Source organism: Caretta caretta, chromosome 1 (genome assembly GCF_965140235.1).
Source record: "Caretta caretta isolate rCarCar2 chromosome 1, rCarCar1.hap1, whole genome shotgun sequence".
Taxonomy (NCBI): Eukaryota; Metazoa; Chordata; order Testudines; family Cheloniidae; genus Caretta; species Caretta caretta.
Window position 1 is genome coordinate 321,794,189 of NC_134206.1, and position 144,179 is coordinate 321,938,367.

Genomic DNA, 144,179 nt, shown 5'->3' on the forward strand with positions numbered 1-144,179 from the left:
TTGAACCTCATCAGATTTCTTTTGGCCCAATCCTCTAATTTGTCTGTATCCTATCCCTACCCTCCAGCATATCTACCACTCCTCCCAGTTTAGTCCTTGAAGTGACTTGCTATATAATTAGTAGGTATTGTTATTGATGATTCCCAGCATGCAAGGCTATAATTTGCTCCTCCTTTGTATTTTGTAGCTTCATTTAATCAGAAATAACAGTATCCTCCAAATTGTGTTTTGGAAGTGAGAGCTATATTCTCATCTCAGCTGATTAGAAGCCTACAGTAGAAGACTCGCATATGGGGAAGGATGGTTTTAATTTTGTAAAATCATCCGGGCTAGATCATGTCATTTTAAGTCACTTCCCTTTATAGAGGGTGGAGCAGAGACTATCCCCATGGTGATTTTTGCCTGCCTAAGTCACAGTTTGTGTGCAAAGGGGTTATGCATTTTGCACCAGCTATTAGACTGCTACAAATTGTTTATCCTTTTGCACTGGTCCTGGCCTAAGGATGAGTCCAGAGAGGTGACAGTGCCAAGACCCCATCTCGTCCCAATACCTTCAAGGCTAGGTTGAAGCAATCCAGGGCCAACGCCCCCCACATTGTGCTCCTGCAGTGCAAGGGGTCAATTACTGAGCTGGGCAGGGGCACACTACAATGCCTCTTTGAGCAGAGTGGGGCCTCCCTTCGCCCTTGAACACTGCTCCCTGTCTTCAGATGGCATTTTCAGGAGAGAGGACTTAGCCATTCAATGAGAGGATTCTGTGTATAGGGGACCCCATACAGCAAAATGGTGGGCACAGTCATGTATTGTCAATGAGGTTTAGAGCTCACATGCCAGTAAAGTTGCCAGGTGTCCAGTTTTTGACTAGAAAGCCCAATTTATTATGTGAAAGCTGAGAGCCTAACTTCATCACACAATTCTAGGAATGGGGGTTGGGCACAAGAGTAAAACATTGACCTAAGAAGTCTATGACTTAATCCAGCCAAGGGTTTCTCCCTTCCCAATATCCAGAATTTTGGTCATCATGGAGAAGCCAGGACTGAACTGTTCCAGAATGCAGGGAAGACAGGGACTGCTGTCCTGGAAGCCCTTGTGCAGCCACACCAGAGTGGGGAGAATATAGGGTGACCAGAGAGCAAGTGTAAAAAATCTGGTTGGGGTAAGGGGTAATAGGTGCCTATATAAGAAAAAGCCCCCAAAATTGGGTCTGTCCCTATAAAATCAGGACATCTGTCACCATAGGAGAAGATTGTATTGTTTGCTCCTCCATGCCTGCAGACCAACACAAGGGCTACTCACAACTTGGCTTGAAGAATTTCTCCTGCAATTCAAGAGGTGTTAGAATTTTCAGAATCTTTTCCTTTTACACAAGATGCTACATGAGTAAAAATCAGATATGTTCTTTGTATAAGACATAAACTTTGTAAATAAACATATCAGAATTAGAGAGTGCTGATTTTTTGGTAGTGAGTTTTAGATTTTATTTTTTACTTTAAGGTCACCATTGTTCTCTTGGCTTCCAGGGTGCAACCTCTCTTTTTCCTGCTCTCTTTGTATCAAGAGATATGATGTTCTCACAGCTACTAGTCCTCTTCATCTGCTAGCTACTAGGCTTTCTTCCTCTCTACAGGTTTTACTGTGTTCTCCAATTTAGTTCAGTAGTTGACAGTCCTCTTGTACTTCTTGCCTCCCACTCCCACAACACATAATGCTCCTGACAACTTATTAACAAAGATTTTAATGCTGCTAAACCTTACCTGCTCTTTCTTCTCATGCGTCTCTGCAGTTTTGTTGATCCCTTTCATAGAAACGTAGGCCTGGAAAGGTCCTAAAATAGGTCATCTAGTTCAGTCCCCTGCACTAATGCAGGACTAAATATTATGAGCAAACTACATTTCAAGCTCTCTCTCACAGTTAGCCTTAATTTGGAACTCAGATGGCAGAAAGTTTAGTTCCATTGTGACATTATGAGCCCACACTGTGTGAATTTCCCAGCATGAATTCCTATAGGATGTAATCAGAACATACATGATGTCTCCAAAAGCTCACTGTCTATCATAATTATTTTTTAAATACAGTGTAAATATATAGGGAAGAGGTGTTTTCTTTGTTTTTTTTTTAAATATCTTTACAGGATGTCCTCTTGGACACACTGGACAACCACCCTGTGATATTTAAGAAACACAGCCTGGCTCCAGTTTCCCAGTACAGCCAGGTGATTCAGGGAAGTACTATTTTGGATAGGCATCACTTCTGAAAAAAAAACCGTGAAAAACATGATTGTGTAGAGGTTCTGGCATGGTTAATAAAATATCTGACGGAACACTAAAATCATATTATAATATTCTGCCACTAGGTGGTGCCATGGACAACATTCCTTACCTGAACTGGTAACAGCCATACCTGACAGTGCATTAAAGTACCTTAAAGAGAACACATGTTTTTTATCTCTCTATATAAATAACACTCTGTGGACAGTCCAAATCTGATATGGAAGCCTGACCTGCAAATAGCAGCCCTACAACTTACCATGTATGAGAAGTACATAACAGTATTCTGCCTTCAAATTACTGAGAACCCCCTGTGATAGGGTGTCCATTCCACACTGGATTGGAAGGGGTTAAGACGGCCAGGCAGGCCAATTAACTCCACAGGCTGCACCTGGAGGAGAAGCAAGGACCAGGGAACTAACTGAGAGCAGGTTCAGATATGGAGGAACAGGCAGGGCCTGTTTAAAGCCAGGTAGCTGGCAACAAACAGGGCTTCTGAGGAAGGCAGCAGTCACTCCCTGGGGAGAGGGAGAAGGGTTTAGGAGCTGGTACACCTAGAGTGAGAAGGAAACTAGGTGTAGTAGGAAGCAGTTCAGAGAAGGAGAAGTGAAGGCTGAGAGAGGAAAGGCCAGAACTGCTGAGTTGAGGGTCTCTGGACTGGAACCTGGGGTAGAGGGAGGGCCCGGGTTCCCTTACCAGCCACTGACGGAGTGTCACTGAGGCAGTGGAAGGGAAGACTGCCTAGAACCCCTGGGAGAAGGGACTTTGCTACCCCGGAAGTGAGGGAATACTGAGCCATGAAGAGGATGCTGTGGTTCCTGGGGCTGCAGACCAGAGGGAGAGACAGAGAGACAGTGTACAAACTGTGGACGGGGATGTTGACCTCAAGAGCTAATCCCCAGTGTGACTAGGAAGAGGCACCAGACCAGTGGTGAGTGGTGCACCCTGTGACACCCCATATTTTTGATGGTGCCTAAATATTATGTATAACCAGGTAGCTTGTACAACTTTACCAGCAGCATTACACTCAAAGTGGAACTTAAGGCTCTGCTTTTGCTTTAATTATAGGCACTTCACAAACCGAATGGGCCCTGCATGAATTCTAATCCCTTTATCATGGATTTAGTTCATCTTAAAATGATGATCATGAATCTCAGTGGTGTATGAGGGCTTGCAATGGTGATTAACAAAGGCCTGTTGCTATTCTGAAGTGCACTGAAGTATGTAATTAAACATTTTTTTCCAGATTGGAGCTGAGGTTTGAAATAAAAGTTGTTTGATTGAAAAGACAGCTTTATGAAATAGTTGAGTTCTCCCCAAGCCACAGCCAGTTTAAAAGAACTGATGGTACAGTCAAAGCTGCTTGAGTTTAAACGATCAGTGTGACCAATACAGTGACAGGCATTCAACTCCTCCAATGTCCTTCAGTCTGTGGTAGATTCACACTCATTTAAATATGATTAAATCTATGTTTAAAAAATGTCCCTACTGTGTCTACTTCTTTCCTATATTGAAAAGGAGAATGACAGCATAGAAGGGCCTTCCTAAAGTCTGAGAATACTTTTAAAAGTCAATGTGAAAGAGATGATTCAGTGCTGCTACCCAAATATGAATCCTGTTAGTGTCAATGGATTTACTCTAGATGTACACTGGTAAGCAACTAAAATAAATCTGACACACATGGTCTTGGCTACGGTGTAAATCTCAGGTAACTTCGATGTCTCTAAGCTCAGAATCACATAGCTAATTTTTCTGCTAGCAGAGTGGAGAGCTAGTCTATGCTACAGTTGTATTCATAAGAGTGCACACATAATTACATTTACTTTTTCAGCCCTGGGACAAGGGGGAGGGGTGATTAATCTAGAGGCTTCATCTGAAGACAGCAAGTGGCACTAGTCAGCAAACGCTGATCTGTGAATGGGACAGTATGTACCCTTATATTCACTTTTTCAAAACTATGTTAAATCTTGTACAAAGTATGCCTTGTGAGGTATCATTTGAAAAATCATAATCTATTGAACATTATTATCCTGGTAAAATGTGTGGTAACATTGTACATAAAGCTATAAGATTCAACTGTATGACTTTACTGAGACATATTCCAAGTGTAGGGAAACAACTTCAAAACAGTTCCCAAAGAGAAAAGGCTAGTCAGTGCCTCAGTCAGGTATCAATATAATCAAATAAACTGTTCCCTGGTTAAGCGGCCATTCTTTGGCAGGAAGAAGGGTGTGAGTGAGAAATTTACATCTTGGCAAATGGACTTGCTGTCTTCTGAACCTCAGGGAGAGATGATTCTCAAGGAGGAGGAAAAAATATAAATCAAGGAGGAGGAAAAAATATAAAAATGAGGAACAGAGGCCCCAAATCACCTCTCTCCTCCCTTTTTCCGTACCCATGACGTCTACAATGCCTGAAGGAGAAGGAAAGGAGCATTCAACTAGGGGAGGAAAACATCCATCCAGTAAGACTGCAAAAGAACATGTGGGGAGAGAGACATTTTGCTTTGAATTTACTTGGACTAAGGTAGGCATTAGTTGTGTTTTACCTTTTATTTCTTTGTAACCAATTCTGAATCGTGTGCCTCATTGATTGTAATCACTTAAAATCTTTCTGTAGATAATAAACTTGTTTTATTTTATTTAAACCAGTGTGTTTGGATTGAATTGTTTGGGAAACTTCATTTGGGATAACAAGATTTGTGCATATCATTTTCTCTTAATGACATGATGGACTTTCTATGAGCTTGTATTGTCCAGAAGGAAAGACTTGGGCAGTACAAGATGCACATTTCTGGAGACAAATCTGGGCCTGGGAATTTGCTGACATCACTCTGCAATGAAATTCAGGAGGGGCTAGCTAAGAGCACTCATATAACTCAACAGGGAATAGTTTACATGCTAGAGGCTGTGTGTGAGCAGACCAGGAGTGGTTGATCTCATAGTGAAGCAGTATAAAAGATACAGCAGGCTGGAGAACTGCGGGAACACAGCTGTCTCACAGTCCAGATTGTATCCTGGATAATGTCACAGTGAATCACCATGAAATACTGAAATTCCTTAAAACCGGAAATTAACAAATGAAAGACTACACATAAGGCTTGTTTAGTCTGGAAAAGGGAATGCTGTATTAAAATGTTAGCTACCATATGCTAATTAATGTGTTTTAAACACTACTTAATACCTAGGATAAATGACAATAATGATGTCTGAAAAGATGCCAGATTGTCATGGTTCACACTTGACCTGTAGGCAGGTGTCACAGGCTGAGCTAGGCCTTTAACGGTTTAAGGATCCAAGCTTTGGCCTCTGTCTGAGTCAGGTGACCATGGTGACATGGTAGCCTGGAGGTGTACTGTGGGCTGCTGGTTCACAGAAGGAGTTTCAAGGAGCCAGAAGGCTCTTTCGGAGTACAGCCAGGATGGCAGCAGACTGGGAAGGTGTGACAGGATTCAGGCCATTCTCTGTGAAGCAGAAGTGGGGGAGAGACCTCCAGAGAGCGTAGAGTGCCGTTAGGTTCCCAAGCATGGAATCCTGGAGAGGACTGTTTGGCTTGGGAAGAGCCATATGGGTGTCAGGAATGAGGAAAGGAACCTTTAGGCTGGCTTTGTGAACCAGCAGCCAGAAAAGGACCAAGCCTAGAAGGGAAAAAGGGATTATTTATTCTGAGCAGAAAAGGAACTGCTTCATATGGGAAGGCTTATGTTCTAGAACCAGAATGGCTTAATAAAGCAAACCTGAAGAATGGGAATGGTGAAAATGCCTGTGTATGTATGTGAATTGATTGGGATGTCAGAGGGGAAACTGAGGCCAGGAGGATGGAGGTGCCATGCCTTTGGGCTGCCATCATATGAGAATTGGTCATTTGATTCAAGCACAGGTCAGGACTTGGGATCCATAACTCTTTATAGGCCCAACTTACCCTGTGACAGCAAGTTATTCCCTAACTGCTTACTTCAGGGGTTCTTGTGCCATCTTCTGAAGCAGCAGGGACTTGCTAAGGTATACAGACATCTCCTTTCTAGAGCATTCCTGTAACAGCATTAATTGAGCACTGTTAGAGATGAGATAGTTGACTACATGGCCCACTGGCCTGATCTGATATGGCAATTCTGAAGTTTCTATACTCTTGGCTCTTTAGACTTTACTAACAGAATTGATAAGTGTAATACCTTTATTGTAATAATTTTTCCAGTGTTTGTATTTCAGTCTTGCTTCACTTCATCAGGGATTTCTTTTGTGCTGCTGAAGACTAGGAGCAGCAAAATATGCTTATGTTGGGGTAGCAATCAGGACCATCCCTGCACTTTTGTGATTTATTTGATTAGAAATGAAAGGGAAATGGATGTCAGTAGTAAGTGAATGTTTTAGTGATTTTTAACTCTGCTAAATTCCATTGTTTCATACAAGTCATTGGAAGCTGTTGTGAAGTAAACCTGGTGAGGAATCTGGACACCAACTCAAAATAAACTGTATCTGTAAGAAAATGGGTGAAATTCTGGCCCCATTAAAATGAGTGGCAAAACTGCAGTTGACTTTAATGAGGCCAGGATTTCTTCCCATGTGTTCATGAAAGCTATGGTTGATTTTGAAAAGGAGAGAAAATTACTCACCAGATGGTTAAAGGAATGCAGGAAAACACAGCATAATTACCTAGAAAAGAGAAAGCATCTTTTGAAGTATGTTAATATATATGTCTACCTTGAAGGAATCTGATGGATGTTCATTCTTGATGTTATCATTGAATAAATAGAGTACTTACAAGATTAACTGTAATCTTTTATGCTTGTTCAGTATCTCTTGTGTTAGAGGTCAAATAAAAACATGCCTTGGAAATTTAAAATTGGAATCTAAGGACATCATGTGGAAGTCTGATTGTACTGATGGTCAGGATAAAGAGCAGAGATCAGTTGTGAATGAATAGTGAACTATAATTGCATAATGCTTCAACTAAAAGGCAAAATAACCAGCACATTACCTTACCACTGGTTGCTCAGTGACAACTCCTATTTTGACTTCAGTTACAATGCAAATATTCCTCTGTCTTTCCTCTCTCCTTAGGACCACACATCACCCTACATTCTTTCTCTCCACAAACAAGAGCACCTACGTGCCCCTTTGGTATTTCCATTCTGAGGAAAACAAAAATCATCAGAAGTTAGGACACCTTATTTTTTTTCCCTACAGAACTGTACATTTCCTGTAATCTTTATTGCATTGGAAATGTCAGTTTCTGCTAATCTACTTTTTTCTCTCCATTATTTATCTTCCTTAATACTACTTTTCGTAGCAGGCTTTGTTTGAAAATTCTGATGCCTGATCTCAGGGAAAACAAAACAAGAAAACAGGGAATCTTTTTCTCAGTAAGAAAGTCTTTGAAAACTAAGACAGTCTTTTAAAAAAATTAATAAATTCTGCATACTCCAATAACTCATCCATACTGATGCTATTCCCTTTATTTAGCTAAAGGAGAATAATAGATTGTGCAGTTTATAGTTTCCTTCATGCCTCATGCAAACCACTTTGTTAGATTTCATAAGCTCCTTACTTCTAGTTCCCAACACATGTATACTTATAAAATATTCATCTAGAGGAACCACATTAGACTAGCAAGCAGATTTAAACAAGTGCTCTATGGAGAGGGAAAATTACTGCAAAGACATAAACACTGCACAGTTACACAGTAAATAAAGTAATAACAGAGAAACAATGATTTCTGAACAAATTACATCATTTACAACTTTGTGTAACACCCAGATCACAAACAGAGAACAAATATATATAATTGGCTATGCCTCTCCTGCAGGTAGATACTGATACTAATTGTTATGTTAGTGTAACACTCCTTTAGTATAGCTGCATCAGAACGTGCTATCTCAAGGTGTATTTGATATCTCCAAGCTCTACTTAGTGATGTGCATTCCAAAGAATCTGGGCCCTTACTTCTCATGGTTGTATTTGTTTCTACAAGATACCAAGATGCTGGCAATACCACCATTTAAAGTGTCTTTAATTATTTTACTACTGAAAATTTAAATGGTGCCCAATTTATACAGAGAAAAGCGTTGTAATCTATATATCTATGAGACAGGCAACAAGTTAGGCAGGTTAATGCTCTGGGTTCAAATATTAATTTAGCAGTTACAGTTCCGGTCCCATTAAAATATGTATTTTGGGCCTGATCCAAAGCCCAGTAAAGTAAATGGAAAGACTCTCATTGATGTGAATGGTCTTTAGATCAGTCCTTTTATACATCCGTGGTCTTATGATGCTGCATTCTGGTTCAGTTTGTGTATATTGACACCATCTTGAATAAATAACTGCAACCAAGAAATCTCCTAACATGGACATCAAATAAATATATTATAAACCAACCGTGGATGTATGGAGAGTTCCTTAGAGCTGCAATACACGCAGCTTCTTGCTCCATGTTCTCCCTGTGCCGGCTTGACAGCTCACTATCTTCTGTAATCCAGTCAAGCTCCAGATTTTTAATTTACTATTACAATTTAACAACTTTTACTTCCAAAACACACAGGCCTTTTTAATCTCATGGTTAACACTAACATAACAAACTATGATAAGCCGTTATAATATGGACTGCTAGCCAGAGCTGGGCGAATAACAGATTTTTTTGGTTCACTGGCAACTTTGAAAAATTAAGGAAAAAATTAACTTTGAGTTAAAATAAGACAGAAACTTTCAGCAAATTGAACAGTTAAAAAAAATGTTTCAAGTCTAACAAAAGGTTTTGTTTTGACAAAACCAAAATATTTTGTTTTGATTTTCAAACTATCTTGATTTTTTGAAAATAAAGAAAATTTTGAAACAGTCATTGAACCAAGAAAACCAAAACATTTCATTTAAAAATGTTGAAACTAAATGTTTTGGATTTTGTTGGAATTTTTTCCATTTTTTTCCCCAGGAGAAGCAATTTGGCAAAACTGATATGAATTCACATAACATTTCTGTCACTTAATCTGCATTTTTCACCAAAAAAAAAAAATTCTTACTAAAAATTTCACCCAGCTCCTGATTCTTCTTCTTATATCTCTGTACAATTGTGCTATTCCTGGAGCTTCAGTGTTAGCTGCATAAACTTAGCTTGCTGATTCAACATACCGCAGTGTTAATCATAAAGATCCCAGGCTCTGTTTGGTGACAAAGGCTTGGCCAGGTTTACTGTCAACAAAGCATGGTACTATAGCATTGCAAGGTACAGGCACACTACCACAGGTCTGCCTGTGACAGAGCCATGTCTACAACAGCAAGCTTACAGCAGCACAGCTGTACCAATGCAGATGTGCCACTGTAAGATTGCTCGTGTAGCCTCTCCATGCCAATGGAAGAGAGCTCTCCTGTTGACATACTAAAACCATCTCCATGAGTGGCGGTAGCTTTGTCGGCAGGAAATGCTCTCCCACCAACATAGCGCTATGCACACGACCACTTATGCCGGCCAAACTATGTTGCTCAGGGGTGTGGTTTTTTCACATCCCAGAGTGACATAAGTTTTGCTGACATAAGTAGTAGTGCAGACATGGCCAAGGTATCAGCTCAATCAACATAATGTTGTCCCCTAGGCCAATACAAAGATGTCCCTCCTTCCACTCTCTTTTTATACATGGAAGTTACATGTTACACTTCATACGTTCCTTGTACCGAACAGTTTGAACAAAACATCTTCATCCATTATAGTGTCATCCCACCCTTACCTTTATGAGGAGACTGTGTGTTCCTGTACTATCCTCTCAGGAATATGTTTATGTAGTTACTTGAGAGGTCAATGTGTTTCTGTACCATTCTCTCAGGAATGTGCTTGCTTGGTTAGCTGATACCTAGTGTTCCTCTTCTGACGAGGCCTACTTTGGTTCACAGACGTACTGTAGTTCATACCTTTAGCTATGCCTAGGGCTCCAGCAAAGCCTACACTGATAATACAAATCTCAAAATGAATTCAGTGTAAACTTCAATTATGATCACTCTGAATTTGTACACACATAAAATACCAGAAAGTTGTCCATCCCCTTTCTCCCAATATCAGAATGAGTTAACATAAGAACAGCCATACTGGGTCAGACCAATGGTCCATCTAGCCCAGTATCCAGTCTTCTGACAGTGGTCAATGCCAGGTGCCCCAGAGGGAATGACCAGAACAGGTAATCATCAAGTGATCCATTCACTGTCACTCATTCCCAGCTTCTGGCAAGCAGAGGCTAGGGACACCATCCTAGCCCATCCTGGCTACTAGCCATTGATGGACCTGTCCTCCATTGAACTTATTTAGTTCTTTTTTGAACCCTGTTATAGTGTTGGCCTTCACAACATCCTCTGGCACAAAGTTCCACAGGTTGACTGTGCATTGTGTGAAGAAACACTTCCTTTTTGTGTGTGTTAAACCTGCTGTCTATGAATTTCATTTGGTGATCCCTAGTTCTTTTGTTATGAGAAGGAGTAAATAACAATTCCTTACTTACTTTCTCCACACCGGTCATGACTTTATAGACTTCTATCATATCCCCCATTAGTTGTCTCTTTTCCAAGGTGAAAAGTCTCAGTTTTATTAATCTCTCTTCATATGGAAGCTGTTCCATACTCCTAATAATTTTTGTTGCCCTTTTCTGGACCTTTTCCAATTCCAATATATCTTTTTGAGGATGGCACGACCAGATCTGCATGCAGTATTCAAGATGTGAGCGTACTATGGATTTATATAGAGGCAATATGAAATTTTCTGTCTTATTTCTATCCCTTTCCTAAAGGTTCCCAACATTCTATTAGCCTTTTTGACTGCTGCTGCACATTATGTGGATGTTTTCAGAGAACTATCCACAATGACCTCAAGATTTCTTTCTTGAGTAGTAACAGCTAATTTAGACCCTGTCATTTTATATGTATACATGGGGTTATGTTTTCCAATGTACATTACTTTGCATTTATCAAAATTGAATTTCATCTGCCATTTTGTTGCCCAGTCACCCAGTTTTCGGAGATCCCTTTGTAACTCTTCACAGTCTGCTTTGGATTTAATTATCTTGAGTAGTTTTGTATCACCTGCATATTTTGCCACCTTACAGTTTACCCCTTTTTCCAGATCAATTATGAATATGTTGAACAGCACTGGTCCCTGTTAGAGAGCTTATTCCTTCACTCTCCCACTTCCCTGGTCCTTCTCACATGAACAGAGAGCAACAATACCGAAGTCCGAAGGTGCAAACAATTCGATGTTTATTGGGGTGAACTTCCAGCAAGCTTAAATACAAGTTCCTTTTCCTTATTTCCGAATCCCAACTTACTTCCTGTTTGCCCCTAATTTATATAGTAATATTCTTAGCTATACCTTAACCAATCATTCTACTAAAATTTAACTAACCAATCCTAACATATTGTAACATGATTATGTAACCAATTATATCCCACCACCTTAATTAATTTACACCCAGCAAAATTAATTATACAGCAGACAGGAACAATCACAGAACCAGACAGAGATTATACAGACAAACAATAGCAAAGTGGGAACTATAATGGCAAGACAATACAGAAGTGAGGATTTCACATCCCAGTATTGATAAGTGAGTTCTTGCCAGACAGGATGCTATCAAACTAAGTTTTCTTTTACATTTTCTAGGCACTTCCCTTTCTCTGGAGCTGATAGGCACTATCAGGACAGGATTGTATTCCTAACAGCCCAATAGCACCTTCTTTCCATGTGACTACTTTGGAATGTGAGGATGTGACCGGTCGCTTCCCAGCTTATGGCTGCCTCTGTCGCTTAGCCAAAGGCCTTAGCCTAAGAACAGGGCCCCAGACTGTCACAGTAAGAGAAGGACCTTACATTGGCAGACAGTGATTTTGATTCTTTCTTTTATACCTCTAACTAGCCAAGTGAGAAAAATACACCTAAATTCTTAAAGTACAGGCCTTTACAGACAGGCCTGAATATCTATATCCTAACAGTCCCATTATAGATCCCTGGGTAACACCGCTATTTACCTATCTCCATTCTGAAAACTGACCATTTATTCCTACACTTTGTTTCCTATCTTTTAACTAGTTACTGATCCATGAGAGGACCCATGACAGCTTACTTTGCTTAAGAGCCTTTGGTGAGGGACCTTGTCAAAGGCTTTCTGAAAATCTAGGTACACTATATCCACTGGATCACCCTTGTCCACATGCTTATTGATCCCCTCAGAGAATTCTAGTAGATTGGTGAGGCATGATTTCCCTTTACAAAAAACATGCTGATTCTTCTCCAACAAATCATGTTCATCTATATGTCTGACAATTCTGTTCTTTACTATAGTTTCAACCAGTTTACCTGGTACTGAAGTTAGGCTACCTGGTGTGTAATTGCCAGGATCACCTCTAGAGCCTTTTAAAAATATTGATTTCACATTAACTATCCTCCAGTTGTCTGGTATAGAAACTGATTTAAATGATCGGTTATATACCACAGTTAGTAATTGTGCAATTTCACATTTGAGTTCCTTCAGAACTTTTGGGTGAATACTATCTGGTTCTGGTGACTTATTACTGTTTAATTTATCATTTTGTTCCAAAACCTCCTCTAATGACACCTCAATCTGGGACAGGTCCTCAGATTTGTCAAATAAAAATGGCTCAGGTTTGGGAATCTCCCTCACACCCTCAGCTATGAAGATGGGTGCAAAGAAATCATTTAGTTTTTCTGCAATAGCCTTATTGTCCTTCAGTGCTCCTTTGACAACTCAATCATCCAATGGTCCAACTGGTTTTTTAGCAGACTTCCTGCTTCTGATGTACTTAAAAAATATGTTGCTGTTACTTTTTGAGTCTTTGGCTAACTGTTCTTCAAATTATTTTTTGGCCTTTCTAATTATGTTTTTATTAGCGCTGTCTAGTGATTAAAATAATAAATTGTGATTAATTGCACAATTTAAAACATTAATTGCACTGTTAAACAATAATAGAATACCACTTATTTAAATATTTTAGGATGTTTTCTACATTTTCAAATATATTGATTTCAATTACAACACGGAATACAAAGTGTATAGTGCTCACTTTATATTTATTTTGATTACAAATATCTGCACTGTAAAAAACAAAAGAATTTCAATTCACCTAATACAAGTACTGTAGTGCAATCTCTTTATTCTGAAAGTTGAACTTACAAATGTAGAATCCTTTACAAAAAATAACTGCATTCAAAAATAAAACAATGTGAAGCTTTAGAGCCTACCAGTCCACTAAGTCCTACTTCAGCCAATCGCTCAGACAAACAATTTTGGTTACAATTTGCAGGAGATAATGCTGCCTGCTTCTTGTTTACAATGTCACCTGAAAGTGAGAACAGGCATTTGCATGGCACTGTTGTAGCCAGCGATGGGAGATATTTACTTGCCAGATGTGCTAAAGATTCGTTTGTGCCTTCATGCTTCAATCACCATTCCAGAGGACATGTATCCATGCTGATGACTAGTTCTGCTCAATAACAATCCAGAGCAGTGCAGACGGACACATGTTCATTTTCATCATCTGAGTTAGATGCCACCAGCAGAAGGTTGATTTTCTTTTTTAGTGGTTCAGGTTGTGTAGTTTCCACATCTGAGTGTTGCTCTTTTAAGACTTCTGAAAGCATGCTCCATACCTTGTCCCACTCAGATTTTGGAAGGCACTTCAGATTCTTAAACCTTGGGTCAAATGCTACTTTTATAAACCTCACATTGGTACCTTCTTTGCTTTTTGTCAAATCTGCTGTGAAAGTGTTCTTAAAATGAACATGTGCTGGGTCTTCATCTGAGAGTGCTATAACATGAACTACCCACTCCTGGAAGCACATACCATATACATGCACATCATTAGTGCTGAACAGGCCAGAAAAGCTTGTTAATCTCCTCTCCTCCAGTGTAAGGGCATGTCCCTCCACATGGGGTCTGTACACTACACAAAAATGGGCTCTAATAATGATTGGGGCCTTTGAGTGGTACCATACCATAAATATTTACTACTAACAACAATAATCTCACACAGGTGTACTTGGTGATTCTGCAGCTGTGGAATTTGCTTCAAAATTCATGTCTTGCTGAAAATATGGGCCCCAGAATCTCAGCTTTCACTATTAACAAATTATGTTTCTAGCTCACGTGGTTGAAAATAAAACCTTGAAAACAGGAACCAAACGTAAATTGATGCCATTTTGGCAGGTCTGGTGCAATGTCCAATATAATGGCTTATCTGACAGCAACATCCTTTCTGGTCCAGAATACCAGAGCCTCATGTCTGAAATCTTTTCAAACTCTATGGTTCAGCAAACTTTTCTCTTTTGTCATCTCTGCTAGGTATGTTGTTTTCTCTGCTTGATGACAGCTGATCTTACAGAATCTCAATCTTGCATGGTTACTTGTGGCTTGATTTTCTGTTTCCTTCTGACTTTCCTTTATCTCAGAACAGTGCTGATAATTGGCTTTGTCTGAGGTTGTACATATAGTTGAAAGGGCAGACAAATGCAGATCAATCCAGTCTGCATGCACCACTGCATGGTAATTAATTCATTTGCTAATAGGAAAAAATAAAGGGATATATAGTCTATTTCTATAAGAGTGTATTCCATTTCTACCACAGCTCCTTCATGCTACTAGAATAGGGAAAGGTGGCATCAGCAGACTCTGCAAATATTCTGGCAGTGTAGCCCTGGTCTACACTGGGACTTTAGGTCGAATTTAGCAGCTTTAAATCGATGTAAACCTGAACCTGTCCACACGATGAAGCCCTTTATTTCGACTTAAAGGGCTCTTAAAATCGATTTCCTTACTCCACCCCTGACAAGTGGATTAGCGCTTAAATTTGCCTTGCCAGGTCGAATTTGGGGTACTGTGGACACAATTCGACGGTATTGGCCTCCAGGAGCTATCCCAGAGTGCTCCATTGTGACTGTTCTGGACAGCACTCTCAACTCAGATGCACGATTGTTTGCCGTTGCTCTGACGCAGGGAGGGGCGACTGACGACACGGCTTACAGGGTTGGTTTACAGGGAGCTAAAATCAACAAAGGGGGTGGCTTTACATCAAGGAGTATTTCAGGCAGGACTTCACGGAGGGTTCCAATAAGAAATGGTGCACCTAAGTTATTGTTCTTATTGCAACAAGAAGGTTAGTCTGGCCTCTGATTGATACATGGCTAGATTTACCTCGCTGCACCTTCTCTGTGAGTGACTGCAGTGTGACCAAGAGGAATGAGTCCCCTAGACGGGGGCGGGGGAGGGGTTGCAAATGAGTACAAAACAAATCTGGTCTATTTCTTGTTTTGATACACTCCATCTATCTTTTACATCTTTGGCTGGCAGCAGACAGTGCAGAAGGACTGCATGCCATCCACATCTCATGGCTGCTCGGCAGAAGATGGTACAATAGGACTGCTAGCCATCCTCATCTCTTGCCTGCCCGGCAGAAGATGATACAATAGGACTGCTAGCAATCCGTATCACCTGCCTGCTCACCATAAGATGGTTCAATAGGACTGACTGCAGGACTAAAGAGAATGACTTGATCAAGTCACTCCAAATTTAGTCCCTGTGCCCATGTCTGCCCAGGCGCTCCTGATCGACCTCACACAGGCGACCAGGAGCACCTTGGACATGACGATGACGGATACCAGTCCTATTCCACCATCTGCTGCCACAAGGCAATGGGTTGCTGCTGCTGTGTAGCAATGCAGTACCACGTCTGCCAGCACCCAGGAGATATACGGTGACAGTGAGCAGAGCGGGCTCCATGCTTGCCGTGGTATGGCGTCTGCACAGGTAACTCAGGAAAAAAGGCGCGAAACGATTGTCTGCCCTTGCTTTCACGGAGGGAGGGAGGGAACGGGGGCCTGACGATATGTACCCAGAACCACCCATGACAATGTTTTAGCCCCATCAGGCATTGGGATCTCAACCCAGAATTCCAATGGGCAGCGGAGACTGCGGGAACTGTGGGATGGCTACCCACAGTGCAACGCTCCGGAAGTCGACTCTAGCCTCGGTACTGTGGAAGCACTCCGCCGAGTTAATGCACTTAATGCACTTAGAGTATTTTCTGTGGGGACACACACACTCGAATATATAAAACCGATTTCTAAAAAACTGACTTCTATAAATTCGACCTAATTTCGTAGTGTAGACATACCCTAAATCTCTATGCCTATTCCTCTCCTAACATCTGAGGTAGAGGAAGGAAAGGGGAAATAAAGCACATAAGTGGAGTGTAATGTACTCCATCTATTCTGGGCTGCGATAGAGCCCAATACTGTCATTACAAACCAGTGTCCAAGGGGCTTGGGTCCAGAATTTGGGAGGCATAATGACAACTTAAAGCTATTTTGGGGGCTAGAAATCTTCCTTCCTGTGCATAGGAGGAATGGACAATTGGACCCCAGAGCTTTTAAAGGCATTTCCAGGTTTGAGGCAAGATCTGAGACTTTCTAATCCAAATATCTATGATTTTACAACAGGGAGCCCAGGCTTCTTAGCCTTTCATCACAAATAGCATCAGGGTCTTGTCACAAAGCAAGTTCACACCACTTAACTTTTAGGATTACTGTGGATTTCTCTTCTAAAACTCTTTGCAAACAAACAATTATCACTTATCAACATACATTGCACGACACATTTATAATTAGTTCTCAAGCATCTTGTATATGGCCATTTTAATAATAAGATCATTTCAGTATGTGATTGTACAGGATTTTAAAGCATAACTGCTTGATATTAGAGTTCATGAGGTGCAATAAAATTACTAATTATTGCTTGAAACATTTCTCTTTCTCTCCCTCTTTTTAAAAAAGTTTTCTGTAAGGAAGATTATATTCTTACCAGAATAAAAAGAGGATAATAATTTACATAATAGTTTTATATCCCAGCACTGCCAAGGATTCAGGGCAGTGGTATAAGATTGTGTATAAGAAAGGCTTCAGAAATCTTTTCCCCCGGGCCAGACTAGCAGATGCAACTAGCCTTGACAATATCTTTTGAGCAGCTCATAAATTAAGAAGTAATGCTTAGGATGGAAATAAAATCTTTGTAGTGGGGGCTTAGGGTGCCTTTCTCTCTCTTTGTCGCTCTTTTTAAAAATGTATTTGCCATTACAAAGGTGAAAGTATTTACTCTTTATTAGGCAAGTAACAAAGTCATCCCTGAAAGGGATAGATGGCTCAGCAATAGACACAGGTGGAGTGAGTTTCACCAGGAGCAGGTAAATACCCTTTCAGTTCCCTTGCTATTCAGCACTATTAAATGCAACTCACGGTGTATGCTTCAATTGCTATTCAACTTCTTTCTCTGTTTCTAGTGTACATTGTATTTAGCCAGATCTTTCTTTCTTTCTTTCTTTCTTTCTTTCTTTCTTTCTTTCTTTCTTTCTTTCTTTCTTTCTTTCTTTCTTTCCCTCAAAACCATTCTCCAGATAGACCCATCCCAATATCCAGTCACTCTTTTTCCAGCCCCCCCACATTTACTGCTTTCAGACACAAACACACACAGAGGAGTTACCCCTCCCTGCTACTATTTCCCTGACGATTATTAAACACCATGCCCACCTTCCTGCCCTCCCCTTTTCCTCACACTGGCTGCCCCCTGTGGCAGACTTGAATGTTTAGTTAAACCTGTTAACATGTAATCTTATACTTTCCTCAGCAACTGGCAGGATGGCTCACTACACAGCCTCATTTTCTGTGGCCCAGCTTGTGAATGGTGCTTGTGTGAGCATGAAATGCCCCAATTCTAGGGCAGCTGCTCAGGGACCTCTCACAACAGCAGTCCCTGTGTGCCCTCTACTCTAGGGAGCATGGGGGCTGCTCGCTCCTCCTCCACCTCCCTACACAGAAGAACTCTGAGAAGGGGCAGGGCACAGAAGGGAAGAAGTGGGGTCAGCCCTGACCTTGTTATCCAGTAGGCCACAGAGCAGGACCATAGTACTGGAGAGAGTAGATTGCATTCCCCCTGTGTACAAGGAGCAGCACTAGATGTGCTACTCTGAGGCACAATCTTGCTGGTGCCCTTCCTGGGACAGTGCGACTCCATCATCATCATCATCATGGCAAATCACAAAGGGACATGGCCTTTTTGCGGATTGAGTACCACCTGGATCAATCTCCATCTCTGTCCTTAAGGTGGGCTAGTTGGATATTCAGTTTATGTCCATCACTGGTAATCTTTTTTGCACCACCAAAGCTTTGGTGACCATGTGATTGCTGGCAGTGTGGCAGCATTGCTTGGTGAACATGCTTTGTAATTTTTGGTCTTTCATCTTGATGTATCTGTGCCAAGAGAGCTGCTGAAACTGAACCAGCACCGATGGTGGCATTTGCTGGGTTTGGCTACAAATATCCTCATTTCTGATCTTGTACTGCCAGTTAATATAGAGCAGCTAATGAAGACAGCTTCACACAGCCCCTACTCAGGGCAATGATATTAATGCCACAATCTAGCCCTATATGTTGTGCAAGTCCTTTAGAAAAGCTATTCCCCCTGGAAGAGAACAGATTGCACCTCTGTGTGCTGCATCTCAAACTACATTATTTATGTCATTGTGTTTATTACTAGAACATTAAGTCTACATGCTTAAAAACACATCAACCCCAGAGACAGACAAACACACACCAATCACACTCTACCCCCTGAGACAGACAGATGGACAGAGGGGGAGAGATGCTGAATTTGGGGCCAGTAACAGAACTCTTACTGGCAGAGGAAGTATACTGAATGGATTATTCTCCTGGGTTGGTGTATTCTCTACATAGAATTGCTAGGGCTGTTCTCTTTGACTGCGGAGTGGGGGAGGGGGAAGGGAAGGGAGCCAAAGGGAGAGGGGACTCCTTCTCCCTGATGCTTGTAGGCCAAGAGTTCTTTGCTCCCTCTTTTTGGACCTTGTGGGCCAGGTATGTGCGAACTCATGGAAGTTTCTTCAGTGTCCCCTCTATGGAGGAAGCTGGAGGTAGTTGTCCCAGCAAAAGCAGCTGAAGCACCGGACAGAGTGAGCAGTTCTGATCTGTCCTTTGTTTCAGCTGTGCAGGCATCATGACCCCTGATGACACTAAAATAGGCTCAGTTCCTCTGCCTGTTTTCACACTACAGCACATGGAGTTAAAGGAGAGCTGATTAGAGCTCTCTTGCGTTGGCTCTGCCAGTCACCAAGCAAGTGCCCACTATGGGCCTGCATTTTGCTCAGAGTACGGATAAGAACAATAGGTTTGCCAACATTTGAGTTAATTCTTAGAAATATCATTCTTCCTTCCAAGTGTAACAGGAATAACAGTTGTTGCACTTCTAGGTCACTTTCTAATTGCACAACATTTTCCCCCTAACTCCACTGTAATGTGCAGCAGATAAGAATAGTGCAGTTTCATTCTTCAAGAAGGAAGTTAGTGATTTAAATTCATTTTAATTATCAGCACAGCTCCATCCCTGCCTACATTTCTGTTCTAATTTCTGTAACACCCTCTCTTGCTTTAAACTCTTCTGTTTTCTCTCCTCTAGCTGTTCTTTGTTGCCTCTTTCTTCTGCTTTTGATTTTACAGTTTCTCACATGCATCTCCATATTCTCAGAACTCTCTCGCTCCCAAGAGCTCCTTCTGTCCTCCTTCAAATCCCTGCTGTGGTGACAGTCTTGAACACAAGACACACGGAAGACAACATGCATTAGGAGACCTAATGGAAAGAGCTAACTTTGATATTTTTTTTTCTTAGTCAGTTAATCAGGTCTGATTTCCTTCTTTTATCTTTTGTTGCAGTGAAGTGGACATCTGATGTGCATTAGATGCAGTCCTTAAAAAGGACCAGGTGAACTATGACAGGGAAAACCCTCAAAATATGGACCATGTTATACCTCTTCCAGCTACCTTGATCAAATAGCAAATATTTGTTCCACATACTTGTACTTATGGACTGTAATCAAGTCACCCCTCACCCTTCTCTTTGTTAAGGTACATAGCTTGAGCTCCTTGAGTCTACCTTGATAAGGCATGTTTTCTAATCCTTTAATCATTCTCATGCCTCTTCTTCGAACACTCTGAAATTTATCCACATCCTTTTTGAATTGTGGACACCAGAAGTAGACACAGTATTCAAGCTGGGGTTGCACTACTGCCAAATACAGAGGTAAAATAATCTCTCCTACTCAAGATTCCCCTGTTTATGCATTCAAGGAATGCATTAGGCCTTTTGGCCTCTCAGTTGATTATCCAGCCCCCACCTCCAAATCTTTTTCAGAGTCACTGCGTCCCAGAATAGAGTCCCCTATCCTGTAAGTATGTTCCACATTCTATTTTCCTAGATGTATATTCCTAGCTATATTAAAACACATATTGTTTGCTTGTGCCCAATTTATCAACCAGTCTACATCATTCAGCATCCGTGACCTGTCCTCTTCATTTACCATTCCCTGAACTTTTGCGTCATCTGCAAACTTTATCCATGATGATTTTATGCTTTCGTCCAGATAATTAAAAAAATGTTAAAGACCATAGGACCAAGAACTAATCCCTGAGGGACCCCACTAGAAACACATCCAGTTGAGACCTGTATGCAGTGTTGTAGCTGTGTTGGTCCCAGGATATCAGAGAGACAAGGTGGGTGAGGTAATATCATTTATTGGACCAACTTCTGTTTGTGAGAGAGACAAGCTTTTGAGCTACGCTGAGCTCTTCTTCAGGTCATTGAGACCAATCATTTATACAGTTTTTAGTGTGTGGCATGTAAATTATACATCTGTCTCTTTCTTTTTTTAATTAAAATATCATACGGTATCAAATCAAATGCCTTATAGAAATTTAAGCAAATTAAATCAACACTATTAACTTTAGCAACTATGGCAAATTGTCGGCACTACTATGACGGGTCTCGTGCTTTCTCTTTTTATGGGAGGAGGGTTCAGGGCACCTTTTCTTGCCCCTGAACTGGGGTATTAACTGCCCTACTAGTGTCCTAGAGGAAGGGAGCGGATCCCAATCCAGGGGCCCTAGGGATAGCGGTAAACCACTTGAACTAGTGGTTCCTTCCCCGGGCTACTTCCCTCTCCTGCTCTTCAGCTTGTGGGGCTTCCTGCCCTCCCTCTGCACAAACCAGGTGTCCCTTCACCTAGGGTCTTGGTCTTCTTAGCCCACCGCAGCACCTCTCCAAACTCTCCCCTGCTTCCCTCCAAACTGCTCTCTACTCCAACATCAATCCACTCTGCTTCAACTCCTCCAAACTGCTCTCTACTCCAACACCAATCCACTCTGCTTCAACTCCTCCTCTTGTCTGATTGAAGCAGGGGGTTTTATCATGTGACTGGCTTCAGGTGCTGTAATTGCCTTCAGGTGCTTTAATTCATCTATAGAAACTTTCTTCCCTCTCCAGGGAAGAAGGCTCCCTTCGAACCCTCTCCTACTGCCCTTTGGCCTGGGCTTTCCTTGCTTTTTGCCCCTGCTTCAGTTCCCCCCCTGCAACCGGGCCAGACGCTTTTTCTTCATTTTGTTTTTTTTTGCAGTTTTTTTTTCTTTGCTGCCGTTTGAGTGCTGGTCGGCTGCCAGCTTGCCTGCCAGCCCCCCCATGCCTGCCCTCGGACGCTGCTATTGCTTCACCTGCAACCCCCGGAGAAGGGGGGAGGACTGCCGACCCGCTCCCTGGAGGAGGGGATTGGACGCCCCCAGACCCAACCGTTTTGCTGTTTGTTTGTGGACGCGCAATTAATCGTCTTCTTATCTTTGCTTGGCATTTTTGGAATGCTCCACAAAGACCGGGAGAGAAGACAGCTGACAGAGACATCGCCCGGGGAAGCTACAAATCATCGTGGAGGGGGCCATAAGACTGAGTAACTTTTGAACTGTACTCTCGTGTGGGAGGAGTTTGACTGTGTCTTGCCTGCGTTTGTAGGGGCACAGGGGGTGTGGCACGAAGCTGCCCCCCGATCCATCGGTGCCCCCCCCACACTACTACAACCGTCACGGCCCCCCTGCCATCCGTCCCTGATGGCAACCTGCCGTCTGCCTCTAGTCTCAACTGCTTGCTTTGAATTCCATCATCCGGACCAGACACAACAGCCGACCAAACGAGAGTCTTTGGATAAACGCGCGTGGGTCTGCGTTCCCCCCCCCCACCCCCGGACTGCCCACCCCACAGTTTGCCCCTACTACCTGACCCCAACTCCTGTTTCCTTCCCCTGTCCAGTCCGACCCAATTGGCCACCCCCTGCCTGCAGCCCAACAGGGAGAAGTGGTTAATCTGCTTCCCCCTCCCCCCTCCTCCTTCTGGTGTCTCCCCGTCCCTCCCTGCTCATGATGGCGGGGAATGAGAGGGGTGAGACCCCTCTAACAACCTCAGTTGCCCCTCCCCCACCTACCCCCCTGCCCAACTCCCAAGCCTCCCCCCCCACCACTGCTGCCAAAACACCTGCCACTGCCCCCGCTGGGGCATTGGCAGCCAGAGGCACCAGGGCGACTATTGCCGCTGCTACGTCCACCGCCCCCCCAGATTCTAGGTAAGCCCTCCCCCGGTTAGCTGGAAAGGCCAGGGTGCGAAGAAGGGGAAGGGCCCCGCCACAACCACCAAGCCCTTCATGGCAGAGGCTGCCCCCACGCTGTGGCCTCGTCATCGACCATGGCATCCTTCCCCGCTGTTCCCTCCACCAGCTCTGCGAGCGTCCCTCCCCCGGCCCCCAGGACGTATGCCCGGGTCGTGGCAGCCCCACCCCCACCTGCTGCCTTGTCATCTCGCCCACCCACCGCCTCCTCTACCATCAATAGTGGCCGAGGCCCCTTTCCCACCATGAGCAGGAAGCATGGCGTCCGTTGCCTCCTGGTGCCCGCCTCGCCCCACATGGAGACATACGTGCAGGTGTTGGCGAGGGTGGTAGGACCCACGGCCATTGTGGAGGCCTCCAAAATGTATGGGAAGGTCGTTTTTTTCTTAGCATCGGAGGCTGCTACCCAGGAGGCGGTGGAGAAGGGCCTGGCGGTGGGGGGGTGTTTGTCCCCCTGGAGCCGCTAGAAGACCTGGGCGTCCGCCTAGTCCTGACCTCCATCCTTCCTTTTCTACCCAATGCCACCCTGTTTCCCGCTCTCTCCACCCTGGGGAAACCCGTTTCTGTCATCAGCCCTCTCCCGTTGGGCTGCAAGGACCCCACCCTCCGTCACGTCCTTTCGTTCCGCCGGCAAGTGCAGCTTCTACCGCCAGCATCGGTGCGTGATGGAGAGGCGCTCGAGGGGTCCTTCCTAGTCCCCTACCAGGGAGCCCGCTATCGGGTCTACTATTCCACAGGAGAGGCCCGGTGCTACCTCTGCCGATCAGCGGGGCATGTCCGAAGAGACTGCCCCTTGGCCCAGCGGGGAGGGGCACCCGAGACCCCCGAGACCCGGCAGGACATCGGCTCCATCGTTGCCAACGCCCTTGGCCGCCCAAGATCTGAAACCACCTCTCCTCCTGCTCGATCCATCGCTGCTCCTGTCCTGGCCCAAGAGACACCTCCCCTACAACACCCAGACGAGCGAGGGAGCCCCGCCCTTGCTGTTAACAATCCAACAGAGCCTATGGAGGAGGGTGCAGCAAAGATATTACCGGGCATAGGAGAGGGCCCGCCCCAAGGAGAACCACCCCCTCCATGTTGCCTCACCGTTACCCCCCCGAGCCCGTGAACCATCGCCTCTGCCCCCCGACACGACCCCTGCTAACCAGCCCCCAGATGATGCTATGGAGGGCTGGACCCTAGTTCAGGGAAAGCGAGGCAAGCGGAAGGCTCGAGCTCCGCTGCACCCATCCGATGCGGAGGCCCCCCGGAAGACCAGGAAGGAAGGCACTGACACTGAACCTTCCGCTATGCCCACGAGCGAGATCCATCCGCCGGTGTCAGGAGGGGAAGACAAAACAGCACTGGAAGGTAGAATCTCCCCTCCACAGGAGACCCTCCCCTCCGAGACCCCTGAGGAAGCCCCTTCTGCCCGAATATCACCCAAACCCCCTGCGAACCCCGAAGCGACCTTCGTAGCGGGCGCCAGAGGGGAGCCCCCCGGGGTGGCAGAAGGTGACCTCTCTTCCATGTATGAGGAGATCAAGGCCCTAGGTTTGACCCCGGTCACCCAGGGAGAGAATGACCTACTGCCGGCTGACCTCGATCTGGGCAACCTTACCCCAGTCCCCCTTTCCCCATGCTCCCTCCCCCAACCGCCTTCCCGGGCGAGCACCCTGCAGAAGGTGGTCCACCACCTGAGACCATGGCTGCCAAATCCACCACAGAGCCTGTGCCTAGCATCACTGGGAGCCCCCTTAACCCTCGAATCCTCGAATCTGTTCGGGAGGCACCACCTCTCAGCTGCTTGCCTCCCGAAACCCAGAGCCTCGCATCTGCCCCCGCCCCCACCCTCACCCCTGTCCCTACCCAATCCACCTCCTCCTGCAATGCTATTGCCGCCCCTGGGGTTATTTCCTTCCTGTTTTTTGCGGATCCCCCCCAAGGAACAGCCTTTGCATTTTCCTGCCGCGACCCATTAGGAGTTGCAATTTTCTCTCCACCATCCTCTTCTACCCCAAGGCTTGACCTCCGCAGGAGGTCGACGGGGTTGGTGCTGCGGGAGCCGGAGCTGCGGCTGGTCCTGTCAGCGTACACCAATGACGTGCTCCTTGTGGTCCAGGACCCGGGGGACTTGGCGCGGGTGGAGGCTTGCCAGGCCATCTATTCGGCAGCCTCCTCCGCCCGAGTCAACTGGGTCAAGAGCTCCGGCTTGGCGATGGGGGACTGGCGGCAGATGAGCTCCCTCCCACCCGTGCTTCAGACCATCTGGTGGAGCGCGGGTCCACTGCTCTACCTAGGCGTTTACCTTTCTGCCACACACCCTTCTCCGCCAGAGAACTGGCAAAATTTAGAAGGCAGGGTGATAGAGCAGCTCCGGAAATGGACGAGGCTACTCCGATGTCTCTCCCTCCGAGGGAGAGCAGTGGTGCTTAACCAACTAGTCCTGTCCACGCTCTGGTACCGGCTCAACACCCTGGTCCCGGCCCCGGGTTTCCTGACCGACCTCCGGACATCGATTCTAGAGTTCTTTTGGACAGGAATGCACTTTGCCCCTGTTGGGGTTCTTCATCTACCCCTGAAGGAAGGAGGGCAGGGCCTGAAGTGTCTGCACACTCAGGTCCGTGTCTTCCGCCTCCAGGCCCTGCAGAGGCTCCTTTATAGTGCAGGTAGTTCGACATGGAGCATATTGGCGCACGCCTTCCTGCGCCGCTTCCAAGGGCTCCGATACGACCGGCAGCTCTTTTATCTTTGTCCGAGAGGTTTTCCGCGAGACCTCTCTGAGCTGCCGGTCGTCTATCAGGACCTCCTCTGGACCTGGAAACTGTTTTCAATGGCCAGGTCCGTGGCGGCCATTGTGGAGCAGATCTCCTCGCGGAGCCCCTGCTACACAACCCCCAGCTCCGTGTGCAGGCAGCGGAGTCCCGTTCGGTGCGCCAGAGTTTGGTCCTGGCGGAAGTGTCGAGAATCGGAGACCTCCTCGACTACGACTGGGGAGACTGGCTGGATCCCGTGATGCTCGCTGGGCGCATGGGGCTCTCCAGACCTCGTGCCCCCCGGCACGTACTTCAGGAGGTGAAGGCCGCCTTGATGCCCGCTGCTCGGGCTTATCTCAACCGAGCCCTACACGAGGGCGCACCCCGCCCACCCTCTAACCCAGGCCCGCCAGATCTTTCAATTGGGCCCCTACCCCGTAGATCCCAACAAACCCCTCACCCTTTCACTGCGAGCCGGCTGCATGAACTGCAGTCGGTCAGCTTCCAAATCGCGCCACGGAAATATTTATACACACTCACGCTTCACACCCTCCATGCTCACACCCTGGCGTCCCGCCCCGATACAAAGTGGCGGGACCTCCTGCCACCTTTGGAGGGTGAACAACCCCGGTGAGCCAGCCTGTATTCCACCTTGGTCCCGAGGCCCGTCGGGGACATTAGTTGGTGGCTCCTTCACGGAGCTGTGAGCACGGGTGTGTTTTTGACATGGTTCACCCCCATCCCAGATACTTGCCTTTTTGCAACCTGAGGGAAACCCTGGTGCACATATATTTAGAGTGTGCCAGGCTGCAGCCCCTTTTCCGGCTCCTCACGAATATTTTATTATGCTTTTGGCTACACTTTTCCCCTCACCTTTTTATTTACACACTCCCCATCCGTGGCCCCACAAAATCGCAAGATCTCCTGGTTAACCTCCTCCTAGCCTTAGCTAAAACAGCCATTTATAAAACCAGAGAGAGGAGGTTGGCTAATGAAGCGTCCTGCGATTGTAGGGCTGTTTTCCGATCCTCAGTACATTCACGTATGCGGGCGGAGTTCCTCTGGGCGGCGTCCACCAACTCCCTTGACGCCTTCGAGGAGCGGTGGGCGCTGTCCGAGGTTCTCTGCTCGGTGACCCCATCTGGTTCCCTCCGTCTGACCCTTTGATTGAGGGGAAGAGTGAGAGGCCCCAGCCATTACCGCTGTGGATACCATCATTACTGTCACCTAGGAGGGGTCCTATCACACGTGGTGTACATCCCCTCCCACCCCCAACCTGCCCACCCCGAAGCCGTGCCCATCTCTGGAGAGGAATAATCGGTGACGCTGGGCGTGGCACTAGGTAACTCGAGGGGGTGGAAGACCACGAGTGTCGAGGAAGCCCCCCCGCTCTGGGCCCAGGCTAGCCTGAACACTTCTCCCTCCTGAAGGCTGCTGTGTCATACCTTCTGTTTGCTTTTGTTGCATAGTTTTGCTTTATCCTTTTTGGTGATTCTTTGAAAGTGTTACACAAATAAAATTCTTTTCTGCTTAAAAAAAAAACAAAAAACAAACACTCTCCTGATGCTGAGGTTCTCTGCTCGGTGACCCCGTCCGGTTCCCTCCGTCTGACCTTTTGATTGAGGGGAAGAGAGAGAGACCCCAGTCCCAGCCGTTGCCGCTGTGGATACCATCATCACTGTCACCTAGGAGGGGTCCTATCACACATGGTGTACGTCCTCCCCACCCCCAAACTGCCCACCCCGTAGCCGTGCCCATCTTGTCGGGCACTCTCAGGAGAGGAATAATCGGTGACACTGGGCGTGGCACTAGGTAACTTGAGGGGGTGGAAGACCATGAGTGTCGAGGAAGCCCTCCCGCTCTAGGCCACCAGGTAACTCAGGAGGGTGGAAGACCACGAGTGTCGAGGAAGCACCCCCCGCTCTGGGCCCAGGCTAGCCTGAACACTTCTACCTCCTGAAGGCTGCTGTGTTATACCTTGTGTTTGCTTTTGTTTTGTTGCATAGTTTTGCTTTATCCTTTTTGATGATTCTTTGTAAGTGTTACACAAATAAAATTCTTTTCTGCTTCAAAAACACTCTCCTGATGCCCTCTGGCCATGCTGTATCACACAACCCAATTTGTAATTTCATCCAAAAAAGAGATCAAGTTAATTTGACAGGATCTACTTTCCATAAACCCATTAATGATATTACCTTCCTTTAATTCTTTATTAATTGAGTCTTGGATCAGCTGCTCCATTATATTTCCTGGGATCAATGTCAGACTGGCGGGCCTATAATTACCTGGATCATCCCATTTACTCTTTTAGAAATACTGGCATAACATTAGCTTTCTTGCAGTCTTCTGGAATTTCCCCAGAGTTCCAAGACTTATTGAAAATGAACTTAATGGTCCAATGAGCTCCTCAGATTTTATGCCAGTGGAATTCTGTTAACTTCAGTGGAATTACACTGCTATGAAATTAGAGTAATTTAGCAGTGAATCAGTTTCTATATCACTAAACATCAATTTTGGAGTCTGTTCACACAATCTGGCTCTGTCCTGCTCTCTTGTTGGACACCAGTCTCTTGTGATTGGGTTTAACCATGGAATTCAATGTGCTTCTAAGGCCCCTGGGTCTGGGTAGTGACTAATCACTGTTCCTAGATCAGGAACTATCAGGCAGTCCCAGGAGCAGACCATATGTCTGATGTCCTCCTTAGGCAGTGGGAATCTGCACTCCAAACACCAAGGGCAGTGCCTGATCCCAGATGCTTAAACATGTTCACCTGGCTGTGGGCGCTTTGGTTTCTAGTTAACCCTCACGGACAATATGGCAGTAAAGCAAGAAATATAGACTCAACAAAGTAATTTCTTAAGCACAAACACTTCACTCTGAAATAGCACAAAAGAATTACAGCACTATGGAAAACAATAAACAGTCCTGACTGCAACCCCCTTCGAGCTCTGACTTCACCTTATCTGTGAGTACTGAGTCTGGTGCAGCATCTTCATATGAAGAAGTTCCTCTCTTGTCTTCTCTTCAGCCTGATTTGATTACACATGGTGATGATATAGTCCCCTGTCTAGAAAAGCAGCCTCATTTGAAAATATTTTTTGACCCATTTCTGCCTGTGTGCTTTGGCTGTGGGATGTGGGGGGCAGGGGTTCCCCACCTCCTCTTACCCTCATCTTGCCTTCTGCATCGAGAGTCCTCCAAACTGAATGGCCACGCTGACAGAAAATCCTTTGTTCCAGTAGGGAAGCATTGAACACTTGCACTGGATAGCCCTGCACCTTGAAATCTTTAAACCATGATTTGAGGACTTCAATAGCTCAGACATAGGTGAGAGTGGGTAGGTGAGATTCTGTGGCCTGCATTGTGGAGGAGATCAGACTAGATGATCATAACGGTCCCTTCTGACCTTAATATCTATAAGTCTATTAATCTATGAGCGCACAGTGTCCAGAATAGCCTGATCTCATCAACAGGATATAAATGGTTTTCCATATAACCTAGATGCCTTGATCCATGATTGAGAGTGCAATGTAAAGTGAAAGTTACAGCAAAGGATACTATCAAAATGGCCTTCACCAAACAAAATGGAGTTCACAATTTGACACATATGCCCCCAGTCAGTCCCTCCTGTTATTTCTTATTTGTATTGCAATAGCATCTAGAGGGCCCAATGGAAGATTAGTGCCCCATTGTGCTAGATCAGTGTTTCTCAACCTTTCCAGACTACTGTACCCCTTTCAGGAGCCTGATTTGTCTTGCATACTCCAAGTTTAATCTCACTTAAAAACTAGTTCCTTACAAAATCAGACATAAAATACAAAAATGTCATAGCATGCTATTACTAAAAAATTGATTACATTCTCATTTTGTCTGTATGAAATTTTAGTTTATACTGACTTCGCTAGTGCTTTTTATGAAGCCTGTTGTAAAACTAGGCAAATATCTAGATGAGTTGATGTATCCCCTAGAGACCTCTGGAAGCGTACCTGTCAAGGTTCCTCCCCCACTCTGAACTCTAGGGTACAGATGTGGGGACCTGCATGAAAAACCTCCTAAGCTTATCTTTACCAGCTTAGGTCAAAACTTCCCCAAGGTACAAAATATTCCCCCCGTTGTCCTTGGACTGGCCGCTACCACCACCAAACTAATACTGGTTACTGGGGAAGAGCTGTTTGGACGCGTCCTTCCCCCCAAAATACTTCCCAAAACCTTGCACCCCACTTCCTGGACAAGGTTTGGTAAAAAGCCTCACCAATTTGCCTAGGTGACTACAGACCCCGACCCTTGGATCTTAAGAACAATGAACAATCCTCCCAACACTTGCACCCCCCCTTTCCTGGGAAATGTTGGATAAAAAGCCTCACCAATTTGCATAGGTGACCACAGACCCAAACCCTTGGATCTGAGAACAATGAAAAAGCATTCAGTTTTTTACAAGAAGACTTTTAATAAAAAATAGAAGTAAATAGAAATAAAGAAATCCCCCCTGTAAAATCAGGATGGTAGATATCTTACAGGGTAATTAGATTCAAAAACATAGAGAACCCCTCTAGGCAAAACCTTAAGTTACAAAAAAGATACACAGACAGAAATAGTTATTCTATTCAGCACAATTCTTTTCTCAGCCATTTAAAGAAATCATAATCTAACACATACCTAGCTAGATTACTTACTAAAAGTTCTAAGATTCCATTCCTGGTCTATCCCCGGCAAAGACAGACTCACAGACCCCTTGTTTCTCTCCCTCCTCCCAGCTTTTGAAAGTATCTTGTCTCCTCATTGGTCATTTTGGTCAGGTGCCAGCGAAGTTACCTTTAGCTTCTTAACCCTTTACAGGTGAGAGGAGCTTTCCCCTGGCCAGGAGGGATTTCAAAGGGGTTTACCCTTCCCTTTATATTTATGACAGTACCCCTGGTTGAGAACCACTGTGCTTGAAACTTTACATACGTATAATAAAAAATATGTTCTTGCCCTAAAGAGCTTACAATTTATATCTAAGATAAGCAACAGCAGACAAATGGGGGCATGCAAAACGAAACAGTGCAAAAGCTATTATTAGTATAATAAGCAGTGGTCACGGTACACTAACTTCCTCACTATTTTCATATAGTTTGTGGGCATCAGTCCATAGGCTGGTTCTTGTATTCACCACTCAGGCAAGGCAGACATTGAGTTCAATGGGAGCTTTGCCTGACAAAAGACTACAGAATCAGGCCTTCAATTTGTATCTACTCAGTGGCAGCCAACTGAGTTTACTGTTAAAAACTGTTAGCATATAGAATAATACCAAGAAAGAAACTAATGATATACAGTAATGTAATGAATATATACTTTATTTTTAGAGTAAAAGATAATGAAAGATAGTATTACATTTGTTCTTTGAAAATAACTTTTAAAAATTTAAAGACCTCAGTAGGCAATGAAGCTTTATAGCAAGAGACTAGTTGTAATCTTTTCACTCAGAGTGGAAGATATAACCAAGACAGCACTTTAATAGCACTTCTCATCCAAAAATCTCAAAGTGGTTTACAAGCATTAATTAATTAGGGATCAGTTGTGATACTCCTGTGAGGTAAATATTTCCCCCATTTTAGACATGAGTAAATAAATCATTATGTATTTCAAATAATTATTAAGCTTAGTGCTTATTTTCAGGGGGGGGAAATAGGAATTTGAGCTGTCAATGAATGGACCTGATCCTGGGAGGTGCAGTGTACTCCCAACTCCCATTGAAGTGGAGGGTCCTTAGCCCTTTCTGCACCTCTCATGTTTGGGAAGTATTGGCATATTGACTCCGAGTATTTATACCCTGGAAAACCTGTTCAGATTCTTGATAAAACTGCCACCAAAAAAGAAAAAAAAAATGTTAACATGAAGGATTTTAATCCTTGTTGTAGCTTCTATAGCTCAGAGCTAGAAAGCTTGCAAACATCTAATACAGGGAGACAGGAAAAAAAATCACATGAAAGGGAAGACGTAACACTAGAAAACAGATGGTGGGATGAACAACTAATTAAATCCTATACAAGAAAAAAACCTGTTGGGTATTGAAGGCGCGGAGAGCAGGGTGTGAGTTACACGTGCATGTGAGTATGATGACAGAGATCACATTTACAACTGAAATCATTTTGGAAATGATAAATGAGTTTTAATGCTTCCTGTTTATCATTCTGTCTCATCTCTTTTTCTTCCGATAATGCCTTTAAATGATAAAAGGAGATCCATGTCCAGATAGCTCCATGATTCACTGTTAACTAGGTTGCCACCACTGAACTCACATATCTGCTGATACGGGGAGTATAAATATTTGGGAAATAAAGAAGGCGCTGGCCTGACATTTACCCACCTTAGGTGGTTCATGATACTGAATATGATACATTGGAGGATGATTGCGTACTGTTTCAAATTTCATAATTAGAGATGAGTGAGCTGGCTTGGAGAAAATAAGAATCACCCCAAATCATAACCAAATCCAAAACTATTTTGTTCTTTTTTGAAATTCAGAAAAAATGTGGTTAATCTTTGAAGGCATACGTGCAATGATGAGCTGCCAAAATCTTAACAGGTTCCCTTCTCACCCCACGAGGGGGTCGTTGCCCAGCCCTGCCCTCCGGGACTCCTGCCTCATCCAACCCCACCGCGTTCCTTGACGCGCCCCCCCCAGGACCCTTGCCCCATCCACCCCCCTCCCCTGTCCCCTGACTGCCCCCAGAACCGGGCAGGAGGGTCTCTTGGGTCACTGTAGTGGGTGCCCACCCCACTCCTAAGAGCCAGAGGCACCTGCCGGGGAGGGAGGTGGGGAGTCCCGGAGGTGCTTACCTGGGGCAGCTCCCAGGAAGCATCTGGCAGGTCCCTCTGGCTCCTAGGGGCGGGGAAGCGTAGCTGGGGGGGAGAGACTGCTCCCCCACTGATCACATCAAAAGTGGTGCCTTAGGCACTGACTCCTTGGGTGCTCTGGGGCTGGAGCACCTATGGGGAAAATTTGGTGCATGCAGAGCACCCACCAGCAGCTCCCCACCCCGCGCCCAGGCCCAGATCACCTCACCGCCGCTCTGCCTCCTCTGCTGAACGCGCTGACCTGCTCTGCTTCTCCGCGCCCGCTCCCCCCACCCGCTTCCCACAAATCAGCTGTTCGGTGGGAAGCCTGGGAAGGCTGAGAAGCAGGCGGCGGCTTCCCACTCAGACCCAGGGAGGCGGAGATGAGCTGGGGCGGGCAGTGGTTCCCCTGCGTGTCCCTGTCCCCCCCCACCCGGGTTACCTGCTGCGGCACAGGCGGCCCTCCTCGCACCCCAGCTCACCTCCGCCTCCCTGGGCCTGAGCGGGAAGCTGCAGGGGCACGGAGAAGCAGAGCGGGGAGGAGGTGGAGGCGGAGCGGAGGTGAGCTGAGGCTGGGGGTGGGGCGGGGAGCTGCCGGTGGGTGCTCTGCACCCACCAAATTTTCCCCTTGGGTGCTCCGGGGCTGGAGCACCCATGGAGTTGGCGCCTAAGGCGCCACTTTTGGCCAGTTAAATTTAGAAGCCCTTTTAGAACCAGTTGTCCCTCGCGGAACAGCCAGTTCTAAAAGGACTTCTAAATTTAACAACCGGTTCTAGCAAACCGGAGCGAACCGGCTCCAGCTCACCACTGCATACATGTCACGTCTGCAGGACTCAACTTTCTGCTTCTAGCTTAAGCCAAAAGATAAATTGAAGCTAACAGGAAATATCCACGTTCCCAAACAAAGCAATAACAGCAGCAATAACAACTTTATGTCCTTGAAACATGCAAAATATAAGGAATAAAAATATGTGCATAGGTATTTACAGCTGGGAACTATGGCTGCTTGCACACAGTAAACTTTTTCATCCACAAGTGGAGGCTGGATAGAGGCCCACAGTTCAATTAAGTTTTAAATGTAAATAGTTTTTTTCTGGTTGCCCCCTGTTTTGCACAGCTCTACTCCCTATCCGAAAAGAAAGCAATGCATCATAATTAATAAGAAAGGTAAAAGGACCGTCTGTTTGTTTTTCTGAAATTTCCACCGATGCACACATTGCATAGACAGCAAGAACAGAATGTAAAGAATGGGTTTTGTTTCTGAAAAATTCACATTGCTCATCAATAGAGCCCTTCCTGGTATCCGCATCCGAGCTGCGGTCTGTAAAAATTGTCAGCAGATACCCGCATCCGCAGATATCCACAGATTTGCAGGCTCTATTTATTGTGGTCGGGCTGAGGCTCCAAAGCACCCCCTCACTGGAGCCCGGTCAGGGAGAGCCATGCGGCAGCTGGGAAGCCGGCGTGGCATCGCGGACCCTCTGCCTGCCCTTGGCCAGGCAGGCAGCCTGGGGGGCAGGGACATGGCCAAGAGCTGCTCTCAGCCCCATTCCTCCGCACCACGGGCACATGGAGAGTCCGCTCCCAAACGGCCCTCGGCCTGTGTCCCTGCCCCCCAGACTTCTCGCACAGGGCTGGTGGAGAGTCTGCACCGCAGTTCCTAACAGCTGCCGCCCGGCTCTTACCATTAGAGCCCTGCACAGGTACAAAATTTGTATCTGCATCTGTGATGCTGTCTGCAAAAATGGTCCAAGGATATAAAGCAGATATTCGCAGATTTGCAGGGCTCTACTCATCAAGTATAGTACAAAACTGCCACAATTCAATGTTTCATATACTTTCTTCATGTATGTGTTTCACATCCCAAACAATTCTCATCTCCTCAGAGCATATTGCCATTACGCTCTTTTGTAAATGAGTGAGCACAATAGTCTGTATCACAAAATCCAGAGTAAGTTCATTCATTGGTTAATTAGGAGCTCCTTTTGCCCTGCTGAAGTCTTGGGCAGGGGTAGGCCCAGGATGAGAAAATCACCCTTCTGCAGAGGGCACAGAAGGGCTATACACCACTGAAGTCCTACTTAAGCCCTAAAGCCCTCCTTAAGTGGGACCTTAAAGTTGCAGATATGCCAAGAATGGGTCCTCTGAATAGGGCTGAATTTCATCCTTTGATCATAAAAATATAAGAACTCCATCACTGGGCAGTTTCCCTATCATTGATTATTCTCATAAGATATTTAAGGGAATAATAGAAGTGAGACATGGAAAAGACCTAAGAGACTCAGTCTATCTCCTGGCAAATACAGAATTGTTCCTTAGAGTACTGTTGGGACAGTATGTTGGGACAGAATGTGGTGCAAGGGAGTGGGTCATAGGCAGTCTGGCCTAGCTGGGCTGGGAACCACACATCAGGGACAGTAGTCAGTGAGCAGAAGTTGAAGGAATTGCTAGAGCTGGGTTCAATAAGCAAGAGTCAGTGTCAAAGTCAGGCCTGGACAGAGGCTGGAGATCAGAAGTAGTACCAGGCTGGAGTCAGGTGGCAAGAGTCACAATCAGAATCAGGCTGGGATCGAAGACAAGGTGAGGTCTGGTGTCACAGCAGGCCCCAAGTCTGTGTGGTTGCCCAGACAACTTCCTGGGGCATCCTCCAGGATTAAATAGGGTGCCTGGCCAATCAGAGGTTCCATTGGGTTCTGTCACTCTGGGTCCCTTGGGTGGTAGCTCCTTCGGCGGCTATTCTCCACAGTGCTTCCTGGCTGTGGGCCTACATGTCCTTATGGCAGCGCTGTGGGAATATCAGCTGTCCCAGACTCTGCAATCCCATTTTCTAGTCCCCACCTTCTCATACAATGTGCAGTTTCCAAAGTAATTTCTGCCTGGCAGTTTGCACCATCTTTGGAGGTGACCAGAAAAAGCCACTTGTAATATTTTTGACCTTCAACATTGTTCTTTTTTGTTCTTTTTTTCTGCTGTTGGGTGATGACTTGAAAACCAAAATGACTATTTCTGGCCATGGAGGCTATGTGTCATGCTTCATCATTGCTCTGGTTGTGTGGAGTTCCATTGTTATCTGATCGCTTGCCAACCAAGATGTTGGTGGGAACCGTTTCAATTCTCATAGCATTGTTGTTTCATAAGTAGTATCTAACATATGCCCAAGGACATATTTCCCAGGAAACCATGTATTAGGCTTCATAGCACTTGATAGTTCTTCCAGGTTGAGTTCCTCAAAAGCAGAGAGTTGCTTGTAATTGGCCGGAAAGCCAAAGCAAAAAGGTACCATTTTGTTAAGATTAAAATTTTTCTTCATTATTTGCATATTCTTTATCAATGTATGTATTTTATTTATGCAATACTCATCAATGGAATACATACAGAAATGTATGGTTCTATTTGTTTAGTCTATTCAATATTGACCTTTGGTTCTCTTTCCTTCTCAGACAGTAGAGAAGAGGTATTTTTATGTATTAATTTTTCTGGCACCTGCAGCTACTTGGGAATACTGACAATCTTCTCAGTCCCAAATAATTTGTTCAATGTGGTAGAGACATCCCTTGTTGGTTGTATTAATAAACTTGCAGTGTGAGGTATTGATAACTGCTTATGTGAAATCTCCAATAACAAGCTTTGGTTTGTAGCCTATAGGGCTAGCCGGCTTGCTTGCCTATATATCTTTTCTTATAGGTTTCTTATTTTCTTTTGGTTTTGATTATTTCTTTTATTATAATAGGTTATAAGAGGTTTATAGGTTTATATTAAAGTAGTTTGGCTGTAACACAAAGAGCCTACAGGCCACATCTTGTATGTTGAGCTAAGACAAAGTTAGCATACATATGTCTGGGACCTTTCACCTAGAAAGATAGTGATGAGTTAAAGCATAAAGTTCATATATGACTGTGACCTTTAACATGGATAGATAAAGGATGTGTTGAAGCAGGTTGGCATAGGGAGCTTTCCTAAGTTCATACCCTCTGTAAACAGGTACATCACAAGGAAAAAACCAAAGTAACTGGGACGATAAAAATAACAAATGTGAGAATGATCTAATGTCATTAATATGTATGTATATGTCATCAATATGTACAAACATACCAGCCTTTTTCTTTTTTTTTGAGCACCCATGCCCTCTAAGAGCAGTGACCCATCATGCCAAGAAAGCATCTAAGCTTCAGGGTTTTTCTAAGTTTTTGCTTTCCTGAAATTCTGGGGTTGTTTTCTAAGTTTTCTAAGCTTCAAGCTTCTTCGTTCTTAGTTTATTAGTCTGTTAGTTTTAATTTTAAGTTTTAAATCAGTTAGTTAAGTGAAACTCTGTTAGCTTCAATAGCTCTCTAGTTTCTTCTAAGCTCTGCACCTCCCACTCAAGAACTGAGGAACCTGGACCTGAACTCTTTTGGCATACCAGAGGCTAGGCTGGCCCTTTGTCTCTTACCACCAGATTATCAAGGAAGGGTGTGAGTATATTTATCAAAAGCTTTATAGTATATACTACCATATATATCTTTAGAATAATAGTATTGCATTTGTAACTCTGATTGTTTTACCATTTGATTATTATTTGATTATAATTCCATTTATCTCAATAATGTCTCAGTGTGAGCATCCTGTCATACTACTGAGAGTCCTTTGCAAATTCTGTGTAGCCTGATTCTGGGACAAGAACCTTATTATCTTCTGATCAGATTAATTGGTGAGCCTATGCTATCTAAATTAATAATATTAACCTCCTAAAATCAGGCAACAGGTTTAAGATGACACCCATGGACTCCCATAATATCCCTGCTTAGATTGCTTTGGTTTGGAAATTTTGATCATTTGTGGACTCTATCGTTTGATCAGGTCCTATAGTGGCACCTGTTCGGAGGGTGGCTTCCCTCATAAAAGTCTCTTAAATTGGATTCTATCAGAAAATGATATTCTAATACTTGTGTTTCATAATAAATATGCAGTTAAAGGTGATGATAATAATAAATAACAATACCTAATAGCTTTCAGCAAATACCTTTATCAGATTAATTTTCTCTCAATTTCTGTTAAAGGAGTGTCTTCATGCAAATTGCAATTTTGTCATTTGAAATTATTAGGTGAACAATTTTTGCAGATAATTCTTGGTCTGTAGCTTGCTCTAGAAGAGTTTGTTGTGAGTGTGCAGTATTAGAGTTGGCTCCAAAATGGAATACATTTTGCAAAAATGTTTGTGTTAATGAAAATTTGGAATATTTTGACCAGCTCCATTCCATGAAGTGAGAAACAACAGCCTCTCAGGTCTGCGTGAGTATGTCTACACAGCAGCTCGGAGATGTAATTTTTAGCTCAGGTAGATGTACATTCATTAACTCTCCTTGAGCTACTGCCTAAAATAGAAGTGTTGCTGCAGCAACGTGGGTGGCAGCTCAGGCTGGCTGCTCCAGTACAATGCTACCTGACTCTCTGGGTATGCACTTGTGCAGCTAGACCGAGCTGCCGCCTGCACCACTGTGGTCACACTGCTATTTTTTTGGTGCTAATGCATGACTATTTACCTGACCTACATATTGCACCTCCCATCTTCTGTGTAGACATACGGTATATCAGGGGTAGGCAACGTGTGGCATGCGTGCCAAAGGCTGCACGTGAACTGATTTTCAGTGGCACCCGGTCCGGGGGCTCTGCATTTTAATTTAATTTTAAATGAAGCTTCTTAAACATTTTAAAAACCTTATTTACTTTACATACAACAATAGTTTAGTTACATATTAAAGACTTATAGAAAGAGACCTTATAAAAACGTTAAAATGTATTACTGGCACGCAAAACCTTAAATTAGAGTGAATAAATGAAGACTCGGCAGACCACTTCTGAAAGGTTGCCAACCCCTGCTGTATATTTTGTTTTGTTTTCTTAATTGTTATGATTGGCATTGCGTGCTCATATACAATCTATGCTCTAACCTCAGCAATTTATGTTTAGCTTGCTTCTGCAGACTAAACATTCCATATACTGCTACTTTTGGGGGAGGTGGGAGGGGGTGCGCTACATAGAAGGTTTTGCTATCTTGTTAGCTTTATAGTTTTTGTTTGTACAAGAAATTAGTTAAGCAGCTGGGTACTCCATACGTCTTCTATGTCTAACTCACTCAAATTGTTTCTTATTCAATCGTCATCTCTAGAGAAGTGTTTTAATCAAAGTTATGCATGACACATTAAAACTCCATTTATTTGTTAGTAAGTATCTCTAAGAATGAGTTTGCTGAATGATGGTGTCCCATGTAGAACTGACTGGGAATTTTTTGACAAAACATTTTTATGTTGGAAAATGAGGATTCATGAAAAACGGAATTTTTATGTGGGGGTAGGTTTTGATGAATTTTTTGACTCAGGCTTTTTTAAAAAAAAATTATATTGTCCATATTTCATTTTGACATTTTAAAATGAAACATTCTAATCTTCTTGTTCAAAATATCTTTTCATTTAGAAATTACAGTTAATTATAGTTAAAAAGTAATTTTAAATGGTCAAAATCTAAACAAAATGTTTTGAAATTATCCAAACAAAATGTTTTGACCGACTCAAACTGATTTTCCTCCAAATTGTCAGTACACAATTTTGTTGTGATTTTGTCTTTTTGCCCTAATTAGGTACAAGTATATTTTTCAACATCTTGAAAATGTTCACAGGATGAGAGAACCATTTCTTGCTCAACCCTACTTCTATGTTTTAAAAGGGATCCAGTGGACAATGGTTACTGCAGTGACTGATGCAGATTTAGGGCTTGCCAACACCGCAGAGCCTTGGTCAACATAGCTATGTTGTAGGCTGGCAGAGCTCTCTAGTATAGACGCAGTATAAATGGTCAGGGATTATTCTGCCAGCACAGCTATACCACCTCCCTTAGAATATTAGCTATGCCAACAGAAGTGCTCTTTTTCCAGCATAGTTCAGTCTACACTGAGGGTTTTGCTGGCACAGCTAGGTTGGCTGGGGGAGGGAGGTTGATTTTTTCATATTCCTAGCTAACATAGCTATGATGGCATATTTTGTAATGTAGACCAGTCCCTATGATATCTCCCCACCCTCAGTAAATAAAAAAGAAGGCTTCTAGTCCAGTGCTGATGTAAATCAAGAACAAAAATTATCAATAATACTTTGAATTTATAGTGAATATTTGATTTAAAGGTATGAAAACGTCTTTACATAGATACATTCTTAGATATCTTTATACTCATTTTATAAATGGGGAAACTGAAAGTTAAGTGACTTGTGCAAGGTCACATAGCTAGTCAACATCAATACACTGATTAGAACACTACAGTTCACAGCACTCAGTCTCCTCCTCTGCTGTTCCAACCACTTCTCATTTAACATCTGTAATTTGCTGGTGTTGCACGTTGAAGGTATGTATTTTGGTACTACATTTTTGGATGTCCAGCCTTTGATATCTAGGGCCTGATTTTCAGTGGTGCTCCAGCCACTACATCTGGAATTATGGGTTTCTCTAATGTTGGGCACCAAAAAAATCTGGATGAGTATCCTCCAAACTGAGTGCCATTGAAGTGAAAGAGTCTTTCCATTCCAAGGTTCCCTTAGAGGACCCTTTAGAAACTTTGGGCTTTAAATGCTTTGAAAGAAGTTTCTGCAGTTCAGAAAAGAATTACGGAACAAGGCCTTGCCAAGTGATTTTATCAGAACAGAATGGCTCAGAAGCAGACTGCTAATACGGATGGACACTCATAGTGTTGGAAACTTAGCTGGACCTTCACTAATGAAGCTGCCAAGAAGCAGGCACTACTCACACTATTCCCTACACTGTTCAGAGATAACAGGTGCACTATGATTCTTGGAATTAAGCATAACATTAGCAAGATGATATTTATGCCTTAATGATAGAGGCAGGCAACTCAGCCGAGTAATAATTAGAGCTGACTGTTCTGTCACTTTGTAATAATATCTCAGTTCTGTACAAATAAATGAAACACAGGCCTGTGTGTGTGTGAGAGAGAGTTATTTTGTCGGTTAGTGAAAGTCTGATCAATCTCTTTCAACTTGCTAGAGAGTCTGATTGCAAATTTTGAAGTATGAAATGTAACTGATAAACAACAAAAAGGGATTAGTCTGAGATATTTACTATGTATGGTGTTAACAGTCATTTCTTCTATATTAATTGGCAGAGCCTTTTCTGTGCCAGATGGTCTATTGCGGGGATTGAACATTACCTTGGTGGATTTATCCAAATTAAGCTTATGGGATTTTCATGAAAGCAGTTTATTTCTTTTACTAGTTCAGCACTGAGAATAATATTTGTCCTTTTAATGCTCTTAATTGCTACAGGTAATGATATGTCATCAATAAATATGCGTGCAAAGGACCTGCTGTGTTGTCGGCAGGAGAGATACCATGGATGCTTTTAACAAAAGATGTTCAGAACAGACAGAGCTAGCCTTTGAGGCCGGTGAAGCTTGTGGCTGAAGGTCCCCTAATATTTAGGGTCTTGTTATTTTGTTGCTTTGGGCATATGGGCTGATGGCACTAGAACTGCTGCAGGCTCCCCTCTAGCCACATAATGCCTGCCTGAAGCTAAGCCAGCTCCTGTGCTGTGTTGTGGCCTCCAATTGCAAACACAGGGCAACTCAGTAGAGAATCAGCTCAGCTGCAAACTGCTGACAGACCCCACCCATCATCACTGACTGTCAAACCTACCACAGGCATACCCCAGGATTGAGGGAGAAAAGGCAATATGGGAAACCTGGGTTAAAAAAAAAGAGGAGGCACCATATGGATAGGGATGATAGTAAGAGAGGATGGTGGACAGAGGCAAGCTGGAATCCCCAGGAGGTTGGATAAAGTGTGAGAGAGGTAAGAATTTCTGCTCTCTTATAGGTAAAAATAGATATATGTATATAAAGCTATTTTAGCAAATACACGTACCAAAGAGAGACAGCAGGAACAAAAAGGAGAGATCACTACATTGGAAGCAAAGGGAACAGCGAGAACAGGAGAAAGGGAATCATGAGAGAGACCACAAGGTTAGTCAGCAGGGAATGTAGCCAGCATGAAATAGCATGAAAGGCACAACAGGAGTGCAAAGGAGATGCCACTTTTTGAAGAAAGCAAAATAGAGACAAGAGAACAAGAACTAAAGGGGGAGAAAAGTGTGTGTGTGTGTGAGAGAGAGAGAGAGAGAGATGATGTGGTGATGCCAGAGACAGAGGTAAGGAAAAGGAATAGGATGGGGGTGGGGTGGGGTTGAAGAAAGATTTTTAAAAAGTTAATAATTTTTACTTAATTTATTTTGATTATGAAATTTTATTATATTTTAATTAGGAAACCACCCCTGAAATGCACCAGAATGTCCCCATAATCTTGTGGGGCGGAGGAGAGTTAGCAGGTTGGAGTACATTTTAAAACTTGTCCTTTGGGGGAAAATAGTGTTTCAGATGCTGGCGAGTGGACATGGACCAGAGCCCTCACCGTGGAACTCCATTTCTCTGGCAGCAAAGCAGGCTGCGGGCTGCCTGAGGATTTTCCCATGACATACCTCTTTTATTTAAAATCAGTCAGTTACATCTGAGAGAGTCCAACAAGTTTTCAGCAGAAGAATCTTTCTGGTCCTACTGTAATTGTAAAGGCAGTGCTAAGATCAGAGTTCTGGGTGCATAAAATTCTGGATAGTTAAGTAAAAGGCTCACCCAATAGCTATTACTTGCTGCCTTCTAGTGTGGCTTACACTTAACACAAAACACTCATCAACTGAAAGAGATGATATACACTGAAAAGAGGTCAGGAAAAGCGAGAAACATGAATAAACATTAACTGCTCGCTAAACAAAATGATGATTCATGAATAAGAACAGATACAATTTTAAAGGTCATTAGTCCCAGTTAAACTGCATGTCTAACTCCTATGTAGCTGGCACATACTGTATGCAGAAGAGCCAGAGGCCAAAGCGGGGAGGGATAGCTCAGTGGTTTGAGCATTGGCCTGCTAAACTAAGCACTGTCAGTGCAATCCTCGAGGGGGCCATTTAGGGATCTGGGCCAAAAATTGGGGATTGGTCCTGCTTTGAGCAGGGGGTTGGACTAGATGACCTCCTGAGGTCTCTTCCAACCTTGATATTCTATGATTCAATTACTTGTGTTTTCATCAATATGAATTATTCTGGTCTTGGTCTGAACAAACCCATACTAAATAATCTAAAGGACATGGGGTATATTCTCTGCTCTGAACTCAGGGCATTAGCTGTGCAGTTCCAATCTCTTACAGACATCCTGGCACCCTTTATACAACCTTGCCTTCTTAGGAAGTGTGAGGTATTTCTGGAACAGGCATCTGATAGGTCTTTCTGAGAATGGCTCTCTTTTCTGGCAAAGGCATAGATATGTAATTTTCCATGGACACTTTAAAGTCTCTTTCAGATGGCTTTCAGCCCATCACATTAAGAGGTTTTAGTGTTTTATTCAGTATTACTTTGTTATTTTAATTAGAGTCATCTGTATGTATGTATTTTATTATTATTGTTGCTTTTATGTCTGGCACTTAGAATCCCAAGGCAGATACAGTAACTCCTCACTTAAAGTCATCCCGTTTAACGTTGTTTCATTGTTACGTTGCTGATCAATTAGAGAACATGCTGGTTTAAAGTTGTGCAATGCTCTCTTATAACTTTGTTTGGCAGTTGCCTTCTTTGTCCACTGCTTGCAGGAAGAGCTGCCCATTGCAGCTAGCTGGTGGGGGCTTAGAACAAGGGTGGGCGGCAGCCCCCCTATGAGCTCCCCATTCCCTATGTTCCCTGTGCAGCAGCCACCCAGCAGGCTATCAATTGCCAGCAGTTCAGCTGTCCTTCCCCCCACTGCCATGTGCTGCTCCTGCCCTCTGCCTTGGAGCTGCTCCCGGAAGACTCCTGCTTGCTGTGCAGGAGGTTGGGGGGAAGAGGGGTGCTAATGTCAGGGTGTCCCCCTCCTCCCTGCTCCTGCCCCCCATCTCCATAGAGTGGTGGGGTGGGGTGGGGGGGACACGACAGGGTTCAGGACAGAGGGAGCTTGCTGGCAGCAGCTGCTGTCTCAGCTTGCTGATCTACTTAAAAAGGCAGTGTACTTAGAGTGGGGTCAGCATACTTAAAGGGACAATGCACGTCTCTCTCTCTCTCTCTGTCTCTCTCTCTCTCACACACACACATGCACACACACACACACAGTGTGTGTTTCTGTCTCTCTCTGCCATGCTATCTGCCCTCCCTCCATTCCTGCTGCCTTGTAGAGTGTGAGGCTACATTAACAACAGTGTGTTAACCCCTTGAGGGCTCAGCCAAGTGCTAGCTCATCATTTAGCAGTAAGGCATTCCCTGGGAATATCCCACCCTCTGACTCCACCGCCTCAACCAAGCTTCACAGTCATCACTGCTGTGTACAGTATTAAATTGTTTCAAACTTATACTGTGTGTGTGTATATATATATATGTATATATATATATGTATATATATATATATATATATATATATATATAATATAGTCTTTTGTCTGGCAAAAGTTTTTTCCCTGGAACCTAACCCCCCCATTTACATTAATTTTTATGGGGAAATTGGATTCACTTAACATCATTTCGCTTAAAGTAGCATTTTTCAGGGACATAACTACAATGTTAAGTGAGGAGTTACTGTATGCTCCAGATAAATATAAGGCATTATTATTATATTCTGTCTCTTCCCAACATGTTCGTTTTCTACACATATTAAAATCTTCAGCTATATTTGCTGTCCTTAACAATGAGAAGATGAGGACCTACTGTAACAAGCACATAGCCAAGCTTCCTTCAGCTTTATGAAGGAACCTGACACTGTCATTAAGGGCTCAAATAATCCATTTAACAAAAGCTCCATAATGGGGGTAATACACAGTCACATCCTTCTGTAGGGAACAGTGGGAGGAATTCTAACTTTCTGAACTTCCCTGGGGTAGGATGCCTGCCAGACCACTCCAGTATACAGTGCTTCATCCCAGCTACATCTCTTTATGCTGTGCAGCATAGTTCCCTCCAGTGTGCCAAACCAAGCGTGCATAGTAGGATCCTGTCTTGCTTTCATACATATTGAGGGAGCCAAAGGTACTAAGATTTGGTGCCCATTGGTGGGGTTTGTCTTTTGCTCTACCCCACTCCAGTGCAGCTGTGTAATGGGTAAGTACAATCTCTTCTTTAAATACATATATCTCTTCTTAAAATATTTTAAAAATTCATGAAGATCATATGACAAAATTCGAATGGTCAGGAAACCTTTAGTCTTAGAGTTTTCTATTTCTAAGAGTCAAAAAATCATTAGCTATAGAAAGGAGTCCCTCATTGATACATTTTTCTCTTTGTGAGAATTTTTAAAATTAATAACTTGATGTTGAGTGTAGTGACATTTAGTGGTGGGATATTCTAACTGCACTTAGTGTTCAGGTGAAGTAATCCCTGAAGGGCATGCTGGGAAGTGCCTCTGTGCTATGAGAGTTCCAGCAGAGGATGGAGGTATATTTGCTTGCTCCTGGGGAACATTTGAAGTGTGGTTATGCACTGCTGCATCTCTTCCTTCCTTCCTGGGTTTTCATTGTTTCTCCATCCAGTCCAGCCTCCCTCCTCCGCTTTTGCTTTACTCACCTCAATCCTGATTGCAAAATGGGTCCTTTCCCGGTACATTCCTCTTCTTCTATCACGCAGTCATCCACTCTCTGCAGCCTGCCCAAGAGACAGATTGGAGTAAAGAGTATAATAGTAATTGAAACCCTGGCATTTGTTAAGCAGAGCAAGGTGAGGCCAGATGTTGATAGAAAAGCATAGTGGTAAATTGCTGTGCTCACACTACCTCTATGGTGGAGAGCATTTCCCTGATTCTTTGTGTTTGTTTTTCTTGAAAATAAATTTCCCCCTGGGCTATTTTTTCCATTTTTGCTGGCTGTAGCAGTTTCCCTTCTTTGATCTCTGCTGGCTCTTTACCTTTCTGCACTCTCCCTTACTGGTCTAGCGGTTTCCTCCCTTTCTACTTTGCCTCTTTCTAAAAATCTTTCTCCTGCCCCCTTTTCCAGTTGCTTCCCCCCCTCAGAGGTGCTGCACTGGAGCTCCTGGTGTGCTGGGTCTGCAACACACTGATTGACTTCACAGGGATATTCACCAGCTTTGATCATCTTCATTCTGCTGCAAGTGAAGCGATACCGAGCAGAGCTGTGTGCCCAGCTAAAGGATGATTAACAAAGCAGTTAATTTTTACTGTGAAGGCCATTTCAATGTTGAAGATCTAATTCAGTGGAACTCTCTGCCAGAGAGTCCGTAGAATAGGGAAACTACAATAGGTAGTTTGGAATCAGAGGCTCTTGTAGGGGGTAATAGTGTTGCTGGTGTGGGCAGAGGAGAAAGATCCTGCAGGTCACTCCTGATATAGGCACAAAGACAGGAAGCTACATGGCTCAGCATGTGAGTGAGACTCAGTAAGAGAAGCTCTGTTTCTGAAATCTGGTCTCCCTCTGTTTATGTTCATGATTCATGTGTGCCTACAGACTCTTACGATCAGCATGCTACACTACATTATTAATCAAGATACTGTGCACATTGCTTCTGGGATTTGTACATATGCCTAAGAAAAAGAGAAGAAGAGTGTTTCAATTAAATCTCACCCATATGTCAGGTCAGTATGTGTTTGTTCTTCATTTTTCTCATTTAGGTGATCCCAAGAATCACTCAAAGGCTGTATCTAGCCAACAACAAAGGACATTTCTAAAAAAGAGAAGATGCACCTGCATATATTTCATATATTTACTGACAAATAGAATGAAATGTTGATATGCAAAGGGGGTTTATTATGGAAAAAAATAGAAGATGACCCAGTGGCCTCAGGACATTTCCTTTTCAGGAAGTTATAAGAAAGATATAAACTAAATATGAAAATATCTGACTGAAACCCAGTCCTCAGAAGACTCTTGTATACGAATCTCCTAATGATGATGTCAGAGTTGATTCAAGAATAGTGAGAGCTCAAACTGTCTGTAAAATCAAAAAAGTTTCTACGAGTGTGGGATGCGTAACTGGGCCTTGGTGTATGTGCACATCCTCGTGTACCTGTTATGGCCCTTGGACCCTTTGCAGCTGTAGTTGCAGAGCAGATTACTAGGAACAAATAATTGACCTATGGGAAGCCAGATAAAAGAAGGGGCTGCAAACATGAGACCCAGGCTAGGGTAACTCTAGTTTGGGGTTCTCCATAATAGCCATGAGTCTTTTCCCTTCCCATTTGGTGGAATCTGGGAAAGTCTCAGGTGGTTAGTACCCAGTACTTCGATTGCATTAGCTCTTGTTCTGGAACTCTTGTTTAAAAAATAAATCTAGCCTGGGGGAGAGGGTCTTGAAGTGGACGATTGTTGGAACTTTATTCTACTTTTCTAAGCAGTGGGTTTGCCTACTGGCTTACAGCATGAAATTCACCCATATGCAGAGGGCCAGCCCAAGACATTTGGGCCACCTATATTCCAGTTAAGCCCTCTGAATAAGGTTTAAGTGTGACAAAAGTAGTGCATAGACTGTGTGTTAGCTCTCTGCCAGCACAGAAACTATAATTCTGCCAAGTTCAGTGCAAACTACATAGGCTTATATACCTAGCTGCCATATTAATCTCTTTATCAGCTCTCCATAAACTTCATTATCGGCTAAAAATGTCTGCTTCATTTATAACTCAGAGTTCATAAGAAGAAAGCAGAATGCAGTTTTCACTTTTCTTGCCAATATTACACTGAAGACAGATAATGATAGTTTTCATTGTATTTCCCCAAATCTTGAGGGTTCATGCAATCCATTTAAAAATAATTTATATTCTGTTAACACCCACTTCATGGCTTTTAGTCATGTTTTCTAAAAGAACCACTATAAAACTCAGTGTTGCTGGAAATTTCAGCACAGCTTCAACCAACTCACATTGCCGTGAATGATGGTTTATTTGAGGTAATATTGTAAGAATCTGCAGGACTAGAACCTGGGAGTTCTGGGCTGCTGATACCTCTGCATCACCATGAGAGGCTTAGGCTGGGTTGTACCGGGGAGCAAACTGCACAGCTAGGCTTGGCAGGAAGTACTGCCCCACAGGCCCTGAGTGGCAGTGATGTGAAAGGATTTTCAGCTGCTCTATTTTATTTCCAAGCACAGCACTGGAACACATTGCTCTGTCACCATTAACTGAAAGGAGGGGGAAAATGAAATACAATTAATTTAATGGGTGCATCTTGTCCTCACTCCTGTTCATGATTTGGACAGGCTATTAAGGTGCAACTGACCAGTGGAGTGTATCCGGTATGGTGACTTGGAAGTGGCATCTCTGCTGCTTGCAGATGATGTCCTTTTTGCTTCTTCAGACTGTGATCTCTGACACGCATTCAGACGTTTCGTTGCCAAGTGACTGGGATGAGAATCAGCACCTCCAAATCAGAGGTCATGGTCCTTTCCTGAATCAAAGCAGACTGTTCTCTCCAGGTGAAGGGGGAACAGATGCCCTTAATGAAAGTGTTTAAGTATCCAGGGGTCTTGTTCACGAATGATGGCATGCCAGAGCATGAGATTGACCTGAGGATTCGTGAGGCGGTGGCAGTGATGTGCGTGCTGTACTGATCCGTGGTGGTGAAGTGGGGGCTGAGTTCTTGGATAAAGCTCTCAGTTTACAGGTCAATCTACGTCACCACCCTCACCTATAGTCAAGAATTTTGGGTAATGACTCAAAGGATGAGATTGCGGGTACAAGCGGCGGAAATGAGGCTTTCTCCGCAGAGTGGCTGGGTTTACTCTCCGAGACAGGATGAGGGGCTCGGCTATTCGGGAGAGACTCAGAGTAGAGCCACTACTCTTCTGGACTGGTTCGGGCAGGGAGGCTTCCTTTGGAACTCTACCAGGCATCTCCAACTTGGAGGAGGCCCTGAGGACAACCCAGGACATGTTGGAGGGATTATATCTCCTGGCTGGCCTGGGAACACTTGAGATTCCCTCAGCAGGAGCTAGAATCTGTTGCAGCGGAAAGGGATGTCTGGTCCTCCCTACTCTCCATGCTGCTGCCGTGACCCTCACCAGGAAGAACGGCATAAAGGAAAAGAAGAAGAAGGTAAGAGGTGGGGTGCCACATTAGACCATAACATTAAGATGCATAAGTTAAAAAGTAAATATATATTAAAGAAATAAGGTAATTGTTTATAGTCTATATGTTTGGTAATTGTAAGTGTGTGTACAATGTTGGCACACAGCCAAGGACTGTGAATTGGAAGTTTAAGCAGGTTAGCCTATGGCTGGTTTGTTAGTAGGCAGAGTGTGAACTGAGGTCAGGTAAAGATCACTCCAACACTGCAGTGAGGGGTCAGTCAGGCATGCTCAGTAAACTTGTGCAATAGCTTTGATTGACAGACAGATTTAGCAATTATGATTGGTCTATATATATGGACCAATCAGAGAGGTTCTGAAGGTGATGGGCAAGCTGCAGCGTAGGCTGTGCTCACAAAGATAGAGAAGAAAATAAAGTTAGCCACGGGGCCTGTTAGCACCAAAAATGTGCTCCATAAGGTGAGTTGCAAGTGAAAAAAGGAGTGATAATGGCAGTAAAGGGGCTAGAAGGCAGAGATTCAGGTGGTAAATTCCCTGATTTATGCAATAGAATAGAGAGAGAAAAAACCCCAATGCTTGGGATAAGGATTCCTCTAGTTTGTACTATGAGATTGACAATGCCGAGGAGCTCCCTCAGAGACCTTGCACTGTGAAACAAATTGGGGCTTTAGGCAAGTCTACAGGTCCCCTAAATATGAGTACAGTAGCCAGCTGGTTGGCTAAGATATCTGATATGCTTGGGACAGCAGGAATGGATGTCTCAACCCTGATTGCAAAAGAACTAGATAACCCCTGTATGTTTAAGTTAGAGAAATCCAAATGGTTAGAAGATCCCTCAGACCAGTCTCAGCAGCTGCTTCAGCAGCAACTGAAATTTTGTTTTAGGGAGAAGGCTCAGCTTGAGAACTCCACACTACAAAAGAAAGGTTTGGGGATGGAATACAGACTGAAAAGCTGCAGTGCACTTGTAATAAGCAATAGCTTAAAATATTAAGGGAGCAAGATTTCTGCTTACGGGAAACTGCCCACACAGGCAGCAGTAAATGCGGTTCTGAATTCACAGAACCAGTCGAACCATGCCTATTGCTTGCAGGAAGAGCTGCAGGCTATGCGGGTAGTTAACAGCACAGCTCTGGGAAGTGCTGAAAGTTGCGCTCACAAAATTGTATTTAAAAAACAGGGTTAGCCCTAGTACAAGTTCAGAAAACATTCTGGGCTCCCTTATGGAAGTAATACTAATAGCCTTGAAAGAAAAGAGGTGAAGTCTTTCGTCCCAGGAGGGAATTCTGATTCTGTAATATCTTTTCCTAAAGAGGAACAATGGTTAAAAGAAAAACCAAAGTCATATATGACTTGGAAAGTAGTGTATGAAAATCCTAAATTAATTCAGGAGGATACCATCGTGTATAATGTACCACATTCTGAAGGAACATTAGTTTCACAATTTGGTGTAACAATGAAAACAACAGTAATGTTTAATAATTCAAATGCTGCTTTCAATACTGTAGGAAAAGTTGTAGGTAAAATACAGAAAAGATGGTCACCCCCAAGGAAAAACAAAATGGGTGAAACAAAATGATACATTTCTTTGTCCTGTAGTATACTGGGTAATTCAGACTGACACAAAGGAGCGAAAATTTACTTTTTAAATTAAATTCCTGCAAGGAAGAATATTAAACTTATGTGCTCAGACTTTCCTTGGAACATAGCCATGCCTAACTGCTTTTTCCTCAGAAAAAAAGTTGGGGTGAAAAAGAGGAAGGATGGTCTAACAGTGAGGATTCTGCCTGATCACATACTTCCTGTGCAAGCTTGAGCAACCTATGTAATCTCTGTGCCTAAATTCTCTAACTATAAAATGAGATATATACCTTTACTGTATAGGGGTATTGTGAGGATAAATACATTGAGAATGACTGTTGAGGTGCTCAGATACTATGGTAATTAGAACCATATAAAACCTGCAATAGATAGAATTCACTCCGGTTCAACCAGCACAAGGCTTATGAACCATACAGAGACATAGGAAAGAGAAAATTCTGTCATATATAAATTTTCATTTTAAGGCCCTCCATATCAGACAGTCTGTATGGTGTGTGTTCCCCAGCTCCATGGCAACTGAAGTCAGACCAGATCTTTGCTCTGAACCTGGGCTTAGGACAGCCCCTCAGGAAGAACTCTCCAGAACAATATCTTCTAAAGCTGAAAAATATTAACTATATTCAAAGTACTATTCAACTCAAACCATTTGCAGTGGAGCCTTGTGATGAAATTTAGGATTTCCTGGAGGAACATCCCCTTCCCTTTCAAACTATTTAATAAGCGAGCAATAGAGAGTAATAAACCCTGGACATGATACAATTCTGTCTGACATGGAGGGTTGTAGAATGAAAATTTGCATGTAAGACAGAATTTTCTCTTTGTTAGTCCCCTCTGGGTCAGACAGTCTTCACAGTGGGATGTAGAATACAGTAAATCATCCTTGAAAGAGAGGAACATTCAGTTTACCGGTGGAGAATTGAAAAGGGACTTTACAGGTCATTAGGGCAACCTGTTTTATAACATCCGTCTGCCAAGCCCTGCATCAACAGAGGTGAAGATGTTGAATCTATGGTTTTTGAGAAAGTGTGGATGAAAGAGTCTGTGGTAGCCTTACAGACCTCCTCATAAGATGTGTGTGATCCCGGCCCACAGAATCACTGTTCTTTTTGCAGAATCTATAGTAATGAGAGGATTTGTATCTGGTGCTTTGAATGCCTGTGCTAGATACCTTTATTCCTGTATACTCGGTTCACATCAAACTAATGCATTTCTACTGCCTTAAGATGTTGACAGTCAACCAGAAAGATAACAACACTATTTCCTGTTATATGAGGAAGATTCTGATGATCTTGGGGATGGAAGCCTGTTTAGTTCACAGAACTATCAAGTTTGATAGAATGTTCCTCAGACATTCTTGTCAACTGCTGGAAATGGCCTACCTTGTTATCACTACAAAAGGTCCCCCCGTCCCCACCCTCCCACCCCCCGCTCTCCTGCTGGTAATAGCTCATCTTAAGTGATCACTCTCATTACAGTGTGTATGGTAACACCCATTGTTTCATGTTCTCTATGTATATAAATCTCCCCACTGTATTTTCCACTGAATGCATCCGATGAAGTGAGCTGTAGCTCACGAAAGCTTATGCTCAGATAAATTTGTTAGTCTCTAAGGTGCCACAAGTACTCCTTTTCTTTTTGCGAATACAGACTAACACGGCTGCTACTCTGAACTTGTAAATGTAACTATTGTGCATACTATTAATAGTGTATCAATTGATGGGGTTCTTTGTTAAAGTTACCTAACAGTTAACAGAACTTCTGACACTGCATACAAAATATAGTATGTTTAATTTTTTTAAATGAAACTTCCAAATCAAGTTCAGATCTCTTAACAGCAATCTTGTAGCAATTGCAGAATCCAGGGAAACTGAAGAATGCTAGATTGAGCAAAATAATGCTAAGAATCACATAGAAACTATCATAAATATAAAGAGAAGGGTAACTACCTTTCTGTATACAGAACTATAAAATCCCTCCTGGCCAGAGGCAAAACCGTTTCACCTGTAAACGGTTAAGAAGCTAAGATAACCTCCGTGGCACCTGACCAAAATGACCAATGAGGAGGCAAGATACTTTCAAAACTGGAGGGGGGGGGGGGGCAAAGGGTCTGTCTGTCTGTGTGATGCTTTTACCGGGAGCAGATCAGGAATGCTCTTCAGAACTCCTGTAAAAAGGTAGTATGCAATCTAGCTAGAAATACATTAGATTTTTTTTGTTTAAATGGCTGATAAATAAGCTGTGCTGAATGGAATGTATATTCCTGCTTTTATGTCTTTTTGTAACTTAAGATTTTTCCTAGAAGGATTCTCTATGTTTTGAATCTGATTACCCTGTAAGGTATTTACCATCCTGATTTTACAAAGGTGATTCTTTTACTTTTTCTTTAATTAAAATTCTTCTTTTAAGATCCTGATTGCTTTTTCAGTGTTCTTAAGATCCAAGGGTTTGGGTCTATGTTCACTTATGCAAATTGGTGAGGATTTTTATCAAGCCTTCCCCAGGAAAGGGGTTGTAAGGCTTGCGGGGATATTTTGGGGGGAAGACGTCTCCAAGTGGGCTCTTTCCCTGTTCTTTGTTCAACACGCTTGATGGTGGCAGCATAGGGTTCAAGGACAAGGCAAAGTTTGTACCTTGAGGAAGTGTTTAACCTAAACTGGTAAGAATAAGTTTAGGGGGTCTTTCATGCAGGTCCCTACATCTGTACCCTAGAGTTCAGAGTGGGAAAGGAACCTTGACAGGAACACATTCTGATACCTTTACTCATTATGCACTGAGTGAAACTCACTCAGTGCAGAGACCTTGCACAAAGCCCATGCTCTGCTTAAGATCTGCTTCGGCATTGATTTAAAAAAACACTTAAGTATGTGCTTTACTCCATTCCTATTCAGCAAAGCACATATGTACCATTGAAGTTAATGGGACTTAAACACCTGCTTAAAGTTAAGCAGATAAGATGGGACCTTAAACCATTAAAATACAGTTACCATAGAATTTATCCAGTTTTACACACTTCTTCTGTGGCTAATTTGACTTGAATGGAACTATTGGTGGAGTAGATACTATTCAGTGTGAATACAGTGATCAAACCCAGGCCATTAAATATCTGTAGCAGTCCTAGAATAAAAGTTTTGGAAATCTCTGAAATTTGTAAGTAATTTTCTTATCACATTTTCAAAGCAGTGCGAGAAAAGAAATCTGACAGTTAGTTTGATAAATGTCATTGTTTAAAGAGCCATAGGTACTCTGATTTACTGCATCCAAGTCATTAATTTTAAATTAGATTAAGACATTCCTTGAATTGTACAACAATGATTGAAGGCTGTCTTCTTCTAAAGTTTCTCTTGCACATGTTCATCCTAGTGGGGATTTGGTGTTCGGCCCAAAACCTTAACTAAACCCAGGATATATATGAATAGTAAATCATTTTTGATAACATTTTCTTTTCTAATCCTATTCAAATATCAATACTCAGGTCAGAGTGGCAAAACTAGAAAATGGTTCTGCATAGGTCATATGGTGTGATAATTCCTTTGCCCGTAGTTTCAATCTGTTTTAAACAAACAGTAATGAAATTAAAATGCAATAATTTTTAAATACAGTTATAAATACAGCATAACATCAAGCATAAAAAAAGCATTATTCAAAACCAATGCCTAAAGCTACTGATTTAATAAAACATGCCAAGGGAAGATGTGCATGACTCTTTAAAATGACGTTCTGTTTTAGAAAGTAACCATGTAAAAATGGCAACTTCTTACTCAGCAGATTTGTTCCCTGTGTACACTCAGCATCATATCAGCTGATGTTAAAGAATAAAGTAGAATGTTACAACTTTTTATGACTGCAGAACCAACACAGCTCTGGGAGAAATGAACTGGATTTTTTCTGCCTCTGACACCATCAAAAGGATTGTTAACATAATTCTGCTTGTAGGATCTTCTGTACAACTAACTCCATGGACCTCAAGTTATGTTTATATACATTGGTGCAATCCCACAGGAAGGTAGAGAATTGCACTAGTGTAACTGAAGACATAATTTGATGAACATAGAGCTGCAAATGAGGCCAGCAGTTAGTCTGCAGATCCTTTATTATTGGTGAAGGTGCATGAATGAGAAAGAACCTATTTTGACTTTCAGATCCCAGCCTAAGATTGCCTGGCTGGAAGTGAGGGCGGAAAAGTCTTTGTACTTGTCATCTGAGCAAACATGCTCTGGGAAGAAACAGAATTCATATGGATCATCCATAATGCCAGTTTACAGTATTTTTTTCCAGAGAATTGCATCTTAAAAATCATTTCATATAATATCTCCACAGTGGTGGTAGGGAAAATAACAACACTGGTGTGGGTTTTCATAGAAGAACAAATTATTTGAAAACTTCTTCTGAGCACAAGAAACCCCATTGTTCTGATCTTATTACAATGACTACTTTAATCTTTGTTAAATCCCAAAGGCTGTGCTACCACAGATTGTCCCTGGTTGCAACTTCCCTTCAACCCCAGGTACAATTGAGGGAGCAGAAGAGATAATACTCCCCCAGTTAGTATTATCTTTTCTAAATAATTTCCACTGGGCTAGAGAAAGGATGTCTGGTAACTTGCATCAGTCTGACTCTGCTCCCGTCCTGCCCAATCCTGCCGACTCACCCGGTTTCCCCGCACATCCTCCAGCACAGAGCACAGACCATGTGGGGTGGAAGAGCATGAACAGTGCTGCAGAGGTAGAAGAGCCCACAAGGAACAGAGGAGGACTGTGCACATAAGGTTCCTTCCATCCATGGTGTGAGAGAGCAGAGGGAGGGAGAGTGCTGCTGCAGGAGACTTGAAGCCTGGAACAAAACTGCTACCTGATTTAGCATGGAAACACAGGCAGCAGGGTAGGGATAGGATACAGAGGGACCTAGACAAATTGGAGGATTGGGCCAAAAGAAATCTGATGAGGTTCAACAAGGACAAGTGTAGAGTCCTGCACTTAGGATGGAAGAATCCAATGCACCGCTACAGACTAGGGACCGAATGGCTAGGCAACAGTTCTGCAGAGAAGGACCTAGGGGTGACAGTGGACGAGAAGCTGGATATGAGTCAACAGTGTGGCCTTGTTTCCAGGAAGGCAAATGGCATTTTGGGGTATATAAGTAGGGGCATTGCCAGCAGATCGAGGGATGTGATTGTTCCCCTCTATTCGACATTGGTGAGGCCTCATCTGGAGTCCTGTGTCCAGTTTTGGGCCCCACATTACAAGAAGGATGTGGAAAAATTGGAGAGAGTCCAGTGAAGGGCAACAAAAATGATTAGGGGTCTGGAACACATGACTTATGAGGAGAGGCTGAGGGAACTGGGATTGTTTAGTCTACAGAAGAGAAGAATGAGGGGGGATTTGATAGCTGCTTTCAACTACCTGAAAGGTGGATCCAAAGAGGATGGATCTAGACTATTCTCAGTGGTAGCAGATGACAGGACAAGGAGTAATGATCTCAAGTTGCAGTGGGGGAGATTTAGGTTGGATATTAGGAAAAACGTTTTCACTGGGAGGGTGGTGAAACACTGGAATGCGTTACCTAGGGAGGTGGTGGAATCCCCTTCCTTAGAGGTTTTTAAGGTCAGGCTTGACAAAGCCCTGGCTGGGATGATTTAGTTGGGGATCGGTCCTGCTCTGGGCAGAGGGTTGGACTAGATGACCTCCAGAGGTCCCTTCCACCCCTGATATTCTCTGATTCTCTGATTCTATGGACTTTTATGACAACAGTTTAGGCACTGAGGATGTTTAAGTGCCTGCAGGGTGACGCAGCAGTTGAATGGGGGTTTTGAGGATCTCAGTGGCATAAATGTTTGACTTAGGGGTCTAAAGTGATAGTTACACACTTAAATCCTTTTGTGGATCTGGTTTGAACCCTGGTGGCAAGTCTTTGTAGGTTCATTAGGTCTTAAACTTACTATGAAATCCTAATAGTTGGCTGCCTGTTGCATTTGGGAGCTCCCTGCAGAATCGGGCTCTTGTACTTCGACATCACTGAAATTCTGTTAGATTATGTACATGTATTATGGCATCTCGAGGACCTGTAATTAAATCAGTGCTGGACAAAACTGATTTGAAAATATAATGCTATAAATAAAATGACTTTAATGCTGCTCTAATTACTTTGCAATGGGTACTGTATTAAAATAGTGCACTACTCTTCACTAAGTCACATTTCTTTCCAAGATGGAATTCCCTTCTGTGGGCAGAAGTGTTTATTCATACTCTGTTTAATTCCATAGTAATTGCAACAAATTAATTTTACTTTGAAAGAGCAATAAGAAAAATATCCAATACAAAGCTACACTCTGTGGAACACAGAAATCTGAAATTAGAGGGAAACAGGCGGATTAAAAATCACATACTACAGAAAACAAAGCCAAAACAAATTTACTTACCTATATTATTAATAGCACTTGAAGTGTTTAAAATTTAAAAGAATGTTTCAAATCTGATTTCCTTTTCACCATTTCTGCTATTTATTTAATTTTTCATGTCTCTCAGCTTGGACAGTAGAAATAAGGGAAGAGTGTAAAAAAATACTTTCAATGAGGCAAGTATTCCCAGGATTTACAGATATCCAGACAGTACTGAAAGGTTCTGTCCATCTCCACTTACAGTGACTGTTTATTCTGGAAACAGTTTAGAAGATAGTAATCAAACTGAGTTACATTAGAAGTTAGCTAGGGGACAGTACTAGAGGATATTAATATGTGGTGCTATACATATTTGACTGGATTACAACTGTCTGGCTGTTAGTCACAGTGAGTATGTCTACACTGCAATAAAACACCTGTTGCTGGTCCATGTCAGTTGACTCCGGCTCATAGGGTTCAGGCTGCAGGGCTGCAGTGTAAGAACATAAGAATGGCCATACTGGGTCAGACCAAAGGTCCATCCAGCCCAGCATCCTGTCTACAATGCCAGGTGCTCCAGAGGGAGTGAACCTAACAGGCAATGATCAAATGATCTCTCCTGCCATCCATCTCCACCCTCTGACAAACAGAGGCTAAGGACACCATTCCATACCCATCCTGGTTAACAGCCATTAATGGACTTAACCTCCATGAATTTATCCAGTTCTCTTTTAAACCCTGTTATAGTCCTAGCCTTCACAACCCCTTCAGGCAAGGAGTTCCACAGGTTGATTGTGCACTGTGTGAAGAAGAACTTCCTTTTATTTGTTTTAAACCTGCTACCCATTAATTTCATTTGGTGGCCCCTAGTTCTTATATTATGGGAACTTTTCCTTATTCACTTTCTCCACACCACTCATGATTTTATATACCTGTATCATATCCCGCCTTAGTCTCCTCTTTTCCAAAATGAAAAGTCCTAGCCTCTTTAATCTCTCCCCGCATTCCAAACCCCTAATCATTTTAGTTGCCCTTCTCTGAATCTCTTCTAATGCCAGTACAGTACAGACCCATTTACGTGCGGATGTCAGGAGTCAAGCTGTCACGACCGCGTGTTAATGGACTGCGGGTTAAGAGGGCCATGCTGAAAAAAGTGTCTATGATTCACTTAGAAAAAATGCCATTATTTTCTGCTCTTTCTGGCTTGGATTTTTTTCTTTCTTATGAAGTCTGTCATTCGCCGCAGATGAATGATTTCGATATTTTCTGCATTTTGCTCCTCCATAAATCTCACAACAGTTTCTACAGCACTAAGGGGTTCTGTGGGCGAAATTTTGACCTTTTCAACAACATCCTTGCCATCATTTTCATGGTCCGATGTAGCCTCACAGCCCATTAAAATTTCTTCCTCAGACAGAAATTCTGAAATTGGGCAATCTTCATCCATCTCCAGCCACTCAATAATGATTTCCGGTGAGGTATCCACACTAAAATCTTTTATCATTTGAAAGAGAAGTTTACCTTTATCCTCTTTTGTCTGTGTGGATGTTTGTTGGACGTTTTCTTCCGAAAATCCTTCAAAATCTGGCTCTGAATCAGTGCCACTGCTGGAGTTTTCTGAGTCTGAGCCGTCTTTGACAGAAAAGGCATCACTGAGAGCCTTCATCCAGCAGTTTTCAATGGACTTTTGTTTTACTCCATCCCAAGCTTTTTTAACTAAATAAATAATTTCCTTCATGTTTAACTGTTTCAGGAATTCGGAAATGCCTGAAGATGTGCATGGCACGATCACCTAAATCAGCTCCTGTTGATAATTGTTTTTAAAATTCTAACTAATGCCCTGGTCTAAAGGTTGAATTTTTGATGTTGTGTTGAATGGTAGGTATAGCAGTCAAATTTTTCCATCGCTCGATACCAGTGATTCGGCTGGATGATTGGCTGGACAATTGTCAAGTAGCAAAAGTGCTTTGGCTTTGAGTTTCTTCAACTGCAGATGCTTACAAACAGCTGGAACAAAGCTGTTGTGGAACCAGTTGTTGAAAATGTGTCTCGTCATCATAGAATTTTTGCTGTTACCATATATTACTGGCAGTTTGGCTCTACTGAGGTGATTAAAGCAGCAAGGGTTATGAAAGCGGACAATTGAGAAGAGGGGCAAGCTTATGGCTGCCCATCTTATTACTACAAAAAAGAAGGGTTACACGATCTTTTATCTTTTTAAATCCAGATGTTTTCTGTGTCTCATAATTAAAGGCTAAAGTCTTATCAGGTAGCAATTTTTCAAATAAAGCTGTTTCATCACAATTATAAAGTTGTTCCTCATGGTAGTCTTCATTTTTTAAAATAGATTTTAACTCAGTGGGAAACACGTTCACGACCAATTCATTGGCTGATCGGCTTTCTCCAGAAATCGACACCTGTGCTATGCCATGATGCTTTTTAAAAGACTTATAAACTCCTTGCTGGCTTGGAATGATTCATCCCCCATTAAATTTCCAAATTTTGTCTTTTGGGCTTGAAGAATTGGCCCACATAGCTGCACTCCTTTCAGCCTTTCCTGAGGAAACCACGTGTGCATGGGTTTGTCTATTGTGCATTTTGCTGAATAGTGCACATGTTTTCACTTAAGCCCCATGGCAGAATCGATATTTTGTACAAAGCCATTCAATTTAGATTTGGTTTTTTAGCCACCCTCGGAGAGTAGATTCGGCAATCCCAATATCTTTTGAAACTTTGGCCTGGGTTTCTCTGCTATTTACTTGATGGCAACTAGCTTTTCTTCTACAGTGTAGGAATGCTGACTCTTGCCCTCTGCCATTATATTAGGCCTACGGTTAAAATTTTCGAATGCAGTATATATATTACTATATAACTACTATATGTTATACATCTCTGTAGTGTGACAATGACTAAGCATGCGTGATACGTCTTTACCAATATCGGTAAAGACGTACAACACGTTTCCGCTCCGCACTTCCTGTCGATTTCTATGTCAGTGAGTTAGAGAGCAAATCTGTAGCGCTACATAGCAAGTTCCTGTACCGCGTGCTAATGAGTCTCGCGTGTCAAATAGGTAGCACTGGGAGGCATGGCGCTACCATGCATTCAGCGGATTCGTGCGTAAACGGGTCTGTACTGTATATCTTTTTTGAGATGAGGAGACCACATCTGTACACGATATTCAAGATGTGGGTGTACCGTGGATTTACATAAGCGCAATAAGATATTCTCCTTCTTATTCTCTATCCATATTTAAATTATTCCTAACATCCTGTTTGCTTTTTGGACTGCCTCTGCACAGTGTGCGGACGGCTTCAGAGAACTAGCCACGATGATCTACATTCGGGCTCAGGCTAGAGCCTGGGCTTTGAGGCCGTCCCTATTCTCAGGGTCCCAGAGCTCAGGCTCCAGCCCAGGCCTGAACATCTACACTGCAATTTTATAGCCCCACAGCCCAAGCCTCCCCCAGGCCAGCCACAGGTGTTCTATTGGAGTGTAGACATACCCAGTGTTCTGGAATAAGATACTCCTTAGCTGCCTGGGGGTGCTGTTGCTCTGTCCTCATTACAGTATATATAACACACACACACACACAGAGTTGGGCAATCAGCTCCCAATTTTGGAACTGGATCAGCCTCATTGCTTCTATCCTAGATGGCCAGCAGAGAGGCATTTGCCAATAAATAATAACATTTTTCATTGGGGTTCCTTGCACTTACTGGTTTAAACAAATAAATCCAAAAAATCCCCCAGAGAATATCATTATTTTAAAAAAGTTGTCATTGAGCCTCTACATGATAGAGACAGACACTCTAAGTAATGCAATATAAATAGCTATCTAGCTATCTAACTCTCATAGTGATGGGTCCGCATCAAACTTCAAACCTGAAGCCATGGAATATGTGCTGAGCTCTAGTTTCTGCCTCCCCCCACCCCCTGCCAAGTCTGACCTCTGAACTCTTCTTAAGAAAAGACACAAAAGATGAATTAATGCACGGAGAATTCTTGGATTTCAACTACAGTAAAGTACAGTTTTAACATAGTTGATGCTGAAGTCTATGAGCCAAAAAAAGCAGTTATGTAACTGACAACAATCCATGAGAACAATGACAAGAAGGCAGGGTCAGTGTGCAGCCTTCAGGAAAGTAGAACTGAAGTGCCATGCATCTTCATTTAGAATCTCTGCCTTCTATTAAATTTAATTATTTTTGCCTGCAGCTTGCAAGGTGAAGGGGACTTAATTCCATTGAAGTAAATGAGGTCTCTCCAGATTTATACCAGGGTAAGCAACTGGGCTGACATGAGAATGGCTACAGAGAAGGGTTGACGTATATTTAAAATCTACATAGTGAAAGTGCAGAGATGTCTTAGGTGCTCTTGCAAAGGCTTCTGTACCTGCTGAACACTAGTTGGAATTAGTCTGTTGCCACTGAACCACTAAATAGAAAGCTATAAAGTGTGAAAGCTGTTGCTGGAAAGGAAACACTTTTCACAATATGTTCTTAGGGCCAACTGGATTGCTCTTTTGCAAAAGTGAAATGTGTGTGTTACAGCAGAAGGCAAAAGGAGACGAGAAGTAGAGGTCAAAGGGCATTAAACTCCACTGTCTGACATGTTTTCATGTCTGCATTTCTAACATTTGATGAGCACTTTCAGCAGCAATGGCACAGAGTGTCCGGTAGCTCAGGTAGGCCTCTCAGAAGGTGTTAATTACTATAAATTAAATTGCTTTCAGACACTGAAATTGTCATGTCTCTAAAGTGTTTGTCACTTTTGGGCATCACTGTAAAATGTATGACAAAGAATTTCTGACTTGCCAGTCGTTTTTTTTTCATGGGAATCAAAAGAAAGCAGAACAGTGGGAGCCTTTGGCCAAGATTTTCAAAAGTGACTCATGATTTTGGGTACCTCCGTTTTTGGCTTCTTGACCTGAGACATATGGAAGAGTGCTGATTTTCAGAAAGTGCTTAGCAACTGCCCTCTGAAAATCAGGCCCTTTTAAGGTGTCCCCATTTAGGTACCTCAAAACTGAGGCACCTAATATCACTTTTGAAAACCTTGGCCCTTATGTATCGGCTTCATGACAACAAATGGAAAAAAGAAATGACAGAAAAAGAAGGGGTAGGAAAAAAGCAGAGCATCTAGCCCTTCTCTAAGCAACAGCAAGGCTCCTCATAATCGCTTTTTACATTTATAAGTGAAAGAGTGAAAAATAGATTAAGCTGCTTCAATTATACCAAACGAGGACCATCTGACACAGAGGCAGATGCTGCAACAACAGTTATGGCTGCAACAAGGTCTTTAGTGAGCATGGGACTGTCTCCTTATTTCCTACTAACCAGACCCAGAAGGTTGCCACATTCTTCCATCTTCTATCTTTTTTTTAACAAGTGCTTGATCTGTGGTATCATCCTGGAGTGACTCCACTGGTGCCTGCCCCATCCCTTTTCTTTGTGACTTCAGCTGTTGTTCAAGCCACTAGCTTTTCTTCTACAATAGAAACTTGACTGCATGATTTACATATGTAGGACCCTTTTGGTTTTCCTGCAAATGCTGGACGATTGCACATTCCATACAACTGACTGTTTTATATTCTCCAGTGGAAATAAAATTTTAGTTTAAATTTCCCCTGATAGTCAGAACCTGTTAGCATCAAGTCATTCTGTACAGAGAGATCTTGGCAGACCAGAAAAGTGCCCGAACCACTACTGTTTGTTGCTAAAAGTAGCCAAGCTAGCAGGCCATAAGTGGGCCTATGCAGCAGCTGTAGCATGACCGAGTCAGGAGGGGAGGGAGTTTGGATGACCACAGAAAGGGCAGCTTGACCTCGTGTCCTTCCTGATGAGATCTCTGTTGAAATTGCTGATGTAGGCATTTTAGGAAAACAGGAAGCTTGTCTATATGTGCCCTCAGGAATGTGTCTGTCAGGGCCTCAAGACATGCAAACTCTGAAAAAACACTTCTGGCTAATTGGTGATCAGAAGGCAACCTCTTAACCTCTGAAATTGTTTGCTTAAAAAGTTTTCCTTGAGTGGTGTGTTATTGTAATACTTATGAATAAATAAGGGAAGAAAGTTTGGAGTAGTTGGACTCGTCAGGGACTTTTCCTCTGGACACATCTTGTGGTTCCCACGGGCACATGGAAAATTGGCCATTGGAAGACTGCTGTTGTGCCACGTGCGACCCACAACAAACTTCAGTAATTATTGAGGGTTGGGGGTGTATTACTAACCTGTGGGGAACGTGTGTACGTGCTTGAGACTAAGTAAAGCTTAACTTTAGGTGAAAGCACTTTTGTGTTGTCCTGTTTGTGCCAGCCATCTATCGGTCAGACGGCCATGTCTCCATTGATTTATTTCCTGACACCACCTTGCACAGAGTAAAGTTACCTGAGGTTCTTTCAACCCAAAGCTCTTGGTAACAATTCTGCCATTTTTCCCTATTCTCTCTAGGGTCTTATACCACACTGATCACTGTAGTATATAGGCACCTTCCAGTAGTTCATTAAGCAACATGACTACACATCTGGCACGTTGGTTGTTCTCACATCCTCTCCTCAGGGGGAGAAGCATGTGCAGTGGAGTGTCTTGTTTTGGTAAGGTTTTTAATATAAATATACCTGTTGCTTTGTGTTCATGTTAGACAGGGAAACATACCTTGGAACAGGAAATGGTGAGATTTCTGATAATCCTTTGCTCCTGCGGGAGATCATTCTACAGCCTCAGACCACATCCCAAGAAAGTTCTGTCTCCTACATATATGAACTTCACCTGTATAGCTGAGAGTTCCATTGTACCAGAGGAGCAGAGCTGTCAACCCCCGTCTTCATCCTGAAGTTTAGGCACTCTTTTAAATATCCTGATACAGGCCATGTAGCACTTTGAAGATAAGGATCTACCAAAATCCTGTGGGAAGCCAGTGTAGAGAGCGTGGAGGGCAGTTTAATGTGCTTGCGGTAGCCTGTGCTTGCAGTAGCTTGCTGAGGAGATATGTTCTTTACAGGTCTCTTCCAATCATTGGTAAATTAGGTCAGCGTCTTCTTTCTTTGTCTTCACTTTGAGATGCTCCAAAGCCTGCTAATTTTAGTGGAAGTCTTTTCACTAAATCAGGCCCTCAGTCTGACAGATTGTTGTACAAGATGTTGTCCAGCATTATTAGTGCTTCACTATTTCCAATTTTAGATATTATCAAATAGTGTTCCCAGAAATACTCCTTCCAGAAATTCATGTGATATTTCAGCTTTGAAAATGCTAATATCTTATCACCAAGTCATTCCAGAAAAACCGTTAACAGGCAGTAGAAGGCAGTTAAATGGGTAAAAGTGAGGATCCAATACTGTACAGATGCAGATGTGATTATTTTCACATCTTACTATTGATGTTTTTCAACATTAGGTTAAAATTCCACATTAATTAAACTAATGTATTATGATATTAAATGATTACTTAGCAATACAAATCACCCCATGCTTTTGTACCAATAAAGTTACAATTTGTAATACTCTTCTTTCTTTGTTTATTATTGTATCCAAAGAAGATCTGAAAAGATTTTGTTCTGCTGAGAAAAGCGGTGTGTGAAAGGCAAAACAACCCAGTGTTTAGGGCTATTGCAGCCCTTCAGAAAGCTGATGTACTTTTCCATTCTTCATGTCCTAAAAAATTGTTCCATCATTTCTTAACATGTATCACTCAGATGTTAGAATGTGCAAGGAAGCTAAACCTTTTTTTCTTTATTGCTTAGGGCAGTACATTATTAATAGGGATGAGTGAATAATTTCATAATGAATAATTTACTTGATTTTTGCACCTTTTTCTCTATGGGACAAAGGCCTTACACAAGTCTTCTCTACCACAGAAGTCCACAGAAGTAGTGGTGGATAGGCGTAGTCTGAGTCCTTTGAGTAATGTTAATTTTACTTGAGAATTATGGTTGAATAGATTGCAACTTTCTGATATTAATTCATTATTCAAATTCATTCTCCAGAAAATAATTCTTGGTGTGTAGATTGTTTGTTTATGACCAGTTTGTTGTGACCCAAATTCAAAATCTGAGTTGTGTTGGTTAGTTTTACCTGGACTGTAGGTCAGCTTAGTAAGTTTCTGTTACCTGTTTGGGTGGATGTAACTCTTAGAGTCATGTTTTCATTGCACCTGTTTCCATTTGCAGTTTGCTTTCCATGAGCATGCCTTTGCCAGGTTACTGGTAGAAAGTGAGTTAAAAAGGGGTGGAGGGATCAAGGTACAGGTATGTCAATAGAAGTAAATCTATTTTAAAAACAGGGATGAAATATTTGTGGGAAATTGTTTGAAGTATTTTCCCAGCTATATTACGAATATTTATTAGTGATAGCTTATTCCTATACATCACTGTTTATCAGGAGGAACACGAAGAGCTATATAACTATTCATTGGTTCTCATGATACCAACAGTTACTGTACTGTCCCAGTTAGGCAAACTGAGGCACAAAAGTTAGTGAATAATGAGTAAGACACAAAGCAAAGAGTAAGTTTAGAGACCTGAGTCACAGTCCCCTGCTCCATCTAGTAAACCACCCTGTCTAATCATTAGACATCCCATCCCCAGCCAATGTGCAAGTACATAGATTCCATTAACGTTGCTGCTGTGGGTAACTGTAGCAACAATGGCATGAGGACAAAGCATTTATTTTAAGTTATTACCAAATAGGGATTTGAATGATACAAACACAGCAATATGAGGTTATTAGGGGTTTATTTAAGAAATCAGCTTAGCAGTTCAAGGGGAAATTCAGATTTTCTTCCAATGAAAAAAAGTGCTGCTGCAGTATTTGTGCTCACTGAGTTTTTGACCTGACCTTTTGTCTGAGCAAGAGTGTACTTCCGAAGAGCGAAAAAAAAAAATTCAGATACATTCAGCTCTGCTGCAAGATCAAACCACAAGGATCATTCTTACCAGATCAATATTAAGCTGGGCTTCTGTTCCATTGTCTACACTGTGGCTTTTTATTTTCTTCCAAGATCTGTGTAATTCTCAAAGGCTGTCACTGTGCATTACTTTTTCATGCTGATCAAAAGTACAGACTGTACAGCATTTAGGGCACAAAAAAAGATAAGGTCATATTACAAATGGCTTCCACTTTAAGCAACCCAAGACAATATTTATTAAGCCACAGAGAAAGCTTTGTTAAAGTAATAATAAGGGTATGAACTCAAACCACAAGAGCCAAGATATCCAGAGTTAAGGCTAAGAAAACATTCTTTCACCCCATCCTTAACACAGGTAGGTAAGGCAGCACAGACAGCGTGTTATATAAGATCACCTACAGTTTAAAGACTTCTCTGTCTCTAGGCAAAAAAGCCAGGTTACAGCACTCAGGAATGTTAATCTTCATTATTAGTATCCTTGCTTTTGCATATTTATATTAAAAACTTTGTTTTAAATTTTAAAATTCAAATTTAAAATTCTCCTTTTTACACAGAAATAAACAAAATGCTTCCATAATTACCCTGAGTGGTGTCTTCATGACAGATCTAAGATGACTGTTGCAAGCAGAAGGAGTAGTCTAGATGTTTGAATCTCCTTGTAAGGGGCTTGTAGGGATAATCCCCTTAATAGGGACAAAGAAGCAGGGAGACATAGACACCATAATATGCTTAAATGCAGAGGCCACCATGTTATTTAAACCATTACCTGACAGGAGTAACAACGTGAAACTCCCTGGTGGGGTTGTTGCTTGATGTACTATAAATGTGGGGGTGGATGTGAAGGCTATGTCTCTTGTACACTCTCAGGCCTGCCAGAATCTCAACCCTCTCCTCTACTCCACACTGGAGGTAGGAGAGATGAGATATATGAATCCACAAGCTATGCGGACATAAAGGCATAACCCCTCACCGTGCCTTACGAGTGCCCAGGACCAATGCCCAAGCAGTGCACTAGGCAAAATCCCATTGAAACCCCAGACTTACGGTTAACCTAGCCCTCAGCATCATAGGAGATCTAGCATTCAGGTGGGAGGTGTGAGTGTGGCTGAAACAGCTTCTGTTCATGGCTACTCTGCCAACAAGTAAACTGCACACACCTCTCCTTCACCACCACTGTTTCATGGGAGTCAATTACCAAGCTTCCTCCTCTCCTAGCCAAGGGACAGTGGCACCTAGTCAGACAAGACCCAGAGCCTGGAACCAGATACAGCATGAGGAAGGGGAAAGAAAGGACACTGAGGAGTGAAGCAAAAGATGGGGAAGGAAGATGAAAGGATGGGGAAGAAAATGACCCGTGGAATGCAGCCTTAACTGCTTGCAGTTGAGCAAACCCTTCCCTCCCACCCTTGCCCTTTGGAGCGTGTCCTCACTGCTCTCAGCTCCAGCAAAGCCTCAGCGAAGATAACACAGCGAGCATTTTTATCCATACCCATATGGTGGGACCAGGTTGGTCTACATGCAAATTCAACTCTTAGAAGAAGTTATCAGGGTAGTAGTCTTGAAAGGTGGAACTGTACAGGGAGACTTTGGCAAACCAGTAAAGTGCCTGAAACCACTATGGCTTATTGCTAAAAGCAGCCAAGTCAGCAGGCTGTGAATTGGCCAAGTCAGCAGGCTTAGCTTAACCAAGGCAGGAGGGAAAGAGGGTCTTTGGGTGCCACAGAGAGGGCAGCTTGACCCTGCGTTCTTCCTGATAAGAATTGTGTTGAAGTGGCTGATATATGCATTTTAGAAGAGCAGGATGTGCCCCAGGAATGTCTATTGGGGGCCTCAAGGCTGCAAACTCTGGAAAAACCCACACCTGGTTAATCGATAATCAGAAGGAACCTCAATGGTCTTGCTTGACCATTGAAACTGCTTACTTAACAAGTTTTCTTTAAGGGGCATGTCATTCTATTACTAATGTATAAATAAGAGGGACAAGTTTGAGGTTGTTGGACTCTTTTTAGACTCTCCCTCTGGATACATCTTGCAGTCCCCACTGGCAGATGGAAGATTTGGCCACTGGAAGCTTGCCGCTGTGCCACTCGATAATTACCAAAGCTGAGTGTGGCTCTGAAGGGTTGGGGGTGTTTTACTAACCTGTTGCAGATGTGTGTATAAGTGCTTGAGACTAAGTAAAGTATAGCTTTAAGTGAAAGCACTCTTGTCCTGTTTGTGCCAGCCATCTATCAGTTGGACGGCCATGTCTCCCCTGATTTATTTCCTGACACCACCTCGCACAGAGTAAAAGTTACCATGAGCTTCGAGTTGAAAGAACACTGGGTAACAGATGAGCTGTTAAATTAAAAGTTGACTTGAGTTTCAGGGGTTAGTAGCTAGGAGAAGATTGCACTTGTGGAACAATTGAACAGCTGGGATGGGTTTACCTTGCTAAAACTGAATACATATAACTCCACCATGACTTCTGCTTTTTAAAAATATTTTGCATGATGACTGTGTCATAAAGAGGAAACATAAGCGCCTACAATCACAAAACTATTTGTAGCCTGTAGCTTAAAAATGGCTGAACTGATGTAAACCATATTATAGTAGATTATAAATGTCTCAAAATCAAGGTAATGTAACTGATGAGGCCTGAGCAAGTGGTTTTGCTGTAATAAGTTGCACATCACTGAAATTTGTAGAGACTTAGGGTAGGCAAAATTAAAGGTGAATAGAAACCTTTAGGAGCTGGAAAATAATATATTTACCTATGTTAAATTATAAACCAATGGAGTAGTTTAGCTTTATTGGCTTTAAAATGATGACTAGATAGATTAGTAGAAAAGACAAACCAAAGTAGCCATTTAAAAAAAATCTGTTTATGCAATGGTGAAATACTGGGCAACAGCAAAGTCAACAGTTTTGCAGAATTCCTTCTTACTATGTTTGTAGACAAAAAACAATGTAATTTGGTTGGTACCTAGGGTCATTAGTACTGGAAAGCTATTTTGAGGTGAAACAGCTGGTATTATTTAACAAAATTGTTATTGGAGCCGGACATGCCCCCCCGCATTTGCTCTTTTGAGTGCAGTCTGCAGTTTCCTGTTACTCCATTACAAAGCCACAAGCAGCAGAAAGGTCCCAATGATGTTAAATGCTTGCTTAAAGCTGCATTGATCTATATACTCAATTGTATTCATGCTTATGAATATGTAATAAATTAATGTAAGGAATGAGTAAGATAGTGTGAGTGACATCCAGTGGCAAAACAAAGAGGCAAATATTGCCTTTTATGGAACCATGGTATTACCTTGATGAAGGTATAAATCTCGCGATGGGCAGCCAGGATGGGTTCTCAACAGGAAATCTAACAGCACTCTAAACTTGGGACCAGACCGGAAGCAGTAGAGCCCTCCCACGGATCCGGAGGGATTTTGGGGACACTCATTGCCTCGCGGCTGATCTCGGGCAGCTGAAGCCTGGCCAGCCTCAGCCACCTGTGAAATTGAAAGCAACCAATGCCTGCGCCTGCAGGCTGCCAGCATAAATGTGATGTGGGAGTGAGTATAGCCATGTTAGATACCCCACTAAACAACCCTCTCTGTTGTTCTAGTTCAACCTTTGTTTGTGGTTATTCCTTGGCTGGTTCCAAGGTCAGGTTAACAGCTATGACGTTAAGCTTATGTTTGAGTAACAGGCTATGGCTAACTGCACAGAAGAAGAATATATAAGCAAAGGGCTCAGTCCCACAAACACTTAAACTCATGAGTAACTTTAAGTTCACAAATTCTTCCATTGAACTCAATGAGATTACTTGCAAGCATAACGTTACTCCTATACATAAGTGTTTGGAGGAGCTCAGCCTCACAGGTAGTACTTCTCTGGGTCCTCACTGTATCCCAGATCAACTAGGAAAGTACATATGGAGGTTCCCTGGTAGTGACTCCATAGCTACTGTTGCAGTAAAAGTGGGGTTAAAATTCTTTTCTCTAAAACTAGATGGCCTTTTGGTGTGAAATTCTATAGTCTTTTGAACTTCCGGTCATTCATTTTAATGTAGGGGTTTTAAATTGGATTTTGGGTCATTTTTGGCAGTTATATGCACAAGAGGTTGGTGAAGGAAAAATATTTTATGTATGAGTTCATATTATCTGCAGGTGCATATAAACACTATGTGCTCTTTATGTATAACTTCTGTGCATAAACTCTGTTTTGTGCAGTTATTGTTCAGCTCCAGGAACTTAAAGGTTCATATGCAGTAACTGATAGTGTGTAAACTCTTCTCTGTCAGCAGCTGCACTTCCAGCTTCCCGCTTCTATATCTTTGTGTTGTGTCCAGCATTCTGTGATGAGTGTACCAGCCCCATACTGGTCCAAAAATGGTCAAATGGCCTCACCTCACTACATTTGCAATGGGTGTCAAGCAGTGGGAAGCATCAGTAAGCTGGGTCTGATTGAACTCTTTCATGATGTCTAGTGATGAACTGGAGGGGGAGGGGAAGACTTCAAGAGAAGACTGTGTTTGCATAGGTACACTTACTCTGCCTAGGTGCTCAGCAGATGGAGCTGCTTTGCAAAGTGATTAATTTTGGCTGCTTTTGGATTATAATTCACTTTAGTATTGAATGCAGAGGTAATGACACGTTATTATCCAGATTGAATGAGTAAAATGCAGCAGAACTGTGCTTAGCCTGCCTTGATTGAGGTGGTCACCCTATGCTGAATCTCACTTGCTAAACGGGTAGGAATGCCAAATTCCAGCGAAAGAGAGAGGTTGTTAGGGGCCATTCTTGGTGGATATTGTGGATGCTGTTTAAAGAGTCCTAGGTGCCATTTGACCTGCCCCCTTCCTGTGTTTAAAAACAGAACTGATTAGACTCTTGAGAGTTCTTTTTTTTCTGTTTGATGATTAGCAGAGCTAAATCACTGATGACCAGGTCTAGGGGTTAAGCCTTAGACCTGATGTGGGGACAGTGTTGCAATGCAGAGGCTGCACTCTCAGTGAAGTTCCCTACAACCCACCAAAATCACCTAGGGCTGAAATTACTAAGAGTGGGGCTAAGTGGTGGAACCTCAGAACACAGCATTGTGGAAGTGGCAGTGGGTAGCAAGCAGCAGAGATAACAGTGGCAGAGATGGCAGTGAGCGATGGGTGGTAGCAGAGAAAACAGCAGCAATAAGCCTGTTGCAGAGACACAGGGCAGCAGCAAATACATTGCTCAACGCCCTCCCCCTTTTCAGGGGAAGGAGGTGAATACACCTCTGAACTCTGGGTCTTCGCTGATCAAGGACAGCCAGCTTTCTTTTGTTAAACACTGACTCAGTGCTTGCGAGAGGGGAAGTATTGCCTCTTAGAGGTCTCTGAGAAGTGGCGTTTAGTTTTCCCAGATTTCTGGGTGTGTCTCAAGCCACTTCTGTATTGTATTGTCAAGAGGAATCCCTAGGTACTGAACCCAGCCCTTGTTGCTGCCAAGTCCACCTGGCAGAAGGTTTACACGTCAAAAGGGCTGAACATGGCTCAGGTGGAGGCCAATGAGGAAGGAAAGCCAATCACCTTCTGGCTTGTACTCAGTAGGAGAAGCCTGTCTGAAGCCAGGGAGCTAAACCGGACTGTTGGCAGACAGAGCCGCTCTGAAGAAAGGCAGGCCTACAACAGGGAGCCCGCGGCAGTTGGGAAGGAAAGGAGGAGGCAGTGAGTCACCCAGAATTCTCTGTGCTAGTGTAGGGGTCTCTCCTGCTGAGTCAGGGACTTCCTGGCAAGGGGCCCAGAGAAAACTCTCCTTCAGCAGAACCAGTTGACTGGCAGAAAGTGTTAAGAAACTCCACAGTGAGCCCATGGAAGAGGCACAGAAAAAGTGAAACTGAGGCTACGTCTACACTAGCACTTTTGTTGGTATAACTTATGTCTCTCAGGGTGAGAAAAAGATGCTATGTTGGCGGGAGATGCTCTCCTGCCGACATAGCTACTGCCACTCATTGAGGGTGCTTTAATTATGTCGATGGGAGATCTTACTACGGCACAACTGCACTGGTATAGCTGTGCCACTATAAGGTCTCTAGCATAGACATGGCCTGATACACACAGTGAGCCTGAGAAGAGGTTGTGGGAAAGGGATAAGATAGGGCAAAGTAGGAAGTGGTCCAGGGAGGCAGCAAGGAGTTTGCATAGTCAGCCCCTGACTGCTTATTAAAGGGTTCCTGGAGCAGAGATCAGCCTGGGTTCCCCTAATGGCCCACCAAGAAGGGCAGAGTAGAAACTCCCTGATGAGGGGTAAGGACTAGTTAGTCAGGGCTTGGATTGTGAGGGCCTGTGCACACTTGCGATACTGCAGCCCCAGCGGTCAACTTCCCGACTCCAAACTGATTCGTGACTGACCGGTAGCTGTCTGGAGTGGTAGTGTTTTGCAACCACGTTGCACAGATATAAATGGCTAACCAAGCTGCAAAACAATGCAGAATCAAGCCGAAAGCGTTTCTGAGACAATATGAGGGGTAAGTTAATCCAGCAAACCACTGATAAAAGTCATGGTACTCAGCTTTTCATGGACACCATGTATTGCTACTTGCCTTACACCAGGCTTATACCCATAAGTCACAAGACTGCAGTGTTTCTCCTTCATGTTTCACAGCTAGCAGGTTAAAACTCTTGACTATCTCTCTCTGCTCCTGTATTTCTTCACTCATCCCAACCCCTTCTATCTAGCCAAAGCGGCATCACCAACTTTATTTTTGTGTCCTTTTCCCACTTGTCTCCTGGCCCCCTTTCATGTAGTCTCACAGAAGTCCAGAGGGGCCTCGGCCACTTCCAGCTTTTGAGGCCCCTAGCCATAATAAAAATAAAAAATGATAACACATGAAAACAAAATAAGGCACCAAAAAAAGAGTGAGACATAATTTGAATATTTTTTTATTTAACAAATGCTTTTCTAGCCTTTTTCTGTGCAAATGCACTAATTATTGAGGAAAAATCGAGCTTTCGTGTAATTTCACAGTTGATATTAAGCATGGTGAACCCATTCAAATGCTCTTGTCCCATAGTTGAACGGTGATGTTCTTTACCTGCTTCAACACATTGAAGGTGCGTTCACCTGAAGCCACAGATGGAGGCAAACTGACAAAAATATGCAATATTTATGAACATTTTAAATTCTTTAATATGACAAAATCTATATCAGTTAACAAAAAAATATGTCTTTTACTAAATCACATATCTTATTTGCTTAAATTTGCAGCTCTAAGCTGAGAGAGTGTGTCACATTTTGGTCTGATAGGGATGCGCATAAAAACAAGTTGTGAAACTTACCTACCCTGTTTTGTTGACAAAAGCCTACTTTTGTTGACAAAACTGTGTAGTGTAGACAAGACTTTAGTCTCCTGTCCTCAGCAAATTAATGAGTGGGGGAAAAGAGCTTAAGAAAATTTCCTCTCTACTCCCTCCCTCCCAGACTATTGGTCTAGAACAGGTAGCTTTTGATGTTCCAGGTTTACTCTGGACTTGAGACTGGACTTGAGTGTGAGGAGTGTGGGGCAGGCATGACAGATTAGGGTCTCTCGTAGAATAGTTTTGCAACCCCAATAAACATTTATAATAAAAGAAGAGATGATAGTAAATTATGTGATTGATTAACTAATATTTATAAAACACTTTGAAGATGACAAGTCATAAAAGTTGTTGTTGTTGGGCCTGATTCTGCATCCCTTGCTCGCACTAAGTATCTCATCCATAAAAAGTTCCATGGGAGCCAATGAGAATAACTCAGGTGAATGTTACTCTGCTCAAGTAAGAGTTGCAGAACAGAGCTGATCAATAGCCACTAATTTGATATCAGCTACACCCTCATTGGTATCCTATATTATGCACCAGTCTGATATGCTAAAATGCTATATCTGTACAGAAAGTTAAATAATATGCTTTAGGTTTTAAACTAATTAATCTATTTTTTCATGGAACCTTTTTATGGGCATTGTATATTAAATGATTACTTCTTTCCCAGAATTATAATTTCTTTTAGAATTATAATTAGACTTGTCAAAAAAAATCGATACTGGGTGGTTGCTGCATGAAAGGCCTATTGATACCTGAACAGCAGTTGAACCATAGCAACATTACAGAGTTGTAACTGTATGTAAACACTTACCTAATTGATTGTTAAGGAAGGAAAGTTGACAAGGGACTATCAGTTGACGTGTCTTTTACATAAGAAATTGAAGTGCATTTACCATAAGAAAAATAGAGAGTACCACAGAATTATAAGACATCTAATATACTAAGATTGTTCCTAAAACTTAGCTAAGAGGCACTATCTCTCGCCAGTTCACACGAGAATTGTAGAATGTAGAATTTGGTTTTGAAAGTGGTCTAAGCTGCCCTGTGTATTAGCTGTCAATATTAACATGCTGTGTGCACTGTAGGCGTAGCGGTGTTGGTCCCAGGGTATTAGAGAGATAAGGAGGGTGAGCTCTGTGTAGCTCAAAAGCTTGCCTTTCTTATCAACAGAAGTTGGTCCAATAATGGACATTACCTCACCCACCTTGTTCCTCTAGTATTACATGCTGACAGATACAGTATGCAATATAGCATACGATGGAACTATTCTCCAAACTATCTCCAGATCAGTTACATTGTGAAACATGGATTGAGTGTAGTCTAATTAAGTACAGACTAGTTGTGGTGCTGTTCATTATTTGAAGTCACCATTGCTATCTTTTTTTCATAGGAGCAGATAAAAGTAAATATCTAGAGAAAACATCACTAGCATCACTGAAGTTAAAGTAAAAGCATGTCAAATGTATGACTAGTACTGATAAACAAAAAGGATGAGGAGTTTGTCCTGTTTAAGTCATAACCTTAATAGTAACAGGCAGGCAGCTACAGCATTAATCCAATGACTAATGCAATGACATTTTTGTTTTCCATATGTCCTCTTACCACAGAATGCACAACATAGGCACTGAGCTGCTACACATACTAAGCTTTTTTCAGTCTCTAAATGTCAACATTACATATAAATTTTGTATTTCCCCTGTCTGAGTCTGCTCAGTTCATGGTCTATGCTTCCTACAATTCCAGGAAACTACAACTGAACAGAAATGGAAGATTCAATTTGTTTCTTTCAAGCACACTTTCTGTTTATGGATTTGTGTCCATGCTACCATAGATCTTTTAATATCCAATATCATATTTTTATAATCACTGATTGTGTTATGAGTAAGGGTAACTCACTGGTCAGTGTGTGTTATCTATCTGTCTGTGCCCAGTCACACTCTATATGGATTGTTATAACCCACAGGTTGAAAGCCTGGCTGCTCAGATGTCATTGAGAGCCCCCAAACCTCTCCTCACCTCTTGTCTAACCCTGCAAGTGCCTAAAGTCCCTCGGTGCCTAAATTTCCACCATTAATGATCTCAAGCACATAAGTTTCTGACAGTGAGCATGCATACAGCTGCCTTAGTCTAGGTACCCAGGCACCTAACTCATAGCTAAGACCCAACAGGTCTTCAAACTAGGGGTTCCTTACTTCTCTTGCTTGTGGGGTCCAATCTGGCAAATATGCTCTGAATGCCTAACCCCACACAAAACAACCAAAGGGGCTATAACCTTTAGCCCATTGATTAATGCAATCAACCTCACTTAGGATGCGGGAGATCCAGATTCAATTCCCCACTGTCCTGCTTGATGTGCAGAAAGGATGTGAATGTAATTTCTCCACCTCTCAGATGTGTGCCCTGGCCATGTGGCTATGGGATATTCTTTCTGGTGGTCGTGGGGTCTCACTCAGTCTCTCCTGTTGAAGTTATTCCACTGTGTATAAAGGATTAAATAAATAAATAATACATTGGGCCACTTATTGTCTTTGAATTATTTCCATCCTCACTAGTGTTCACAGCTTCTCTCAGTTTAGTATTGTCTTCAAATTTCATTGATATGGTGTTTAATCTTCCTTCTGCATCATGGAATATTGAGAATGGACCTAACACAGATCCCTATAGACTACCTCCTAAGTAGCTTAGTAGCAGTTTTATAACATGGTGATAACATGTTTGTCTGACAAAAAAATTCCGATTCACAGAGATGACGATGCTGAAACCCTCCTAGCAATGACAGTGTTTAAACACAGCACAATTATCATGGTTCTGATCCAAGTATGGACAGGGCCATAAATATACAGAACCAAAAGTGTATAATCAGACTTTTAAGAGCAGTGTGATGGATGTGAAGCATTCAATAAGTTTTACACCAAGTATAAAAGCTGTTTCTATACATTTGTTGTTTGTTTTTTAGCCAGAGCCAGAAGCACAAATTTTAATGCCTAAGGCAAAACAGACAATATGCCCCTCAGTAGGAGATTTTGCAACACTGCTGGAAGAGTCTTCAATCACCACTAAAATGCATTCAAGTGCCAAAAAAAAAAAAAAGGCCCTCTAGCTCTAACAGAAAAAGGAATTGGTTAAATTCTAGTTTTTAAAAATGGCAGAAATATGATCTAACATAACTAGCAGAATCTGAAATGCACAAATACAATGCAAATCCTTATAATGCTGTCTCAATGGTGTTTGTTTTTCAAATGGTTTTATAAATACTGTATTTTTTCATAAAGAAAAATGGAGTTACCATCCCAGGATTGAAATAGAAACTCTTGGCCTGATCTTCCTTTGAAGTCAATGGAGAGTTTTGTGATTTACTTCAACAGGAGCAGTACCAGTCTAACACTATCCTTTATTTTCATTAGTTACTATTCATAAGATATTTTGGAAGTGACCAGATTGCAGAACAGGGAATCAAATTGATCACAGTACAATTTGGTGCAAATGGAGAACTTTAAAGGATGGACATGGCAGGAATGGGGTATGTGTGGGAATGAACCATGCACTAGTAGTAACTACATTATGGAGAAATATGAGAATAGAGAAGAGATCTGAATAACAGAGATGCTCATGTTATAATATCACCAAGTTAAAACAAATGACAACACAACAAAAGTTCAGAAGCGTGCTAGCAAATAGACACCAGGTGCTTGAAAATGTCGGAACAGTTAAAGGCAAATGGATATGGGTAAGGGCAACTTTCACTAAAACCTGTGAAATGTTGGGATTCAGGAAGAATCATCACAAGGAACGGTTATCTGAGGATACATGGCAGAAAATAGAAGAAAGATACAAAATTAAACTGAAACTAAATCAAGCAAGAACAAGAACATAGACACAGCGAATCTGAAGAAATATGCCGTAAAAAAGAAAGAAAGAAAGAAAGAAACACAAGACCACAGAGACCAAAAAGAGTGCAAGAAAGGACAAACAAGACTTTATAGACAAACTGGCAACAGATGCATGGACCATTGCAGTACAAAATGACATGACGACACTGTGCAACATCATTAGACAAGTGTCAAGAAGAAAAACAAATATCAACTGACCAATTCAAGACAACAAAGGCAACTTAACAATAAAGATATACCGGTAATTTATTTATAGTTAAATATATGGAAGCAGTACTTTAGTCAATCACTGAAAGGCAAGCCAGTGGCCAATCCCTCAAATATAGAGGAAGAAGAAAATCTGGGTGTTGAACTAGGACCTGTCACCAGAGTAGAAGTAGAGATGACAGTCAATCAGTTAAAAAGTGGAAAGACACTAGGCCAAGTTGACATTCCAATGAAGGTTCTTAAGGCAGACTTGAATGAATAAGCAGAGAGTAAATAGGGATTGGAGAAAACTGTTGATCAGCATATAAAGCACATCATGGAGGAATAAAATGTAGGAATAAAATGAAAATTGCTAAAAGTCAAGCTGAATTATTCCTTGCCAAGGAATTAAAAAAAAAAGTAGTCTTTTACTTATATAAATAAAACGAAAATAAGGAGGGATGAGGTTGGGCCACTATGCAGTGTGGATGGAAAGATGATTAAAGATAACCTAGGTATGGCCCCCAAATTAAATGAATACTTTGCCTCAGTTTTCAGCAAGAATGATACTATAGAACATGTGCATGAAGGCATTGTGGATGGTTGAAATGAGTATCTACAAATGGAAATTACCACATCTCAGGTGGAAGAAAAACTTAAAGAGCTTAATGTGCTCAAATGGGGGGAATCAGATAAATTCCAACCCAGAGTATTGAAAGAACTGAAATATGAGATTGCTGGTCTGGTAGCAAGGATGTTTAATAAATCTATCTAGTTGGATGTAGTACCATATGACTGAAGAACACCTAATGTCGTACATATATTTAAGAAAGGGAAAAAAACGTGATTTGAGCAATTACGTACCTGTTCTCCTGAGTGCAGTAATTTGCAAGGATTTAGAACAAATTTAGAAGGAAAGAATAATTAAATTAGTGGAGGTTTACCAAAGGTTTATCATAGGTTTACCAAAGGTATATCATGCCAGACAAATCTGATTTCCTTCTTTGAGAAAATAACTGATATTTTAGATAAGGGAAATGCGGTATATCTAATGTAGTTGGACATCTGTAAAGCATTTTACATGGCACCACATGGAAAATTATTTGTTAAATTAGGTAAGATGGAGATCATTGCAAGAATTGAAAAATGGATAAGAAACTGGCTAAAAGGGAGAAGGCAATGGATTCTGCTGAAAGGTGAATTATTGGACTGTTGGGAGGTTATGTGGAGTTCCTCATGGATCTATCTTTGGAGCAATCTTATTCAATATTTTTAATAATGACTTTGGCATGAAAAGTAGGAAAGTGCTAATGAAATTTGCTGATGATATAAAGCTGGGAGGCATCACCAATACAGAAAAGGATCAGACTATTATACAAGTACATCTGGATGACCTAGAAGAGTGGAGTGACAGAAATGGGATGAAATTCAATAGTACTAAGTACTAGGTCATGCTTCTGGGGTCTAATAAAAAGAATTTCTGCTACAAGCTTGGGGCTCAGTGAACTGCAGTGACAAGAGGAGAGCGGCCTGGATGCTGGGTTGATCACAGTGTCTGTATAAGCTACCAATGTCCTGCAGCTGTGAAAAAAGGCAAATGTGATCCTAAGACATATCAGGCAAGGCATTTCCAGTAGAGATAGAGAAGTATTAATGTCATTGCACAAAGCACTGGTAAGACCCCATTTGAAATATTGTATAATTCTGGTCACCCATGTTCAAGAAAGATTAATTTAATCTGGAACAGATGCAGAAAAGAGTTACTAGGGTGAACAGGGGAATGGAAGACCTATCTTATGAGAGAAGACTGGAAGAGCTTGCTTAGAGGATTTGATTGCTCTATATTAATAGAGAGGCATAAGAGACATACTGTATTGTAAATATTATTATTTTATAGATTTATTTAATTGACTGAAGAAAGGATTTTTAGTGTAAAACTATAACCTTGCATGTTGACAAATCGGAAATAATTGGGTAACAATGGCTAAGCTGCAGGCTAATGAGTATATTCTCTACGTTTATAATGATTAGATAAACATTTCCAATGTCAGTTGCACTGCTGCTCTTCCATCATAGCAATGATATACAGTTGAATTCAGTTAGAGTGAAGTCAGACATAGTGAAACTGTGAAAAAGTGAAAGCCTTCAACCGATTCAATACATTCATACTGATTTGCACTCCTCCTTGGCCCTGGTTACTTTAAATTATGGAAAGTTGCAACTAGCAATTGTTTGGAACTCAGAGCCCAGCTTACACATAGTTTCACTGCATCCACCCAACTACTCTACTGGGAATTTTACAGTGACTGTACAAACCACTTGGGCTTTCCTCTCAGTGGTACCACAATGCCATCAAAATATTGTAAGAAGGTGGACATCCTAACTTTCATGTTAGTTACTGTAGCACAGTGTACTGTTGCTATAGATTGTCTTTCTAGATTTATGAAATGAGTTAGTTTTATGCGTCTTCATGAGTTTGGGAATAAGCTCTTGGTACACACATAGCATAACAACAAGAACAACGACAAAGAGAGAAACAAGCCATCTTCAAATCATAGAGTTTAAGGCCAGAAGGGACCACCAGGTGGTATAGTATGACCTCCGGTATATCACAGGTCACGAAATACCCCCCAGCCAGCTGCACATAAACACAACATCCAGATTTAGAGCCAAGTATTACAGCCTTCTGGAGACTAAACTATTGTCTACCTCAGGCACAGAACAGTAGGCCAGAGGTGCACCAATGCCCATGGCTCCTGCTATGGCAGGGAACTGATTAAGTGAGAGAGACCCAGATGATCCTAGCAACTGACCCGTGCCCCATGCTGAAGAGGAAGGGGAAATCTCCCCAAGGTCACTGCCAATCTGATCTGAGGGAAAATTCCTTCCTAACCCCAAATATGGCAATCAGTTAGACCCTGAGCATGTGAGCAAGAACAACCAGTCAAACACCTGAGAGTATCACCTATCATCAAAGCACCACCCCATCCAGTGTACCACCACCCCATCCAGTGTACCATCTCCAAACATGGCCATTTCTGATCCTTCAGGGGAAGGAGACCAAAAAACAGGAAAACAAAACAAAAAAACCCAACCCTTCAAATGAGCCAGCATCTCGGAATATATTGTGTGGGGAGGGAAGGGGAAGAAATAATTCCCTTTCTGACTCCTTTTGGTGATCAGTTGAAACCCTGAAGCATAACATTTTAGGGACATCAGATATAAGTCTATGAGATATGTGCTAGAAGGGACACCCAGGGCTGCTGAGCCCAGCCCTCCCCCTCACCACTGCAGGTGACTCAATTGTAAAATCCCATTCATGAACTGATCAAGCACTATCTTAAAAGTAGACTAGAGATATTTAATTTAAAAACATGCTCTTTACCTAAGAGAAATTGCTATATTACAAAAGCAATCTTGGAAGTGCTGCTTCTCTGGCACTTCCTGGGAAGAAATGACAGGACAGTGGGGACAATAGTTTTGTCCCACAAATCAACAGTGATATATTTCTTATTCACGTAAGCCTGAAAGCAAGAAAATATTCCGTTTCTCCGAGTTCCTGAATACACGCAGGAATAGTAATGTACCTGTAGCACTGGTTGAAATACCACACTACCACTCACACATGCTAAGTGATTTGAAGTTTTGGCACTGGTGCTTTAAATAAGGGCCTGTGTCTGTATCCTGTTGTTTACAAAAAGGTAGATTATAATCAGTTAAAAATACTTAAATTACTCCCGGGGGAATTCTGAGCCACTGCGTGTGCGCAGAATTAATCTCCCCTGCAGATTTCTTTGCTTCCCTGCAGAAAAATGACTTTCTGATAGGGAAGCAAAGGGAAGCTGCAAGATCAGTGAAGCACCACTCCCAAGCTGCACAGGTACATTGTTTCAGGCACCCAGAGCAGCCAGTAGAGAGGTAAATCACCGCAGGGATGGGGACACCCCAGCCAGTGGCCCCTACCCTGAGCCAGGATCTGCTGCTAGTCCCAGTTGGGCTGGAGGCAGTAGAGCCCTCCATACCTGAACCCCACCTCACTGAACCTCACCCTCTGCATCTGGAGCCTCCTGCATCCAGACCCCTGCCTCTGGACCACCCCACTGAGCTCCCTGCACTCAAACCTCCACCCTGATGAACCCCAAAAGCCCCTGCATCACCCTGAGTCCCCACATCCAGACTCCCAAGCCACTGACCCCCAACTAGCTGCACCCAGACCCTCACCCCACCACAGCCCACTCCCCCAGCACCCAGACCCCCCCTGCTGAGACCCCCACACCCAGATCCTTCCGCTGAGCCCCAACCACCTTTACCTGGAAGCCCCTGCAGAGTTCCATTGCACCTGGAAACCCTCCCCCCCATGAGCCTATGTGCATCCAGATCCCCCCACACCTAGACCTCCCACTGAGCTGCCTGCACCCAGATTGTCCCACACAGAATCCTCTCACCCCACACCTGGATCCCCTCACATTGAGCCCCTCCACACTTGGATCCTGCCTGGTTGAGCCTGCCGCACATCTGGTGCACCTGGCACAGAGGGGCAGGGCCCCAGGATGTTTCTGTGGTAGGCCCAGGCCTTTCTCTGGGTCATGGATGGGTGCAATCTCACCATTAAGTCCGTGTCACAGGTATGGAAGGAGGGACCTGCAGGGTGATCTCCCACCTTCATGTAGCCAGTGGCCTGTGCTCCCCACTGCCATGCTGGAACCTCTGCATTTATTTATTGACAAATAAAACTTGCAGAATTTTGCAGAATTTTAAAATATTGTCTGCAGTATTTTTAATTTTTTGTGTGCAGAATAACCTCCGAAGTAATAAATGTAACTATCCCTGGTAACTACATTTTGCTCTCTGTTAGATTTGTTATTATGCAACTGACTTCAATAGCATTACTCTGGGTTTACACAGGTGTAAATTAGGACAGTAAAACATAAATACACCATAAATAAGAGCATAATCTAGCCAGATATTCTTAAGGCTAAGAGCAATTATTTTTAAAATGTCACAATATATATGTTATCAATCTGATTTATTTTTGGTGTATTTTAAGAGAAAAGGATCCAATTAATTCTTTCTAGTTAGCCTCTTTTAGCCTTTGTGCTGTGGAACAATTTTTGTATCCTCATTACCTTTCTTTTAGAAAAAAATATTCGTTACAAGAAAAAGGTGTGGGGAGAAGGAGTGGAAAGGTATTTTAATTGGTAATAGAGGCATGATATGATGTAGCATCGTACAGAAATGTATACAAAGTGGCACGTGTATGCCATCTTAGGATAGAGGAATGAATTTCAAATGGTATTACTGGGTTTCCATGTAGCACCATATTTATTCCTGCAAATAATCTTCAATGCCATCAGTTGCTTAAAATAATCTTGTCAGAAAGCTGGATGCCCCAATAGCTGTTGGTTACCCTGGACAAGGTCTTTGGTGGATTTTAGCTTTGAGCATGTGATGTGAATTGGGTCAATCCTCTTGTAGGCAGCTGCTTCTGTCCCTAGGCCTCCAAGCCCTACTTGTCTTGTCTGAGATGTGAACACAAACCCCATTGGAGGTAACTTTTTAATTAGCTACACAGCGACTTGGCTATCTGTGCATTTCATGTTACTTCTTTATTTTTGATGATGATGGCATGGGTTAAAAATAGAACAAATGCCAAGATGTTTGTACTGTTCATGAAACGTCAAACACTCTGGTTTTGTTGCTGTCAAAATCAGTCATGTCGGGTGCCTTTAAACTGACAGCTTTGTTCCTGCTTGTCACTCTCTTGTGCACTGGAAGTGCTGTGGGAGAAACTGGTAGTGGTTTAGTGGGAAAAAATGCTTACTAAACCCTTGAGTCTTGCTGGACTACTGCTAAAAATATGTTGACAAGCTGACATCCAGTGGACTTCAGAAGGGGTTAGCTCAGAAGCTATTGTTCTTGTTAGATGCACAAAAATTCAAAGTATCTCTGGAACTAATTTTTCTGAAACTAAGTGGATTGATTTCATGACAAGATCGCCCCTTCCCCCCCGAGCAGTATCAGACAACAATAGCTTATGTGCCAACTGATACTATTTGTCGACCCACAACTATTAGCTAATTTGAAATGAATTTGCCAGATAGTTTTGGTGACAAGGGGACATAGGTTCCATTCACAAAACATTTGAAGGAGGAGTCTCTCTTCTAATCCTTAGTCTGGTGGTTAAAGGACTCAGTTGGGACATGGAAGGCCCAGGTTTGTCTTCTCTCTGTCTGATGCAGAGCAATGACTTGAAGTTAGTGCACCTACATCCCACGGGAGTTCTCTCCCATCAGACTATAGAGTTATGCCCAGGTGCTATCTTTGGCCCAAGCACTAGTCAAGTCTTTTACACAACACAAAACAGCTTCCACAGGAGACTACACTATAACCCAGACTACAACTGAGATTATGCTATAGTGCAGCGATTAGGACACTTCCCTAGACAGTTGAAGACCTAAATTCAATTTTCTGCTCCACACCAGACAGAGGGAGACATATTTTGTTTGACCCCAAATTATCTTTTCATCAACTTTTTCAGTTCATCAAATATTTTGGGAATTTTTTATTTCAGTTCACGTTGAACCATCTTTTTTTCTTTTTTGAATTTCAGAATTGCAAGTGAACCAAAAAAGCTGTTTGTTCAGCTACAGTCATGTCATAATGCACTCCCAGCTGTGATATTTGTCAGTGCACGGTGTAGTAAATGCGTTGAGTGACTGAAAATGAAATCTGTGAAAACTTGAGAAAAATGTGATTCTCAAGAAAGCAATCTTAACTTAAAACAAACCTCTTCAGGCCTGCAAAACCAAGGAAAGCTCAATTAAAGTTACTCAGTACTTAATATATCTACTCCCATTTTAAGCTTTTTCAGAAAAGATTTTGGTCTGTGATTAAAGAGCTGACCACCAGGAAATTAGAAAGAGGGTTTATGGAGCGTCATTTGGATTTCGCCTTGGCTCTCACTGAAAGATCCCAGTTCTGCAAGTTTCCAGTTCTGTCTGATAGAACATAGAGTGTGCCCTGGAAAACAGAGCAAGAGTTTGAGCGCTGGGGAGTACTGCCTTCCATTTCCAGAGTTGTCTCTGAGTTATTGTGTGACTTCAGGCAACTCATTAAAACTTGCTGAGCTTCAGTTTCCCCATCTTTTTAAATTGGCATAGTAATGCTTACCTCATATGAATGTTTCAAGAGTGAATGAATGCTTGTAAAGTGCTTTGAGATCTTCAAATTAAAGATGGTATAGAAGTGCAAAGTATTAATATCATTTATAATATTGGCTCCACTTTACCCCCAATCTTATACTGTAATATTAACGATCCAAAGATTTTTTTTTCATTTTAAGATGCTAGCTATACCATGTAGGAAGATCAGGAAAGATGTTCTAGAGCAGAAGTCCCCAAACTGAGGGGCATGTCCCCTCAAGGGGGGTGCAATGGGTGCATTATATTAAATAGCTTGTGCCTTCTACAGTGTATTGATTGTGAGTACTAATTAGGTAAAGTGTTTATTATGTACACTGAAGCTTCCCCATTTGAGAGAGACAGTGTTTCCTTTGACGCCTCTGATCAAAGAAAGTCCCTGAGCAAAATAAATTGGCAGTAACATCAGCAGGCTCAGTTTAAAACACATATGTGCGTGCATGCACAGAGAGGAAAAAATTCCACTGCCAGACCTGCTGAGTTCTCATAATGGATTTGGGGAGTTGGCAGAAGGGATAGTAGGGCCTTAGGGAAACTGAAGAGAAATCCAGGCACGGATTGAGAGACAGAAGGGCTGCCACCTGTCCAGGTCTTCCCAGGATCGTCCCTTTTTAAACGTTGGTTTCCTGGAAACGCGTTAGGTCTTCCTTGGATGTTAAAAGTCCAGATTTTGTTAGCTCCTATTCCCCAGCCATCAGCCCCACCTTTCCCTCTAGCTTTGCTTACTGTACAAGGGGCCGCCCTTGGTTTGGTCCCGGGCTGAGTCTGTTCCCTGGAGGTGGGAAGGAGCATGGCGCACCCCAGAACTGGATGGTGAGAGCTCTGATGGCTTGATGGATGAAAGGAGAGTCTGGCCTTAGTATGCAGGGCTTATTGACAGTCGGCTCTCTCTCTTCAGATTCCTCAGTGTGTCGTCATTTTAAACAGCAGAACATGTGGGGCACAGAGGGAGGGAGTGAGTGGCACTAAGCCCCACACTCTCACTGCTGAGCCAGACTACCTCCCCAAGGCCTGTATTTCTTTTTGTTTACCTATGAGATAGCAGCTCCAAGGGGAAGAGAAACACTGGGAAATAACTTGGAGAATATTTGAAGAAGGGAACAAGGCTGGAGGAAGAGGAGAAATTTTAGTTTAGGAGGGGGAAGGAGACGTCTGGGACAAGAAGAAGTGTACGGAAGTGTCCTCTCCAAGAAGAGGAGAAAGAAGCTCAAAACTTTATAATAAATCCAAATACATTTTAGAGAAGCAGACATTTTTGAGGATGCTTTTTCTGAATTTAACTTTTTGAGTAGAGCTGTTTGGAAAATTGAATTGTTTTCCCATTGGAAATTTTTGACTTTTTGGCAATAAAACAAAATATTTCAGCCAAAAAGCAAAATAATTCAAGTTGACAATGCTGCTTCTGTGTCTCATGGGAATTGTAGTTTGTGTGCCTTAATCTCATAGTCACCTCTGAAGGCCAGGCTTTCTGGTCAGACTACCTCTCCCAAAATGCACCATGGTCTCCTCGCTTAGTGAGCGGGAGGTGTTGCATCATTGGAGAGGAAGTCTGTCTGAGAATCCTGGCCCATAGAGGACAATGGGGACAGAAGGTAACTTAACTACAATTCCTGAGGCACTGAAGCAGCATTTATGAATCAAATTATTAAGGCTTCCTGTCAAACACAAAACTTTTCTGTGTTTGGCTGTTTGGGTTTTTGACAAACATTCAAAAATATTCATAGAGAGCAGACATGTTTAGTGAAAAAACTCATTTTGTCAAAAACCTGCTTTTCCAAAAAGGGTTTGATGGAAATTTTTGGACACTGTTGAGCTTAACGTATCACTAATTGAAAGGATGCCTGCAATCCTTTCAAAGGAAGCCTGGCTCTGTGGATGAGGGGAAAGCAGTGGATGTATTATTCCTTGACTTTAGGAAAGCTTTTGATACGGTCTCCCACAGTATTCTTGCCAGCAAGTTAAAGAAGTATGGGCTGGATGAATGGACTATGAGGTGGATAGAAAGCTGGCTAGATCGTCGGGCTCAATGGGTAGTGATCAATGGCTCCATGTCTAGTTGGCAGCCTGTCATAAATATAAAGGGAAGGGTAAACACCTTTAAAATCCCTCCTGGCCAGAGGAAAAACCCTTTCACCTGTAAAGGGTTAAGAAGCTAGGATAACCTCACTGGCACCTGACCAAAATGACCAATGAGGAGACAAGATACTTTCAAAAGCTGGGGGGGGGGGAGAGAAACAAAGACTCTCTCTGTCTGTGTGATGCTTTTGCCAGGGACAGAAGAGGAATGGAGTCTTAGAACTTAGTAAGTAATCTAGCTAGATATGTGTTAGATTCTGTTTTTTTAATGAGAAAATAAGCTGTGCTGAATGGAATGGGTATTCCTGTTTTTGTGTCTTTTTGTAACTTACGTTTTTGCCTAGAGGGATTCTCTATGTTTTGAATCTAATTACTCTGTAAGGTATTTACCATCCTGATTTTACAGAGGTGATTCTTTTACTTTTTCTTCTATTAAAATTCTTCTTTTAAGAATCTGAATGCTTTTTCATTGTTCTTAAGATCCAAGGGTTTGGGTCTGTGTTCACCTATGCAAATTAGTGAGGATTTTTATCAAACTTTCCCCAGGAAAGGGGGTGTAAGGTTTGGGAGGATTTGGGGGGTGGAAGACGTTTCCAAACGGGCTCTTTCCCAGTTATATACCTGTTAGATGTTTGGTGGTTGCAGCGATAAAGTACAAGGACAAAAGGTAAAATAGTTTGTACCTTGGGGAAGTTTTAACCTAAGCTGGTAAAAGTAAGCTCAGGAGGTTTTCATGCAGGTCCCCACATTTGTGCCCTAGAGTTCAGAGTGGGGAAGGAATATTGACACAGCTGCTATCAAGCGGAGTGCCCCAAGGGTTGGTCCTGGGGCCAGTTTTGTTCAATATCTTCATTAATAATCTGGAGGATGGCATGGACTACACCCTCAGCAAGTTTGCAGATGACAGTAAACTGGGAGGAGTGGTAGATATGCTGGAGGGTAGGGATAGGATACAGAGGGACCTAGACATATTGGAGGATTGGGCCAAAAGAAATCTGATGAGGTTCAACAAAGACAAGTGCAGAATCCTGCACTTAGGACGGAAGAATCCCATGCACTGCTACAGACTAGGGACCGAATGGCTAGGCAGCAGTTCTGCAGAGAGGACCTAGGGGTTAGAGTGGACGAGAAGCTGGATATGAGTTAACAGTGTGCCCTTGTTGCCAAGAAGGCTAACAGCATTTTGGGCTGTATAAGTAGGGTTATTGCCAGCAGATCAAGGGACGTGTTCATTCCCCTCTATTCAACATTGGTGAGGCCTCTGGAGTCCTGTGTTCAGTTCTGGGCCCCACACTACAAGAAGGATGTGGAAAAATTGGAAAGCGTCCAGCAGAGGGCAACAAAAACGATTAGGGGCCAGGAGTACATGACTTATGAGGCAAGACTGAGGGAACTGGGATTGTTTAGTCTGTGGAAGAGAAGAATGAGGGGCAATTTGATAGCTGCTTTCAACTACCTGAAAGGGGGTTCCAAAGAGGATGGATCTAGACTGTTCTCAGTGGTAGCGGATGACAGAAAAAGGAGTAATGATCTCAAATTGCAGTGGGGGAGGTCTAGGTTGGATATTAGAGAACACTTTTTCACTAGGAGGGTCGTGAAGCACTGGAATGGGTTACCTAAAGAGGTGGTGGAATCTCCTTCCTTAGAGGTTTTCAAGGTCAGGCTTGACAAAGCCCTGGCTGGGATGATTTAATTGGGGATTGGTACTGCTTTGAGCAGGGGTTTGGACTAGATGACCTCCTGAGGTCCCTTCTAAGCCTAATATTCTATGATTCTATGAATGTTTGGTTTCCACAGGTGAAAATGTTTTAATTTTCTCCTAATCTTCTGCAGAATGGATTTTGTATTCATTTGTAATTGGAAGGCTATTATGAATGATTGAAGTAGTCAAACTGAAACGTTGTGCTTAACTAGAATAATGTTTTAGCAGCATAGGAAAAGTAAAGAGAATTGCATTATCAGATTTTTTTTTTATTCTAGCTTGAATATTTTGCAGGAGTGTAGCTTTTTTTCTCTGGTTTTTGAAAGCATCCAGTCGCTTACATACAAGTTCCCTGAGCTTCCAAAATACTCTTGCTTTGTACTCGTAGGTATTTCCCTTCAAAATCTACCAAATCAATTAATCTCAATTAAATGAGTGGCCAGACCCCATAACAAGTCCAGAGAAACATGCTGCTCTATTCTGTGTTCAATTAAGCCAGTTAATATTTATTTATAACATTACATACTATCGTACTGTCTCTGGAAGAAGAAAAACTAAGAGAAATATTCCCATGACAAGTCATTCACTGAATGAAGGCTGCTTAATTAATTAATTATGCATATATTAATAAAAGGAAATGAAAAAATGTATACTGGAAGAGAGGCAGTGACTCAAAGGAAATGTTAACCTCGATACATTTGTTGTCTTCTGAAAGGTTTGTTGCTTTAACTGTTGTGACGGGGCAAGGCCAGATGTCTATAGAAAAGTAGTGGGAGATAGATATATTAGCTCCAGGCTAAACAAATCCCTGGTACCAGGATAAGTGAAATAGCAGCTGCTCCAGGTCAATTAAGACACCTGGGGCCAATTAAGAACTTTCGAGAAGGCTAGGTTGATTGGGACATCTGAAGCCAATCAGGGGCTGGCTGAAACTAGTTAAAAGCCTCCCAGTTAGTCAGGTGGGTGTATATGTCAGGAGCTGTGGGAGGAAGTTGCGCTGGTGGAGAGGCTGAGTAGTACACACCATATCAGGCACAAGGAAGGAGGCCCTGAGGTAAGGGTGAAGTGGAGCTTGAGGAAGTGAGGGCTGCTGTGGGGGAAGTAGCCCAGGGAATTGTACATGACATGTTTCTAAAAGGTCAGCTACCATGGCTGATACTATTAGGGACCCTGGGCTGGAGCCTGGAGTAGAGGGTGGGCCCAGGCTCTCCCCCCTCCCTTTGCCCCCTGATTAATCACTGAGACTGGGAGACAACAGAGACTATGCAAGGAAGGATAACTTCTCCTCACCTCCCTCGCTGGCTTATGATGAAAATGGCTCAGTAGACTGTGACCCTTGTCTCTAGGGAGAGAAGGGTTACGTGGAGGATCACAGTGAGCCTCTGAGGCTAGCGAAATCTGCCAGGAAACGCGGGACCCACGGAAGCAAGGACAGAGCTTTGTCACACTGTGTTATCTTTTTGTTACTTTATCATCAGAAAAGTTCACATATAGTGCTTGGAAGTTTCTAAAAGAATCTATAATTGTGTCTGCTTTTATGTAGACAAGGAATTTAAGAAACTTGTAAGGCAACCATTCAAAGAAATCGAGGTAACATTACTCATCTTTATAGAAAACATATTCCACATGTTGATGTTGAGCTAATAACCATTTATATCTCCAATCTAATCTGTCAAATGCAGAATTTCAAAACTGTACAAAAATCCCATACTTATCTGGATGTATTTGATGGGCAACCTTAAAAATAACCAGCATCAGCTTACTAACTGTCTGGATTATTTTTTTCCTTGAGTATGTCTTGAACACAGAGTAATATACCTTGTTAAATTCTAAGCCTGTTGCTATATTTTACTTCAGAGGAAAATAGAAATGAAACCACATGAAAAGTTTTCTTTTTCTTTTCCTGTGGTATAGAATTTAATGAATACCACTGGGGCTTTCAAAATGTTTATATATAGATATATATATATAGACTTAGTGTTAGACAGATATTTTCTCCATTCTGAATGTACCTTGGCAACAAATTGTCTATGCGTCATGTCAGCTAAAATTGCCATTAATCTTTTCCACATTTGCAATGAAGTCAAGATTAAGATTTAAACAATGGTAGCACTTCTGTCATGCACTTTAGTATATTATACACCCTACATGGAAAAGCTATAGAGCAGCCAAATAACTGATGGGTGAAGACCTACTGCTTACTGCAATTTTGATTAAAAATAAACAAACAACCCCCACCCCTGCCACCAATACCAGGAGTGAAAAGAAAAAAATCCAGAACTTAAATGCATTAATTCAGCTTCAATCATTTGGATTTTCTAGATTGGATTTCTTCTGGAACAAACCGACCTTGTAAACACAGAAGTTTAGAAGAGATCATAGAGCAATGCTATTTATTTATAAGATCTATTCCCTTAAATCGTTCTTGTAACCCTTTTATCTGTAAACAATTTGCTACCACAGGTAAAATGTGCCACACACATGGGTCTTATGGATTAAGGAGTCCTGTGCATTTATCATCTATATTGATTAGTGGATGAAGAAAATTAATATGAAAGCTATACTCTATTGACTTGTACCTTTGGTACACAGTACAGATAATTTTTCTTGAGGAAGGATGGAGAAGAAATCCTCCAGGATTCATGTCTTTCTCTTTACTTCCCATTCCCTGGTTGTACTCTCAACAGTCCTCCATCACAGTGGCAATCCTCTCCCCACTCAAATAGGGCTGGCTGTAGCTCACTCCAGAACACAATGCTGAGGCAAGCAAACTAATGCTGATGTGTGTCTCTTCCTGTGCAGGTTTCAGAGGAACAGCCGTGTTAGTCTGTATTCGCAAAAAGAAAAGGAGTACTTGTGGCACCTTAGAGACTAACCAATTTATTTGAGCATGAGCTTTCGTGAGCTACAGCTCACTTCATCAGATGTTTACCGTGGAAACTGCAGCAGACTTTATATACACACAGAGAATATGAAACAATACCTCCTCCCACCCCACTGTCCTGCTGGTAATAGCTTATCTAAAATGATCAACAGGTGGGCCATTTCCAGCACAAATCCAGGTTTTCTCACCCTCCACCCCCCCACACAAATTCACTCTCCTGCTGGTGCTAGCCCATCCAAAGTGACAACTCTTTACATAATCAAGTCGGGCTATTTCCTGCATAGATCAAGGTTTTCTCACATCCCCCCCACCGTGCTGCTGTCTTCTGGTGGCTTGGGGAGTGAGGATACTAAGTTGGAGCCTTCTTGTGGCAACACATTTTATTGTTTGCTACACCTACTTGTCTTTCTCTTCTGTTACAGATGATAGGCTAGATGATAGGGTAGTGAACTGTGAGTTAGGAGACATGGGTTTTATTCCTGGCTCTCCTTTGGATGAATTGTGTGTCCTTGGGCAAGTTGCTTCACTTATTTATGCCTGTGTTTCCTCCTACTTTTTCCTAGCTTATGTATTTCAATTGCAACTCTTTGGGGCAGGGACTTTCTCTTACTATGAGAGGGGTAGCCGTGTTAGTCTGGATCTGTCAAAGCGGCAAAGAGTCCTGTGGCACCTTATAGACTAAGTCTATAAGGTGCCACAGGACTCTTTGTCTTTTACTATGGGTATGCATCTAGCCCAGTGATCTTGATCCAGACATCTAATCACTACTGTAACACAAATAATAAAAAATAATCAGATGCATCAGAATCCTATTTTGCTATTATTCCTATACCACACCCATCATGGAGATATCTGAGCATCCTCTTAATAGGGAAGCACTGATGGGACAGCCTATTGTCTAAAATGCTCACCGCACCTCACCTCACAAGCTGGGATTAGGCTTTGTTGAGGCCAGGAGCAGTGGAGACAACTTCAAGAGTCGGGGGGGGGGGGCGGTGGTGGTGGAGGGAAAGGGGGAGGAGAAGTGGGTAGATCTAAACTAGGACATGCTCTTTCTTTGCTTTTAGCATGTGGGGGCAGCATCTCTTTTGTCCATCTTTCCCCCTCACCCTCCTTTCTCATACTCAGGGTATGGGAGAGAGGTCCTATGCTACACCCAGGGTCTGGTTCCATGACCTGTCACACCCATCTACTGCAGCTGCCATTGGCTGGTGAGGGTGTTGCTGGGTGCTGGCTCCTGTTCAATGGTGTGGAGAGCAAGGGGCACTGAGACAGTTTGCTTCCTAGGTGGGATAGCTATTGTGGGCTCTTGCTTCAGCCCCACCATTAATCTTTGTGATAGGGGGCTAGGCTGATCATCAATGTTAAAGTCTAAACAATTTTTCACATATGGCAAAACTGACAGATGTCTGTGTGGGTTTTTTCCACCTTCCATTTGATACCCAGGATGTCTGATTTTGGGGGTTAAATTACAATTGTGGTAACTCTAGCAGGTTCTGGTGCACTTTATGTGTTAGGAAGGATCCGAATGAGGTCATTCTACGCAGGGGAGTGCCTGTACATTGGTTGTGGGCACAGCAATGCATGGTGAATAGTTGTGCCTCTATGTTCCCAGACTTTGTGACTCTCCTCCTCTCTCCTATCTCCTGGCATGGAGGAGGGGGTGGGTCAGGAATCTAGCTTCCAGTTAGCGTCCCTTGGTGAGTCTGTGGTGTCCCTTGGTGAGTCACCCTCAGTTTTACTGGGGCCATTGGTGTCCATTGAGAACTGCACTGGACCAGCCCTGCTGGGTAGCTGGACATGGGGACCTCAGTGAGATACAGTTTTTTAGAAAGTTGCATCCTCTGTATTTAACCATATTGTGGTTTGTGTCTCATTGTTTTCGTGTCCACATCAATAAGAGACTATCCTGATTAAGGGAATTAAAAGCTACATTGTGGCTGCCTTAGCAAAGATAATTTAGAGGGGATAATAGGGCTATTTTACTCCATGCATAATATGACTATCTGTAGTCCCTGACTACAGAAGGATAGCTAGCAAGTGCTGCCAGCAATACTTAATGGCCCAAAGAGAGGGTGCCTGAGTGAGGTGTGGGACACCACCTGGAGTGTTATGTAATGGGAGCACATGGTACCTCTCTTTGGAAATGTCAGTTTGCTTCCTCGGCATGTCTGGAAACATTATGCCTGCTCCTGGCCACCTCAGACACAGTCCCTCCATCCACAGCATCTTCTATCCACTCCTAAGCTTGTCGCAGGAACACTTAATTAGACCCTAAGAGAACAGGCCATTAAAAATAAACAGTCTGAAAAGACTTAAATAAAACAAAGTTCTGTAGTGGAAAAAGCAATACAAGCCGGCAAATCATACCCATTGCATGTCGTCTATATTTCTTTTGTGGTTAAAGCACCACTTTTAGAGTTTTCATGCCAAGTTAAACACTATGGCGATGTGGAACTCACAATTTAGGTTGGCAGAATTTTGCACAAAATCATTTGCTATTTCATTTCATTCAATTTCACACCCTCCATTTTTTTGTGTCTATTTACAGTTTAGATGAAGTGGCTATTTTCATGTTAAATTTTCCATGTTTACGTAGAACAAGCCACCTTCATTCCATAAATGCGGCCCATTTGCTCTCAGAAAGAAACACATTTTTGTACTAAAACTGTGGGTACTGAGATTATCTTTCTTCAAATGGACCAGTTTTTGAGTTCAGAAAGGTGTGAAAAATTTAGTTTTGTCATCGCTGCTCTAGAGACCTTTGTTTAATGTCACAGGTGGGGTCCTCTGCTCTGACTGAGATGCAATTGGCACAGGACCAGAGATGGATAAGAGTCGACTCCAAAGCTGTATCTACACTTGGAGCTAGGGGTATGAATCCCACCTTGTGTAGGCACTGGTGCCAGCTCTCATCTGAGCTAGCACGCTAAAAATTGTAGCATAGCCATGGTGGCATCAGCCGTGGTACCATGCTAACTGCCCTGAGTACAAACCAAGTATGTAACCACGGGGTTCAGAGTCAGGGCAGCTAGTATGGTGCCACCACACTGCTACTGCCTGTGGTACTGCAGGTACCTTACTATGTTTAATGTGCTAACCCAGATGAGAGCTAGGTCAAGTATGTCTACACAAGCCGGGAAACACACCCCTAGGTCCAAGTGCAGACGTAGCCAAAGACCAGGGCTATACGAGCACTAGAAATCTTTGATAGAATAACAATGCAGGTTGGGGTGTGCTGCTTTTTATTTATTTATTTATTTTGGTGGCATTTCTATACTAGCAAAATCCTTACTGTAGATATGGTTATACTGGTATAAACATCCTTTTGTCAGTATAGCTTATTTTGCTCTGGGAACCAATATAAGCTATACTGGCAACAGCAGCTGGTATAAATGACATCAACATTAGGAGGGCTTCCTGACATATCTATATACCAGCAAACATTTTCTAGTGTTGACTTGGCCTAAGGCACATTTATATTCCTACAGTCCTGGGGCTGTTGAGGAGGTTTCCATTCAGCATCATTTAGAGCCACCTAAGGGCTCCTAGCCCCCCCACCCAGAAGCCAGCAGATCACTGGGGTGTGGGGATGCTCCAAAGCTCTTTCTCCTTGTAATGCCTCCTACATATGGGGACCAGGAGGGACTGTGGTGTAGGAGCCACTGTGGCATTCTTATGACATCCCAGGATTCCCTAATGTAGGAGGAATCCTTAGGGGATCAGTGCCTGCACTGGCTTTCCAGCTGCTTTATGCCACTAGAGAGGGGTCAGGGTCTGGCACCACATTTAACCCCTGAACACTAGCTGAATGCATCATCATTTATTGGATGATTTACTAAACCTCTCCAGATTAAACACCAATTATTGCCAATGACAGGTGAACCTGAGCCACGATAGTCACCTCCAGAACTGGTGAAATTCAGGCGCAATCTGTATCCTGGATCTATCTCTAATCATTTGCATTATCATTATGCATACTGGCTCTCTTGGAGACATCTAAAGTGGTGACCTGATTAAGCACTTCCTGATGGAGTAGAGTGTTCTGTGTTAAGTTAGTAAACATTCTGGTTCTGTATGCTACAGGACTGATGAAACACACACACGAGAAAGTGGTCAAAAAACCACACCTGAACTGGGGATTGTAAGCTGACTGCTCATTCTGTCAAAATCATGTAAAGAGCACTGAGGCCCAGATCCTCAAAGGTTTTGTGGCTCCTAACTTCCATTGATTTCAATGAAAACCACTGTTGTCACTGTCACTGATGCTGATTGTCCCCCTGCAGACAAGGAGGAAAACTGCACCCACAAATGCACATACAAAATGGAATGCAATGTCCACATACTCAACCCACTGATAAATGTACAGATTGCAAAGTGTACCTCCAGTATAAGGGAAAGCAGAGTGGTGTGCACTAGTTATAACTGATCGGAGGACAACAAACAATCACGTAATGATGACCCACATATGGCATGGCAAAAATGCTATGAACTGCTATAATCTGTCTACTTTCACTGTTTATATTGCTGTTGCTGGAGCATCTAGGAGTTGCTGCATTACTGAAGATATATCCTTCACCTGACTGTGAGAGAAATGAGGCCCGAGTCCAGGAAGTAGTTACCTACATATCAAAATATCAAAACAGAAAGTAGTGCACAAAGGTATCTGTACTTGCATTGCTTATATTGAACTATAGCAGGTGGTGTCAAAAGGAACAGGTAACAAGCTCTCTTACTCCAGACTGTAAGAGCAAAATAGATTAGGTGAACACACAGACACTGTGGAAACCCCACTTTTTAACCCCTGTGCTATGTCAGAATGCATCCCCTTTCTTCATATACTAAACTTGTGATGAGAGGAAATTGGAGATTTTCCAGGTAAATTTTAATTTTTCAGTAAAAAAAAAAAAAAGGTAGGTTGAGTTGGAAACACCAGGATGGTGCTTCATGGGGGTTGCAGTTTGGTTATTTCCTGTGCCCATTCTCCTATATAGGACTGACTCCCTAACTGCATTACATCTCCCCGGAGGTAACGCAGTCTCTCCTCTTGACACAGGTGAATGGGGACCAGAGGCAACCAAACTACAACTTTGATAAGGCACCTTGTTGGCATATCTAAACTGAAGTGTTCTGCTTTTTAGATGTTTTGTTTTTTTGGGAAAAAAAATTTCCAGCGAAAGCAAACACTTTTTGTGAAATATTAAGATTAGTCAAACCCCTCAATTTCCATCACAGTCTCATTGAAAAAGCTCCAGTTAGCCCTGCCTGTGATACTGCTACCTTTCTCTGTCCATTCACATGGACAGACCTATGTTCTACTGTACCATTTTGTCACATGTACATGTTCTCCTCCTGTAACGTGTTCTCTAATCCACTTGTAACCCACTCTTCCCTCCCAGATCACCTGGGAGCAGGCAAGTGCTCACCTCTTGCTTGAGTGCCAGATGTTCTTGAGGATAATGGAGATCATGTGGCAGTCCTAGTGGTTCTGGATCTTCTGTCCACCCATCAGCAGCTGCCCTCTACTCATAGTCTGAGACCACATAGAGATTAATGAGTCTGCTACAGCGTAATTTAAGGGCCATGTGGCTTTTCGCTCATGAAGTAGAGGCTCATACACTAAGCTCCAAAAGTCCCAGGTTCAATCCCAATTCTTGACGCCTGGGGTCTCTTGGTGTTACAAGTGGTGGCCCATACAGGGACAGAGCACCACACCCAGGAGGTGTGTGGGTTACAGAAAGAATGACAGTTGGCGGTGCCTGAACCTGTATATGCACCATATACCTCTGTTAGGATATCTTGATAGCTTCCACACAATAGGTCTAGCAGATAAGGAAAGCATTAAACAGACAAGCTGGAGCCAGGAACAGATACCCCTCCCTGAGTACATATTCCCCCATAGTTTTAAAATTCCAGACACTTTCCACCGATGGTGTGCTTGACAAACTGGAGTTCAAGGGCAGCACTAGATATCTCTGAATTTAAAAAGGCAGCCAAAATAATAGGACACAGACACTTTTGACAGAACAGGTTAAAATTGGCACAGTGATAGCTGGTAATAATCCTGGTTATAAAACAACAACCACAACTCCAAGCAGGCAAACACTTTCTTACAAGCGTCCTGTTCTTCACCTCAAATAGCTTGTGATGAACCACCATCTAGAGCAGAAGAACTTTAACACTGGACCACCAAAAGGATTGAGAGAGTCTCCCCAAATAAGGAGGATAGTCTCTGGGATACTCAGCCTTTCCACAATTGTTGTGGGGACAGCTCAGGATCTGCCAGTACAAACCAGCTTTCTGGCTGCCGCTTTCAGTGGCTGGCTGCTGAGAAGTAGTAAATGGGCTGGAGCTCAGTGCTATCAGGCCTGCTTCTGCAGCATGGCCTTAATATTGGTCACATGGTCTCAGCCATGATGGTTTGATAGTGGAGTCTCCCAAATCTCCAGATCAAACCCAGGCAACTGCTACTATATCCCATTCCGCCAAATACTCCAAACCTGGCAAAGCAGCACATCCAGCTCCAGGCCCAGCACACTCTCTCCTCTAGCTTTCCTTAGCCAGCTTCCTGCCCTTCAATCTGCCAGCCAATCAGTGCAGTACCTGTAGGATCGCCTCACTTTCAACTTTCCCCACATACAGGTCACCAAACCAAGTCCCTACACACTTCTGCCTGTTTTGTGCTGTTATCAATTGTGAGTGCTCCCATGGCCACTCATACTCTGCAGTGTGCTTGAAAGTTGCCTCAATCGCCTTTAATTTGTTCATTCCTGCTGCTCATGTAATGTAAGAGGGTAACATTCTGCAAGCCTATTTTCTAGTACTCATACCTATATTGCTTATTTCAATACTCTCTTTTGTTCTGGTGTACAGCTTTCTGGACAAATTCACATAGCCATACTGTACTATTGCTCTGAGCTGCAATGCAAGTGTTCACATTTTTGGTACAACTTTCTCTCCTTTACAGGGAAAACTGTATTTCCTATGCCTTTCTGCACTGCTGCATGACGTGTGCCAGATGGGGTAATCAACCCCTCCTTGTTAAATGAGAGCAAGAAGCAAGGTGAGATGCTCACATTCTATATTTTCTTTTTGTCTTCTGAAAATGAATTCTTTCAGCTGGTCTGTTCCTTCAGCAGGTATTAACTTAGATGGGTTACACTGTATTGCATAAGAACAATGACATCAAGTGACTTAATGGCATTAATCTTTTCCATATCTTACCCACTCAGAAAACACTCTTCTTAGTTTTAAGGCTTCTGTTGTTACTTACTGCAAGTAAAAAATAGGACAAAGGAAGAGGAACACTGTTGATATAAAATGAATGGCAAATATAAAAACTCTTCAAGTTCTGGCCATGAAAGCAACAATAATAAGCTAGCAATAGACTTATGACTTATGACTTATGACTTTTTTTAGACTTTTCAAGCTGCAGTGGGGGAGGTTTAGATTGGATATTAGGAAAAACTTTTTCACTAAGAGGGTGGTGAAACACTGGAATGCGTTACCTAGGGAGGTGGTAGAATCTCCTTCCTTAGAGGTTTTTAAGGTCAGGCTTGACAAAGCCCTGGCTGGGATGATTTAACTGGGAATTGGTCCTGCTTCGAGCAGGGGGTTGGACTAGATGACCTTCTGGGGTCCCTTCCAACCCTTATATTCTATGATTCTATGAATTGCAATCCATAAAGGATGAAAACTGTTGTTTTATGAATATTATCATTTAACATTATGAATAGTTCACAGCATGCCCATCTGGGTCTAACAGTCTCAATATTTAAATCTCATTCATCAGTTTGAAACTGCCAGAAAATGTTCTCCTTCTGCTGGTTCTAGAAATTTATTTCTCTCTTGGTGCTTTTATTTATGGGATTAAGTACTACCAGCTCTTCTTTGTGCTACTGTTTATTAGACGTGGAAAAATCTGCTTGGAAAGCAATCTTTTTAGTTTTTGTTCTTTGAACAATGCTCACCAGGTTCCCTAAGATTCACAAAAGCTTATGGATCGCTTGTTCAAGCCTAAAACTTTACAAATGGGATGCACCTAACTGCCAGTTACCTCTTGTGGATCAGCAATGGCGACTGCGGCTGTGTTTTTGCTAGGAAAAAAATGTGTGTGCCTCAACCTGAGTTAGCTAACTCGAGTTAACTATTTCCTGGTAAAAATCTTAGTGAAGACAAGGCAGTTTGTAGTTTTCACATAAGTTAGCAGGTAGGCTTCCCCATAGTCTTTAACTCAACCTGTGTGAAAAGTGCAAACTGCTTTGTCTTCACTAAGATTTTACTCTGTTAGCCAACTGGAGTTAAGGACCCTATTTTTTTCCTAGTTGAAGACAAGGCCAATAGGGTTATACTTCACAGGCTTATCATGGTGTATACATTACTTAGCCAAATAAAGCAGATATGGCGGGTTGTCAGAAGACAAAATAACAGAGATAAATAAATGCAATATTCATTAGGACTATACTCTCCCTCTTCCTCTTCATCAATAGCAATAAAATCATGTTTCTGTATCTGATGGTCTATCTAATAGCATTTTTCCATCAGTATCCACTCACTTCCTCCTGTTGTCATCTGTCAGCAGTGAGCTGATAAGGCAGCAGAAAGTGGAGATGATGCAAGGGTCAGGAAAGGTGAAGGTGAAGAGGGGAAAAGATGAGGATGAGGTAGGGGTGGGTGAATTTTTTTTCAGGATTCTAAATTTATAAATGAATTTTCAATTAGCTTGGGCACTGTGGGTTTTGAGTGAACCAAAGCTGCAGACAGATCCCTATGAACTGAATCTGCTACTTGGTATCACTAAAACCAACCAAACCTAAAGCTGTGAGTTTGCATCTCTTTAGTTCTGAGTCCTGTCTGAGCCTGTGAGATACTCATTACAGCACTTGGCTCTTAAAAGTAAACATTTACATTCTCATAATATTGATCTCTTTTTATATACACAGCATTCTGGGCCAGTCCATCCCAAAATTATTTTGATTTCAACTTACTGCAATAAATAGACAATAGTTTGAAAGGATATATATATTATTCTCCTAGTTCAAACTATAATGTATTAATTGCAGTAAGCCAACACCAATGATTTGGGGATGACCTGGCCTAAAATGCTTGGGATAATAAAAGTAGTTTTGCTTGGTTCAGAGGACCAGTGAATATTTTAACTTGACTGTAGAGTAGCTCATGAACCACTAGCAGTAGAAACTAATAGAAGTATGATTGATCAATTTTTCGGTTTGGTGACTGAACCAAAAAAAAAAACCCCAAAAACAAATAAAATAAATATTGTTTGACCAGAAACTACATATTTTTTGTTATATTTTCAATGTGTCTAAAATGTTTTAATAGCTTTTTAAAATAAAATTTAGGAAAATTCCTAAAGAAATGTCTTTCCAAAATGAACAGTCAAAATGTTTTGTTTTGGAAATGCTGAAATGAACTGTGTTGACATTTCTGATTTTTAGTCACAAATTGTTTCAGTTTGACCACAATCTGAATTTTCTGAGACAAGAATACCGGCACAATTTTTTTTTAATCATATCCAGAAACTAATGAACCAATTGTCCCTGGATTGACTTTGCAATTCCCAAGAGAGCAAATGTTAATATGTGAAGTAGTCTCGGTTCTGTTTTGCTGGGCGTACAAAAATCAATGAGAACAGCATATCAGATCATGTACAAATGCTTTTATCTAAAATTTAAATGACAAACTTTCTACTTGTTCTAACTAAAGATGCTAGGTGCAAGCAAGTTTCACTAATTGCATAGCTATCTCTTTTTCTACTGAAGTTTTTAATCCCAGAAGTAGGTTATGAAAGAAGAATATATAGAGTGCAAACAAGAACTGACAGAATTAAGAAGGTATGCAAAAACTTTATTGGAAAAGGAATATTGTAATGGATTTAATGTATAAAGTTGAAGAGAAAAAGCAGAATAACAGAGGAAATTGTAACCTCTTTGTGTTAATAATGAATCACAGAAGATTTTATCTTTTGTTTTTTCTCGTTTCATTATCTTTTAGTGTTTCATTCTGTTGATGACATGTCTTTCTATGGAGACAATTCAGATAAAGAGTATTCTAAAACACTCTAATTGCATAATTAATGTATTACATAGTACTAATAATGACATACTTGATCTAGTCTTGGCACTGGCTATTGTAAGAAAGAAATAATTTAATTCCAATATTATTAACTAGATCAAGTAACTGTTCATAGGTACGCTTCACAATTCGACAGTTTAGAGCCATATTCTGTGGTGATGTAAATTGATACAGCTCTATTTACTTCACATGGAAAGTTGACTTCAGTTATCTGTGCCAGTTTATACTAGCAGAGAATTTGGCTCCAGTATTTTCCAGCTTGTGCACTGAGATTTAGCAGAGTCAATCCAGTAGAGTGTGACTCTACTTTCTGTCTTCCTAAATATTTGACATGTGGACACACACTTTGATGCAGTGTGTTGAACAAAGTATTTTGTAAAAACCTGCCTAATGCCTTCCCCTTTCTGGTCTACTAATAAGGCTGCATTTTGGCAGAAATCCCACCTGGCCTTTTCCTTCATTTCTGGGCCAATTAAGAAGTGGTCCTTGGTCAGTAGGAACTTGTGCCATGGGTCATTTTGGTTAGTCTTTAACAAGGTATGATAAATCAAACCTTCCCTACCCCCTTATCTGAGGTTAATAGCAAATATGTAGACAGGCTGTGTTATTCTAAGTCATTTAAAGTAAGAGGTCCTGATGTTATGAAAGGAGAGGAAAAAAGTGGACTTTTATTTGGGAAAAAAAGTAATTAACAATATTCAGAATGTATCTATAATCAATCCATCTAATCTATCTCATAGCTAAATTTTGAGACGGAGCAGATAAAATCACTAGGAAATCATTCAATCTGAATTTTGTAGCCTTTTTTGGGATCTAATCAGATTCCTTCAATATTTGATGTGTTGTATTTATCACATAGTTAGCTACTATGGGAAACACTAGAATGGGATCTTAAGAGATGTCAACAGAAGAAATACTGACCCTTGGATGAATGCAGTGAAATTATTTCTCTCATATTAGTTTAAAGAACATAGTAGAGCAGGTCAAGAATTTAAATATGTGACTTACCCATAAACCTCTGAACAGCTGAGAAACTCATGGAGAAACTTACAAACATTTCTAAATGCAACTGGCATATCTCTAGCTATCTCTATACCAGCATCTACAAACTCAGAAGCCATTTGGATCCTTTTGGACAGTGTTATTCCTGTTTAGGAGTACCTTCTTCTAGTTTAGCCTGGATCATTCTGAAAAAACAGTTTTTATTCCTCAGTAAGAGTGCCCAAATGGAGAGTTATACTGGTATAGTTTTGCTGCTTAATTTTCCCACATAGATAGGCCCTAAATAATTTTCTCTAGGGCATCACAAAGCCACCTATTTATTGCCATTGTCTAAGAATTGTTCTTAAAAATAACTAAGTGCTATATAATCATAGCCATTAGTCAGTCATGGGAGAAAGTAAAGCTCCTCTTACTCTCTTGCTTAGCTCTGCAATTCAACTCAGGGGATAACATTCTGGCCCCAATGAAACCAGTGGGAGTTTTACCATTTACTTCAATGGATTTCAACCAGGCTATAGAGATCAGGGGCTGCTCACCTTAAACTCCTGGCTGTGAGCCAACAAGCAAGGAGGCAAAAGAGGGGAGTTTGCGCGGGGAGTGGGGAGAACCCTGGCTCTGCCCTCCACTTCCCATTTGCCTGGCAGAGTAGCTGGCTGGGTACAGGGAGGGGACGGATATGTTCTACAAAAAGAGGTGAAGTAACTTGTTCCTACCCCACAGCAAGGTAGGGAGGGCTGGGTAGTAGGGTAGAAATTCACTTCCCAGGCTCTTCCTGGGATGGTGTAGCTATGCTCTGCCTCACAGGGCAGATTGTAAAGTTCCAATATAGCCCAGGGGTGGCTAAACTGTGGCTCGTGAGTCACATTTGGCTCTTTTAATGCTCAAGTGTGGAGCCCCCTATACCCTTCCCGCACATTCTCCACCTATCAGATGGGAGGGGGGAGCTTGGAACTTTTGGCTTGCAGTGGGGAGTCTCAAGGCTTTCAGCGGGCACACCTGCCTGGGTTCAGGCTTCAGCAGGAGCGGGGCTGAAGCCCCGAGCCTTGGCACGTGTGCCCCAGCTCTCGAACTTCTGAAGATTGTCGCATGCAGCTCAGAGGGTGAGTAAGTTTGGCCACCCCTGATCTAGCCCACAGGGATTAAGCACAGTAATGAAAGAACTGTTTCTACAATGTTTTTTAATTTACATTAAAAGTCTGTGTTCATTTAGAATGTTGTTGTGAAAAGCAAGGAGGGTCGCAGACATGGTTAATCACTGCAGATGGTTACAGACCCATTAAATCTTAAGTACCTGTTTGCTTATCAAATCCTCACATGGTAAACTACCCCCTGGTTCATGTAAGTAACTTAGTTTTAGAACATATAATTAGGATTACAATCACTGTACTTTTGCTAATTGCCAGCCCCCCAAATGAGAGAAGTGTATCCTGTTGAGAGATGGGGGTGGATGGAACTTAAAAATGTAGTTTCCAGACTAAGCAACAAGGGCTGGATGACTCAATATGAACTGTTTGTGTTATTTCTGGGAAACATGGTTCAATTCAGCAGCTAGCATCTATGTGAAATAGCTTGATTTCCTCGGCAATCAATCACAGGAGAACAACAGTACACATAATTTATCACAATTTATCTCTTTTCAAGAGAGTTTTATGATGGAAATAGCATAAAGACCAAATTATTTCTCACTCAAAAGGGGTTGGGTGCTTTATTTTAGCAAGTAATTCTTGGCAAGAAATTGCAATTTCTTGTCATTTATTAGGCCTTATCAGTATGAGGCACTCTGTTAAAGTGCTTTAGAACATTCACTGTGCTAATAACTTTCAGTGGCCAGTACCATTTAGTCCCAACACAGTATGTGGTTTTTTTCTTGATTCCATCCAACAATCAGTTTATAGTTATTAGATATAAATTTTAGAATAAATGTGAACAAAAATATGATCAGAAACTCATACAACAAACGTGATATGATACTGGAGAGTTCATAATTACAGTCATGGGACCAGATACCTAACTGGTGTAAATTGGTATAATTTAATTCATTTCCACATAGCTGTGCCTACTTCCACATGCTGAGGGTCTGGCCTATAATCTCTTCATAAATTATAACAAAAATATAAAGAAAGCAAAGAAGGTATCGTTCTGACTTTACCAGAAAGAATCTCATTGAGGTAATAGTACAGAATATGGACAAAACAATAAAGGCTGAATTTTAATGCTACTCAGCATGAGTAAAAGTACTTTTATTCCACAAGTGATCCATAGAGTTCTCTATTTTCTGGCTATGTCAAAATAATACTTAGTATCAGATATCACTAGAGTGACAAGCCTGAAATATGGTTACTTCAAAATATCTCTGCCATAATTTCAGACCAACAAAAGAGGCATTTACCTGCCTTTATTTAGGCTTGAATAGGATTATCGTCTGAAAGTTTGGAGGCTTATCCAGTCTTCTGAAATATCAGAATCTTTTAATGGAATGGGACTCCTGAGCTACAGTCACAACAGGACACAGCCATTGTAATGAAACTATGATATAGGAATGTTCCAGCCAATAGCATAACCATGGCAATATATTCATACACATTCTATTCATGTTGTATCTGGAGACTGACTTCTCCCAAATTCACTTTGGAGTGGAAACTATTCCAAAACAGGGTGTGTGTTCTGATTGACTTGATAGAGGACCTGGAAGAAGATGAAAATAAAATCTGTAAAATCCTGAATAACCTAGGAGAATTTGGAATCTCCATCTAAACTTAGTACTGCTTAGAAGCCATGAAAGTGAATATTGGGAATCTTCTACAGAGTCTGACATGCGGTTGGATGTCTCCAGGGTCAGTGTCTGTTGGGGAGACTTCTTGTAGGGTATGCTTACACTGCAGTTGCATGTATGATTGTAGCTCATTTAGGCATACCTCTGCTTGCTTTAATCTAGTCAGTACAACTAGAAATAGCAGTTAGGATGCAACAGCATGGATCTGGGTGTGGATTAGCAATGCAAGTGTAACCCACACACCTCCTGGGTGTGGTGTTCTGTCCCATCTAGTGGCACCAAGACTACTTGGAGAGAGAGATTAAGTCTGCTCTACAGCCTTTGCTAAGGGCTAGCTGGGTTTTAGCTCAGACAGTAGAGGCTCATGCACTAAGCTCCAGAGACCCCAGTTTGATCCCGCCCACCAACGACCCCGGTCTATCGGTGTTACGCAAGTACTTACCCAGAGATTCAGGTTGGCTTGTACAGTCCCTGCTAAATCCCATGCAGCAGTACCTTCATTGCTATTTTTAGCCATTCTAGCTAGATTAAAGCTACCACATGTATGCCTACCTGAGCTGCAATTGCACCTTCAGTTGCAGTGCAGACATAACCATAGTGATAGGTTTAAATAAGAGCTAGTTATCCTTTTTTGTTGGTTAAAGAAAGCTAGTTTTGTAGCAAGAAGTTTGTAATGTCTTCTTCTTATGTATTGATTTATTTATTTTTACATAAATCCCTGTGGAGGTCCTAAATCAAAAATCATTAGGGCCAAATTCAGAAATGATATTTAATATGATATATTTTGACTGCATTAAAATTAGACTCTCATACCCCTGCTCAGTAATGTTTGAGTCTAAGGGAATTTAAGATGGTGAAAATTTCACATTGAGGAGTTAGCATAAATTGTAAGTTAAAATTGGATGGATCTCACTCCTTTGTATACTTTCCTATTAAGTGATTTTTTTCACTATAATCCTGTTTTCTAGACACTCAGCTTGTGATTTATCCCAGTTTATACTCTGTTACACTCCCTTACCCCCAGACAGAGGGGACCAAATTCATTGGCTATGGGTAAGAGGTTGTGTGTGTAAGGCCAAGTCTACACTATAGGCTATGCTGGTCTAATCCCATAGTGTGGATGCTGCCTACACCAGCAGAAGGGTTTTTTTTCTGTCAATGAAGGAACACCACCTCCCCAAGTAACGTTAACTAGGTTGTTGAAGGCATTCTTCCACCAACGTAGCTGCATCTACACTGATGACTATGTTGACCTAAATTATAATTGTAGACTAGGCCTAAGCTACATATTGGTACTGGTATGTAAAAAGCTTTTCCCTGTGGATCACACTGATGCTTAAGAGGGCAGGAAGAAAATTGTTACTTTGTTGTACATGTGTCATGCTTTGACTTTGAGAAAAATTTCAACTGGCAGGAAAACTATACTTTCCCCTGCAACTGCTGTTTAATGTAACCAATGGGCCAGATTCACTGGCATTCTCCACCACCCAATTAATGCAAACCAGCTGTAAATCCAGTTTAACTGGCTGATTATGCTGGGTTTATGGCTTATTTAGTCAGATCATATTGTAAACCTAGCCCAAAATTTCTGCCACATTTGTTAAAGCACATTTGCTTAGGAAGTATATCAACAAGTACATAGTTGAAACTAGTTGGATATACACTAATTACTCTTCTAGAATATTAAAGTATTCTTTAATAAACTTGATATAAGACTGACAAGTACTGCCAAGTCTGATTGTAATTCATATAAATTTTAGTAAGCCTTTGCTAAGACAAGAAGACTCACCTTTCAAAACCTTAGAACTCTGATTAAAGAGTTTTATGCAGCAAAGGGTATGTTAAGTAGTAGAAATAAGACATGATAATTATCAGCAGTATCCTATGAAACTACCAAAAGCTGAACTTTATCATAAACTGCTACAGGTTATGATATTTTTGTTTCAGCAGGCAAAATTTTGATTGTTGTCTACCCATCATCTTTCAAAAATGTACTACTCTGTTATTTTTGCAATGCACATTTCTTATTAGATAGTACCCTATCAGAAGTCAGGCTTACGGTAGGTTTTGCCTTGTCAAATATTCACCCCACATTTGAACTGAAGCACATATTACTTCTGCATTTTTTAATACCTTAAGAAAGAATAATTTCAGGTCCTGAATGATGATGTTTCAGCTCCTATATGGATATAATGTTAAACCCTCTACAATCAATGGGCCCAAACCAACTCCCATTGCAATCAAAGGAAAGCCTCTGAAGGACTTCAGTGGGAGTCAGATTAGGCCCTAATGCAGAAGTCATCATAGGATGGGATTCTGATTAGTGTGAAAGTGATTGGAATAGACTGAATAGAATATAAAAACAGACACAGTTTGTGCTAGAACTGAAGTCGTACTCCATCAGTGTAAAAGTCATTGAGGCAGAGTCAGTCCTTTGTTTTGCCCATGCAGCCCCAGTTGAGCTCACTATGTCAGTATGTTAGGAAAAAATAATGCTGGTATCTGATATCCAAACATAAATTGCTTTCAATGCAATAAGATACCAGGCAGAAATTGAGAAAACTAGGTCATGACTAGTGCTGCAGCAAAATGTTTTCCATGCTGATGAGTTTAGGAAATTCTGAACTCATGGGCTTTGCTCACAAGTATTCTGTAATTCATCTATTCTTCTCATTCCAATGTGGCCCAGGGATGATCTCTCTTCCAGAGTGCTCATCTCCCATTCAGCAGCTCCAGGCCTTGATGGTCTCTTCATTGCCTACTCTAACCTTTCTGCATCCTCCCTTAGCCTGCTCCGACATTATATTGTTTTCAGTTAATAGCTAACCTCTGGCAATGGTTTTAGTTAAGCCTGGCTGGTCACAGAACGACAAGGAAACCCATGGATTGATTTACATTGTGAAAGTTGATTTTTTGCAACTAGAAGGGGTAGAGAGTTTAATATTTTTTGAATGACAGTTACAGTCTGGAGATTTCAGGAAAATCTGCATGAAGCTCCTATTAATGAAATAATACCCTCAGTTCAATTAATGTATAAACACAGTGTCTCAGAAATGCAGATGCAATTATAGAATTAGGGAATGTCTACACTAGAAATGCTACAGCGGCACAGCTGCAGCACTGCAGTGTAGACCCTTACTACAGCGACAGAAGGGGTTCTTCTGTCACTGTAGTAAATCCACCTCTCCGAGAGGCCGTAGTTAGGTTGATGGAAGTATCCGTCTGTTGACCTTGTGCTCACTACCCTGGGGCTTAGGCTGGCTTAATGATGTCTCTCAGGGGTTTATATTTTTCACACCCCTGAGTGATGTAGCTAGGTTGACCTGGGTTTTAGATGTAGACCAGACCTCAGACTCTTCATTCAGATTTATGGTATTCTACAAAATGTAACCTCTCATTAAAAGCAAAAACAATACCCTAGCTTTCCAGCCCCTCTGTGGATGGATAAAAGTTTAGTTTATTTGTATCTTGTCAAAGGGGATTTAGATACTGGGAAATGCAGCAAATTAAAAAGAAAGAGTAATTATATTAATACATCTGTATTTCACAGGCACTGATTTCATGCATTCATCATGCAATTCAGCTATTGTTTGGAGGACCAGTGCAAGGCCATCTGGGCTGGTGAAGTGTGGTTGCAGAGGTGTTTGCAACTGTTTGTGCAAGACCTTGCATAATCTGTTAAAGACCACATAATGGGGTGAATCGATGGAGAAGCTGTAAATCAAGCCTAACACAAATTCAGTGGGCCCAGTTCCATGCACAACAGGTGCAGAGTGGCAGGGATACCAGCATCTGGTGGTAGATTTCACCTCAACCAACCTCTCTGTACCTGCACAAACCTTGTCTGCTCAGGCTTCGTGCGAGTGGCACAGATTTCACCCGAACTGAAATGAAGCTATTATTAGACTCTTCATGCACAGCTTGCTGTATTATCCAGAATTTAAGATGTCATTAAAAAAATTCTAGCCCTTCTAGTTGCAATGATAACCCTCAGAATGTAAATCAATCGTTGTTGAGTCTGTAACCAGCCAGGCTGAAATAATGTTGCCAAAAGTGGTTAAGTATTAACTCTAACCAGCTTCAAAATATCAGGTTTTTGCTATCGCACAGAGATAGTTTCCCCAAAAGACTGTGAAAGGCTTATGTCTTCTTTGGCCTTTGGAGCTAAATCTACAAAATGATCTTCTAAGTTGCTGCAGTAAGACATTTTCCTGAGAACTGATACCTGAAAATCTCTCTAGACCATGAAAAGTATTTTTCAGAATTGAGGCTTATATGTTGAGATCATCTTTAGCTGGACTTTATCACAAAGTAAATGAGCACACATTTTAATTATATCTGAGTGCATAAATAGTTCTGTATAGCACTGACTCAAAGATTTAAGGAACACTTAAAATATACAGAATGGTATTAGATCTGAGCAGCAGGTGTTTGCCAAAATGGAATATGATGTTTTGTCAAAGTTGAAAAGTTTGGTGGAGACCAACTGGTTTCTGCAAAACTTTCATCAGGAAGATTTTTAGGTTCCGGGCATGTGCACAGAGACCCAGTATAACTGGGTGGTTAGACCCAGTTTCAAATCCCTGCTGTGCTTGATTTGGGATAAAAATTCTGCTTTGAATTAGGCAGAATCATTTTTAAAATCAATCTGCAGGAGTTGGTGCAGAGTCCTTTGTGCTCAGTGCTGCACAACACAATACCTGCTCCAAAGAGCTTATAGTCCAAACAGAGGAATAGGCAGGGTGGAGTGACTTGCCCACTGTGACAGAGCAGGTCAGTGGCAGAACTGGGAATAAACCCCATGCCTCTTGACTCCTAGTACTGGATCACGCTGCAGCAGCCTAAGGGACATACAAGGTCTGAGCACACAGTTAGCTCTGAGAATGAGTCTTACAATCCTACTTTGAATTAAGGCTTTTAAAAATGGATTTTGTATTAACTGTGTCCTTTAACTTTAAAGAAAGCTCTGGCATTTCGAATACACATGCAAGCAAATATGTATCTGTCACGCTGGAGAACAACATTTTATTGCAGCTTTATTACTAGTTCTATCAATGAATCTGAATCTTTTGAGAGGGACAGCCTCTTGACCTATGGCTAGATCGCTCCCTCCTGTGGCAGGAAAAAAAACCCGAAAGGGCCGTGTGGAGGAAACCTTTGTAAGATTCCTTTTGCTGAGCTTCCTCCAGAATCTTTGGTCAAAGGAGTGGGGTGACCCTCCCATCCCAACCCTTGTGAAAAATGCAGGAGGTTTTGTCCTTTATATGTATACATCTGAAAGAGTGACTGGAGGCACTAGGTCTCCCTGGCCATTTACCCTCTCTCTTCTTCCTGTTCTATAGAAGTTATGTTGCCTGTGCTTTTCTATCCACCCCTGCCCCTCAGAACTACCTGCTCAAAGAAGTGTGCCATGGCTTAGAAATTAGTAGCCCAGTCCCTCCCAACTCACAGAGAGCTCTCCCAGAGCCTGGACATGTGAGGACAGAGCCACATAGGCCACTGGCTTGGATTGCATGCAGGACGTGGGAGATGCACATGCGGAGTGAACTTTCTGTATACAGATCCAGTTGCGGGAGGAGAGGAGGGTCACTGATTACATTGACAAGAATTAAATATTCCTTCTACATTCAAATAAATATCCTTGTTTAGTTCTTAGGAGCCAAATCCATCTCAGCTGTTGACAGTATTACGCCAGAGATGGATACGGCTCCAGGTTTTTGAGGACACTGAGGAATGGGAAGGTCGGTTATTTTATAACATGCATTAAGAAGGGACTAATGCTTTGCTATCTATTGATTTTCATCAACCTTTGAGCAAAACCATGACACTTCTCCCCTTTTCTCATAGTTTTATTTTTTTTAAAGAAAAGGTCTTGTATATAATTATACTGATAGCTAAATGGGCAACAGATATAAGATTCTTTTAATCAATTGACGCATGAAAATATTTATGATATTGAAAGGAAATCACAGAAATATATGAAAACATTTAGGTCTTTTGCATTTTAACTATTTATTTTTCAGAATATCTGTTTCTCTCACCATGTTATTACTGTGCAAGGGCAATCAGGATGCTAAAGCATCTGTGTCAAGAATTTTATAATTATGTGACCTTGAGTGACCTTAGCCAGACATGACAGATATGAATATATATCCATTTGTAGATGACAGTTGCAGAAAAAATATCTATACTACTGTTAATGTTCAAAATACACTCCTCTAAAAATTGACATTTTGAATTATAAGTGCTAGTCATTGATAACATGCACTAGTTGTGTGTAGGCTACAGTTTTACTTTTCTCTTTTACTTTTTAAGTCTAATGTTTTTTGAGTACAGAAGAAGAGCTGGTCAAATAGAAGAGAAAAATATTAGCAAGCCTGTGGCAAATTAGAAACCAAATTACTAACATATTACTCACAATGCAGTGAATGTTCATGGAAAATGAGTTTAGGGCTTGTAGATTAAATTAATAATTTGACTAACAATTTATTTCAAGTTGAAGTGGAAGTAGCATAGCTACCATATTAGAATTTCATTGCTATAAGGATAGTGAGGGAGGGTAATAGAAGAAGAAAGCTGAAGAAGAAGTTTGAGGGAATCACATGAACTGATGTTTCTAACCTGCCTGTGAAGTAGAAGGTAGGGCACCGAAAAAGAGGTAGACTTTCAAAGGCCTGGAGGAAGGGACAAAGAGACAGACGGATGATGGAAGCACAGGCAATTCTTTCTCAGGTTAGGCTGTGTTCCTCCACAAAACCTGCCATCTACAGGAATCTGCTACCAGAGTTCATAGGTGAGATCCCTTTGGAGAGGGAAAGCCCCTTGGCCTATAGCCAGATCATGCCTTCATGCTGATCCCTTTCCTTTTCCTCTGACTCCTCTTCTGAGGAAGAAGATATGCAGCATTGCTAGAGAAAGTAGAGATCAGTTTATTTTTGTTAGTTTAGTTCACTAATTTAGTTTAATATTGATACATGTGCCAATTCCCAGACAAAAATACTGTATTAAGTTGGAGATAAAGTTAAAAGTATAAACTATGATAAAAAATCGCAGAGATGCTGCAATTTGTTATGCATGGCATACACACAGAGAAGTTAGCTAAAAACATTAAATACTCTTTCTGAAAGGTTACAGTGAAACATAACTTTATTTCTTTGAATCCAAAATGATAATATACAACCACCAAAACAAAATAAGACCAAAAAAGAAAAAAACAGAGGAACATTTACTTCTTTGATTTTTGTCTGTCAGGTCAACAGTGATGATGGGACCAAATGAAGTCTTTCAACCACTTTCTATATTGTATCAGCTTCACCACTTTGTTCATCTTTAAATGTTTTTGTTCAATGTCATACTTTACCATGTCTATCTAATGCATCCTTGATCTTTCCGCTATTTCTAGTTCCTTGCCATGTGGTATGCATCACCATGTATGGCATCCTTGCTGCGTCCATTCTTGATATGTGTCCAAAACATCACAGTCATCTTTCTTGGATCTTCTGTGACAGTGTTGTTTCTTGGTGTACCTGTTTTCTTATCACTTCTTTTTTTGCAATCTTGCAGTTCCCAGTATTCCCCGTGGCCAATTCATTTCTCCAGTCAATATCTTTAATTTCTTGATTTTCCTCATAGTCCGACATCCTGACTCATACAGCAGTTGTCTCATATATGCTGATTTTCATTTTTATTTAAATATCTTTAGCCTTCCAGGCCTTGAAGAGTATTACAAATGCCAAAGAGGCTAGTTTGATTCTTCTTTTTATGTCATCTTTACAATTTCCATTCTTTGATACTAGTTCTCCAAGATACACATTTTTCCACGTTTTGGTTCTTCATCTCTGAGTTTGATCTTTTCCTCTTCCTCTAGTGTTCTGATTACCATAGTTTGTGTCTTCTCCATCCTGATCTTCAGTCTGAATCTTCTGCTTTCTTGGTCTGTCTTGCCAGTTATTCTCTGTAAATCCTACTTGGTCAAAGCTATGAGGGCAATATCATCTGTGAAACTAAGGTTATTCACTTCCCTCCCACATAACATGACCCCTCTAATTTCATAGCTCACTGCTACAGCCATTACGGCTTCCAAGATGAACAAATCTGGTGATGATGTGCATCCTTTTTGCACTCATACAGTTGTCCTGAACCAGTCTGTCAGCTTCCTGTCTACTCTCACTTTACTCATGAACTTGCTGTAAATATTTTCTGTCAGCTTGATCGATTTCTCAGGGACACCAGGCATTCTCAAGACATTCCATAATCTTTGCGGCCAAATGGTATCAAAAGCCTGTTTGAAGTCTCTAACATTGTTATAACAGGTTTGGTTGTGTTCTGTGTACTTCTCCAATATCCGTCTTATCACAAAAAGCTATTATACTTTGTTGTGATCTAAATCCGGCCTGTTCCACTGTAAACATTGCTTCCACATAGCTGTTCATTCTCCTCTGACATTTCTTGGTGAATGCTTTCACTGGCAGGCTCAATAAGCTGATTCCTCTAGAGTTCTTCCACTCACTCTTCTCTCCTTTTGTACAGACTGGTACTAGTATTGCTGTCCCCATTATCTCAGCACTTGCTCTTGTTTGTAAATCTTGTTGAAGAGCTTGTTGTTCACCTTTACGGTGTGCTCCTGGCCTGTTTGCAGTAGCTCTGTGGTTATGTTCTCACTTCCTAGCACTTTTTTCTTTTTCAAACTTACTATTGAGATCTTTACTTCTGCTAAGAATTCTGGCATCTGCTCTCCCTCGTTTGTACTGGGAAGCTTCTCCAGAACCATTTAGTCTATTCTGTTCTGCAAGTTGTTCAGCTCTTCAAAATACTTTTCCTTCACTGATTCTCTGCTTGTTCATCCTCAGTTATTTGTCCAGGCTTGTCTTCCACTGCTGACATCTTCAACTAATGTCCTATTCAGTTCCTTTATCTTGCAATCCACCCAATGTCACATTTCTCTTCATACATTCTTCTGCTTTTTCACATTGTTCATTAATCCAGTTGCTTCTGTCTCTTCACTTTCTGTTTTAATCTCTCTGATCAACCTGTTGTACTCACCTCTTAGACTTTGGTCTTCCTTATATTCTCCTTCACCTTCCTATGCTTGTCAATCAACTGCAGCATGCCAGCCAGGAGCCACCTTGGTTTCTTCTTTTTCACCTTTGTGATAGGGTACAAGGGCACGTCCTAGCCCAGACCATAAAGGGTTAATGCAGTGGCTAATTAACCCTGACCTATTATAGGGAGCAGGGGAAATATCAAGGACTGCCAGGCAGGGGTGGAGATGGGGTGGGCAGCTGGATGTAAGCTAGAGCCCCATCCACAGGTTTGTATGTGAAGACTGTTTGTTGTAGTTGCTGTCTGTTTTGCTACCACTTGTTTTGTTATGTGTGGATTCTGTATAAGATTTCATAAAAGCAGCCATGGGAGAAAGGACCCCAACTGACTAAAATAGTCAGTCAGCTTTCATGGGAAATCAGGCTGGGCCCATCCATCACGTCAGAAGCTGGGGGTGGAACAGGAAGTATAAGAAGTGGGAACTCCAGCTTAGTTGAACAAGAGCCAGGGAGGGAGCTGGACACGTCTGCCTTGCTGCAGGCCACTGCATCAGGGACTGAGCATTGCCAACCCCTACCCCTGGAGCAGGACCCCACGGTAGGTGAACTGCTGGGACTGCCAGCTACTGAGTATCCTGAGCAGATTGAAGACCCACAAGCAATGGAGCCCCACAGACAGGTGGGGTAGGAAGCAGGCCAGGGAAATCAGACATTACTCCGACTGTGTTGCTGAAACCGCAGTCAACATGTTTTAGCAGGATCCCTGCTGACCCAGCGGCAGGATTCCCCACCAATGTTAAAGCCCTGGGCTGGGACCCAGTGGATTAGGGTGGGTCCAGGTCCCCTACTCCTTGCTGCCAACTCCACCTCAGGACAGCCGGACTGCATTTGTCTGCTGTCTGCCCCAGCCAGAGAGCTGGGCCAGAGACCGCTGTTGCTCTGCCCTTCCCAAAGGGCTTGAGCCTGACTCTGTATGCCCCTATTGGAGATCTGGGCTGAAGACTGCTAATTGCCCTGCCCTTCCCCTAGGGGTCAGGGCCCTAGACTCTTTCGTGGCCCATACTGTGCTAATCCCCTGTCAAGTGGCTATCAGCCATAGATGACTCCTGCCTGCTGACAGTGGGGTGCACAACCCTGGAACAGCTCAAGTTATGCACCTCCCCTCCCCCAGCATCCCCTCCATTCCTGGAAAGCAGCAGCCCTTTTATAGAGCTCCCAGAGGTTCCTCTGCCTCTCCCAGCAGAGTTAAAGCATTAGCCCCTTCTGCAGCTCTGCCTCTCTGTGCCCAGTGCAGCTCCCCAGCTCAGCTACTCTGCAGGATGACGGCCCAGCCATACCATGTGCCCGAGCAATCTGTGGGGGATGTGACCCTGTATGCCCCTCCACATTGCCTCTGCTATTAGCCCCTAGATGGCACAGTGAGGTGGAGTGGCCTCCCTCCGAGGCTGACAGGGAGGAACCACTCCAAGCCACTACAGGAAGCAAATTGATATTTCACCAATAACTTGCGGGCAACCAGGTATCCATATCTACAGCTGAGACCAGTGAGGTGGATGAAAGAAAGGTTCTTCTTACTCTTTTCTTTGCTCCTTTCAAAACAAACAGAACCAGAATGTATATGGCCATTTGTCTTGGGTGCAAAGGTGTCACATTCTGTTACCCATGACACTGGGATACAGACTGCTGCTTCTAACATTGATAAACTATGAAATTAGTTTGAAGACAAGTTAGTCTGCATCATAAATGAACAAATGCTTTTCAGCTGTTGCCTGGGGCTGCTGCCAAATTTTGTCCACATCAGTTATCTGACTAATAAAATGGTGAGTAAAAAAACCTAGCTTATGCAGAATATTTTTGGGCAACTCAACAAATAACAATGGAAATTTTTGCATTCAGATGTAGCTGCAATAAAATCAGGTGATTTTTTTTTTAACTAGCACACATACATACATAATGGTTCCTTTGTTGCATAGTATACCAAGTATATTGGACAAAACTCAGTTCTAGTACTGCCAACAGTACTTAGTAGTTCCTCTTTGAAGTGTTGACATTCCAGTGGAATATTAATATTTGATAGAACATTGTGAAATGCCACCCTGGCACAGAAGCTGTGAAGGTGTTCCACAGTAAAAGGGTTTAACAAGAAAAGCAATGAAAATAAAAATAAAGGACAGACATAACGCTCGATAAGACCAGAATCACAAGCCTCTAGTAACATCGTGACATTGTAATCATTACTAGAAAAAAAGATAGTTGCATGAATAATATTATCAAGCTAAGTTAGATATAGCCTTATGGAAAAGTCCTATATAACTAAATAGGGATGAAACCCATAGGGTTCTATAAAAAGGAAATAGATTAGATATAATCCTGTCATGACCCATTGGTTTCAAACTTGGGTCTGCAGGGTTTATAGAAGCAGCCACACATCAACCCTCCATCTGATAACCTGCCGATGCTTGCTTACCTGGAACCTATGAAGCGCAGTCCCAGTTTGAGGCTCCAATCCTGAAGCCCTATTGTCGGAGTCCTGGAGAAGCTGATTGGCCTGCTGGCCCTACTTAAGCCAGCATCAGGAACAGGTCTGAACAACTGGGCTTCATCCTGTTCTGAACTGTATGCCTTGTGCCTCCTGCTCACTCTCCCACTCATCTGGCTTGATTTCTTGGTATTCTGACCCAGCATGACTCCTGGCATCTGATTTGTGGTTCTGACCTCCAGGTATCCTGATCTAGCTGATCTCTGTTTTGTGACTGTGGATTCTGGCTCTGACTATTAGGTCTGGCCCCAGATGACCCTGCTGTGACTGTGTTTTTTCAGACCACAATTATCCTGAAGGGTCTATCCTGGTGTGGAAAGGATGGACCCACCACCACCACTTTAGCCACTAGAAGCATCGGACTTGCCCAAGTGGACTCTCTGCCTTCAGGGGGATAATCAAGCACTGCAGGCCCCAGTTGTGCAGCCAACCTCATACAATCAATGACTGCAGGAGTAAGTGAGGGAGCTCAGCACTCAGAATACTGTGTTGCAAATGCAATGTGCAATGCCTTGCCTCAAATAGGGGCCAGAAATACTGTTGCCCCAATGGTTTGATGGGAACCATCGACAGTTCTGGGGCTTCATGAACCAGTGGCACATTCTGTTTCTGATGCATCCCCAAATCTATGCCTCTGACGAGGCCAAGGTGGCCCTGGTAACAGGCCTGCCAATAGGAAATAAGTTAGACTCCTCCCTCTCTCCCCTTTGCTGGAAGGCCATAGCTCAGTGTTGTCAGATTGGGATGCTTTTTTTCAGTCAATGCCCACCGTCTTTGATAACCTGCACTGAGCAGGAATGGCTAAGGCTGCTCTGAGTGGATTCTGGCGGGGGCAAGGCACAGTGGCCTCATATGCAGTGGACTTCTGCCACCTCCCAGCAGGTACAGAGTGGAATGAAGCAGCATAGCTGTACCAGTTCTGATGGGGCTTGCAGGAAGAAATCAAAGATGAACTGGCCCATGTAGAGATACCAATTGGCCTAGATGTCTTTGTGGACCTCACCATCAGCATAGATAATCATCTGTGAGAATGAAGACGGGGATGGGGTTGTCTGCAACCTCCTTTATCATGTACCATGACCCCAGTTTCTGTATCTCCTGACAAACCCATGCAAGCCAATCTGGCTCACCAATGACTCACACCTGAAGAAAAGGAATGGCACTGTGAGCACTACCTATGCTTCTACGGTGGTGAAACTATTCATGCTATTTCAGCCTGCCCAGTGTGAATGCTGAAGAGCATGGAGAAACAAGCTGTCCCAGGCCTGGTGGAGGGAACCAGCCTGGATCTTGAAAGAACTGAACTTGTTTATAACCTTTCTCGCTTTTACTTGATATCACTTAATCTATGTTGTTTTCCTAATACACTTCATTTACTTTACTATAAACCAATTCAGTGCAGTGCTTGAAGAGCAGGGTATATTTACTCCAGTTAAATTGATAAGCTGTGATGTACTGATTCTTTAAAAATGCAGCAAACTTAATATATTATGTAAATGCACAGTGGTAAGAGCTATGGATTGCAGAGAAACATCTCTGAGGAACTCAGGGGCTGGAGTTCACTGATTGTTACCTGTTAGGTGACGTTTGGGCCAAGGGAGCCTTGAGGAGTTTGCTAGTGAGGAAGACAGAATGGTGTCACAGAGAGCTGACACAGTCTAACTGCCAGCAAAACTCACTCTTACTGAAGCAGAGAGGTAACACAGTGGCTCACAGCTCTGGGAATCCCCAGCAGAATATTACATTTGTTTGTTTTCTTTTATTAAAGAGATGGACTAAATGCTTGCTTGTTCTTGAGAAGTGAGCTGTTCCCTTTGTTTTGCAACAAAAAAGAATTGCACTAGAATTCAATTATTTTCCCTTAAACACCCACCTTTTGTTCTCATTAATTGCCTTTATGTACTGAGATGTTAACATGTCGGTGAGCTATAGTTCTTGGATCTAGGTAAACTTCCCAGGGGCAGTGTCTTCTGCCGCGGAACATGTCCACAGGTTGCAGATAGTGGAATGGCCTTCAGATATGGAGGTTAGCTGCGATATAAGCCAAAAACCCCATTGAATAAACAGTAGTGGACAATTTGATAACTGTTCTGACAGGGTGTGATGAAGCAGCAAATAGCACTGCTGCCTCTATAAAATGCCACAAATGCACAAAGATTGACAGCAGAAAAAGATGAATACTTAAGACTAAATAAAAGGATAAAGAATAAATGCAGATTAGTAAAGTCTGAATGGCTGAATCAGAAATATAAAGAAACTGAACAATCGGAAAATTGAGATGAAACAAAAGTGAGATATAGCAAAAGATAAGCCTTCAGTTACAGAAGAAATGTGGCTAATGTAACTCTGATGCACAAAAATGGACAATATTTGACAGACCCTAAAGGCACAAATGAGAGAGAAACAACAAGGAGTCCGGGGGCACCTTAAAGACTAACAGATTAGTCTTTATCTGTTAGTCTTTAAGGTGCCATCAGACTCCTTGTTGTTTTTGTGGCTACAGACTAACACAGCTACCCCCTGATAAATGAGAGAGAGAGAGAGAATATATCAAGGTGATGATCAGCCTAAAAAACTTCTTCTAGAGATTAATCAAGTAAGCCCACCAGTAATGGATGAAGAAATCCTGGCAGCAATAAAAAGACTTCCAAGTAGAAAAGCACTTGGCTATGATGAAATACTGGCTGAACTGTTAAAAAGCATAGGGGATGAAGGCTTGAAAGGTAATGAAGAATATATCTGAGACAGGAGACTTGACAGAAGATTTTACAACCTCACTGTGTATCCAAATCCCCCATAAACCAAAACTATGGATTGTAACAACAAAGAACAATTAGCATAATATTGCAAGCCTCTAAGATACTTTTGTTAGTTGTACAAGATGGAATACAAGGAAAGATTGATAAGGAGATAAGTGACCATCAATACACTTTCAAACATCAAAAGGGAATGAAAATGCCATTATGAACTTGAAGCTCATATTACAAAGATCAGTTGAAATGGGGAAAACAGCATACTTGTGTTTTATTCATTTCCAAAAAGCATTTGACAGATCTACCACTACAAGTTGCCCAACATATTAAGATCTGTAAGAATTGACGGAGATAAACTTCAAGTAATAAAACAATTATATTGGAATCAGAAGGCGATTATAATGGAAGATGAAAATGAAAATCTAATAGAGTTCAAGAGAGATGTGAGAAAGTTGTATAATGTCACTGACTCAATTCAACAGTTATAGTGAGTGTTTGATTAATCAAAGAAGCAGAAAAGGTATTAAGATGAATGGAAAATGGGTGCATAACATTCTCTCTGCAGATGACACAGTGCTATTGGCCGATTCAGAAGGTTGGATGAATTTAGTGGAGATTACATATAAATACAGCAAAGAATGTGGACAAGACAAAAACTGGTGGTATGCAAGGATCTTAGGAAAACATGCAAGATTTTAGTGAATGACACAGCCATACAGCAGATGAAGATTGGTTACTGAACTCAGCACCAGAATAGCAAAGGTGAAAGAAACATTCTGGAACAATAAACATCTGATGAGAAGGGACATAATCTAAAGACTAAATTCTGAATCTTAAAAATTTACATTTGGTTTGTGTTAAATTGTGTATGTGAAACATGGACATTAAAACAATTGATAATTAAGGAAGTACAATCCATTGAATTATGGTGTAAAAGAAACATTGAGACAATATCCTGGATAGCCCACATAACTAACAAAAAATATTGGAGATGATTGGAACCAGTAAAAAGTAGTCAGTTCTTATGAAAAAGATTCAATGTGCTGGGCACGTTTTAAGGGGTTTAGTGGGAGATGAATGTTTACAGGCACTAGAAGAGAAAGTTGATGGCAGAAGAACACAAGGCAGAAAAAGAAGATGTTGGATGGATGATATGGTATCTTGGGTGTATTAAAAGGACTATTTATCCACAAAGAGATTGGCAGAGGATCATACAGGATGGGCTACCATGGTTGCTAACCGACAGTAATGGAGATGCCAGATAAGAAGATGCTGGCTCTGTGTGTGTGTTCTCTCTGTGTGCTGCACTGGCTCTGGCTAGATAGCCCATACAGCAGGTTCCGAATGAACTGCCAAATAACCACAGACCCATTTAGTAGCAAAGGCACCCAGCCAGATTTATTGTTAATGAAGCATGGCCCTAGTATCCCATAGACTCTAAAGGACCATTAACACATGCATGCCTGTCACAATGGACCAGCTCAGTCAGTGGCAGGACTTTCCACTGCCCCCTACGCCAGCCAAAGACACTCACTTTGAGACTCCATTTTATACACTGATACAAACAAGTTATGTGTTGCCCCTCTGACATGGTCAGTTACTGCCCCCTGACATAATTTGTTGCCACACTCTACCTTGTACATGTCTGTTCAATCAAAACATCTTTATCCATCACACTGTCATCCTGACCTTATCTTTAGGAGGGTCAACTTGTCCTTGTTATCTTTGGGCGGGGTGTTCGTACCATACTTGGTATCAGGATGTTCTAGTTACCACCCTTTTGGAATGTGTTTGCGTGAATGTGTGTGTTTTTGCAATATCAGCCCTGTTCTTGCCAGGTTCTGTGAGGATATAATGGAGTGACACCAGGATGTGTCAATATGGAATAACCTTGCAGAGCTGATGATTCCTCCTTTAAACATTTCTAAACATACTAATGCCCAAGAACAACATAGTCTCCAAGAGTGAAGTCTAAGCATTCACTGTGACTCTGATCCAGGTTGTTGTGACCAAACCCTTGTACAGTTTAGTTTATTGGTTAAAAAAAGAACAGTTTTTCTTCCTAAATATCCTCTAGAATGCCAAAGTGTAATGCCCATTCCTCCCTTGTGACTTCTGGCAATGAAACAAATATGATACAATATCTGCTATTAAGGGTAGGGAATTTGATCATATGCCATATTTTGCAGCCTGCTTTCATTTTCTTGTTACATTTTTTTAAACAACCCAATGAATTGGAGAAAGCCTGCTGGTCACAGCATGGAAATTTGGCAGTCACTTCAGCTGTTTCTTTCTGAGATGGTGAAGAGGCAGGTCATTTTTTCATCTGCATCACTTACAAGGTAACTACAAAATACTGAGATCCTTTGTGAGCAGCAGACAATAAATAATCTTCCCCTATAATAACACAGTGAGGATCCACTTATTACTGTCTTCGCTTATCAAAGGCTCCTTGTTCTTTATTTTTAATTTGAAGGTAATTTAGTACTCATTAAAATTGCCATATTCACAGCCCAGGAGATTGAGAACTCATATTTGTACATAGAAAAAGTACAGAACAGCAGTGATGGAAATTTCCTCATTTTACTGTCTCGCCAATGTGGCTTGATACTATTTTGGAAAACTGTGAGGATAGTTCCAACTCCATGCCCTTTCAGTCTTGGTTTCACTTCTCTGCCAGCAGGAGTGTCAATTGTGCTAGCAGGCTATGAAATGATTATTGGGATTCTGTAGTGCTATTAAAAATTCAGCTTCTGCCAAAGGTACCATACATTGCTATCTGAGATATTGGAGCTATTTATCTGTATTTAGCATAGGACATAACTGTGGAATCCATCTCACATTCCATGGTGTGGTAACAAACAGTTGGTACTTGGTGACATTCTAATGGTGACAACTGAATTTATGAAACCATCCCTTAATTTCTTGAAGATCATGCATCTTATACATTATTATGATCAAGTGAAAAGGCACTTGCTTATTGTTAAAACCTGGTTTTTGACTATTAATAAATGTATAAGGTTCTGTATTAAAAAAATAATTTTCCAACTAGTACTGGTATAGGTAATGCACTACACATACAACTTGGTTCTGGAAATAGTAGAAACAGCTTTTGAGATACAGTCCTTTTAACTCCTTGGGTGATCCTGCCTTTTGTCAATGGAATGCCAAAATGTTAACAGAAAAATGTTGATCTCAGTCTTTTCAAAGTGCATTGTATATAAGACCCAGCAAATATTACACAGATGTATATGCAATTTATGTACAAACATCTACCCTACACTATAAACATTGCTTAGGTAAGCTGTAATTTGATCTTTTTTCAAACATTCTTTATGACAAAGTACAGTAGTTGAGGCAGCAGCTGGAGTTGGCATTTATGGCAGAGAAAATAGCTAGTATCTGAAATTTGTTGAATACTTTCCAGTCACAGATCACAATTGCCACAGAGGTGGTTGACATGTTGGAGAATTTCCAAATGAACACATCGTAGAAGGAAACCACCAACCCACAGCGAAGAGCTACAGAAATTATTTTCAGTCTGTTAACAGCTACAGTCCTATTCCTTGCCAACTTAAAATGTAGCTGCTTGAAAGATTTCAGGCAGTTTTAGTGGAAATGATTTTACTTTGAAACTTATAAAATATTTGAGCTTTTGGCGCCCAACATGGGGCTGACAAACTTGGTCTCCAGGAAAAGGAGGGATGGCTTCATTCCCCAAAAGGGAAAGTCCTCTTACCAAAAGGCCTAATCCTGCCAGTATTACAAAAATTACATCAAACCACTCATGCTGGCAGGAAGGCACTTATCCAACTAATAGGAAAGTACTTTATAACCTCCAGACTCAGACCCCTAGCTGCCCAGGTACAGGCAAAATGCCTAGTCTGTCAAAAGAATAACCCCTGACCAGGACACCCAGTGCCACCAGCTGCCCTGAAACCCACTCCGGGCCCCGGCCGGGTGTAGCAAATAGACTTTACTAAGTTTCCCCGGACCCAAGCGTTCAAGTATCTCCTTGTCATAGTGGAGAGATTCAGCGGATGGCCAGAAGCCTTTCCATGTCGCAATTGCACTACCAGGACAGTGGCTCTCAAGTTTGTTAAGGAAATCATTCCTCACTTTGGACTTCCCCAGTAAATAAAATCTGACAATGAAACACACTTCACATCAAAAATCGTCCAAAGCATCTCAGATGCCTTACAGATTCCCTGAAAACTCCAGACACCCTGAAGACCGCAAGCCGGTGGAGTAGTGAAGTGGACCAACCAAACCCTGAAGCGACATCTCTCGAAAGTATGCCAAGAGGCCTCCCTATGGTGGCCTGATGCCCTGCCCCTAGTTCTGCTCCCCATCAGTGTTCTCCCAAAAAGTAGAATAGGGCTCAGTCCCTTTAAAATTATGTTTGAAAGGACATGGCCTATAAATAGTACACCGGTTTTGTCAAAAAAAAAAGTAAAAATTTAAAAATGGGTTTCTGTTTCAGTATATGTGTTCCCTGTCTGTTGTTCTTTTGTCTCGTCACAGGTATACTAAGGATTCCCAGCCTCTACCCTTGGACTTGCCCGTCCACTCCCTGCAGCCTGGTAATTCAGTGCTCGTACGTACCTGGAAAGATGAGCCCCTCCAGGAAAAGTGGAAGGGACCTGTCATAAATATAAAGGGAAGGGTAAACCCCTTTGAAATCCCTCCTGGCCAGGGGAAAGCTCCTCTCACCTGTAAAGGGTTAAGAAGCTAAAGGTAACCTCGCTGGCACCTGACCAAAATGACCAATGAGGAGACAAGATACTTCCAAAAGCTGGGAGGAGGGAGAGAAACAAAGGGTCTGTGTGTCTGTCTATATGCTGTTTCTGCTGGGGATAGACCAGGAATGGAGTCTTAGAACTTTTAGTAAGTAATCTAGCTAGGTATGTGTTAGATTATGATTTCTTTAAATAGCTGAGAAAAGAATTGTGCTGAATAGAATAACTATTTCTGTCTGTGTATCTTTTTTGTAACTTAAGGTTTTGCCTAGAGGGGTTCTCTATGTTTTGAATCTAATTACCCTGTAAGGTGTCTACCATCCTGATTTTACAGAGGTGATTTCTATTTACTTCTATTTCTATTAAAAGTCTTCTTGTACGAAAACTGAATGCTTTTTCATTGTTCTCAGATCCAAGGGATTGGGTGTGTAGTCACCTAGGCAAATTGGTGAGGCTTTTTACCAAACCTTGTCCAGAAAGTGGGGTGCAAGGTTTTGGGAAGTATTTTGGGGGGAAAGACGTGTCCAAACTGCACTTCCCCAGTAACCAGTATTTGTCTGGTGGTGGTAGCGGCCAATCCAAGGAAAAAGGGTGGAATATTTTGTACCTTGGGGAAGTTTTGACTTAAGCTGGTAAAGAGAAGCTTAGGAGGTTTTTCATGCTGGTCCCCATATCTGTACCCTAGAGTTCAGAGTGGGGGAGGAACCTTGACAGGACCCTATATCATCCTGCTGGTCTCCGACACGGCAGCAAAGGTCAAAAAACACAAAAATTAAATTCATTATACCCGGCTGAAAGCGGTGTCAACCCCCCTGGCTGAAAGGTGGACCGTGCATTCAGCCCCCTCCACTAAAAATCTTAAATTAAAATTATTATTTAAACAGCAGCCCGCCAAAAAAGCAAAAAAGTAAATAAAAGGGCATTCATCAGCAAACTAAAAAAAATTAGCTAGGCTCTTTATTTTCCAGTTGGAGCCTTTCCCCGTAGCTAAGTAAGTTGTTTAGCCTATTATTTAAGCTTTTTTTCCCTGTATTAATCATGTTATGTTTACTGTGTTGTGTATATAGTCCTATGTAAAAATGCTTATTTTGCATAGCTTTAAAAATTTTAATTTTATGCATAGCCCGCTAGTAAGCAAATAAAAATAAAAAAACTCAAGCAACAAAAATAAATATTCTCAAAAGAAAATTATTAAAAACCCCAGGGCATGGCCACTAGTTAAGTCAAAAAAATAAAAAGCCATAAAGGTCAAAAAAGTCTCCCTGCTGTAGGCCTAAGGGCTTCTTTTCAACCCCCCTTAATAAAACTCAGGCCTAGGTAGTTTAAATAAGCTCTTTTGCTCTTAAAATAATGTTGCAGCTGCAAATAATGCCTCATAATATAAAATTTGCTAACACCAAATTAAAAATAACAAAAAAACAGCTACAAAGCCAGACAGGATGTGCTAGTTATTTAAATTAATAAAAATGCTTATTAAAAATTGCAAAAAATAAATATTATTGTAATCATATAAAAAACAAAATATTTGTGCAAAATTTTAATTAGCTAATATATAATGCAGTAGCATTAAAAATATAAAAACATATATAATAACCTGCTCTAATGTGCAAAATTTAAAATTCTATTCTCCCTGTACCTTGTTTGCAGCTGCAAATAAACTTTTCTGCTTCTCCACCCCGTTGTGTTTATTGGGTAACGCATACCGGGCAACAAACCCCTGCTGTTGTTTGCCTCTGGCACTGGGTGCCGGCAACAGTGCGACTAGATAGATAGGATATTATCACCTGACAGCAATGAAAACAATCTACTGCAAGAAAACTACTTCCTTGTATCACAAACCAAAAATTCCATACCAAAATAGCAGAATATTTGTTATGATGAACTTGATACATATATAAAGACAGTGCAACCAAGCCATATGATAAATCATGGCTAAATCCAAAAGATTTGTGTTTGTCTAGGATATATGGAAGGCTGTGTGTGCTGGTGAGCCAGAAAGAACACAAGTTCAGTGTTGAGACAAACATGTCTGCTTTAATTCAAAACTCATTTAACACTAAATTTATATTTCTGTTCCTTAGCTCCATCTTCTGGAACAGGATCAGAACCCTAATATTACATTTCTTTTGAACTAGGTTCTACGTATTCGGCTGGATTATCCTCTGGCTAATACCACTTTGCACCATGTATATTTATTACCTTCACTAGAGTTACTCCCAATGTAAATGGGAGGAGAACCAGGCACATTGTATCATGATTTTAAAATCTAGTAGCCATTGGCATCTTTCTACATTTAACTGTTGCATTCCAGTTCCCAGATTTCTGTAGAGCTTTATCATCTTTGTCTCTGCCCACGCTCCAGCCTCAAAGGTCTCCAGTCATTTTCTTTAGGTGCTCTGGGGATTTCTATGTGTGTTCTAAAGACAGCAGAATCCCATATTTACCCAAATAGTAGAATGCCTTTTATGACAGGTGCTGTGTTTTTAGCCCTTTATTCGGTTTTTGAACTGTGTCTATTCCACTGGTTCTTGTATCTGGTTCACTGCAACAAAGCATCATACCAGCTTGCCCTGCTGGCTCTGAACTCATGGCTGTTCTCAGCATCTCCACTCTCCCCGATAGGATAGATGGATCTAGTAAGAATCCCTGTATTTACAAGACTACTCACTTCATCTTTCCCATTACTATCCTATCTAATATCTGCCTCAACAGTCACTCTAACCATTTCATTTGGTTATTTATTGTGCTTCCCTATTGTTCTTACTGTTCAGAACTTTTCCCAATGTCTAGCCTAAACTTACCTTCAGGTTTGTGGTCCCTGATTCACTATCTTCTGAGACAATTAATAATTCCTTACTTTCACTGATATGGTTACTATGAAGGTATTTCTGGACTGATTCTTTCCCCCCATTTTCTGACCAGTTGTAATAGATAAGGTTAAATAAAAACGTGCCATTTTGCATAGTCCTTAGGGCATAATAAAGCCTCCTACTTTTCTCTATAATAGAGGAAGAAAACTATGGAAGGGGATAAATTCAATACAAAACTCCTTGAGAATCATCTCTCAGAGGTTCTTCAAAATCATCCCATTGGGGTGTGTTTTAGGCTCCGGCTCCAGCCCACGGAATAGACAGGGAAATGGGCCCATAAAATCATGTATATCACAAGATGTCTTCTCACAGTCACCTCCTTCCTAAATGTCCCCATATAGTTTTCACTGGCTACTGCCCCCAACCTTCCCTTAGCAGGTTTCATATTACTGAGGAAGAAGGAGGGCACCAGATAAGATCATTCTGACAGGTGATCATTATTTACCTTGTGAGAAAATCATTATTTACTTTGTGAGAAAAATTGCTATGAGTTTGAGACCAGGGGAACATGCCACAGAAAATGGAATCTTTCAGGCCCCATTCCCACAGAGGCTGGGCAGTCTGGTTTAACTGCAGAAAGGTTTCCACAAGATTAGGACTGGGGAAAGAAAGCAGGTTTCCTACACCGCAGATTCAGCTAACTGCTACCAACACCCAGCTTTGAACTTGGAAACTTTATATTGTGTTACTCCTCACTCTGCTCCCTATTCCAAGGACTCTGTCCCCAGGATCTTGCATGCTTGCTGATAAATATAGTTCTTTGAAGGCCACTGCAGGAATATCTAGCCACCACTGCTCCACTCCAGAGTTGTTTAATGGACTTTTACTTTATTACTTACAAGTAAATCCATGAATGAACTAATTTACTGTTCATCTCAAGCATAGGAGGCCCTATTTGAAATCCCAGTTCAGACTCCCTTCTCAGATGCTACTGGGTCCTACATCCTCTGAACTGGATCTCAGTGCCATCTTCCTGGTATCCTGGATTCATACAGTGCCCAATGGACTATTCTCTGGAATCTCGAGAATCCATTCCTGAAACCTTCTTCCAAGTCCTGAAAAAAACAAACACTTTTAGATAGCAATCCTAGCCTCTCTTCCTTCTCTCAGGCCTTGCTGAACTGGCTCTTAGCAGCACAGTGGGCCTTTACAGAGTCCTCAGATGTTAAATCACTGGCTCATACTCAACCACAGGGTTTACCTCCTACAACCCCATACATAAAATAACATTTTCTCAACACATTACCAAACATTTTTCACAGGACCCACAGAGCTGACACACTATACATCCCTAGCAAGTTCTGCCAGAGGGGACTGTCTTTAACTTGAATTACCAGAGCTGTGAATATGACCTATACTACCCGAGTCTCTTTTAGACCCAACTGGGAGTTAGCTAGTACATGAAATGATACTAATTGTCTAACAGAGTTTTATTTTGCTGAGCATGAGGGAAATACGTTAAGGTATAAAAATTAGTCACCATTTTATAGGTCTCTTGACTAATTTCAATTATATTATTTAAACACAATGGGTGAGATTATATACTGAACTTCTAAGAAGCACCACAGAGCATTTGAAATCCAGGAGGGGAGAGGCTAAGGTGGTTTTAAGTCACTATGAGCCCCCTGATTCTGGGCTGTTCCAGTGGCCAGAGCAGCTCCTGGTATAACTTAGCCCCTCAGAGCTGTGTAAGTTATAGCAACCTGTCCCCAACTTCCAATGTGTGTCAGCACAGCCTAGATTCTTCACAGCATCATGTTCTGCATTTCTACCCCTAGCATGCCAGAGCTGGCAAAGGGATCCTAGGAAGACAGCCTGAAGTTATCTCCTTCAGCTGGATCCAGGCGGCTAAGGCTCCCTTCACCTCAGTCTGGCTCTTTTACCCACCAAAGAGGCCAGTGCAGAGGTGAGAACCTCACTCAACGAGTCTACTTTTCAAGTTGTATGTGAAAATAATACAAAGCTCAAAGAATGTCTGGTACTGGAGCACATTTTGGTTCTTGCTTTTCTGCAATAAAAATGTAAATGGACTAGCTTTTTAGTTGTCTTTCATGTCTGGAGACCTGAGGTCAAATCTACCCATGGTTAGATATGATAATGAGATTGGTGATCCCAACTTATTGCTTAGTTAAATTTAACTATGGTGTTACTCCATCATAAACTCTGGGATAATTTAGCATGACTGGAAAAATTCTGTTAGGAAAAGCACCAAGGCAGTTCTAGGTCAAGGTTCAGTGTCACTGGCAAAGGAAAGTGGAAAAGCTTATGTATTTTGATCACTATTTTGCTGTTGTTTTTGATGACCAAAAAAACTGCCCAGATATGCCCAACATATTTTGTGAATGAAAAATAAAACACATGCAAATTTGCTGGAACATTCTCTTGGCCCCTGGGCTGAGCCAACATTATATATCAGTGTTTTTACCTGGAGCACATTTCTAACAACTCTGTTATTAACCACTCAAAGTCATTATTATGAAAATACAGATATCTCCTTAACAATTGCAGTGTAAGTGTGTGTGCCTGCAATCCAACATTTTATTTAAAAGAGGAGATTCCAAATAAAAGGTATGTGAAGGAGAGGACAATAGGCATGTGGCCAAATTTTTCAAACACCAGTACCTAAAGTTAGGCACCTACGTTCATAGTAGGGCACCTAAACGTGCTGAACACTGCAGCTTCCTTTCACTGGGGTGTCTAGCTTTTGGCCATAATGTAAAGAAAGAAGAGCCCATAAAAATATCAACAAAGAAATAATTGGCTAATAATTGTAATGAGAGCTGGGGAAATAATTTGGAACAATTTATGTGGCTTTTTTTGTCTGGCAAATGAACTGGAAGCAATTTGCAAAATTCTTAATTGTAACTGTTTGTTAATTGAATTATAAATTTAGTGAAATTTTGTAGGTTTGCGGGGAAAAAAATGTAGGGTGCAACAATAACAGAATTGGTTGGAGCTGCACCAAAGATCTCATTTTTCTTATCTCAGGCAGTGGAAGTACAATTGAAGTGATCTTTCATCAGACTTTACCCAGGCTTCTCTCATAGCAACACAGAATCTTTTAATCCAGAAATGAGTCACAGCGCTTGCCCTGAGAAGCAGGGAAATACCTCTTTTAGACTCCATTTATTCAAGACTATGCAAGTTGGATTCCCCTTGTTACCCTAAGACTGTCTTTTCATACTTTTCTTATAAAAGCCATTTTCTTTTCTTTTTTCTGGAGGAATTCAGTAAAACTGTAGACGTATACATACTGTAGTAAGCACAGAAATCCCCAAGCACATTCCAGTTATGAATATGTGATTTATATTTTATGGGCAAAAAGAGTTATTTCCCCAAGCACATTGTTTTCTTTTATCTGTGTGCTTCCTTTAATCCTGTCAATAACCCAGCATGCAGCTGCTTTCTGCTCATAGATTTTTTTTTTGGAAGATAATAGAAATAAGCAGGCACTGTAGATAGAACTATTCATGGGTAACATAAAAATACCCGCTGTTCATCAAGATTTCTGCTTGCTAATTAACCACAAAAATTGGCTTTTAAAAAAAACCCCTAAAATTGTGGCAGGTAACTAGCATGAAAAAAATAAAATGCACTTCTCAGTTAGAGCTATAATGAAATACCAGAATTACATCTATGTACTAAGGAACCAGAAATGTTTACTTATTATTCACGGGTTGAAAGAGCATTTTTATATCTATATCATTCTAACAAGCATAAAACGATTTGGCATAATGCAATATGCAACACAATGGGAGTTTGAAACAAAATCATAGGGAGGCAGCAAATTCACAACCTTAACTTATGTTGGTGATAAAGAAGAAAACAGCTGAATGCATTTGACATAGTTCAGATACTGTGTGGTAAAATTCACCCTTCCTGCTCGAATCACAAAACCTTATCTCTGTGAGGGTTGAGGGATGGGAGGGCAAATAGCATTTATTTACCAGTCAGTATGGAGGCTGTTGAGATGCAATGAAGCCCTTTTGTGTCTGTTATTTTATTCCTCTGGACAGACTAGAATAGTGTCCATTCCCACCAGCTGGAGTTTCTGGGCAACTGGATCTGTGTAATCAGGTCAAGGATCCTTCTCTTGACTCATCCCAAGCTACCTTGCACACTCACCTACTGCCCACAGGATCCCACACACCACAATACACTGAGGAAGTAGATATATCCTCAGGTGGTCTCTTGAACTCTGAAGTGGTTGTATCCATGCCTCCCTGGATCAAAAATGAGAATACCAAATTCAGGACAAATTGCTAAGAAATACGGCAGATACACCCCAAAACTGGTGGTTATTCTCCCTTAAGATATAGCAAACCAGCAAGAAAAGTAAACTTCTGTTTCACCACACTAGCTAATAAGAAGTCATAACAGCAGTTTCCTTAGGCATTCCAGTCCTTGTATCGCCACCAAAACCACTAGACTTTAAGATGAGTGGTTCTTTACAACCAATTTAATCAAATGAAAGGTTCTTTTGATCCCAGAGGATCAGCCACACACCCAGGTCACATCTTACCCAATAATCACGCTGTTGCCAATCCTTTAGTATCTAAAATCTAAAGGTTTAAAGAAAGAAAGAAAGAAAGAAAGAAAGAAAAAGAAAGGTGAGAGTTAAAATTGGTTAAAGAAATCAAATACATACAGCATTTGCAAAGTTCTTGGTTCAGGCTTGTAGCAGTGATGGAATAAACTGCTAGCTTAAGTCACGTCTCTAGTTGCTTCCAAATCATTGGAAGGTCCTCAGTCCCTGGGTTAGAATGTTCCCATTAGTATAAGTCCATAGTCCAGAGGTTTGAGCAGGAAAGAAGCAAAATGGAGATGTTTCCAGGGCCTTTTATAGCTTCTGCCATGTGGAGGGAAATCCATTGTTTCAAACAAAGCCCTCAGCACAGCTAGTGGAAAATTACAGGTAAAAGATGGCGTTTCGAGTCACATGGGCAAGTCACATGACCAAGCATGACTTTGCTTAGTTATAGCAGGAAAGTCCATTATCTGTAGATAGGCGTCTCCCATGGTCCATTGTGAGTTAAGTATTTTTTAATGGGCCATTCAACTCAAATAGTTCCTTCACAATGTGCTGGCTAAATACTGTGTTGGTGCTACCCAGAAGCAAACACCTTAGAAATACAGGTACATAGTTAAAATTCCTAACTTCAGCTACAAAAATGATACATGCATACAAATAGCATAATCATATTCATGCATAGACATCTTTCCACAGACATCTTACATGTCACATTTTGTACAAGATTTGTCACAATTATATAACAGTGGTGGCAACAATGATCTACATGGTCATATTTTATCAGGTAACATCACACCACCAATACAAAACTGATGCAGGAAGGGGTGTCCCAGACACTGCTGAATGCATCATAGGAACTTCCCATTCTTGGTTCTGTATTACTACAGCATCTAACCCAATATTAGAAGTATTGGTGTATAACAGAAAAGGTTTATCAAAATCATGTTTGGTGCATAACACTGGACTGTTGTGCACAAGGAGAAAACATATTATGACCCAGTTTTATAGCTGCTACACATACTGAACTCCCACTGAATGGGAACTGTGTGTGTCAAGTGGTTGCAGATGTGGGCTTTTAAGGATTCAATTATTTTTCTCCCATAGATTTTTTAGTATCAGGTGACACAATAGATTATCATGGACACTTTGCTTTAAAGAGGTAATGAGATTTCCCACAAAAATCAGAGCACCATACATAGCAGGTATACCCTTGAATTAATAGCAGAGGGTGGTATTTTGCTATCAAAGACATTACCAGCCCACAGGAAGACTCAAGGTGAAATGGGCTGGTGATTATTCTTTCATTAGTTGATGAACACTAGCAGTATGGTCAGCGGTGTACAGAATGTAGACAGACATGATCCTTGCTATAAGAAGCTGTACCCTTATTGATGTGTTGATGTATTGATTAATCTCTTGATTGATTAATCTGACTGCAGTGGTCAGTAATGGTTTGGACTCCTGAGGGTTACAGTATCAGAAATATTTTATCAGTATCATTAGAATGGGAGACCCTAGAAGCACGTGAGAAATAATTGCAATTTATCCCACTTCCTTTTATTAACAGATTTATTAAGCAGATAAATAATCCCACAAACAATTAATAGCAGATAGAGAGAGAATGGAAAATCTTTCGCCCTATGACTGACATCACTCACATCTCCTGCTGGAGGACCCTGGTGTGGCAGTGATCTTTATCATTGTCATCATCACCATCACCGTCATCACCAGTGGTTGTTATCTCAGAGTCTCTCCGTGCATTTTTCCCCAACACCTGGACAACACCTTTTATCCTGAGTTACCCTTATGCCTACTAAGGCACATACATCGACCCCTTTTCATTATCCATTCCCATCGTACTAATTTAGGGGTGGCCTATTTTCATAGGATACGTCACTAGTTCCTTTTTTACTCCTTAACATGTATATATAAAATTAGTTACAAAGTTTACAATATGATTAATACGCTGGAGGGGAGGGATAGGATACAGAAGGACCTAGACAAATTGGAGGATTGGGCCAAAAGAAATCTGATGAGGTTCAATAAGGACAAGTGCAGGGTCCTGCACTTAGGACGGAAGAACCCAATGCACAGCTACAGACTAGGGACCGAATGGCTAGGCAGCAGTTCTGCGGAAAAGGACCTAGGGGTGACAGTGGACGAGAAGCTGGATATGAGTCAGCAGTGTGCCCTTGTTGCCAAGAAGGCCAATGGCATTTTGGGATGTATAAGTAGGGGCATAGCGAGCAGATCGAGGGATGTGATCGTTCCCCTCTATTCGACATTGGTGAGGCCTCATCTGGAGTACTGTGTCCAGTTTTGGGCCCCACACTTCAAGAAGGATGTGGATAAATTGGAGAGAGTCCAGCGAAGGGCAACAAAAATGATTAGGGGTCTGGAACACATGACTTATGAGGAGAGGCTGAGGGAGCTGGGATTGTTTAGCCTGCAGAAGAGAAGAATGAGGGGGGATTTGATAGCTGCTTTCAACTACCTGAAAGGGGGTTCCAAAGAGGATGGCTCTAGACTGTTCTCAATGGTAGCAGATGACAGAACGAGGAGTAATGGTCTCAAGTTGCAGTGGGGGAGGTTTAGATTGGATATTAGGAAAAACTTTTTCACTAAGAGGGTGGTGAAACACTGGAATGCGTTACCTAGGGAGGTGGTAGAATCTCCTTCCTTAGAGGTTTTTAAGGTCAGGCTTGACAAAGCCCTGGCTGGGATGATTTAACTGGGAATTGGTCCTGCTTCGAGCAGGGGGTTGGACTAGATGACCTTCTGGGGTCCCTTCCAACCCTGATATTCTATGATTCTATGATTCTATGATTACTACTACTGTGACCCAAGAACCTCTTAATGCCAACTGGCAGGCAAACACAGAAATCTCATGAGTCTGGTGTATACATTCTAGTTCACCAAAGAATATCATATAAGGTCTTAAATAAAAGCTAGTGTCATCTTGGTCATTAATATCATTATGTGATATATGTAGAGATACTATGCAAGAGTTTATATATGTGTTCTTAGAGTCTGTATCAAGCTATCAGTTACCATCAGAGGTGAAAAACAAGTTTCCTGTCAGATGAGATGTTTATTCACCTATCTCTGTCAGCATGTAAATTAAGCATTGTAACCTGACACAGTGGATGGCCATTGACATACAAAGTCAAGTGTTGATGTAAGCAGAGTCAGGATGAGCTCCACCTTGACATCTGGTGGTGAGGTGTGGCAAGTTGTGGAAAAGAACTTCAGGGGCCAATTTCATTTGCATAGGCACACCCACCCCGCCTAGAATGAGGCCATAGCTGCCCAATTGGCTGCCGTGGGATCCCCAGTATCTCTGTTATTGGGGCAGGAAGAATAAATTGGTATTACCCTGATTATGGAAATCAAGGACAGTGGAACTGTACTTGGCCTTTTGTTATGATGGAGGGACTCGCCATCAACTAATTAGCCACTCGCTAGGCAAGGGACATGGGTTCCAAAACTCTGTGAATTGAGAGCAGCTGGGGACAGGTATTAATACTTGGTGGTATGGGCCCCTGGTGCTTACATGCTAATTACACTTCCTCCTATCTCCACTGTGGAATATCAGAGCTAATTTTGATTCTATTAGGAGTCTAGTTACAGGCTGCTGAGCTGAATTCACTTTGGGCTAATGGTGCACCAGAACTGAGGCTCCCCTACTACAAGCTGAAATCACAAAAGAGCTAAACTTACTAAGAGCTGAAATCACTGAGTGTTGTGTTAAGTAGTGGGGGAGCTTGAAGATATATGGTGGAGCAGTTTGCGGGATGGTGAGCAGAGCGGCTTGTGGAGCAGAGCAGTTTGCGGGATGGCTGGCAGAGCAGAGCACTGCAGTTTGCAAGACAGTGAACAGAGCAGCTTGTGGAGCAGAGCAGTTTGTCAGATGCCTAGAGCAGCTCATGGGGTGGCTGGCAGAGCGGAACCCCAAGGAGAGGTGAGGCCATCAGCTTTGGACCATGTAAGGTGCCCCTTAATGCCCCCCCATCTCCACCCAGGTTGGGAGCTAAAACTCTGCAGATAAACTTTCGAACTCTGGGGCTGCCCTGACCAGGGACAGAGACTTTTTGGTCGTTGGACTTTTGGGACTTTGGGTGATTTGGGGTTGCTGGACTCAAGAACCAAAAGGAAAGGACATGCCCCAATTTGCTTGGGGTGGGTTTTTTTGCTCATGGGTTGTGTTATGAATCCTGTTGGTGGTGTTTCCCCAACATAATGCCACATTGTTTCTCTCTGTTATTAAAAGGCTTTCTGCTACACTCAGACTATGTGCTTGCGAGAGGGGAAGTATTACCTCTTGGAGGCGCCCAGCCTGGGTGGTATATATTTGTCCCAGGTCACTGGGTGGGGGCTCGAGCCAGTTTTGCATTGTGTTATTGGAATGGAACCCCTAGAAACTGAACCCAGCCTTTGTTGCTGCCAACTCTGACAGGCAGAAAGGGTTACATTAACAAAGAGATGGTAAATCAGCAGGAAGGAAGCACAAGGAAAAAAACTTTTGGGAGGTTATCCTGCAATATAAACAAAGACAATGAACTTGGGGGTGTATCTAGAAAGCAAAGAAAATAACCTGTCTTTCTGCACCTAGGAAGTAAATGGACAGCACGTTTGCATTCATGAAAATGGAATCTCAACCAGCTTTGGTTGAAAACACTGCAGAGTGCATTGTGTGAGATAAGTATCTTTAGACAGGTTACCTTTTAGTTAAGCTTAGTCTCTAGAAAGTGTGTTATGCTTCTGTTTTATATGTAGCCATTTGTTTCAAGTGATACTGAGTAAGAATTTTGGACTCTTGAATCTTTGATGATGATTATTTTTTCACTATGAATATATCTAAGCCCTATGGTGTTAAGCAAAGTGCTGATCCTGAGTTGAATCTTACAAGCTGCTCTTCTGGGTACAGCGGACATGGTATTTCTGTGAATAGTCAGTACTATGGGCTGGATATCACTAGGGGAACACTTCAAAGGGACTCGGAGACTGGGGTGCACCTATTTTAAACTGCAAGTCAAAGTAAGGGCTGGTATAGCCCAGAAGAGTGTGCTTGAGTGGCTAAGAGGCTGGTGGGGCTAGGAAGCTGACAATCAGCTAAACACAAGCAAGACTCCCTCATGTTGGAGGCAGGAAGTAACTAGGTGACTCGCAGTCCTGGGTACCCTGTAAACAGTCACAACTACATCAGACATAAAATTCAGTGTGTGACTGGAAGATTAGCTTAACATTAAGCAGTGTAATGACCCTATGTTCTGGAGCTGCGTTATTATCAGAATTCCTTTTGTTAAAAGTGATTGCCAGTTAATTCTTGTTAACATCACACACACACACACACACACACACACACACACACACTAAATAGCAAATATGTAAATAAAATGGAATTCAGTAAAATGTCATAATGCAATTTTTTCATAGTTGGCTTAGGAATGTGGGGATTGGAAGGGTTGGAGATGGACAGAGAGTCAAACAAAGGTGACTTCTAGTTTCAGTAGCATTTATGATGCATTGACGGAGAGGAATAGAGAAGTCATGAGACTAGAGGCAAAGAAATGTCTGTAGTCAAGGTGAGAAATCATTAAGACCTGAAAAAAAGTTCTGACAGAAGGAGTAGAGAAGAATTGAGGGAACCAAACCCAGGTCTGGAATAGAATCTTGCCTCTTAGCCCCATGTTTAGGTTAGGTTTTTGTTGGAAGTAGAGGTATTTTAAATGTCAAAGTTCTTTGCATCACTTGTGTTCTGAAAAAGATAGAACAAAGCTAATATTGACTATATATCAGACCATTTTGCTTTGAAATAGCAATAATGTTTTTGTATACAGTGTACATGATGTGTGTGACACAGAAGATGAAACATTTGCTTATCAAAAGCATGGGCCCAGAGTTGGCAAACCCCACTGCAATCAAATATGTTTGTTTAGATCTTTTCTTTTCCCCCCAAGTAGTAATAATACTAATTTGTAGGTACAGTAGATAGTGTTTCCAGTGTTTCATTATTGTTTCTCTGGAAATCCTTTGTCATTTAGAGCATTTTTTGTTGTTGCTTCTGTCCATTTCTAGTCCTCTGAGAAGCTGATTATACTCTAAATTGTACCATTTTACTTCAGGGCAGTTTTTCCAACAGGAATTTTCAATCCCTTCTCAAACCTAGGAAGGAAGTATTTATTTTGTTACTCACACATCACCACATCTGAATACAGAATTGAGCTGAAAACTTTTCAGGCTCAAGTTCTGTTTGTCTAGAGCAAAATATGAATTCTGAGCTGCTGAATAGATATATTAAATATTTACATGTATATGTTTACATGTAAATATTTGCATTTACAAAAGTGTAAAAATATACATTTTCCCTTAAATTATTCGTGTACAAAAGACAAAACATATTCATAGAACAGGTTGTTAATAAATTAGGGAAATAATATTTCAATTACACCTGAAAATCAGTGGTTCGAGTTAAGGAGAAAATGTTTGTGTGAAGGACAATGCAGAGAGTGGAATATACATCTGAGGGAAGGGAGTAGAAGGAGACTCCGCCGATTGGAAGACATGAGATGCACTATATCCCAAGAGAAGGGGGCAGGTGGTGGTGGTCAGGGACTCCCTCCTCAGGGGGCCTGAGTCATCTATCTGACTCCCTGACTGGGAAAACCGAGAAGTCTGCTGCTTGCCAGGAGCTAGGATTCACGATGTGATGGAGAGACTGCTGAGACTCATCAAGCGGTTGGATTGCTACCCCTTCCTACTTCTTCACGTGGGCACCAATGATACTGCCAAGAATGACCTTAAGTGGATCACTGCAGACTACGTGGCTCTGGGAAGAAGGATAAAGGAGTTTGAGGCGCAAGTGGTGTTCTCGTCCATCCTCCTTGTGGAAGGAAAAGGCCTGGGTAGAGACCATCGAATTGTGGAAGTCAACAAATGGCTATGGAGGTGGTGTCAGAGAGAAGGCTTTGGATTCTTTGACCATAGGATGGTGTTTCAAGAAGGAGGAGTGCTAGGCAGAGATGGGCTCCACCTAACGAAGAGAGGGAAGCGCATCTTTGCAAGCAGGCTGGCTAACCTAGTGAGGAGGGCTTTAAACTGGGTTCACTGAGGGAAGGAGACCAAAGCCCTGAGGTAAATGGGGAAGTGGGATACCGGGAGGAAGCATGAGCAGGAGAGCACCAGAGGGGAGGGCTCCTGCCTCATACTGAGAAAGCGGGACGATCAGCGAGTTATCTTAAGAGCCTATACACAAATGCAAGAAGCCTGGGAAACAAGCAGGGAGAACTGGAAGTCCTGGCACAGTCAAGGAATTATGATGTGATTGAAATAACAGAGACTTGGTGGCATAACTCAAATGACTGGAGTACTGTCATGGATGGATATAAACTGTTCAGGAAGGACAGGCAGGGCAGCAAAGGTGGGGGAGTTGCATTTGTAAGGGGACTGTTGCCCCCTTACTAATATTCAGTGGGGGTGTTTTAGTTGCTAGCTCCCAGTACTAAAAAGGGGGAAGGGTCAATGGGGAATCGGGACCCTGAGACTGACAGCCCCCAGGAACAATGGGGAGAGGCCAATGCTTCAGGTCAGCGTGAATGACAGGACGAGCAGGCTAATCAGGGAGTCAGGAGGCCAGGGAGGTCCCGTCTGCCGTTTGAGCTGGATTTGCCTGGGTCAGACAGAGTGGGGCCGAGGTAAGGAGAAAGCAGGGGCCCAAGCTAAGCTGGGGACCAGAGCTGTGCCAGATCCAGAGGGACCAGAAAAGCAGCCCAGAGAGAGCAGACCCTGTCCTGGGAGCAGAGCTGCAGCTCCAAAGCCAGAGGCACAGCCCAGAGAGAGCAGACTTGCCCTGGGAGGAGAGCTGCAGCAACCAGAGCCAGAGGGGCCAGAAAAGCAGCCCAGGAAGCAGGTCAGTGCTGGGAGCAGAGTCACAGAAGCAGCCTGCAGAGCAGAGCTGCAGCAACCAGAGCCAGAGGGGTCAAAGAAGCATCCCAGGGAGCTGGAGGCAGAGCAGCAGTAGCAGCGCTGAGACAGAGTGGTGGAGTTGGAGCAGGAGCAGTCTGGAGCTGGGTGCGGTGAGCAGCTGGGGAGCCGGGGGGGATCCTGGGCAGCAGGCCCAGCACAGGGAGACGCCTCAGCCAAGGGGCTCTGCAGGCCAGGCTTGGATCGTAACCCCGACAGGGCGGGGGCAACACTGGGAAGAAGGGTCCTACCACTTAGAGCCTGAGAGCATGTGGCCACCACCAGAGCAAGTGTCCAACCCACAGCATCCCTCGCAGCACAGCCAGGGCCTGAGAAGGTGGCCTGGGACTTACAAGGAATAGACTGTGAACTGCCCTGACATTCCAGAGACACTGTTTGTGATGTTCCCTGCCACAGAGCGAGTTGATGTTTCTTTTAACCTTTCCCATTATTTCTTATTCTTTTTAAAATTAATTGTTGATTAAATAACTTGCATTTGCTTTAACTTGTATGTAATAGTCAGTGGGTCAGAGAAGTGCCCAGTGCAGAGAGAGTATCCCGGAGTGGGGACACCCTAGCCCCTGTCCTAGGTGACCACAGCAGGGTTGGGGGTTGAGCCCCCCAGGAATCCTGGGCCCAGCCTTGTTGAGGTTACGAGGACTCTTCCAGACAGGAGAGTGGAAGGGGAGTCCTCAAGGGCAGCGAGGCCACTGGGTAAAGGAAGTGGGAGTGAGGACTCAGATCCTTTCGCTAGCCCACTTCACCGGGGTAGTGCAGAAGCCAGGAAAGTTCCCCACAATAGCGGGACTATTCCCCCGCTTACACATTGTATGTAAGAGAGCAGTATGACTGCTCAGAGCTCCGGTATGAAACTGCAGGAAAAACCTGAGAGTCTCTGGATTAAGTTTAGAAGTGTGAGCAACAGGGGTGATGTCGTGGTAGGAGTCTGCTATAGACCAGACCAGGGGGATGAGGTGGACAAGGTTTTCTTCTGGCAACTAACAGAAGTCACTAGATCGCAGGCCTTGGTTCTCATGGGAGACTTCAATCACTCTGATATCTGCTGGGAGAGCAATACAGCGGTGCATAGACAATCCAAGAAGTTTTTGGAAAGTGTAGGGGACAATTTCCTGGTGCAAGTGCTGGAGGAACCAACTAGGGACAGAGCTCTTCTTGACCGGGTGCTCACAAACCGGGAAGAATTAGTAGGGGAAGCAAAAGTGGATGGGAACCTGGGAGGCAGTGACCATGAGATGGTCGAGTTCAGGATCCTGACACAAGGAAGAAGGGCGAGCAGCGGAGTATGGACCCTGGATTTCAGAAAAGCAGACTTTGACTCCCGCAGGGGACTGATGGGCAGGATCCCCTGGGAGAATAACTTGAGGGGAAAAAGAGTCCAGGAAAACTGGTTGTATTTTAAAGAATCCTTATTGAAGTTACAGGAACAAACCATCCTGATGTGTAGAAAGAATAGTATATATTCAGGCGACCAGCTTGACTTAACAGTGAAATCCTTGCTGATCTTAAACACAAAAAAGAAGCTTACAAGAAGTGAAAGATTGGACAAATGACCAGGGAGGAGTATAAAAATATTGCTCAGGCATGCAGGAATGAAATCAGGAAGGCCAAATCATACTTGGAGTTGCAGCTAGCAAGAGATGTTAAGAGTAACAAGAAGGGTTTCTTCAGGTATGTTAGCAAGAAGAAGAAAGTCAAGGAAAGTGTGGGTCCCTTACTGAATGAGGGAGGCAACCTAATGACAGAGGATGTGGAAAAAGCTAATGTACTCAATGCTTTTTTCGCCTCTGTCTTCACGAACAAGGTCAGCTCCCAGACTACTGCACTGCTCAGCAAAGCATGGGGAGGAGGTGACCAGCCCTCTGCGGAGAAAGAAGTGGTTCGGGACTATTTAGAAAAGCTGGACAAGTACAAGTCTATGGGGCCAGATGCACTGCATCTGAGGGTGCTAAAGGAGTTGGCGGATGTGATTGCAGAGCCATTAGCCATTATCTTTGAAAACTCATGGCGATCAGGGGAGGTCCCGGATGATTGGAAAAAGACTAATGTAGTGCCCATCTTTAAAAAAGGGAAGAAGGAAGATCCTGGGAACTACAGGCCAGTCAGCCTCACCTCAGTCCCTGGAAAAATCATGGAGCAGGTCCTCAAGGAATCAATTCTGAAGCACTTAGAGGATAGGAAAGTGATCAGGAACAGTCAGCATGGATTCACCAAGGGCAAGTCATGCCTGACTAATCTAATTGCCTTCTATGAGGAGATAACTGGCTCTGTGGATGAGGGGAAAACAGTGGACATGTTATTCCTTGACTTTAGCAAAGCTTTTGATACGGTCTCTCACAGTATTCTTGCCAGCAAGTTAAAGAAGTATGGGCTGGATGAATGGACTATAAGGTGGATAGAAAGCTGGTAGATCGTCGGGCAGTGATCAATGGCTCCATGTCTGGTTGGCAGTCGGTATCAAGTGGAGTGCCCCAAGGGTTGGTCCTTGGGCCGGTTTTGTTCAATATCTTCATTAATGATCTGGAGGATGGCATAGACTGCATCCTCAGCAAATTTGCAGATGACACTAAACTGGGAGGAGTGGTAGATACGTTGGAGAGTAGGGATAGGTTACAGAGGGACCTAGACAAATTGGAGGATTGGGCCAAAAGAAATCTGATGAGGTTCAACAAAGACAAGTGCAGAGTCCTGCACTTGGACAGAAGAATCCCATGCTCTGCTACAGACTAGGGACTGAATGGCTAGGCAGCAGTTCTGCAGAAAAGGACCTAGGGGTTACAGGGGACGAGAAGCTGGATATGAGTCAGCAGTGTACCCTTGTTGCCAAGAAGGCTAACAGCATTTTGGGCTGTATAAGTAGGGTTATTGCCAGCAGATCAAGGGACGTGTTCATTCCCCTCTATTCAACATTGGTGAGGCCTCTGGAGTCCTGTGTCCAGTTCTGGGCCCCACACTACAAGAAGGATGTGGAAAAATTGGAAAGCGTCCAGCAGAGGGCAACAAAAACGATTAGGGGCCTGGAACACATGACTTATGAGGAGAGGCTGAGGGAACTGGGATTGTTTAGTCTGCAGAAGAGAAGAATGAGGGGGGGATTTGATAGCTGCTTTCAACTACCTGAGAGGTGGTTCCAGAGAGGATGGTTCTAGACTGTTCTCAGTGGTAGCAGATGACAGAACAAGGAGTAATGGTCTCAAGTTGTAGTGGGGGAGGTTTAGTTTGGATATTAGGAAAAACTTTTTCACTAGGAGGGTGGTGAAACACTGGAATGCGTTACCTAGGGAGGTGGTGGAATCTCCTTTGAGGTTTTTAAGGTCAGGCTTGACAAAGCCCTGGCTGGAATGATTTAGTTGGGGATTTGTCCTGCTTTGAGCAGGGGGTTGAACTAGATGACCTCCTGAGGTCCCTTCCAACCCTGATATTCTGTGATTCTAAGGACGAGGGGCTGATGTGTATATATGAATGCTGTATGTGACCAGGCAATTGGAAATGTTTACTATATGACTATATATGTTATTGTATGCATATAGTGGTTTATTTAGCAGGCTGTTAGCAGGAAGGTAACATAACTGGTCTAGGTAAAACACCTTCCTGGTAATAAGTCAGGAGGTTAAAAAACGATACTTGACCTATGCTATTAGCTGTGAAGGTGCTAATTCCAAGGTCAGGCCAAAGTTACACAGTTGTTTTGCTAAGGCTGAGAACTAACAGACCAAAAGGACACTAAACTTTAAAATGTTACCATCTAGAAAGAGGGGAGGACAGCTGTCAGCAAGCTGCTCACAAAGAGCAGAGTGACACTGAGACAGGCCATGAGCAAGGGTCTGACGCAGTTGGGATGGTAAACTTTGGTAAGACAAATATAGGTATAGACTATGCAGTGTTTTTGTAGCCATGTTGGTCCCAGGATATTAGAGAGACAAGGTGGGTGAAGTAATACCTTTTATTGGATCAACTTGATTTGGTGAGAGAGACAAGCTTTTGAGCCTACACAGAGCTCTGCTTAAGGTCTGAGAAATGTATTCAGAGTGTCACAATTAAATACAAGGTAAATTCAGTTAAATACATTGGTATAGACAGTTAATTTTGTTAAAACCCCATTCTCTTATGCTTTACTGTTAAGATTAAAAAAATACTTTGACTTAAGGAGGCTGCCTGGTCACTGCATTAATCACTGGTCAGAGCTCCCAAGGGGTAGGCTGGCAGGTGCCAAGCCCAAGGCTTGCTGAGGAATCCCAGTTGGGGCTGCAACCTGGTGACCTAGTCCAAGAGTGGGAGAATGGTGGGATACAATCATAGGACTGGAAGGGACCTCTAGAGGTCATGTAGTCCAGTCTCCTGCACTCATGGTAGGACTAAGTATTTGACTAAGTATTATCTAGACCATCCCTGACCAGTGTTTGTCTAATCTGCTCTTAAAAATCTCCAGTGATGGAGATTCCACAACCTCCCTAGGCACTTTATTCCAGTGTTTAACCACCCTGACAGTTAGGAAGTTTTTCCTAATGTCCAACCTAAACCTCCTTTGCTGCAATTTAAGCCTATTGCTTCTCGGCGTATCCTCAGAGGTTAAGAAGAACAATTTTTCTCCCTCCTTGTAACAACCTTTTATGTACTTGAAAACTATTATCATGTCCCCTCTCAGTCTCCTCTTTTCCAGACTAAACAAATCCAATTTTTTTCAGTCTTCCCTCAGGATTCCATCTTCTGCATTCAGAAAGACAAGAGAGGTTCAAGGAACAGCATACTCTGACCCATGGCAGTTAGCAAAAGTCAGAAAAGCTTCATGAAATCCCCAAATTTAAGGTTCTGAAGTTCTGTGAAGCAAAACACCTCTGAGTCTCCATCTCAGCTAAAAAAAAATGCTTTGGTACAATCAGATTGTAGTTCTGGTTCTGCAAAACTAATAACTCTGTGAGTGCTGGTTTTGAAAAGTGACACTACAAATGACTCGTCCTTTCAGTTCCTACAACATGCTGTATTAATATTTATTTGACAGCCAGGAGAAAGAACAATGATTGTAAACATGAAACACTGTATTTGTACAAAATACAAAATTGAGCCTTTTAGCCTGTACTAATTTCTAGGCAGGTCCTCTATTTCTTTCTCACCTACAAGTAACATTTAATTCGGTCACTCCTTCAACTTTAATGGGAATCTTGGTTACACACTCATGAAAAAAGAAAAAAGTAGCATGAAAAAAACCAAAGAGTCCCAGAAATAAAGGCATGCAGAAAACATATCCAGATGGTGTGTTGTGTTTTTTTAAAAAAACACATTTGTAATATCAAAGATACCCAAACCAGTTCCATTA